This window comes from Prionailurus viverrinus, chromosome B4, assembly GCF_022837055.1.
Source record: "Prionailurus viverrinus isolate Anna chromosome B4, UM_Priviv_1.0, whole genome shotgun sequence".
NCBI classification, from domain to species: domain Eukaryota; kingdom Metazoa; phylum Chordata; class Mammalia; order Carnivora; family Felidae; genus Prionailurus; species Prionailurus viverrinus.
This window is the reverse complement of record NC_062567.1, coordinates 77,549,619-77,678,210: the sequence shown is the minus strand read 5'-3', so window position 1 is coordinate 77,678,210 and position 128,592 is coordinate 77,549,619. Positions and strand designations below refer to the sequence as shown.

The 128,592-nt window shown below is 46.6% G+C and overlaps 5 protein-coding genes across 19 annotated transcripts; 3 read left to right on the top strand and 2 right to left on the bottom strand.

The window, feature by feature from the left end:
- The first annotated feature begins 2,793 nt into the window (after window positions 1–2,793).
- On the top strand, window positions 2,794–4,845 carry GPR84 (G protein-coupled receptor 84). The gene is made up of 2 exons (XM_047867421.1): window positions 2,794–2,901; window positions 3,412–4,845. The coding sequence occupies exon 2, from the start codon at window positions 3,420–3,422 to the stop codon at window positions 4,602–4,604; it is 1,185 nt and encodes a 394-aa protein (XP_047723377.1). The 5' UTR covers window positions 2,794–2,901; window positions 3,412–3,419; the 3' UTR covers window positions 4,605–4,845.
- Window positions 4,846–14,370: 9,525 nt separating this feature from the next.
- On the bottom strand, window positions 14,371–34,653 carry COPZ1 (COPI coat complex subunit zeta 1). 2 transcript variants are annotated; one of them, XR_007153925.1, is made up of 10 exons: window positions 34,572–34,653; window positions 23,291–23,359; window positions 21,855–21,936; window positions 21,149–21,240; window positions 19,534–19,589; window positions 18,124–18,201; window positions 17,912–17,963; window positions 16,700–16,738; window positions 15,917–16,064; window positions 14,371–15,820 (listed from the first exon to the last, which is right to left on the bottom strand). XR_007153925.1 is itself a non-coding variant. In XM_047866466.1 (9 exons), the coding sequence occupies exons 1-9, from the start codon at window positions 34,587–34,589 to the stop codon at window positions 15,773–15,775; spliced, it is 534 nt and encodes a 177-aa protein (XP_047722422.1). In that variant the 5' UTR covers window positions 34,590–34,653; the 3' UTR covers window positions 14,371–15,772. The 2 variants fall into 2 exon arrangements, 1 of the variants encoding a protein (XP_047722422.1); XM_047866466.1 differs by lacking the exon at window positions 15,917–16,064.
- Window positions 34,654–55,380: 20,727 nt separating this feature from the next.
- On the top strand, window positions 55,381–62,517 carry NFE2 (nuclear factor, erythroid 2). 7 transcript variants are annotated; one of them, XM_047866463.1, is made up of 5 exons: window positions 55,381–55,617; window positions 56,787–56,897; window positions 59,543–59,654; window positions 59,878–60,046; window positions 61,233–62,517. In XM_047866463.1, exons 4-5 carry the CDS (start codon window positions 59,933–59,935, stop codon window positions 62,238–62,240), a joined length of 1,122 nt encoding a protein of 373 aa, XP_047722419.1. In that variant the 5' UTR covers window positions 55,381–55,617; window positions 56,787–56,897; window positions 59,543–59,654; window positions 59,878–59,932; the 3' UTR covers window positions 62,241–62,517. The 7 variants fall into 7 exon arrangements, with proteins under 7 accessions (XP_047722419.1, XP_047722418.1, XP_047722417.1 ...); XM_047866462.1 differs by lacking the exon at window positions 56,787–56,897; XM_047866461.1 differs by lacking the exon at window positions 56,787–56,897 and having other exon boundaries at window positions 59,396–59,654.
- Window positions 62,518–65,592: 3,075 nt separating this feature from the next.
- Window positions 65,593–72,105, bottom strand: HNRNPA1 (heterogeneous nuclear ribonucleoprotein A1). Of its 4 annotated transcripts, XR_007153728.1 has the most exons (12): window positions 71,978–72,105; window positions 71,292–71,408; window positions 70,897–71,043; window positions 70,547–70,757; window positions 70,362–70,454; window positions 70,189–70,281; window positions 69,822–69,896; window positions 69,467–69,625; window positions 68,750–68,905; window positions 68,453–68,518; window positions 65,974–66,059; window positions 65,593–65,733 (listed from the first exon to the last, which is right to left on the bottom strand). XR_007153728.1 is itself a non-coding variant. In XM_047865021.1 (11 exons), exons 1-10 carry the CDS (start codon window positions 71,990–71,992, stop codon window positions 68,463–68,465), a joined length of 1,122 nt encoding a protein of 373 aa, XP_047720977.1. In that variant the 5' UTR covers window positions 71,993–72,105; the 3' UTR covers window positions 65,593–66,059; window positions 68,453–68,462. The 4 variants fall into 4 exon arrangements, 3 of the variants coding, with proteins under 3 accessions (XP_047720977.1, XP_047720976.1, XP_047720979.1); XM_047865021.1 differs by having other exon boundaries at window positions 65,593–66,059; XM_047865020.1 differs by lacking the exons at window positions 65,593–65,733; window positions 65,974–66,059 and adding an exon at window positions 67,509–68,218.
- A 534-nt stretch (window positions 72,106–72,639) lies between these two features.
- Window positions 72,640–117,039, top strand: CBX5 (chromobox 5). Of its 5 annotated transcripts, none has more exons than XM_047865028.1 (6): window positions 72,640–72,800; window positions 84,030–84,187; window positions 98,209–98,387; window positions 103,675–103,861; window positions 106,882–106,982; window positions 108,650–117,039. In XM_047865028.1, exons 3-6 carry the CDS (start codon window positions 98,251–98,253, stop codon window positions 108,798–108,800), a joined length of 576 nt encoding a protein of 191 aa, XP_047720984.1. In that variant the 5' UTR covers window positions 72,640–72,800; window positions 84,030–84,187; window positions 98,209–98,250; the 3' UTR covers window positions 108,801–117,039. The 5 variants fall into 5 exon arrangements, with proteins under 5 accessions (XP_047720984.1, XP_047720981.1, XP_047720980.1 ...); XM_047865025.1 differs by lacking the exon at window positions 84,030–84,187 and adding an exon at window positions 97,868–97,942 and having other exon boundaries at window positions 72,641–72,800; XM_047865026.1 differs by lacking the exons at window positions 72,640–72,800; window positions 84,030–84,187 and adding exons at window positions 96,120–96,202; window positions 97,868–97,942.
- Window positions 117,040–128,592: the final 11,553 nt, after the last annotated feature.

The following is a 128,592-nucleotide window of genomic DNA, read 5'->3' as shown; positions in this document are numbered from 1 at the left end:
CTAGAACACCTTCTCCTCTGGGTCCCCTACCGGTCTGTGGGACAGAGACGTGCACTCTGTTCAGCAGCCTGGCACATGATGTGGGGGAAGATGTTCTTTATTATCTCCAGAATTCAGCTCAGTCACACTCCCAAGAACAGTTCTGACTCTGTAACCCCTTCCCTCTAGCCTTGCTGGGTGGCAAGAAAGAAAGAAAGAAAGGCCAGACCAGAGCCCAGCATCTTCCCAAGGGTCCCCCTGAATTGCATCTCCTTTGCTCACTTCCCCCCTCTACCCACTTCCAGTTTTTCAGAGGAAAGGGGGAGGGAAGGTGAAATAAAGATTGTTAAAGAGGAAGGAAAGGGAGGGGCTCCGTCAGTTAAGTGTCCCGCTTGTAGCTCAGGTCTCGATTTCTCCTTTCCTTGGAGCTGGCTTGGGATTCCCTCTCTCTCTCTCTCTGCCCTTCCCCCACACTCTCTCTCTTTCTCAAAATAAATAAATAAATAAATAGGGGCACCTGGGTGGCTCAGTCAGTTCAGCATCCAACTCTTTAAAAAAAATTTTTTTTAAGTTTATTTATTTATTTAGAGAACCAGCAGGGATAGGGTGGGGGGCGGCGGGTGCACAGGAGCCATAGCAGGCTCTGTGCTGACAGCAGAGAGCCGGATGTGGGGCTCCAACTCACAAACTGTGAGATCATGACCTGAGCCTAAGTCGACCTGAGTCGAAGTCAGATGCTTAACCTGTTGAGCCACCCAGGCACCCCAAGCACACATCTGACTCTTGATTTCGGCTCGGGTCATGATCTCAGGGTCTGTGAGATAGAGCCCTGCATTGGGCACTGTGCATGGATCCTGCTAGGGATTCTCTCCCTCTGCCCCTCCCCTGCTCATTCCCTCTCTCTTTCTCTCTCTCAAAATAAGTGGACAAACATTTTTAAAAAATAAATAAGTAAACAGACTTAAAAATATTTTAAAAAGAGAGAGAGAAGGAAAGGGAAATAGGGGCCTCCTGGATTTGTCAGCTATGAAGTTGGGGGTGGGAGTTCACTGTGGGTTTAGAAATGGAATCCAACAAGTTTAGGATGGTTAGGTGTTTGTGTTTTGTTTTTTCAGGCCATCTAGCTTAAAAAAAAAAAAAAAAAAAAGCAGAGACTGGAGATCCAGAAGTCCAAGTCCAAGAGGCAAGAGTGGTCCTCTAAGAGAGCAGGTGGAGAAAAGCAGGGGCTGGATCACACGTGGGGATAGAGATGGAGGCTAGAAGAGACTAGAATGAGGAGGGCTGAGATACATACCTCTAGCCTGGTTTGAAACTGAATTCATGGGGCGCCTGGGTGGCGCAGTCAGTTAAGCGTCCGACTTCAGCCAGGTCACGATCTCGCGGTCCAGGAGTTCGAGCCCCGCGTCAGGCTCTGGGCTGATGGCTCAGAGCCTGGAGCCTGTTTCCGATTCTGTGTCTCCTTCTCTCTCTGCCCCTCCCCCGTTCATGCTCTGTCTCTCTCTGTCCCAAAAATAAATAAACGTTGAAAAAAATAAATAAATAAAACTGAATTCATGATTCACCCCGTTCCCTAAGCCTGCTGCTCTGCCTATTTATTCCCTATCTTCCTGATGCAAAGCACCACCAGCCACTGGGAAAACTGGGAATCAGCCTAGTCTTCCCTCTTCCTAACCCTTCATCCACTAAAGCACTAAATAAATCCTCTTACCGGGTTAATTTGACCTCTTACTGACCCATGGATCCTGATCATTGTTCTGTATACCCACAGCCACTGCCCTAACCAGGACTGGCTACGTAGCTCGTGGTCCCAGTGCAAGAGGAAAAAGCAGGACTTCTTGTTCAAAATGGATCTTAAGGGGCGCCTGGGTGGCTCAGTCGGTTGGGCGTCCGACTTCGGCTCAGGTCATGATCTCTTGGTCCATGAGTTCGAGCCCCGCGTCAGGCTCTGTGCTGACAGCTCAGAGCCTGGAGCCTGTTTCAGATTCTGTGTCTCCCTCGTTCTCTGACCTTCCCCCATTCATGCTCTGTCTCTCTCTGTCTCAAAAATAAATAAACGTTTAAAAACAAAAACAAAAAAACAAAAACAAAACCGATGGCAGCCCAGATTTGGTCCATAAGCCAAAGTTTGCTGACCCCTTAGAGAATCAATGAAGCATTTATATATCTATACATCTGTGTCCCTTGCTAGACTATGTGCAAGCCCATGTGTCACAGCTTCTTGTATCCCTAGAGTCTATCTCAGAGTCTTGTGCATAGTAGGCCCTCAGCACGTGTTTGTTGAGTGAACAGATGAATGAATGAACGATTGAACGGCGGCCTGTGCTCCCGTGGGGAATGAAGCCAGAATCCCGGATACTTCTCTTCTCACCTTTTTTCACCTGGCTCCTTTTATCAGATGTGTTAGGGTATCACATGGGACCCCCTGATTTGAACCGTCTCTGAGTCCTGGAGAGAAGAAAGGCAGTGCTCCTTCCTGACAAACGCAAGGCTTCCGGGGCGTCCGGAATTGCTCCTGGAACTTGGTCTTCTCTTTGGCCCCTAGAGAAGTGGCCCAGGCCTTCTGATGGCCTGTCTCCCTGTCCAGACAATTCTTGGCCATGAACTTGTAGGTGTCCTGCTATGCAAAGAGGGGAGAGAAACACCTTCATCTTTGGCAAGGAGCGAAACAGCTTTGATGTAAATAGCAGGGGATTTTCACCAGAGAAGCCCAGATTGCACTAGCCGAAGCAAAATGAGTAGGACTGAAGAGAAGGGAGGAAGTGGCTGAGGTTGAGAAACTGGGGAGTTTCTTACCCGTTCAGTCTAGTTTATTAATAGGAGACACACGACCATGTCCTGGAGCCTGACCGCCCACCAGAAAAGACTACTCAAGTGAGTTGGACTTCTTCCACTGGAGTGAGAATTGAAGGCTGGCAGACTCAGGTGAGTACTTTTGTGGTGGGTGTACTTTTACTCTGTCTCCTCATCTCCCGGGTGATGAAAAAAAAACAAAACGAAACAACAAAAGACCTGAGACCTGCGTGTGTGTAGCAGACAAGGGCAAGAGGGGACCAGTAGCATCCTGAATAGAGGTAGGGAATTCCTGGGTGGTCTTAGGGGAAAGAGAAAAGATTAAAAAGTCAGAGGGCACTGAGGTTACTGAGAACGTCTGGATGGATATTGAAGAGGCCTGGAGTTTGGAGTGGGCGGACACCGAAAGATATTTAGAGAAGAATTTGGGGGAAATCTTTGAGAATGGGAGAGGACCGAGAGAGCCGAAGGAGGGGGGTTGGGGATCTCAGGAAAGGTTGGGGATGAAGAGGCCTGGGAATGGCTCAGGAGGCTGGCAAGCCTGTGAAAAAGCTCAGGTGTCCGGGGCCCCAGAGCCGTCCAAGAGACCTAAGTTCAAGGCGAGGTTCTGACTCCTTCTTTCCCTCGCACTCTCCTCTTCAGCCTCCATCATGTGGAACACCTCCGAAGCCAACTTCTCCTGCTACCATGAGTCCGTACTGGGCTATCGTTATGTTGCAGTTAGCTGGGGGGTGGTGGTAGCTGTCACAGGCACCGTGGGCAACGTCCTCACCCTGCTGGCCTTGGCCATCCAGCCCAAGCTCCGCACCCGCTTCAACCTGCTCATCGCCAACCTCACCGTGGCCGATCTGTTGTACTGCACCCTTCTCCAGCCCTTCTCTGTGGACACCTACCTCCACCTGCACTGGCGCACCGGCGCCACCTTCTGCAGGGTCTTTGGACTCCTCCTCTTTGCATCCAACTCCGTCTCCATCCTGACCCTCTGCCTTATTGCCCTGGCACGCTACCTCCTCATTGCCCACCCTAAGCTCTTTCCCCGAGTTTTCAGTGCCAAGGGGATGGTGCTGGCACTGGTGAGTACCTGGGTGGTAGGCGTGGCCAGCTTCGCCCCTCTCTGGCGCATCTACATCTTGGTGCCTGTAGTCTGCACCTGCAGCTTTGACCGCATCCGAGGCCGGCCCTACACCACCATCCTCATGGGCATCTACTTTGTGCTGGGGCTCAGCAGCGTCGGCATCTTCTACTGGCTCATCCACCGGCAAGTGAAGCGAGCAGCACAGGCGCTGGATCAGTATAAGCAGTCAAGTATCCACTCCAACCATGTGGCTGGGACAGATGAGGCCACACCTGGTCGTTTCCAGGAGCTGGACAGCGGGCGGGCATCAGGAAGGCCCAGCGAGGGGATTTCGTCTGAGCCGGTCAGTGCTGCCACCACCCAGACCCTGGAAGGGGACTCATCAGAGGTGGAGGACCATCCCAGCAGGGAGGTAGGTCAGCAGGCGGCAGAGAAAAGCCATCCAGAAGCACCTGCCAAGAGCAGGCCGACCAAAAGGGCCCAAAGAACTCAGGACTCTCCGTCAGAGTTTGGGAAGGTGACCCGGATGTGTTTCGCTGTGTTCCTCTGCTTCGCTCTGAGCTACATCCCCTTCTTGCTGCTCAACATCCTGGATGCCAGGGTCCGCGCTCCTCGGGTTGTCCACATGCTCGCTGCCAACCTCACCTGGCTCAACGGTTGCATCAACCCTGTGCTCTATGCAGCCATGAACCGTCAGTTCCGCCAAGCCTACGGCTCCATCCTGAGACGAGGGCCCCAGAGTTTCCGTAGGCTCCGTTAGAACTGTGTTCCCCAGTCACCAGGATCCAGCACTGTCTCCTCCAGAACAGAGCTAAAGTGGCCAGCTGGTAGGGGAGCAGACGAAAGGAAGGCCTGTGGGCATTTTCACAGACAACTTCCCCCCATCCCCAAACCAGGCTTCTCCATCCCTTGATCGATGCTTCAGCTCGAGGCTGCCCAAGATGCATTATTAATTATTAATAAATGAATTCTATCCTTCTAGGGCTCAGATGTGGTCTTTGGGGAATAATAGGCCAGGACCGGTGTGCAGCTGGAACCTAACAGTTGAGGGTTTGGGTAACCTAGGTCACGGCAAGGTTGGGAAGCAGAGGGTCTAGGACACAGCCTTCAGCTGAGGGGTTTACGGGCGTAAAACATGTGAGTTGGTTTCAGAGGATCCACCTGTCTTTTCATTTAACTTCCCAGAAATGGCTCCTGCCCCTAACTACTACTGCCAGGATCGGTGCCCCCAGTCCCCTAATCCATGCAAACAGGTTTATTTAGCTCAGAAAAGTTTTGTAATCCAGCTTTTTTTTTTAATGTTTATTTATTTTTGAGACAGAGAGAGACAGAGCATGAGTGGGGGAGGGGCGGAGAGAGAGGGAGACACAGAATCCGAAGCAGCCTCCAGGCTCTGAGCTGTCAGCACGGAGCCCGACGCGGGGCTCGAACTCACATTCCGGGAGATCATGACCTGAGCCGAGGTCGGAAGCTCAACCGACTGAGCCACCCAGGCACCCTGTAATCCAGCTTTGATAGCCATACTCCTGTGAGTCCAACGCCCTGGCCCTTGCCCTAGCCAAAGAGAATGGTCATGGGAGAGGATCCCCTGCTCCGTGGACATGAACTGAGCTTAGCTGAGGCAATGGCAGAGAGGGGTTCCGGCTGCCCTAGCAGTGACACCAGTCAGACCTAAATCAACTGAAGTCCTGGCCCCTCACTTCCCCCTGACTTGTTCTTGTCATCCTGGGTTATGAGAGCAGAACAGAGACTCTAGTTAACAGGGCTCAGGGGTCCAGCTGAGGGGAGACCATGTTCCCTTCCTCTAGCACGACCAACATCCTGTCACCCTAGTCAGCACCCGTGTGGACTTAAAGAAAGCACCTGTGGCCACCAGGTGACGCTGGTTCTCTGTGTTTCCTTGTTGAAGACCGAAGGTGTCAGAGGGACCGGGAGGCCACAGACCGCCTCCCACCCAGCCAGCAAGGGCAAAGACCCAGAGATCTGCACCCCTTCCCCCCCTCCCCCCAAAGCTTAGGCGGGAAAGTAAAGAATTAGACATTTATGATTACTTATGAGATATTTCTTGTCTATTTGGTTGGAAATGGGGGGAGCAGGTGGGCACTGTGCAAGCACTGGAATGTAAGAGTCATGTAGACAGTACCGCTGCTCTGGCTACACGCTGTCCCCTCCCTGCTCCCAAGTCCACGGTTTGGAGGGAACAAAGTGAAGTCCAGAGGGATTCAGACGAGCGCAGAAAGAACCATAGGTCAAGGTGGACAGATCAATGTCCTCACATGCAACCCACTTCCAAGTCCCAGGAATCCTGTTGTCCTAACGCAGAACACGTGCTTCTGAGAGTTCTTCTTCCAAAGAACAAAGATCACACAGCAGCCTCAAAACTGAGTCAAGTTCAGGGTGCTGAGGCAGGGGCCCAGACAGGTGGGGTGAACAGCAGGACCAATAAAGAACATCAGCTTGGGAATGTAGAGAGACAAGGGTTCTCGTCAAGGCTGTCTGATAATTAGCTCTGTGAAGGTGAGCAGGACCCTGGACCACCTGAACCACAGGCTTTATCGCGGGTGCAAAGTTGGGGGTGGGGCGCAGTCTTACCACGTGCCCGGTGCTGTCCTAAACCCTGTAAATATATTCTTTCATGTAATTCGTACAAATTTTACCATTAAGTATCTGTTACAATCTCATTCTCACAAGTGAACAAATCGGAGCACAAATAGTTCAAGCAATTTGTCCAGCTGGGAAGTAGTATGACCATGACTTGAGGGCAGAGAGTCTCGCTTCGGCCCACATGTCTAACCACTACAGGACAGCTGCCTTCCTAAAACTAGAAATCAAGTTACCAGATAATTCCTAAAAGTGCTTCCTGCTCCACCCTTCTAAGATTCTGGAAGCTGGCAATTCTCTGAAGGTCTGTAAAAGGGTTCACTTTTCATATTCCTTGAAGGCAGTTCACAAGCGTTGGCAAGTAGAAAGGAGCAGCAACAGAGACTGAAGTTAGACCTAAGGAGGGACTTCCCAATTCTCAGTCGCTGGGAAAAAATGACTCACGGGGCACAGGAGGAAACCCTGGAGTCTGAGACCAGAGACGCCAGATATTAGCAGGAACACAACCCCCTCCTCTCTCACCCTCGACGCCCTCCCCGCCCCCACCCGCCTCTAGTTTCAACAAACAACTTAGTGAGGAAAAAGAGGCGGAGGAAAAGCAAGGCGGTCTCTCAGGCTTTCTCATGCGGGTGTGCGTGGCGCGTCCGTGTCCACGCGCGAGGTCCTTCGTGGGGCGGCGCTCACGCGTGTCTCGGGGAAGTGTGTGCACTTGGGGGCCCTCATGAGTGGGAGTCAGTGTCTGTCTCTCTTGGTCTCTTTATCTCTGTCAGTCCCCCGCGCGAGCCGGATCTCTAATCGCTGACTTCCTGACGCTATCTCTCGCGGCTTCTCTTTGTCTCTCTGCATCTGTCCGTCTCTCCTGTAGGCTGTCTTCGTCTCTGGTACCTCCGTTATCGCCTTTTTTCTCCTCAACTCCTCTCTCCCTCCTCGCCCTCTCCCCGTCGCCCCTCCCCGCTCTCCCCGCGCCCCCTCCCCGGTCCCCCGCCCGGGCAGCGCTCGCTCGCTCGCACGCTCTCTCTCTTTCGCTGTCTCTCACCGGCAGATTTATGGTCAGCCCAGGGCTTCTCATTGGCCAAGCGCTGACAGGACTTGATTTAACGCCTCCTCTCATTGGCTGAGCTTGACAGGCCGATTTACGAGTCACTCCACCATTGGCCAAACAGCCTTGGCCCTGATTTATGGCTCGGTGGCTTCGGGGAAGAGGGGGGCGCAGCTGGGGAGTCAGGATGCCCCTCCCCTCGCCAAAGCTTCGGTCTCCCTCTCCTCTGCTTGCTCCCCTTGCTCTCCTCCCCTCGAGGAACCGCACTCACTGTACCTGTTTCTCGAGCCCCCCCCCCCTGCTCTTTCATCCCCCGGGGAGGAGAATTGGGGTGTGGTGATGGTGGTGGGGGGGGGATCCCCAGCAGAGGATGGGGTCTGGAGGGGTAAATATAGGCGGGGGGGGGGGGAGGGCGAATCTGAGGGGTAGGGGTGGGGTGAGCGTAGAGTAGGGAGAGAAGATTGAGAAGGGAGAGAGAATGAACTGAAGAGTGAAGCGGGAAACTGAGAGGATGAAAGGGGTGACGGGAATAAAAGGAAGGCTGGGGAGAAAGGGGAGACTGAGGGACAGAAAGAAGGGGCTCTGAGGAGAAAAAAGGAAGGGCTGAAAAGAGGGCGCATTTGAAGGGGCAACGGGGCTGAAGCGGGTGGGGGGGCGCGGGGGGGGCGGCGGAGCGGTGGGAGGGGGGGAGATCCGGGAACTGAGAGACTTATTTTCAAACCTCACTATCCAGACTGTTGCATAAGAGACTGAAATTTCCCTTCAGACAATAGCTCTGAAGAGGCAGAGGCTTAGAGGAGCAAAGGTGCGATAAGAGAGGGGAGAGAGAGGGGCAGGGAAAGAGAACTGAAAAGTAACGGGGAAGAAACGGGAGAGAAGGATGGAGAACTAATAGAGAAGACAGAGCTAAGGTTGGTTTTTATGGGGTGGGGGGTGGGGTGTAGTGAGAGAAGCCGAATCCCCAGAGGAACGACTGAGAGAAGCCTACTCCTCCTCTCCAGAAAGACCCATAGGCGCCTGCAAGGGGGCGGGGGATGGGGGGTGGAGGGCAAGTCCCACGCCTCCCCCAGGAGACGTTCCACCTCAAGGCTGCGGTGGGCTCTCCTTTCCCTACACCTCACTCCTCCCCCTTGCCCACCTCCCCAGTTAAATTTATGAGTTCAGGGCTGGCCTTCAGGAATTAGGAATATTTATGCTTCTTTGAGAGTGAGGTTTGCAAGGTGATAAATAAGGGGCCATGGGGGGGTGCAGCTGGGGGCTCCTATTTTTAGCGTGGCCACTTTCCCAAGGCCCCCACCCACCAATTCCCTCTCATCCTGAGCCAGAGAAGGGAGCGCCGAGGGAGGTGGGGAATGGGTTTCAGATATCAGGAAGGGGGTCTGGACTGCCCTGGAGAGCCCCTCAGAGGACTGCAGATCTTTGCAGCAGAAAGGATTGAAGGCAGATGGGGGAGGAACTTTCCAAGTGTCCTGGCATTCTTATAGCCCCTGGAGTGCAGTTACAGCATTTCTGCAGAAGATGGAGAGAAGTGGGGAGAAGCCAGTTTCCCCTCTGCCCCCCTAAGCTCAGTTGCTGAGAAATGGAGGAGAGGAGCCAGGAAATTCACAGGCAGGTTTCTCTGGCAATTCACGTCCCTCACAGGGAGAGGAAGATTTGAAATCCCCCCCTTTCCCCGACCCCAGACCACAGCCTGGGTCCCTGGGAAAGGAGGCTAGGAATGTGGGGCTCAGGGCATCTCCTAGGAGTTTCAGCCCCCAACCTGTCCACCCCCACTGCTGGCTGAGAATTAAAAACAGCCAGTAGTCCTTGATACTCCCTGCCCTGGGCCTCCAGGAAATGAGGGAGGGAGAGGATCTGTCCTGTGATCCACATACCTTCTCCAGCCCCTTAGCTCCAAGGACCATGTGTTTGTGACCCCCAGCCCAGTCAGAAGGCTTACTCTGGGCTTGGATAAGTAGTGAACAAAGATAGAGGTCAGTAATATGGGGGGTGGGGGAGTATCTAAAGAGAACAGAGAGAGCTGGAGAAGAGGTGCCCCCACCCACCCCACACACACACAACACTGTGCCCTGCATCCACTGTGGCTTTAGTAAGGATGGCCACCATGCGTGCACAAAAGCGCACACACTAGACTCTGCTGCGTGGAGTGGGAAAAGGGAGGGAGAGAAGGGTCTAGACTGGCCCTTTAAGAGCCACTTAGGGTCAGAAAGCCTGGGCTACAGAAAGGGGAAGGAGCTGATGTCAGAAGACGGATGGGCAGCAAGATGGGGATTGATGCTAATGGGGGAGTTAAAGCTAAGTACCCAGACACTCAGAGGGCAGAACTGCAGATCTGTCTTCCTTATGCTCACCACCCCCCCCAAACGAAGGCTGTAAATCTGCCTTCTCAATTGGGGGAAGGGGGAGTGAGGAAAAACGAGATGCTCTCTTTTCCCTTTTCCTGTTTTTTTTCCCCCTCAACCTGCACCATCCGCCATCCCCCACCCCGCTTCTTTTGTCCTCTCCCAATCCATGACCCTTTGCCACTAAAATTTCCAAATGTGTGGCTTTCCACAGGAATTGAGACAGTGATTTCAGCTTGTAGAAGGAAACTGCGAGAAGGTCTCCTTCACCAAATCCCGGGTGGGAATGGGTTGGCGGGATTGTGGTGAGAGGCCAGGAGGCTGGAAACGCCCAGTTGCCTCAGTTTCTCTTCCTCCCAGCCTCTTCTCACTTGGGGATAACTCTGGCGGCCTTCTCCCGGGACAGGAGGGTAAAGAGGCAGGAAGCAGGATATCGGGTGCCAGGAGCTGGAATGGGTGCGAGAGCTTCAGAGTTGGGTTTGTGGAGCCCTCCGACGCACTGAGGTGCTAGACGGGCTCGTGGGCCTCCAAGGGCAGCTAGGGGAGCTGCAGGAGCTGTCCACGGAAAGATACATGGGCTGGTTTCTCGGAAACTCCTGGATCATACCGTTCCCTCTCCTTGCCCACATACCCTGCCTGCTGAGTAGAGACGATTTCTGGCCAATAGTCTCTTTATTGTAAAGGCGGGGTCCAGCTGCTCCTCACAACCTCTCAGGAGGCAGTTGGGGATCTCAGGGAGGAAGGTCTGCTCAGAGGGGTTGGAGCTAATAACCCTTGGGGGGGATCCATGTCTTCCCTCGCTTTCAGGTAAGCCTGGATCTCCCATCTTCCAGGACCTGGAAGGACCTTTCTTTCTCTCTACTGGCCATCAGGGCCTGTTCTGGAGAAGTCCTTCTGTATTAGAGGCCTGCATCTCATCGGTTGCAGTTGTACACCTGAACTCCTTTCTAGTCCTGGAAACAGCTGCTGCCTGATTGCTTCTGGTTCCCGAATCTTCCTCTGTACGCATAAGAGAATGACCGTGAGATGTCAGTCTCCTCCCTTCCCTCTTCCCGGGTTTTCCCTCAGAGGCCTAAAATCACCCCGAGGCCATCCTCTCTCTGTTTCCTAACTCTTCAGGGACAAGGGAGAGAGCAAGGCTGGAGTGAGAAAAGTTGGGGGTTGTGAGCCGAAGCCATCGGAACCCAGGCTTCCAGCCTCCCAGCATCTGGCCAAGCACTCCCTCCCATCCCAGGGAGGTCAGCCACTGCCCTCAGCCCTGCGCTCTGGCTGCCTCTCTGTCCTGATGATAAATCCTGTCTTTGTCTCCCCTCCAACCCGGGGCCCCAGGCGGCTGGGGGGTCAGAGGCTGGGGGAGGGGTCGGGGTGGAGGGGGGAGAGACACAAGAGTGGGAGGAGAAGATGGACAGGAGCAGCTGGTGAGCAGGCACTGGGGGTGGGCGGCGAGGGGTTGGGGCCTCTTGATGCTACGGATCCCGACTGCACATTCCAGCAGGCCAGCATTCTGAGCAAGAAAGCCAGGATTCTTAAGATGCGGAAGGACCTTGGGAATGGCCCCCGGGATATCAGAAACACCAGGACACGGGGTTGCTGTGGGGTTCTTCAAGGAGGAGGCTGCTGAAAGAAATGGGTGAATGAGAACCTGTCCCCACCACCGATCCCTACACAAATGTGCTGTGCACTCAACACACTGAGACAGACAGACAGACACTCATGCGCGCACACACACCCAAGATTTATGACCCATCAGCATGAGGGAGCCGGAGCCCAGGAGAGCCAGCCTGCCCCTTGGCTGGCCCCTCCCCAGCTGTCTTCTCTTGCTGTGACTTTCCTATCTCCATCTCTCCATTCTGTTTCTCGGCTCCCAGGCTGGTTGTTCTTTCCTGGTTTCTCCCACTCTCCCAGTTCCTTATGCTGGCTTTCTGCTAACTCTCAGACTCTGCCTCTTTGTCAGTCATTTTTGTCTTTCGTTGTGCTTCTCGATCTTATTCCCCCCTCTCCGATTTCCTTGGACTCTCCATCCGTCCTGCCTCTGCTTCTCTTCAGCCCCACTACCTCACTGCCACCCCAGAGCCTCAGAGTAGAGGCTCTGAATGAGTGCCTGCTTTGGTGGGAGGTCTGGGACCATACTGTGTTAGGATATGGGGTGGAAGGGGGGACAGGGAAGCCAGATGACCAAGGAGACAAGCTCAACTAAGGGAGGAAAAGTAAAGATGAGAAGGAAGAGAGAAAAGCTGCAGAAGAGCAAACACTAAAGAGAGGAGGGTAAGGACTAAAGGTTCCCTGTAAGTGTATTTTGGGTCAGTGTGAATGGGAGGAGCTGAGGGGCATCTACTGAGTCATAGTGCGACACAGATCCAGCAACTAGATCTGGAGACTCAGCCAGAGAAACAAAGATGTGAGGTCCAGCAGGCAGCCACATTTCTGGGTTCTCTCACCTACCTGAGAAGGTCTCACAGACCTCTTTTCCCCTGCAGACAGTCTTGGAGTGCCGGTTCCCTCCCCACTCACCTCCTCCTCCCCTAACACCTCCCCTCCCCACCAGTGACATCAGCTGTGGCTGCCGCTGTCCTCAGCCCTGCTGATGTACTCTCCCATGGGTGAGAGAGAGGCCAGTCACCTCTGCCCCACCCATTCGTTCTCCAGTCCAGGAGCTGGGGCTTAAACATGCCAGCACCCTAGGGTGAGAGGAGGAGGAGGAGGAGGAGGAGTCTGTACCAGGAAGCCATCTGCAGGACATGGGGGATAAAAGAGGGGGGCATGGGCACCAGGGGAAGGGAGAGAAGCTGGAGGGGGGCACTTGAGGAAGAGGGACTGTAGCACTAAATCACCCTGTGGGGGGGCTCCCTCTGCCTGAGCTCAGTGGGGTGGGTAGAGGATAGACATTTGGGGAGGGGGGGAAGAAGAATGGGGAATCGCCACATCTGGCAGGCAGGTGTCTGGCACTGTTCAGGCTGCAGTCACTTTCCCAGCCAAAGGGGAGGAAGGGGGAGAGGGGAGGAGGGGCTTCCCAGGGTTCCCTGGGGAAGAAGGGAAAGCTTACAAAACAAGAGACCCAGCATCAGAGACCAATGGAGGGAAATGATCAGACCCCTGTCCCCGGTTTCTCTGCTTTAGTCAGTGCTGGAGAAGGGTTTGCTCATAGTCCTGGAAGAAAGCTGCTGGCCAAGGGACTGGGTAGGCCAGGGCAGGCCGGGGCACCAGAGTTCCATTCCTCGTGGGAAACAGAGGAGGCAGGAAAAGTTCAAACGAGGCCAGGCTGGGGAAACAAACTCAGAGCATTTCAAGTTTGAGATACAGCTCCATTCTCCACACCGTCACTGATCAGCAACCCCTCAAGGCTCGCACTGACCTGCCTTCCCCCCCACCCCCCAACCAGGGTCAATGCTGGGTGGTGGTAAGTAGAAAGGTTAGGATGTTAAGGCCGGACACTGCTTCCTCCCCGTCTCAGACAGGCAACACCAAAGATCCCTAGCCCTCATCCAGCCCCCCCTCCGCCCGCCACCCCATACCCCAACTTTCAATCCAGGACTACAGAGGTGATAACCCAAGCGTTTTCTTTTTTTTCTACCTGCTGAGGGGGGATTCTGGGCACAGGTGCCCCACAGCTGACGAGCTTAACTGCCAGGTTCTCATACAGCAGGCAAGACTGGACAACTCGGTTTCATGTCTTGATGCTGGAGAGGCTCTTCCCACTCCCATCACCTTCCTTCCCTCCTCCTTTCCCGAGGTCCTAATGTGGTCTCTCTGGCTTACTCCTGGGATTGAAGGCCCATCTTACGAGCTGTAGAGGTGACTGAGGAGACCCTTCAAAACTGCAGTGCGGAGGAGGGCTCCCCACGCTCCCCCCTCCTTAAAATCCTGCGGAGGAAGGGGGAAAGAAAACCAAAGCATTCTCCCGTCGCCGCGGCAACCATAAAACCCCCAGCTAAATCCATCTTGTGAGCTCACCGCCCCATTAAGATGCAGGGCCAGGCTCTGAGCCAGCCCAGCCACATTCATTTGTGCGAATAAAGGTGGAGGAGGGGGAGGGGAGCAGGCTCTGGAGGGACGGGGAAATGGCGAGAAGAGGTTATTTACACCACCGTCCTGACCTTCTGGAGCAGCGCTGGCTCCGATAAATAACCCGCTCAGCGCCATTTCAGAGCAGGAGTGGGAGGTGCAGGAAGGGAGCAGGGGCTGAGGAGAGCCCCCACGCAGGTGCGCGTCTCCGGGTTACTAATGGCTGAGGCGGGAGCCGGCAGCTGGCTTTGGGGGTGGGGGGGGAGCGCTCGGTTCCCCAGGACTCCCACTGAGAAAATACCACCCCCACCCCACCCCTGGCGCCAATTTCCAGGCGAGGGGACGGAGGGATGCCAAGGAGGCAAACAGCCCCGTAAATTAGGGGTGGGGGTGGGGGTGGGGGGAGGTGGAATGCTGGGGAGTCTCTGAGGTAGGAGGGAAGAAATATTATAAGATGGGGAGTGATGGGGGGGGGGGGCTAGAGGAATAGAAGCAGCTGCCAAAAAGAGAGGAAGAGGAACAGAAACATCACACAAAGGCAGTTTGGAAAAAAATCTGTTTTATTCCTCTTTGCGCACAGCAGTAGATGAGGGTGGCTATCTCCTGACTCCATACGTCTCTGACCCCCAAAACGTCCCCTCAGATATGCCCGGTTATTCATCCCACTTCAGTCTTGGAGAACTGGCAGTTAGTGGGTGGGGCAGAGTGAAGCCTCAGGAAGGTGTTTTTTGAGACATTTTTGTGGGAAGTTTTGGGTCAGGGGAAAAGATTAGACCCAAGAGGGGGTGCTCCGTCCCCCATCTTCCTGGGGGAATCCAAATCCCAAAGGTTTTCGGAAGAAAGGCACCTCTCTCAGCGACCCAGGGAGGGAGAGAGCGCAGACCTACTGCCTGGATGTAAGGCTGAGGCAGAGAGAAGAGGGGGTTAAGCAACAGAGACTGCAGACCCAGGGCAGAGGAGTGAAATGCACGTGGGGAGAGCGAAGGGGACAGAGCCCAGAGGCCCAAGTCACAAATCCCACCCCCTCCCCAGTTCTGAGCAAAACCTCTTCTTCCCAGGATGAAAATGGGAGTTTTAGTTCAGGGACCGGCTTTGCTCCAGGGCACAGCGAAGACAGGCCAGGCAAAGATCCCAGGGGTGGCGAAGGTGGACAGAGTCCAGGTAGTGGGACCAGGAGATGGACAGTCCTACAGTGAACACTCACAGACCCACAGCGGTTCTGAAGCTAGAAGCCAGGATCAGGGTTAAGAATGCAGCTGTGACTGAAATACAGACTTTTATAAGCCCTAGCCCATAACATTTAAATCCCTACTTCTTCCACTCTGTCCCCTGCCCACGAGCTGTTCCCCATCTTTTCTCCCAAGGCTGGAGGACAGGGCAGTAAGAAGGAATGGGAGGAAATGCTGAGGCCAGTGAGTGAGTGGGGCTGTGGCTGAGACTGGAATATGCCACCCCCACTCATTCTATAGAAAAAACATTCTCTCCCTCCCTCCCCTTGCTAACATATGGGCTGTTGGGATGAAGGCCTGGTAAAGGCAAAGGGAGGAAAACACTCAGCACATTCTTTCCCCTGCTTTGATCTCAAGTGTAGCTGCAGCAAAGGGCACCGAAGTTGAGAAGAAAATATGGGGGGGGGGGGTGTAGGAGAGCATGAGTACACAGTTCGGTGTAGAAAGGAAGAGGGTGCTTTCCCTACTACCCTGCGTTTGAATCTGATGGGAGCTTTACTCCCAGGCTGTTAAAAAAAAAAAAAAAAAAAAAAGTGTGAAAGAATAGGAAGCATAAGTGGGGGTTTGGGGGAGCAACCACAGAGAGGATGGAGACTTAAGGATCCCTTGTGATCCCCGAGATGACCCTGAGAGCATCAGTTGGGGGACTGGATGAGAAGTCACAGCAGATATGTGGATTTTCTGAGGGGGTGAGGAGCCAGGAACAGTGAGGTCTTCACCGAAGGAGTGACCACTTGATCTGCTCTTTGGCTGACTGCAGCACCTGCAGGGACAAGAGCGGCAGTGAGGGGCTTGCCTGGGGGAGGGGAGCGGGGGCGGGGCAAGGACAGAGATTGGGGCTCTCCTTCCCCGCACTTGCCTTCCCTGTCCTTAGAAGAATGGCAAATAGAAAATCCCCAAGGGTAGAGGGATGGGAAGAAGCTCTCTAAGGCCCTAGAGGGTTGTCAGTTTGGGAAATTCCAAAAAAATTCAAATCCACTGGGGGGATGAAGAGAGAAGAGGTATACCTGGGAGGAAAGAAAAAAACTGGGGGTTACTGGACATATGTTAGAAAGGAGGGGTTACCACATCCAGATGGGCTTCTTAGTGAGAATTCCAAGTAGGTAGAAAACAGAATCCCTCCCTTGCCTCCCGCATCAGGTAGACAGTCTATCTGCAAAGTAGCAGGATGGATCTGCAAAACCTGCTTATTCTAGAATATGCATTTCCAGCTTAGCCCTCATTTGAATAATAAGAGAAGAGAAAGAGAGAGAGAGAGAGAGAGAGAGAGAGAGTGTGTGTGTGTGTGTGTGTGTGTGTGTGTGCGCGCGCGCGCGCGCGCGTGCATATGCACGCACACAGACCATCTGCTTAAGGCAAGCCTCTGCTGGGGAATAAATCACTGAATGAGGCATCAGGCAGGGAGGGTTTGAAGGGTACAGAGCAAGGCTGACAGCCACTGCTCACAAGGAAGTGGGACAGGAGTTGGGTGGGGTAGGGAGTGTTTGGCTGTAGGAGTCCCAGTTCTCTGGAATAAGAGGGAGCCAAGAAAGATGTGTCTTCAGTCTCTAGACTCATTCCAACTTGGGCTGGGGTGGAGTGTTATTCTAGTCTCTTTAGTGACCCAGTCCATCTGGAGAGGAAGAAAAGGAGAAAGTCCTACCTGAGACACAGTCTGCTCCGTAAGCGGAACATCTTCACCCTATGGCACGGAGAAACAAGCATTTAGCATGGGAGAGAGCTGGAGTGAGACCTGACTGAAGTTTGGTAGTGGAGAAGGAAAAGGCAGATGCCCGACTTCTCAGTCCCTTCTAGGTGGTACAGCCATAATTTTACTTGGCCAGAGGGACTGTGAGCAGAAAAGGGTCATTTCATCCATCCTCTGTTTTAAGGCAGGAGGACTTCTTAAAAGATTTATTCCATTCCAAGTAATCAGCAGGTTATCTGATCCTCAACTTGGGGGTGGGGGACCTGATTCCCTAGTCAGAGAAGACCTTCCCTGAATATCAATATCGCCAGGATGAGGGGGAGCCAGGGGTAATTTAATGGATCCCGCAAGGCCTGATGGGTAACGACAGCATGTTAATTTGAAGAAATAAACTGCTGCAACAGCAGCCTGAGAAGGGGAAGGCGGGAGTGGGTGGTGGGGGGGACCCTCTCTCTTGCCACATAGAGACATATGTTAGAGGAGAAGATTAAACTATGCAAATGGAGCCCACGGCAGTTAAGGGAGAAGATTTCCCATTACCCGGCACTGTCAGCCTTCACTCTGTGGAGGTCAGAGCTGGGACATTCTATGAATGGGGAGATTTGCTTTGCTCAAACATCGAGGCACCCCACAGTTTGCTGGTGGGCTCTCTCTACACCCACCATTGTCTCCCCAGCAGACCTGGAGGCTTCTACGGTTAACCCAAAGGCCCCTTTCTGGTATCCCTAGCACCAAAGAGGACTGAGGTTCTGCAAATAAATGCTTCCTGATAGACAGGTGCTGTCCTTAGTTATGTGAAGACTTTATGACAAGAAAGACACTCCTCTGCCTCACTTGATTGGGATCCATCCCCAAAGGAAGTATAAGCCAACCTCAACTTCCTTTATAGTTTCAGAATCATTAATATTAAAGTTTCTTTTACTCATCTTTGATTCAATTAAGTATGTACTAAATGTCCCCTCTGGGCAAAGACTGTATGAGACGCTAGGTAGCAGGTTAGGGACAAAAGTAGGCCCCTTCTGCTTCCCCTCTTTGAGACAATGAGAATTTGAAAGGGGAGGAGAAGGTTGTATGTATTCTACGAGCCCTGACCTTTAGATAAATTTAGCAGGTCTGGCCCTAGAGGGTGAGTAGACGGGGGATGTAGGGGAGCACACTCTTGCTTACCCTTAGTGCTACCCGGTGTACCACTTGCTGGGGATCACTCTCTAGGATCACCCTAAGAAGACAAAGAAGAGACCATCGTTCACTCTGGCCTGAAGGACAGACTCATTGTGGGGATACTCTGGTCACTAAGGCCACTTGCCTTAGGACAGAGGCAACGATCCCACCCTCTCACCCCAGCTCCAAGGAGGTTCCAGGCAGGTCGGAAAACTCACCCTCCATCTACGATTTCATCCACAGCCAAGAAGAGACCCTCCATGTTCTCCAGCAGAGCTCGTTTTTCTACATTTTTCCTGAGTCCCCAAGAGAAGAGAAAAATCAGCCTAAGACACATAGGAACCTAGCACAGCGTCTGAGTTGGGGATCCTAAACGAGACCAACAAAACGCCTCCACCAACCGCACAGACCAAAAAGTAAGTTAAGTAAGTAAATAAGAACTTTTTGGCTAATCCACTCTAAGCTTATTCCTATTCTTAGCTGCTAAGTAAGGATCAGGAATGTCAGGAAAGAGAGTCAAAAAAATAGTCAATTTCTGACTATCCAAGAGTTGATTATCCAGAGCTACTGTTTCTTCCCTACCTACCGTGATGCTGCTCATGACATTGCTCATAAACACTACCATCAGTGGGTGGAAAAAAGCAAATAAACAGCTGAATCCAATCTGGGGGTGGCGGGAGGTGGAGAGGAGTTGAGTGCAAACTCTATTTGCACTCAAGCTCTGACAGACTTTCTGAGCCTCTCCCCATTCCCCTGCTCCCCCTGCGTCCCCCTCCCTCACCAGCTCTTCTCAGGCCTTGAAAAGAAGCCCAACCAGGGGGCTGGGAACAGTCAGGGCCCTCATCCACCAGCTCCAGATCCGGTGGTTGTACATGTGGCCAGTCACATCCGTCAGCTTGACTCTTTCACTAGATCACTGAAATGAAGTCTATTCATTCACCTGGCTAAGAAATAAATCATCCCCTTCCTGAGGAAATCTGAGCCATTCGCCCTGCTGATTTTGTGGGGCTGAGAGCGCCTGCTGTTCTGCTCCGGATGGCGGATGGCTGTCTGTACTGGGTTCACTTGGGAGCTGCCGGGGGAATGAAGTTCAGAGCCCTGGATGTTTTCAAGGAAAGTATCTTATATCTCTTCTGTTGCCCATCTACATGGGGAACAGAGGCTGGCTGCTGGGGAGGTGGAGGGGAGGCGAGGGTAAATGGCATATTCTTCCTGTCCTATAGAAACAAAAACTAAGGACTAAAGTTAAAAACTGGGAGTGTTGCCTCCATTCCCAGGGTACTGATGTTACATCTGGGACACTTCCCCACACTTGCCCTTTCCCTATCTTCTAATGAAGTCTAGAAAAGCACCTTAAAGGTACTCAGAACTCTGACAGAGCCACTGGGTAATATGAGAGTAGACAGACATTGCTCCCTCCCAATCCCCTTTCTTAGGAGAATTATCCCCCAGGTGGGACACACTTCCCATCCAGTCTTCCCCATCAGTGCAAATTACTCTGAAATAATAAGCCTAACTTCTCAAGGTAAATCAATTCCCTGGAGCCTCTGCTAATTCCCCCACAAATTCCTGGGCCTGATGAATAGTGACTTTCTCTCCCAAACAGATGTCAAGAATGGCCTGCTCACCTCAGCATCTGGCTCAATGAGTCAAAGAGGCAATTCAGAACAGCCATGAGCATCAGCTGTTGGGAGACAGGAGAAGCAGAAGGATAAGGTTCAAGGCCCTGAAAGCTGCTACCTGAAAACAAAACCTGCCAATTCATTAAGCATCAAAAGACATGGGCTTTCACAAAGGACCAAAAGCATAAGGTGGAAGTCAGAGCAAAAACAGGAAGAGGAACTGTGGTTTCTCGCAGAAATAAATTCTGCTACACGATCCCACAATTTGAGACCTCTCTCTGACCAGACTGTTCAAACTTTCCTATTGCAGTCCTCTACAGGTCTTTACCAACTGCGTATATGTTACCGGAGATCTTAGGTAAAGAAATCATTAACCAAACAGTAATAAGGTCAGAGAGTTAGTGGAAAGAGTATGGACTTTGGAGTCAGAGTTGGGCTTAAATCCCAGCTGAGCCATTTCTATATGTGTGTCCCTGGGAAAGTTATTAGGTTGAACCATATGAAACTGCCATTTCTATAGTTCAACAGTGGTCATATGCAAGCAATTTCATATTGTTCCTCATGTTTTGGTTTCCTCATCTATAAAACAAGAACACTAATACCCACAACTCACATAAGTGCTGTAAGGATTAGGTAACAATGTACCTTACAAAGCACTTAAAGCAGTAAAAGCTCAGAAAGAATTGGTTCTCTCAAACTTTTACTTTTGCTTCAAATTAGGTGGGGGCTTATTTTTACTTATCTACTCTCCTAGACGTCGCTACCTGAGGTAAGTAGCTTTTCCTGTGCATAGGAAGCAGGTTAGGACTATATTCACAGTTTTCTCAAGTGACCCATTCAGAATGCACGGCTTCAACATGACCCTGAATGTTGGCTAACTGACCCAAGCTCAGTCAGATGTGGAGCCTTCATAGTAGGAGCAAGCATCTCCTTGACCTTGACCACACCTCAGAAATCTACCTCTGAAAACATTATGCAGGGAAGACCCTTGATACCGTATATCAGGATGTATGAAAACATATCTGGTGTCTCCAACGTGAAGATAAAAGAGCAATGGTGGGGGGGGGGGTGCCTGGCTGGCTCAGTTGGAGGAGCAAGTGACTGTTGATCTTGGGGTCATGAGTTCAAGCCCCACGTTGGGTGTAGCGATTACTTAAATAAATAAAACTTAAAAAAAAAGAGCAAGTGGGGAAAAACCTGCATTCTAGGTTGATTTAAAAAAATATTTTTTTTTAATGTTTGAGAGAGAGAGAGAGAGAGAGAGAGAGAGAGACAGAGTGCGAGTAGGGGAGAGGCAGAGAGAAAGAGGGAGACACAGAATCCCAAGCAGGCTCCAGGCTCCGAGCTGTCAGCACAGAGCCCGACGTGGTGCTCGAACTCATAAACCACAGATCATGACCTGAGCCGAAGGTGAACACTCAACTGACTGAGCCACCCAGGGGCCCCTAAGTTGATTTGTTTGCTAGGCCACATTTGTGAGGGCAGCAGGACTCTGATAACTTCATTAGCCCCGTCAGAAGCCAGAGGGACGTGGCCCTCCTAGGGTCCTGAACCAGTAACTGTCCTGCCTATGGTTTAGGAAGTGGAGTCAGCAATAGCAAAGAGCGATGGGGATTCTCACCTCATTTTCATAGGAGCTGCCAATCACATAGAAATAGAGATCGATACTGCTTTTGTATACCACTGTCAGGCCTTCCAAGAGGGCGATTTCACCTGGGGGTGGGGGGAAGGTGGAAACAGTGGGTGGCCTGAGATAAGGAAGTAGGTAGAAGGAGTTCCCATGAATTCCTGGCATCCAGCTATTTGGGCTCAAGGAAGGTAGGTTGTAATAAAGTCCAAAGACCAAAGTTGACCTGCTTTCTCTTTCCAGGTGGTAAAAGGGAAGTATAAACTTGGGGAAATCGAAACGTATCTTCTCCTCTAACCATCTCCCCCGCCAACTACCCTTATTTCCCTCCTTGTATATGAGACAGGATACTAGTCGATCCTTCGGAGGTGAAAAAGCAGAGCGGTCACCTTTACAGACTTCCATTTACCTGCCCTAATGGATGCGGTACAATAAGCAGAGCTGCAGTTAAATTTGTCAAGTGAGGCTCATAAATCCAGGGACTAGACAGGTAGCTAACAGCCAACCTTCCAGCACGGTATTCCCGCGTGAGGTACACTCACCTCCCCATTACATTTCTGAAGAGTTTATTATATGAGGGGAGGAGGAAAAAAGAGAAAAGGAGGCAGTCGTTTTATCCTTTCTCTGCAGTCCTGCTGCCCCTCCCCCTGCCCCCCACGGTTCCCCCAACACCAGGAGCAGTGAAATGAAAATGACCTACTGTCAGTCCGATGGGTCTTGTTGAAAATGTTCTTCTCAAAGGCCTTTTGCTCCTTGACACTGGGGTAGGTGTCGTCATAGTACTGGTCAGAGGGAAAGGAGATGGGTTGGGTCATTAGAGCTGGGAGCCCAGAATGATTAGTGATTGTGCTTTGCCCTGGATCTTGGATTTCTTTCCTTCAAGGCATGGGGTGAGGGAAAAACACTGACATGAAGAAGGAAGAACTATGGAGGCAGGGAATGGGCAGTGAGTAATTGAATAATAAAAAAAAAATAAATAAAAATTTTAGGGACCCTGCCGTAGGCAAGCCCACCTCACACTTCTAAGACTGTAAGGGCAGAGGCCTACAAGCCCTACGATGAAGCTCTACCCCTGTCTGCACTCTAGGAGAGCAATCCCGAGACTGATCTCATGGAGTGCTTCCTAGGGGCTTCCCTACATCGGGGGAGCAGTGCTAAAGAATGCAAAAGACACTAGAAGCACAGAACACTTCTTCCAGACCCTCATGCACAGTATGAAACTGACGAATGGGGGAAAGGCTGCAAAAAACCTCCTTCCTCTAAAGAAAGGCAAAGCCTATCCAACCTCTCTCGTATCTTAGCACTCTTTTCTGAAAACTGAAAACAGGAGACCATCTAGCACGTTGCTGAGCCCACTCCCAAGCTCTCCCTGGCACGGGGGCGGAGATACTAGGCTGCTAAATCGCTCTGCTCTTTAGGGGCTAATCCGTCGCAGTCAGCTGAAGACCTATGACAGGTCTGGCATTTAGTAACTGGATAACTGTTTCAAAAGGTGTCCTGCATAGTTACATCCAATTACAGGGAGGAACAGCTGGTGAATTCTAAACTAATCTCTACCTGCTGATTGATTTATGCTGTGCTCGCCCGGAGTTAATACACCAGGGACAGAAAAAATTTCCACAAGAGGGGGGAGACTATGGAGGGAGAGGAGAGGGGTGTCCTTTCTCCTCTCTTTCAATAGATCCAAAGTTAGAAACATCACACTGGGGAAATCAAGAGGTAACAAGCTTGGTGGTGACTGCAGACCTAGGGCTGGAACCCTGGAACTGCGAGAGAATTTCCTGGGAAAACGCAGGCAGGGTGACAACGCAAAAGGAAGGGGGACAAGAGTGATGGGCATGGGCAGCCTGCTTCTCATATCCAGACACTGTACTGTTCAGAAACCAAGGTTCCCAAGGTTTTCCCTGCTCTAATGCTGACAACAAAGGAGGTCAAAATCTGTGGAAGGCAAGTGTGGAAGCAGGGCAACTAAGAGACAGAAGCAGTCTGGGTTTTCATCTGGAGTGGTCACAGGAAAATGGAAGAATTCTCAAAATTATAGTATCAAGGAATAGGCGTTAGTGGGGGCAGTCCCAGGTCCAAATCTCAGAATCAGCCTTTGTCTTGCTTCTCAGTGAATTTCAAAGGGAATCTCACCTTGGCAAAAAGTCGATCTCCATCATTGTCCAGAATCAGGATGGCTTTGACAGTATACAGGGAGGGTTCCTGAAGAGATAGGAACATACCTTCAGTCCTGAAGGCTCCTGCTACCAGTGGCAAACCAGCTACCTTCCCCTAGTCCCACTGGGGCTGCAAGAGGATACAGAGGTGCCTCTGCATGTCCCCTACCCCAGCCTGGTTAGATGTAGACAATTCCCGCCGAGAACGATCAAGTGGTGAATGAACTGAATTGAGGGAGGGGGCATTTCGACAAAGAACTCCAAAATAGCATCAGAGGAACAGTGTCTCTGAGCCGGACTCACAGAGGATTTAATCAAGGTAGGTCATGGAATGTTATTTCCACACATTATGCTACAGTTATTTTCCAAACTACCCTCCCTCCCTGCTCTCCCACGTACAGGTAGGTATGGAATGTGACCAGATTAATTAATAGGCACTGCACGAGGCTATCTGAAAATAGGATTGAATGCCCTAGTGTACTTGGAAGTTTCTGCAGTCCCAATGCAGTAGCAATGCAGAGGCATAAAGCAAGCCTTCCCTGAACCACCCACACACTGAGCAGAGGGAAACAAACACGCATGCGTGTGCACACTCGTGCACACAGACACACCAGTTCTGAACGCAGCCCAGCGAGACATCCATCTTCCAAGACTTCCCCTATGATCCCAGTTCCTCTACGATACTCCCAACACTACCGCTTAACTTGCCAAGACAAAAACCATTCTGAATTTTGGGGGAGTTACGAAGCAGTAAGTAGAGGGTCTAAGAAGCCGGGAGCCTGGAGTTAATGAGCAGGAGGGGAGTGTTCTTTCACTATCAACAATCAAATCTTGAGGATAATGGCTCTCGTAAAGGAACCACGGCCTCAGCCTTAATGGTTACATCCAACTGCAAAGCATATCACATTGCAAAAGCTCCTCTACTCCTGCAACTTCTAACGAACCAGCTAACCAGGAGAGGAAAAGGAAGGAAAGGGAGGCAGTGTTAATGTGTGTAGAAGGTGTCTGCAGGCTCATATTCCTTGAATTTCCTTTTTTTTTTTTTAATGCATTTTTTAAGTAGGCTCCACGCCCAATGTGGGGCTCGAATTCACGACCCCAAGATCAAGAGTCGTGTGCTTCACCAACTGAGCCAGCCAGGCGCACCTCACATTCCTTGAATTTTTTTTAATGTTTATTTATTTTTGAGAGAGAAGAGAGCGAGTGAGCAGGGGAGGGGCAGAGAGAGAAGGAGACCAGAGACAGAGAATCCCAAGCAGACTCCGCGTGTCAGCACAGAGCCCAGTGTAGGGCTCGAACTCATGGACCGCCAGCTCATGACCTGAGCCGAAACAAGAGTTGGACGCTTAACCGACTGAGCCACCCAGGAGTCCCACATTCCTTGAATTTCTAATCAACATTACTTACCCTTGCTCTCCCTCCCCTGTGCTGTGAGACAGGGCTGTTGCCTCCCTTTCCTGGCCTTGCTTAGGAAACCCGCGGTTCTCACAGGGGCCAAATGTAACCTCCAAGCATGTGGCATGTGTTTAATAAAGACCCAAGAGTGAGCATGAAAGAATTATTGCCAAGGATCCAGAAACTGCAACCTCCACAAAGGTAAACTGTCCCATGAGGCGCCAGGAGGTTTCTGGTTCCACGCAAACAGCCAACCCTGCCTCGGGGAATTAAGAATGAGAGTAAAGGGAACCCAGTGTTTGGACAACAGGGTGATGAAGAATGTAAGCTTTCCTCACCTGAATTCTTGACAATAGCAATTTTTGTCTTTTGTTCACTGATTTATTCCAAGTGTCCAGAACATGTCACACACTAAACTCTCAGTATTTACTGGATAATTGTGACAAGAAATGAAGTTTGAGAATAAGGCAAAAATCTCTTGAAGTAGTAAGTGTCCAGGGCAACTCTTTTTTTTTTTTTTTTTTTAACGTTTATTCATTTTTGAGAGACAGAGCATGAGCGGGGAGGGGCAGAGAGAGAGAGAGACACAGAATCCGAAGCAGGCTCCAGGCTCCGAGCTGTCAGCACAGAGCCCAACGCGGGGCTCGAACCCACGAACCATGAGATCATGACCTGAGCTGAAGTCAGGTGCTCAACTGACTGAGCCACCCAGGCACCCCTCTAGGGGAACTCCTATAATTAGACTTCCATGTATCGGTATACGTTCCGGTGTGGCCATTTGGGGTGATACTACTACCAACATATCTCTGCTCTGATCAACACTCCATAGAGATGCCCACTCTATACACATTACTCCCTGGAATAAATAGTCTGTCTCAAACTAAGGAACTCTGTGTCTAGCAGAGGCAAGTCTTCTAGAGTCTCATCTAAAAGGTCACAAATAGAGAAGCTTTCCTCACTCCTAACCCCCACAGAAAGATCTCCCCATAAAGCAGGCTTAATTCCATAGCAACTTGAGGGTCCAACCTCAAATGACCAAAAGGGAGACACCAGTGGGAATGAGTTTCCTTCACAGAGGAAAAGAAGCCCACAGGGAAGGAAATTTGGAAGAGAGCATTTTTCCTACTTTCCCCTGGAAATCTTTGGCTCTGTTCTTCTCTCCACATTCACAGAAACCTTGGAGAGCTTCCTAATGGTTTAAACTGGGCATTAGTCTGGCATAGATAACTGGTTCCTGCAGCCATAGAGTCTGGCATCCCTAGAAAGAATGGGATGGATCCCAAAGAAAAGAAAAACCCTTATAGCCACCAGCCAACTAGGAGAGAGACAATGCCCTTTGTGGCCACTGGGGTATGAGTGCCTGAAACTGCTGGCAAAGACAGAAAGAGATTCCTGGGCCTTTCTCGCTGGCTTCCTAGAAGATGTTATCAAGGAAACCCCCCAAATAGGAACTGGATGTTACTGGGAAGGATAAAAGGCAGGCAAAGGAAGGCAGGGAGAAGACCAGATCTGACTCTGAGAGAGGTAAGAAGGCACTGGAGGAAAGGCTGGTCATTTCAAACGAGGGAATAACCATACTCAATAAAGCCAAGAATTGAGGCATGAGCGGATGCTGCTTCAACTCTGCTACAGCTGGAGCCAGCAGCGTCTCCTTTACGTCTGTCTCCTGCCACCTCCTGACTACAGCCGGTGCCACTTCAGCCTGGGGCCTTTACCTCTCGGGAGGGGGAGGCCAAGAGTTCCTCTCATACCATAAAACTAGCCAGTTTAAAGGCCCCAGAAACCATGACTGGTAATGTAATTTCATTTTGAGTTTTTGCAAAGGGCAAGTTTATAAATAACTCCCAGCTATTGAGAAATGGGCCTCCTGGACAATGGACTAGGTTTGACCTTGTAACACATTAAATGCTGATTACTGAAAAAGACCCTACAAGCTTAGGCCAGGTTCAAAGGATTTAAAAGGTCTATTCTTCCCTCCCACTCCCAAATGTGTAGCTGCTAGAAAGCTTTCGAGACAAAGTTCTGTGATGCACTGACTTTCAGAGAGCCACAGCCTGAGTGTATAACAGAACTTCACCTCAAATGCTAATAGTGCCTGGAAATGACATGTAGGCAGATTGTTTGTGGGAGGTTGGGTGGCTCAGATAGATTTTCATGTACGTTTTTATTGTCAAGGAAATTAGACGGGACTCCTCAGGAGCGCTGAAACAACACCAAACAAGCAACCAGCCTGCTGCAAAGGAGTCTCCGATCTCAATCAGAGGATTTCTGTGGTCTGGTGAAAAACACCTCCCAGTACCCCGGCGACTAGCACACGGGGGACTACAGGGGAAGTCATTCCTAGTGCTGCCCCCTGTGGGCCTTCAAATGACCTGCAGCTTCCTCAGCAGTGTAATCAGCAAAAATATTAAAAAGGCAGCTCTGGATAGAAGTTCTCTGTGTGTCTTGTAAGTCAAACTAGGAGAGATAGGCTCTGAAAGAGCACTGAATTAAGTCAGTTCACAGCGTACAGAGTAAGAAGGCACTCTGGGGTAAGATCATGAAATGTCACCAGAAGAGGAAAGGGGGGGCGGTGGAGAGAGGGGAATCTTTGCAGCAGGCACACAGGATATCTGGGGGCTAAGACCAATAATTTTTATTTAATTCACAGGGACGGGGGGTGGGGGGGGGAGACGTGACCAAGAAGGCTTTGTGGAGCTAGAGGATGCTATCCACACAGCTGAAGGGGCGCAAGTAAGAACCTGGTTGAAATTCCTAGAAAGTTCTTCATTTCCCACTTAGAAAGAAATCTTTATGGCCATGCCAAAAAGTAGTACCCTGGCTTAGCAACAGGTCTTGATCAACAAGAAACAAGACGCTCTTCCCTCGACCCTTTTTTTTTTTTTTAACGTAGGCTCCATGCCCACCGTAGAGCCCAACGCAGGGCTTGAACTCAGGACCCTGAGATCAGGACCTGAGCTGAGATCAAGAGTCAGATGCTCAACCAACTGAGCCACCCTGGTGCCCCAACTCTATTTATAGAGCAAAACCAAGACGGTAAAAACTAGAAGGAAAAATCCCTAGATACCACTCCCAGCTGCTCTACATAGCTAAGCAGGTATTTTGCTCCCTGACTCTGTGCCAACTCCTTTAACATGAAAAGCTCCTCTGGGGTTGAGGGCTCCAATTTGCCAGCCACAAGCCTAGGGACTTCAAACAAAAAGAAGAATTAGCTCAAGGCTTTGACAGGGAAGCATAGTTTTCACACACTACCCAAGAGTTTGCTTAGATTCAAGCACAACTCAGGAAAGACCAGGAGCCACAGGTACCACAGAACATTACCCAGTTGCCATGAGACCAAATACTGGTTATAAAGAGGAACGTGAACACAACCCTTAGGAAGGAAGAAGTGACGTCAGGAAAAGACACCTAGAAAGAATCTTCCTGACAGAGACAGAAAATGTGAAAGCACGGTCACTAAGAACTCAACCACTATAGGAGAAAATGTCTCCGAACTCCTAAAATCCTTTATTGTAATCTGGGTCGGCCATTAACTCAAGTTCTACCTTTCTGGGGGACTCTGCTTCTTCATCAGAGAAATGAGAGGCCTGACCTAGATCAGTTAAGGTTAATACCTTAAGTTACAGCAGATCTTTTTGATAAGCTGATGAAATTTATGGACCCCGTTACCAGAAAACTACACATTCACAAATTCTTATGATTTCAAGGAGCCCAGTTAGAATTAAATATGATACTTTGTGAGGATAATAAGATGGTGTGGAGAGGGGAGGGGGAAAGGGGGAAATGAATGATACTTTTGAAAATCACCTCCTCTCCTCTGCCTCGAACCAAATAATGACTTCAATAAATATGTGTGTGGCCTTCATAAATTAATAAATATGACTGAGAAAACTAACACAGCCAGCAGGGGGAGCAAAGGTCGGCACCATACCCCTCCAGCTTTCAGTGACTGAACTTGGTGGCTGTGAGACAGGCAAGGACAAAGATAACTGAGCCTAAGCTCTTCAGAAATGCAAAATCTCAGGTCCTCTCTTAAAACTGAGAAAGCCAGGGCACCTGGCTGGCTCAGTCGGTAGAGTATGCAACCCTTGGGCTCAGGGTTGTGAGTCTGAGCCTAGAACTTATTATTATTTTTTAATTTCAGAAAACCTCATCTGGAGAAGTTTTCCCCAGAGGGTGCACAGTCCATTCTCCAACTATTATGAAAAATTACACAGGGGCGCCTGGGTGGCTCAGTCGGTTAAGCCGCCGACTTCGGCTCAGGTCATGATCTTGCGGTCGGTGAGTTCAAGCCCAGCGTCGGGCTCTGTGCTGACAGCCTGTTTCAGATTCTGTGTCTCCCTCTCTCTCACCCTCCCCCGTTCATGCTCTGTCTCTCTCTGTCTCAAAAATAAATAAACGTTAAAAAAAAAAAAATTTAAAAAAAAAGAAAAAAAAGAAAAATTACACAAACGCAGGACAAAGCAAAGCAGCACTGGAAAGAGAGACAAGTCGAACAAGCAGAAATCAGAGCACTTGGCACCTGAGGCCTGAGAGCGACATTAGAACTTCCCGTCTTCCCAGTTGGGTAATCCAAGAGCTCTCATTTAAATATCATCAGTAAAGGGAAAAATCCGATGGAACTAGATCTATTTCTGCAGAGTTCTTGTTTATAACATTTCGGGCTATCTACCCTGCCCCTAATCTGCTAGCCTAAAAGAATGGGTCGACAGCCTCTGTGTTTGTCTTTCAGTCTACCAACCCAAAATTCAAAATCATGTCCTAAGGCCTAATTGCTATCCTCTGCCCCAGTTTCAGTCTCCCTCTAAAAAGTATACAAATAATAGAAAAGGAGTTGAAGAAAATTGGTAGAGCTATCCAAACCATCTGGCTGTAGGTGGAGATACCTGCCTTGACAGTGGGAAAACTAAACGCCCAGATAAGGAGACACGCATTTCACCTGCAACATGTGACTTAGGTTACACAGCAGGAAAGTCTTCTGAAGAGATGGGTGTGGTCAAACGCCAGAAGAGGAAAGCTAGGAAATCGAAGGATAAAGAGAACTCCTCCAATAATCTGATCTGGGAGAAAACCTATTCTGCACAGCATCAGGGAAGACGGAACGTGAGAGGGCCCTTGCCAGTACAGGCATCTTATGACGCGCATGGACTCAACCCCCCAATCCATCTTCGTCAGCTGCTTGAGGGCACTCTGCCTTCCATCTTTCTAATTACTCTAGTGTAAGTGGATAGGTGGACACGGATTCAGTATTCCTGTTCGATCCTTTATTTGCTTCTTGATTTCCCCTTTCCATGACTAGTGGTCAATATCCTAACTCTAACCAAGTCGTGTCAGCGGAGTAAAGAACAGTAGCAGATATCTAGATAAAAAAAAGACCCTAAATCTGCCACTAGGCTCCCTCAAATATCTGGATAATTGCATTCATCCTCTGCTTCACAGGGAAGACCTGGCTTCTCAAAGGTCTTTCTTCACATGGAGACCCCCTCCTCCTCTTTTGACCATGTGACAGCTCCCCTAGACCTTTGATATAATTTATACCTTGCAGGGGACCAACTCTTTCCCACCACTGTGAAGGAGAGGGAAAAAATATATATAAATACGTCGGAAATCTATAACGAGGTCTTCTTGGAGGGCAAGACACGGAGAGAGTTAGAAGCAGCGTCAATTGCTCTTTGGGGGTTTTAGTTCAAGCAGAGGTCTGCTTCCAGCAATCAACCATTAAAACAAGCCGGCCAGAGTAACAGCACAGTTTATTCTGATCATTTAATTTGAAGTGTCAATAAATTAAACTTCAATCAATTAAACTAGGTGTGCAATAACCCAGATGGACACCCCGACACCAACATAATCACAATAAAAATTTTTATGGCTGCCAGGGACCTCACCGGGGGCAGTGCTGGCACAGCTCGCGCCCTAGCTGAGAAATATATCTCCACGGCGCAGGATCGAGGAGATTGCTTCTCCTAACGAAATGGAGGGGCCAGGCACCGGCAAGGACGCAGCTGGGAGAGGGGCACAAGGGACTGCCAGGAACGAGATGGGAGTGCTTTGGGGGCTTAATGTAATTGATACCTTTGCCCAGAGCAGGGGGAGGGGGCATTCAGGCCAAGTACCTCTACTGTTAGTGCCAAAGGAATTTAACAAAAGCCCCATTAAGATGATTCAGGAAGCGAAGGCCACAGAGCAGTATCAACCTTTAAGTCATTGATGTATTCTGCATAGTTTCCTCCTCCACGAAGATGCACGCTCTTGTGCACTCTGGATGCCCTGATGTTTGAAGGAGTCTTAGAACTTGGGATGTGGTCATTGTTTTAGGATAAAAAATGGTATAAAGGGAGAGAAAGAATGGAATTAAGTCTAGTCTGAAAAGCACTGGAAAAACACTCAGAAAGTGAATCCAGAGAGGTTTAGGAAAAATGAAACCTATGAGGAAAGATTTAAGGATCTAGACTGCTAGAGCAATTCAGCTTTGAGAGGAAAAAGAAAAGAAAAAAAATAAGGTAAAGGGGGAAGGGAGGAAGGGAGTAAGTCATTATCTTTAAGATTTCATAGGTTATTAATGGAGAATGGTGACCTGTAGAGATCCCTCTCCATTCACAGCTAAGAAAGGGAGCATCAGCAGAAAACAGCAGGAGAGAGGAAGTTAAGTACAAAGATGCAGGCTGGGAGCACTATTAAGCACTGGGAAGGAAGTTGATGAAAGGGTCTCTTTCCTTAGGAGACAACAACAGGACCTGAGAAAGATTAGACAAGTCTACTTGAAACCTAGAGCTAGATTACTTAATTCAAAAAAGAAATGTGACCCACTGTAAAGTACCTAAATGAAGGGAACCTACTGGTATTTAGAAGTTCCCATAATCAGATTAAGTTTCGGCAGATGTTTCTTCTTGACCCCCTCTAGATTACTGTTCCCTTCTTCTCAATACCCTATGGCTGTGTGCCTTGTGGAGGTGAGGACAGAGGAATGTACATTCATCAGTTTTCCCTAGAGGTCCAGTCAAAACAAAAATGTGAACGAAGGAAGCCTACAAGAACTTTAGAAGGTGTCTGCCTCTTTAAGGAGTGGTCTGTTAAATATTATCTGGGTACAGTAAACTCTAGTTCAGGAGACAGCTAAGGTAAGATCCAGGGATTCCTCATACTTTTCACGACGATGGTGATTTAAGTACTCAGGAGGTGCTGCTGAGTAAACAGAGGAAGGCATGAGGTTAAAAAGGACCAGTGCAGAAGGGTGATTCTGAATCCGATGGAGCTAAATTCCATGATCCAGTTTGTGAGGGTAGAGAGAAATAAACAATTAGGAAGTATCACCTGATTCTCAACTAGGGTTCCTCATCTGAAGCACTGAATACTGAAAACTATTTAAATGACTACTTTTTTTTTTAACCTCTCCCAAGGATGGTACAAACTAGTGCCATTGTGGATACAGAGAAGTTGATTCATTACATTAATGAATGCCTTAGGCTTACTTCTCTCCTAGAACTCTGGCTGAGAAAGGCTGGAATGATGAGAAAGATACATAAATTCTTAATTGGGGGCCCAAAATATAATGAAATTGTAAAGAGCTGACACAGAGGAAGGAAAATATTAGTTTAATATCATAAGAACTTTGGAGAAACGCACACGAATTGATACCTGTTAGTACTTTGTCCCCAATAAATGCTTTATATAATTGATGTTTAAAAGTACAGTTCTGCATACTGGAGAGGTATCCTCCAGTACGTGCTTCCCTGAGCAAGCCCTCTTCTCTATAATTTGGTTTTCCCTAAACCCATCACATAGATTTCTCATGACAAAGAATCGATACGGTTTTATATTTATTATTTTTTTATTTACTTTTGAGAGAGAGAGAGAGAGAGAGAGAGAGAGAGACAGCGCACGCATGAGCAGGGCAGGGGCAGAGAGAGAGGGAGACACAGAATCCGAAGCAGTCTCCAGGCTGGCTCCAAGCGGTCAGCACAGAGCCTGACGCAGGGCTCAAACTCACAAACCGTGAGATCATGACCTGAGCCAAAGTCGGACGCTTAACCAACTGCGCCACCCAGGCACCCCAGAATCAATATGGTTTTAAAAGCAAAGTTCAGGGGTACCTCACCAAGGTAGCAGGAATCTGGCATCCTGGGTACAGATCAAAATGGATACAAGGAAGAAGCAGACTGAAATAGACTTCAACAAGGAAGCAGACTGAAAACTGAGGTAAGAGAAAATGTGTGAGATTTTCACATATACCTCCCGCAACTCACCACTACACACACATCCCTTATTAAGACGGCTCCCCAAGCATCATGTCCCTCACTCCTATACCTCTAAGCAGGCTCCCTTGTAAACAGATGTAGGGAGCATTTAAAAAATTCCTAAAAATTTCCAAAGAAACCAATTCCCTGGAATTTATCCTAGTCTGTTAACTGGTTAAGAATACTGGCTAACTGCCTGGTACAGAAAATAACTTATTAAAAACTACTCAGGAGGTGTGTGGCTGGCTCAGGTAGCGGAGCCTGCGGCTCTTGATCTCCAGGTCATGAGTTAGAGCCCAACACTGGGCGCAGAGATTAATTAAAAAATAAAAAAAAAATTTTTTTAATTTTATTTATTTTCGACACAGAGACAGAGCATGAGCAGGGGAGGGGCAGAGAGAGAGGGAGACACAAAATCTGAAGCAGGCTCCAGGCTCTGAGCTGTCAGCACAGCCCGACGCGGGGCTTGAACTCACAGAGTGCCAGATCATGACCTGAGCCGAAGTCAGATGCTCAACCAACTGAGCCACCCAGGCGCCCCAAAAAATAAAAAGTTTTTAAAAACCTCAGATTTTAAGCTCGTTACCTAGACTTGATCAATTCACATGATGAGAAGGAATTATCCCTATCTTTGCCATTTTGAAAGAAACCAAACCTGTTACTGTCTTCTACCTGATGAAAATCTGGATATGTACATGTATTAGAGCAGAAAAAGATGCAAGAAAACGTCTCTGGAAAGAGCCTGGAGTTAATCAAGGAAGGAGGTTGGCCGCTGAGTTCCTATACACACATACATATTAACATCCCCAGACTGTAAAACAGAGCACTTTAGAGAGAAATCCTCCAGTCTGGTTCTAAAGAAAGGGTAACAGTATTTTGTTTTAACAGGCAAAAGGGATTATACGGGTAAAGAAGCTAAAACACTCTTTTAGCCACCAAAATTCTCATATAACCAGAGGGAGAGTTAGCATCTCAGATCTTACAATAAGAATTCCTAACGCCTTAGAAGGAGAGAAAAAAGAAGAGAATAAGGAGTCTGGAAAAAATATTCTTTAATCCATGCTAACTTATCAGGTACTCCAGAACTTTGATGGAATACATTTACCATGACAAAACTACATAACAGGGATTAACAGGAGACCTAAGTAAAAAGAAAACCGTTTTTTTAAGATATGTAACAGAACTGTCAACGGAGAGTCAAACTATGACAACCACCAGGAGGATCCTGTGATAACAAACAACTGCAGTCTAGTCCTACAATTTGGGGCCAGTTTGGAGGTCTGGAGAAAGTCAAATCAGAGTATCATCCATAATGCTCAGAATCAGGAGAAACCTAAAGGACCCCAATTCAGTATGCTGATGATCCTATGCGTTCTAAGGACTCCATGTGCTGCCTTCAACTTTCCACGGATTCTGCCCTCTCCCCGGAAGAGCTTTCTACTCTAAACCGAGGCTTTACCTCCTACAGTTCCTACACCAGGCCACACGCTTATTCCAGGGGCTGGCAGAACCTTCGGTCCCCGAGGATTACCCGGGATTCCCCCTTTCTACCCCCTCCCAGTCAGGATGAACCCCAACTCCCAGCCCCTCTGGACACCGCAGCACCTCGGCTGCCCCTCCGGCTCCTACCAAAATCAGCGCCTCCATCTTGCCCCGCAGCTGGTGCCGACGTGGAGCCGCAAAAGCAACACCGCCGCTGATTGGCCCTACATCCTCATTAGACCCCGCCCAGGATGAGGATTATTGGACTATATCGTAACAGCTATTGCTTTATTGGCCAATCAGTGTACTAGCTTGCTTAGCGGAAGCAAGGTGTCCAGCCAGAAGGCGCAGGCATTTGATTGTCAGATTAAACACTCAATACAACGCCAAAACCTCAGGGTTGAATGGGGCGGGAGGGTCAGGGGGCGGGGTTGTTTCCACGGGGAACAGAGGAAGCGATTATTAATTTTCAATTGGTGGAGAAGCGACCACGTGATATTCGTGGGCCTGATTTAGCAGCTTTAATCCGCACTCCCTTCAGGGGGCGCTGTGTCCCCTTAGCCCTTAACACTGGACAGCTCGTGACGGAATCGCACCGGAATCCCCAGTCCAAGAGCCACATATTAAGTAGGCCCTTGATATCCAAGGTTGCTTTAGCAAACACTGCTAGCTCTTCCCTCAGACTCGCTGAGTGCAGCATCCTCACCGGAAATCTGCACAACCACAGAGTAAAAGCCAAGAGATGCCCAGTGTATTAAATAAAACGAGGCCGCTGGGAGTTAACTGCTACAGTAACAATTTCCCCAAGATGGAGTCCCAGGCTTTGCTGGGCCCAAGGAAGGACAAGAAGCCAATGAGTTTCTAAAAGTAGATTTTCTTTGACCGGACGTGAAACGGGATGTTAGAGCTTTGGACCCTAGAGAGGAGAGAGTAGGAGGGACAAAGGGGTAGAGGGTCCAGGATAAGGAAGGGTGTAGGGACAGGGTCTGCGGTTTTCCAGTAGGGACAAGCTGTTGCAAAATGAGAAAAGAGAAGTTTGCTGAACGCAGGGATTTCACAATATGGAAGGGTTTTGATGAAGTCTAGCTTTCCCCTACCGCTAGGTTCCTTGGTCCTGACACCCCTTAGGTCAGGGACACCTATTGCCTTATCTCTACAGGGATTTTTTTTCCCCCATTTCTGACAATTATGTTTTCAGGACCTCTCCAAGAAGAGAACCCAAAACTATCAAGAGTTTTTCTAATAATTTGAGCGTAGAGTCAGAGGGCCTAAGAGAAATGTATAGAACGATACAAACTATAGAGCTAACATACATGCTATGAAGGAAGGTATATGATTTTCTGGTAAAATCCCAGGGGACAAGCCTCACATCTGGAGAAAGTAAGGGCTTAGGCTTTATCTGTTCCAAATGTCCAAATGGGGAGTTATTCAGATATTTAGTTAGCATTGTGCCTGGCATCACAAGGTTGTCCTTAGCTTGGCAGCTTAATGATAAAACTAGCATTTGGGGTGCCCAAGTGGCTCAGTGGGTTAAGCATCTGACTCTTGATTTTGGCTCAGGTCATGATCTCATGGTTGGTGAGTTTGAGTCCCTCGTGGGGCTCTGCAGTGTCAGTGCTTAGGATTCTCTCTCTCTCTCCTCTCTCTCTGCCCCTCCCATGTTCACACGCATACACTCTCTCTCTCTCACAATAAATTAATTTTTTAAAAAATGAACATTTAATGACCATCTACTATGTGCTAGTCACCTGCTAAATCTTTGAATACATTATTTAATATTTTTAGAAAAGCTTTATGAAGTAGATGAAATTTATTCCCATTTTATAGATGAGAAAAGTAGAGTTTGGAGCAATTCAATAATCGACTTAAGGCCATACAGTGATTAATTGACCACCATACATTCCAACATAGGAGGTCTGGTTCTAAAACCATGTACAATCCACTCTTCTGATTTGTGGTACGAGTCTCTTGTGTATTCCAGTCCTACCTGAGGTACCTTACACCAGTGCTAGATGTTCTATAAGGCCATGAGGAGGAAAAGTGGGGGAGGGGGCTCCTTTTTCTTTAACAGAGTAACTGACAAATTTTAACAGTCAGATATTGTTCCAAAAGATGGCTCATTCTTTTCTTTCCAGGCTATTACGTGACTGTGCTGTAGAGGGAAGACAACTGGCTGGATAGGAGACGTTAATTCTTGTAGTGACTTAATAAGTAGGAGATTTCTGGGGCACCTGGATGGCTCCGTCGATAGAGTGTGCGGCTCTTGGTCTCAGGGTTGTGAGTTTGAGCTCCATGTTAGGGACAGAGATTACTTAAAAATAAAATTTCTGGGAGCACCGGGTAGCTCAGTAGGTTAAGCGATCAACTCTTGATTTCAGCTCGGGTCATGATCTCATGGTTCATGAGTTCAAGCTCCACACTGGGCTCTGCACTGACAGTGTGGAGCCTACTTGGGGTTCCTGTCTCCCTCTCTCTTTGCCCCTCCGGTGCATGCACTCTCTCTCTCTCTCTCTCAAAAATAAATGAATAAAATGTTTAAAATATAAAAAATAAAATAAATAAAATAAAATCTTTGGGGCACCTGGGTGGTTCAGTTGGTTAAGCATACAATTCTTGATCTCACCTTAAGTCTTGATCTCACGGTCATGAGTTCAAACCACGTTGAGCTCTACGCTGGGCATGAAGCTTGCTTAAATAAAAAGTTTTTTTAATCTTAAAAAAAATAATTGAGAGACTTCCATGTAAGTCATTGTGCCCTCTCTGGACTATAGATGCCACTTCTGGAAAAATGGGGAGGCTCAGACCAGAGATTTTTTTTTTTTTTTTTTGAGGATGCCTGGCTAGATCAGTTGGTAGAGTGTGTGAATCTTGATCTCAGGATCATGAGTTTCAGCCCCATGTTGGGAGTCTTAAAAAAATTAATTCTTTTATTTTTATTTCTTTTTAAAGATTTTTTTTTTATTTGTAAATCATCTCTACTCCCAACATGGGGCTCAAAGTCAGGACCTCAAGATCAAGAGTTGCACACTGTACTGATTCAGCCATCCAGGTACAGCCCACCAGAGATTTCTAGGGCCCTATCTGCAGTTAAAGTTCTATGATCATTACTGGTCCTTTTGCTTCCACCTCCCCTTCACCTATAAAGCCTCTAGAATCAATCAAATAGGAAATGCAAACATCCCTCGCCGCCCCCCCCATAAATATACACACACATAATATAAAATCATGTATATACGATTATAAACAATTTATTAAAAATGTATGGGAGGGGTGACTGGCTGGCTTAGTCAGTGGAGCATGTGACTCTTGATCTCAGGGTTGGTCATGAGTTCAAGACCCACATTGGGTGTAGAGATTATTTAAAAATAAAATCTTTGGGGCGCCTGGGTGGCGCAGTCGGTTAGGCGTCCGACTTCAGCCAGGTCACGATCTCGCGGTCCGTGAGTTCGAGCCCCGCGTCAGGCTCTGGGCTGATGGCTCGGAGCCTGGAGCCTGTTTCCGATTCTGTGTCTCCCTCTCTCTCTGCCCCTCCCCCGTTCATGCTCTGTCTCTTTCTGTCCCCAAAATAAATAAAACGTTGAAAAAAAAATTTTTTTTTTAAAAAATAAAAATAAAATCTTTAAAAAAAATTTAAAAAAATAAAAATAAAAATAAAATCTTTAAAAGAAAGGGGGGGATAGAGAAAAAGACTGGAAGAAAATATATCAAAATGTAACTGGTGGTGTTTTTGAACTGCTAGGACTTTTTTCAGTGTTTCTATATTTTCCGCGTGTTCTAAAATGTGTGAGTGCTGGGGCGCCTGGGTGGCTCAGTAAGTTGAGCACCGGACTCTTGATTTCAGCTCAGATCATAATCCCAGGGTCTTGGAGCTGAGCGCTGTGCTGAGCTCTGAGCTGAGTGTGGAGCCTGCTTAAGATTCTATCTCTCCCTCTGCCCCTCTCCCCTGCTTGAATGAATTCTCTCTCTCTCTCTCTCTCTCTCCCTCTCTCTCTCTCTCTCTTTCTCTCTCTTTCTCTCTCTCCCTCCCTCCCTCCCTCCCTAGAATAGTAAATGAAGGGGCTCCTTGGTGGCTCAATTAAATGTCCAACTTCAGTTCAGTCATCATCTCATGGTTTGTGGGTTCGAGCCCCACATCTGGTTCTGTGCTACAACTGAGAGCCTGGAGCCTGCTTCAGATTCTCTGTCTCCCTCTCTCTCTGCCTCTCACCCACTTGCGCTCTGCCTTTCTCTCTCTCAAAAATAGACATTAAAATTTTTTAAATATTTTAAACGAATAAATAGATAAAATTGTAAAGTATATGAGTGCTATTTTCAAAGGAGAAAAATAAGTTATTAAAAAAAGCTTTTAATAAGCTATTTTTTAAAGGACAAAATCAGCTTCTTCCCATGAAGCCTTCTCTGAAGTCCCCAAGTGGAGTTAGATGCCTCCTCTTTGTTGACATTGTCGACTCTAGTCATAGCCATGCTATAACACATGGATCTAACCATGTTATAATACATCGATCTAACTCACTAGACTTACCATCTGTGTCCCATTCGTTTTATTTCTTTAGCACCCTAACCTTCAAATGGTAACACTCAAACAGTGTTTCCTGAATGGGATGAACATTGGTGAAAATGCAAGATACAAAGACAAATGAACAGTGTCAAAGGGAAGTTTAGGATTAAAAGACAAGGACCACAGATATTAAGAAGGGAGTGATCCCTCAGGATTGGTTGGGGAAGGTGGTCAAGGTCTGAGAGAAGAGGAGGTGTCGAGTTAGGCCCGCCATGACTGAAATGCCAGGTAGAGTTTGCTATGAATAAAGGTATAGAGGTTGGGATGTACAAGAAATGTTTTTTTTTTTTCTTTTTCTTTTCCAATTGTAAAACAAAGTAAGATGTTTTTATTTATTTGACACATAACATAAATTTTACCATTTTAATCATTTTTAGGTGCACAGTCTGTGACATTAAGTACATTCACATTGTTGTGCAACCATCACCACCATCCAGCTCCAGAACTTTTTCATCATCCGAAACTCAAACTGTACCCATTAAACAACTCCGCATTCACCCCTCCCCACCACCAGCCTTTGGTAACCACTGTTCTACTGTTCTGTCTCTATGAATTTGACTATTCCAGTACCTTCTATAAGTAGAATCATATAATATTTGTCCTTTTGTGTCTGGCCTCTTTCACTCAGCATAATGTCTTCATGGTTGTGTAAGAAATGTTTGAGGGATTGACTTGATGGCACAGGGGATTCAAATGAAGGAATACAGAAGAGGACGGAGAGAAAACTGGAAAGGTACCTTGTGGCCAGATTGTGAAATGCCTTGAATGCAAACCTAGGTAGCTGCTATAGTGCGACCAGATGATTGTGGGAGTTGGAACCGTGACACTCTCTTGGAAACTATGATGGTGATATTCTGTAAAGTAAACACAAGTACATCCTCACCTAGAGAAATAAAAACATACCCCAATATGCAGTGATACATATACAAGAATGCTGATTGCATCATTGTTTACAATGGCGAGAAATAATATTATTGTGTATAAATAAGGGAATAGTTGAATAAGTTATTGTACATCCAGACTGTGGAATAATATGCAACTAATAAAAAAGTATGTTCTAGCTGTATGCGTTAACCTGGAGAAGTAGTAGTGACATGCTGAATGAAAAATGTAAGTTGCAGAGGGATTTATGAGGTATGATTGCATTTTTTAATTAAAGAAAATAAGACTCTAATCATGAATAACTATGTTTGTAAATGATTCTATCCTATCCTATCCTATCCTTTCCTATCCTATTCTATTCTATTCATTCAACAAATATTTATTGAATGCCAGCTGAGGGCCAGCCACTCACTCTAGGCACTGGGGATATAGCAGTGAACAAAACAAGTATCCCTACCCTCATGGAACTTGCATTCTAGTTGGGGAACAGGAGCAGACAACCACCAAAGAAACAAGAAAACTGTCTAGGAGTTTAGGTGGTGATAGGTGTTAGGGAGAAGTTGAAACTAAAGAGGAGGCTAGGGGGCCATTCTGCTCTGTGGCACAATTTGGAGCCCTACCGTTCACAATGGGGAGAAATGAGGACAGGAAGTTCAATCAAGGAAGACCTCACTAAGAAGATATTTGATAAAAGATCTGAAAGGAGTAAGGGAATGAATGATGTTCATATCTGGGGGAAGAGCACTCTAATCAGAGAGAACATAGAGGTGGGGAAGCCTTGGCTGGCTCAGTTGGTGGAGTATACAACTCTTAATCTTTGGGGTTGTGAGTTCAAGCCCCACGTTGGGCGTAGAGATTACGCAAAAATAAAATCTTAAAAAAAAAGAGGAGAGAGCATAACATAGGGGGAAATGTGGAAGAAAAGCATTAACATAGGTCACCCTAGGGGCACCTGGCTGGCTAAGTCGGTAAAGTATGTAACTCTTGATCTCAGGGTTCATGAGTTCCAACCCCAACTCAGGTACAGAGATTACATAGATACATACATACGTACATAAATAGCACATATTTTTTAAAAAGAAAAGAAAACTAAATCTAAATCTATATATATTACCCTAGAGGGTGAGATGGAAAGTGTGGATTATTAAATAGTTTTTCTTCGTATATGTTGGTATTTGACTTTGTTACAACAAGCGTGTGTTTATAATTAAAAACGAATGAAGAAAAAAAAAACGAATGAAGAAAAAAGTGTATATCAAAGTGGGGATAAAGTTGGAAGGATTAAATGAGATAATATGTGTAAAAAATATATGTAAACTGTTACATGCTCTGCCATTGTTATTTATTATCTTAAAAATAGTTAAAACCCACTGAACACTTCTGAGCAGAGGCATGAGATTACAGAAGCAATTTTTTAAATTGAAGCAAAATCATAAACACAACATTAACCACTTTAAAGTGTACAATTCAGTGGTATTAGGTACATTCACAATGTGCAACCACCACCTCTATCTAGGTCCAAAACATTTTCATTGCCCCCCCAAAAATACCTGGTACCCATAAAGAAGGCACTCCCAATTTTCCCTTCCCTCCAGACCCTGGCAACCACCAATTTGCTTTCTATCTGTAGATACTTCAGACAAATGGAATCATACCGTATTTTACCTTTTGTATTTGGCTTCTTTCACTTAGCATAACATTTCCAAGATGCCTACATTTCTTAGCAAGTATCAGTATTCCATTTCTTGTCAGGGCCTTGTAATGTTCCATTGTTCAACATACACTGTTCTGTTTATCAACTGATGGACATTTGGGTTCTTTCCACCTTCTGCCTATTATAGATGGAATAGTAGTGCTATGGACATTCATGTAACAAACATTCCAGTACCTATTTTCAGTTCTTTTGCTTAAATGCCTCAGAATGGAGTTGCTAGATCATATATTAATTCTCTGCGTGACTTTTCAAAATTAAAAAAAAAAAAATTTTTTTTTCAACATTTATTTATTTTTTTGGGGACAGAGAGAGACAGAGCATGAACGGGGGAGGGGCAGAGAGAGAGGGAGACACAGAATCGGAAACAGGCTCCAGGCTCTGAGCCATCAGCCCAGAGCCTGATGCGGGGCTCGAACCCACGTACCGCGAGATCGTGACCTGGCTGAAGTCGGACGCTTAACCGACTGCGCCACCCAGGCGCCCCTCAAAATTTTTTTTGATGTTTATTTCTTTTTGAGAGAGAGAGAGCAAGTAGGGGAGGCACGGAGAGAGAGGGAGACACAGAATCCGAAGCAGGCTCCAGGCTCTGAGCTGTCAGCACAGAGCCCGACGCGGGGCTCAAACCCACAAACCGTGAGATCATGACCTGAGCTGAAGTCGATGCCTAACCGACTGAGCCACTGGGGCACCCCCCTGTGTGACTTTTTGAGGACCCACCGAGCAATTTTCCACAGCAGCTGTACCATCTACCTTTCCAAGGTATAATGTCTCCACATTATAACTAACGTTTGCCATTTTCCATTTTTGTTGTTGTTTTTAATGACCATCCTAGTTGCTATGGAGTGGTATTTCATTGTGGTTTTGATTTCCTTAAAGACAAATGATCTGAGCATCTTTTCATGTACTCGCTGGCCATTTGTAAATCTTTTTTGGAGAAATGTTTATTCAAATAATTTACCCATTTATTTATTTACTTTTTTAATGTTTATTTTTTGAGAGAGAGAGACAGAGTGGGAGCAGGGGAGGGGCAGAGAGAGAGGGAGACACAGAATCTGAAGCAAGCTGTCAGCACAGAGCCGGTCGCAGGGCTCGAACTCACGGACTGAGAGATCTTGACTTGAGCTGAAGTCAGAAGCCCAACTGACTGAGCCACCCAGGCGCCCCTTTTTACCATTTTTTAAATTGAGCTGTTTGTCTTTCTGTTCTTGAGCTCTAAGAGTTCTTTATATACTCTGGATACTAGGCCATTATCAGACATATGAATTGCAAGTATTTTTTCCTATTTTGTAGGCTGCATGGAAGAAATTTTTTTTTTTAACGTTTATTTTTGAGACAGAGAGAGACTGAGCATGAACAGGGGAGGGTCAGAAAGAGGGAGACACAGAATCTGAAACAGGCTCCAGGCTCTGAACTGTCAGCACAGTGCCCGACGCGGGGCTCGAACTCACGGACCGCAAGATCGTGACCTGAGCCAAAGTCGGCCGCTTAACCGACTGAGCCACCCAGGCGCCCCGGAAATTTTAAGGTATTTAATTTGATGGGCACCTGGGCGGCTCAGTCTGTTAAGTGTCTGACTCTTGATTTCAGCTCAGGCGGTGATGTCACAGCTCTCAAGACTTGAGTGGGGCTCTGTGCTTGCACCAAGGGGCCTGCTTGGGATTCTCTCTGTCCCCCACTCTCTGCCCCTCCCCCACTCGTGCTCACGCGTGAGCACGCTCTCTCTCTCCCTCCCTTTCTCTCTCTGTCTCTCAAAATAAATAAACATTAAAAACAAAGATAATTAGGTGCCTGGGTGGCTCAGTCGGTTGAGCGTCCGACTTCCGCTCAGGTCATGATCTCGCGGTTTGTGAGTTCGAGCCCCGCGGCGGACTCTGTGCTGACAGCTGGGAGCCTGGAGCCTGGAGCCTGCTTCGGATTCTGTGTCTCTTTCTCTCTCTGCCCATCCCCGCTTGTGCTGTCTCTCAAAAATAAATAAATACATAAATACATAAATGTAAAAAAAAAATTAAAGAAAAAAACAGAAACAAAGATAATTCATTTGACAACTGCATGTGCAGGAAGGGGTCGAGGAGAGATGAAGGGCCAAAAGAGCTAGGAAACCACTGTAGTTCTTCAGTTTGCAGTGAGCACAGAACAGTAACAGTGGGAAAATACCCCCTAAAGACTGTGTACCACAAGTGAAATTAGGAAAAGCCAAAGTGTAATGGATGAGATCAGCCATATGTAGAAGTAGCAAATGAACTGGTGTCGTTTTCAGGAAAGCATAATTCTATCAATATATCTAAAGCTCTACAGCCTAATCACTTAAAGTAGAATGGCTGGAGCCCTAACACAATCAAACCCTAACCTAATCAATTATAATAAAATGGCTGAAGTGAACATAAACAGAATCAATTATATTAGCTTGGCTGGAGCTAAAACCCAATCAATTGAATTGTACCTTGTCTTCACAAAAGGGGGAGATAATCCTCATAGGATTCCCCCTCCCCAACCAAAAAAAAAAAAAAAAAGTCAATATTTCTCCAGTAACAGGGAAGAAGATTTCCTGTTCTGCCTCAAGGAGATGGATGTAGTTGTATTAGCCATTAAAATTATCCAAAAATTCACCTGTTCACTAAGAAGCCGTCTAGTTATAATGTTTGATTTCCAAACTTGTCTAGTATTTTGATTGGTCAAGAGGATTGTCTAGGCCACCGTAAGTCATATGTGGGACATTAAATCAACCATATGGCTTATACTTCATGCTCTTTTAAGTTTGGTCAGCATAAATGAGTTCTAAGATGAATTGATGGGCCAAAATCAACTTCTGGGCATTCAAGCTGAGGCCCAGATCCTCTTAAAGAAGAAAAATCAACAATGTTTCTATCTCTTGTCACTCTAACATCAACCCAAGTGTGGAAGGAGCCTTACTTTGTGTACTTGGAGAGGTAGTGAGAGGAGTTTCTCTTGTTTGGTTTTTCCATTTTAGAGTGGAACAGAGATTTGGAAAACACTTCGGGTCGCCTTGGGCCGCACAGAGTTCACCCAGACTAGGTGCTAAACACTTCATCCAACTCCCAGCCCAGGGCTTGCTCTGCCTCTTGCTAAAGCAATCACCGATTGTTTCTACAGAATGGAAAACAGCACAAACACTGGTAATCACAGACAGAAGAGTGTCAGCAGCCATTGCTGGTGACTTGCAGGTGTGAGCACATTCCCTCCACAAGATGACTAGTGAAGACACATCAAGCCTTGGGTGCTCAGTGGAGGCACCTCCTGACAGTGAAGCAGGTCTTGGGGAGACAAGAGAAGGCAGTAGTCTCTTTCTGACCTAACAGCAGTCTGGCTTTTTCTCTGAAGTGTGGGAGGTGTCTTACCAACACACAACTATGATGAAACTTAAGACCACAAAGAGGAAGCTTCCCGGGGTGATATAGCTGCTGTTTTCTTCCAAGAGAAAGGGTTGGGAATTCTACCTGGATGAATTCTTTTTTTTTTTTTTTTAAGCTTTATTGTTTTTTTTAATGTTTTTTTAATGTTTATTTTTGAGAGAGAGAGACAGAGTGCGAGCAGGGGAGAGGCAGAGAGAGGGAGTCACAGAATCTGAAGCAGATTCCAGGCTCCCAGCCGTCAGCACAGAGCCCAAAGCAGGGCTCGAACTCACGAACGCCGAGATCATGACCTAAGCTGAAGTCAGACGCTTAACCAACTGAGCCACCCAGGTTCCCCTAAAGTTTTATTATTTATTTATTTTGAAAGAGTGCAAGCAGGGGAGGGGCAGAGAGAGAGAATCCCAAGCAGGCTCCACACCAGCAGCGGGGCTCGAACCCATGAACTGTGAGATTGTGCCCTGAACCAAAACCAAGAGTCAGACGCTTAACCGACAGAGTCACCCAGGCACCCGCCCCTACCTGGATGAACTCTTAGGACTGCCGCCTTGCAATTCAGCGCCCCCACCCCCCGAATTATTGTATGCCTCTTCCTCCGGACTGAAACCACATAGTCAGCTGTACAGAGAGCAACCTTGCTGTGTATGGTGCAGAATTTAATGTTAGCTATACATCAGAGGAATCGAATTTTCTCATCTTTTCACAGAGCTGAGAGGAGGTGGCTTTAGTTGGGAACAGGGATACTTCTTTCATCTTAATAAGGTAGAAGCCTCTCAGCATGTGGGAACGCGTGCAAGTAAGCTGGTGGATTTGGTATTAGAAAAATCAGACAATCCATCTAACTGCGTCTATTTTATCAGTGAAATACGAGGCCAGGTCATCTGCTAAGAGGGAAGTGGAGGGGGTGTTGGAGATTTTAGAAGACAGAAGGTGTGAAATAGTTATTGAGCAGAGTAGAAATGAGAATTTACCAAGGAAATGTAGTATTGGGCAATGTTGAGTTTTGGGTGCATAAATTGAAAGTGATACAAGTCAGGGGTGCCTGGGTGACTCAGGCAGTTAAGCATCGGATTTGGGCTCAGGTCATGATCTCGCCGTCCGTGGTTTCCAGCCCTGCATCGGCTCTGTGCTGACAGCTCAGCGCCTAGAGCCTGCTTCGGATTTTGTGTCTCCCTCTCTCACTGCCCTCTCCCTGCTTGTGCTCTGTCTCTCTCATTCTTTTTTTTTTTTTCTTTTTTAATGTTTATTTATTTTTGAGACAGAGAGAGACAGAGCATGAACAGGGGAGGGTCAGAGAGAGAGGGAGACACAGAATCGGAAACAGGCTCCAGGCTCTGAGTGGTCAGCACAGAGCCGGACATGGGGCTCGAACTCAGGACTGCGAGATCATGACCTGAGCCGAAGTCGGAAGCTTAACTGACTGAGCCACCCAGGCGCCCCTGTCTCTCTCATTCTAAAAAATAAACATAAAAAAAATTTTTTTTTAATACAAAGAAAAATAAAGTGATACAATTCAGCAAGAATCTGAGATTTTCTCTATCAATATTTAGCTGCCTAGGTATAGATGTGGAGAGGCTAAATTGTTGGATTTAACCAGAATTAATTTTTTTATTTCTTTTTTTTTAATTTTTTTTAACATTTATTTTATTATTTTTTTTTAATTTTTTTTTCAACGTTTATTTATTTTTGGGACAGAGAGAGACAGAGCACGAACGGGGGAGGGGCAGAGAGAGAGGGAGACACAGAATCGGAAACAGGCTCCAGGCTCTGAGCCATCAGCCCAGAGCCTGACGCGGGGCTCGAACTCCCGGACCGCGAGATTATGACCTGGCTGAAGTCGGACGCTTAACCGACTGCGCCACCCAGGCGCCCCAACATTTATTTATTTTTGAGAGAGACAAAGACAGAATGAGAGCGGGTTAGGGGCAGAGAGAGAGAGAGGAAGAGACAGAATTCGAAGCAGCACAGAATCTGTGCTGACAGCTCAGAGCCCGATGCGTGACTCGAACCTACTAGCTGTGAGATCATGACCTGAGCTGAAGTCAGACACTCAACCGACTGAGCCATCCAGGCGCCCCAATTTTTTTTATTTCTTAAGTAATCTCTACACCCAGTAGGGGACCCAAACTAACAACTCTGAGATCAAGAGTAGTATGCTCTACTGACTGAGCCAGTCAGCCTCCCCAGAATGGATTTTTTTTCTTTCCCAGGAAAGTTGAATGGAGGGGGAAAAGGGCAAAGAAGTTAACAGTGTCTGCAAGTTTATAGTTCTGGATATGAAGGGCAGTTGATGGATTACTTAAAGAATAAAATAAAGACATAGTACCAATGGTTTAGAGGTCCTTGAGGAAAAAGGGGTAATTGGGTGGGAGAAGTGGTGTTAGGGTATGAAAAGAAAAAGCAGAAAATGGTGCACAGAAGGTAAGTTACTTGGACATTTCAGATTTTATCTGAATTAAATTGTTCCAGCTTTCTTTTCTTCTCCAACCCTTGGTCTTTCCTTATTTCTTCTTTCCACGTCTCCTCCCACCAGAGAGTAAGAAACAATTAAGTCTGCTTTTCATTTCTTGTCCGGGTAACTGAGCTTCTGGCTCTCCACCAATCCTCAGTCTGGATCTCTGTCTCTTTTCTTCTGTCCCTTCATTTGGGAAAAGGAAAGCTGATAGTTTGGGGAAGACAAGGCCAGGAGCCCTCCACCTTCCTCCTTGTGGGTCATTCTCTGGCAAGTGATCTCTTTGGGGAAAATATGACCAGGATATACAGGTTATGAGCATGGTTTCAGCTGCAAACAGGGAGAACACACTTAAGAATTGCCAACAGGGAAAATGTGAGTCCCTAGTGTGAAGAACGGCTTTTTGGAAGAAGCTTTAAATACAAGAAAATTTTGGAAGGGGCCCAGAGGCACGGGGCAAACTAGGCAACTTTCACCCAGTGTCTCCCTGTGCTACATAAAGGTGAGCCCAGGCTCACCAAGGTGAAGAGAACCCCAGAATGTCCCCTCCTTGTCAGTTTTGGCCAAGATGGTCACTCCTAGAGACTGGAAGAACCTCAGTGAAGCCCTCTAAGTTTTCCCAGGGTAGGTCAACCCAAATTGGCCCAGGGTACTTGGAGGGAGGGGGCTATCTGAGAACTTTGATAGGCAACTAGCCTCCAGGCAGGGTGTGGGCCCTGAATCTCTTCACTAAGATCCATTCGGCTGTCCCAGAAAACGTCAGGAAAACTTCCTCTCCACCCAAACCTCTTTTTACAACATTGGGGTTTCCATACAATGTAACTGGTCAAATCTAACAGGCTTTTCCCCCACAACTGTGCATTTGCATATATTGTTTCTTCTGCCCAGTATGTTGTCACTCATTTTTCTCCCTAGGAAATTCAGATTTTTCCATCTTTCAAGACTAGTTGAAAGGTTACCTCCTCTCCAAGGCCTTCCCTAAAATAGTTGCCCCTTTTCCTTCATTCCCCCCAAAATTAACTTACCTATCCTCACAGCACTGGCCATATCCACTAATCTGTTTATACAGGTGTCTGCACCATTAGACTGTGAGTGCCCAAAGGCAAAAATCACAACTTAGTTTTCTTGGTATCCTCCAAATTTAGCAACTTGGTAAGTACTCTAGAAATATTTGTTGATTGAGTGAGAGTATTTATGCTCAGAATTAGACACCTTGTATATATAAAAAAGACAAAACATGAAATGCAATCCTTCTCAATAAGATGTTTATCTACTAGTTAACAACAATTTAATGTAATAATTTAATTATTTAATAATAATATCAGATGTGCCACATACATATGTACCATTTAATAGTGTTCACTATATCCCAGGCACTGAATCACTGAATTAAACATATATACCTGGTTTTTAACTAATTTATTTTTCACAATAACATATAAGTATTGTTATTATCCCCCAAATTACTAGGTGGGTAAAATCAGGCTCAGAGAGATTAAATAATTTGCTTAAGATCTCAAAGTGATTGTCAGAGTGCAGGCGCTTCCAATTTCAAAATTCATGCTCTTAAAAAAAAGGGGGGTGGCGGGGGGCACTGGGGTGGCTCAGTCAGTTAAGTGTCTGACTTCAGCTCAGGTCACCATCTCACAGTTCATGAGTTTGAGCGCAGAGCTGGCTTCAGATCCTCTGTCCCCCTCTCTCTCTGCCCCTCCCCCACTTGCCCGCATGTGTGCACGCGCGCTTTCTCTCTCTCTCTCTCTGTCTGAGAAATAAATAAACATTAAAAAAAATTTTTTTATGTTTATTTATTTCTCAGACAGAGAGAGACAGAGCATGAGTGGGGGAGGGGCAGAGAGAGAGGGAGACAGAATCAGAAGCAGGCTCCAGGCTCTGAGCTGTCAGCACAGAGCCCGACGCGGGGTCGAACTCACAAACCGTGAGATCATGACCTGAGCGAGAAAGTCAGTTGCTCAACCGACTGAGGCACCCCTTATAAGTAAACATTTTTTAAAAATTTGGAGGGGGGGTGCGGCGCCTGGATGACTCGGTTGGTTAAGCGTCCAACTGTTGATTTTGGCTCAGGTCGTGATCTCACGATTCCTGAGATCAATCCCAGAATCAGGCTCTGCGCTGACAGTAAAGGAGGGACTTGCTTGGGATTCTCTCTCTCCCTCTCCCTCCGCCCCTCCCCTGTTCACACACTGTCTCTCTCAAAATAAATAAATAAACTTTTAAGAAAAAATTGGAGGGTGCCTGGTTGGCTTGGTCAGAAGAGCATATGACTCTTGATCTTGGGGTTGTGAGTTTGGGCCCCACACTGGGTATAGAGATTACTTAAACAAATAAAAACTTTAGAAAACAAAATTTTAAAGGTTTTTAAAAAGTTTTTATTTGTTTAAGTAATCTCTACACCCAATATGGGGCTCAAATTCACGACCTCAAGTTCAAAAGTTGCATGCTTTTCCGCCTAAGCCAGCCAGGCTGGTGCCCCTTAAGATTTTAATTTAAGTAATCTCTACACCTAATGTGGGGATCAAACCCACAATCCCAAGATCAAGAGTCATGTGCTTCACTGACTGAGCCAGCCAGGTGCCCCTAAAATTCATGTTCTTAGTCTTAATGCTATAGTGCCTGAGTCAAGTTTTGTACAATACAGTTTATACCATCTCGATTACAGGGGAATATAATAAAGCACAAACTCATATACACAATAAAATATTAGAAAATAAAATATTTAGGGGCACCTGGGTGGCTCAGTCAATTGGGCATCTGACTCTTGGTTTTGGCTCAGGTCATGATCTCACGGTTTGTGAGTTGGAGCCCCGACTCTGGCTCCGTGTGGACCCTGCTTGGGATTCTCTTCCTCTCCCTCTCTCTCTGCTCCTCTCCCACTCACACACACACACACACACACACACACACACTCTCTCTCTCTCTCTCTCTCTCTCTCTCTCTCTCAAAATAAATAAATAAACTTCAAAAATAAAATAAAATATTTAGGGGCACATGGATACCTCAGTGGGTTAAACATCTCAGTTGGTTAAACATTCCAGGTCAGGTCATGATTTCAGGGTCATGCGATCAAGCCCCAAATCAGGCTCTGGGCTGGGCATGGGGCCTGATTCAGATTCTCTCTCTCCCCTCCCTTCCATCCCCCAGTTCATGCACTCTCAAAAGAAAGAAAGGAAAGGAAGGAAGGAAGGAAGGAAGGAAGGAAGGAAGAAGAAAGAAAGAAAGGAAGGAAGGAAGAGGAAGGGAAGGAAAGAAAAGAAAAGAAAAGATTTAGGGGCACCTGGGTGGCTCAGTCAGTTAAGCGTCTGACTTTGGCTCAGGTCATGATCTCGCAGTTTGTGGGTTAGAGCCCCGCTTAGGGCTCTGTGCTGTCAGTTCAGAGCCTGGAGCCTGCTTCGGATTCTGTGTCTCCCTCTCTCTCTCTCTGCCCCTCCCCTACTCACGCTCTGTCTCTCTCCCTCTCAAAAATAAACATTAAAAAAAAAAAATAGGCATCAAGTCTTTCATCCTGTAAGGAGCAGAGGGTGGCACTTCCTAGGCAGCCCCGCCCCTGCAGAGGATTGCGACAGGGTGAGGTGGGGGTAGGGGTTTTGGGTTCCTGGAAGGTGGCTGAAGCCCATAAGGCTGGCCCTGTGCCCATCGTGTGGCTAAAACTGTCCCCGCCCAATAGTGCCGGTGGGAGAGCCATGGCCTGAGGGCTAGTTCCTGGAAGTCTAGCCACCACTCTCCCCAACCAACTGCTGCATCCTAGGCCTAGATGTCTCCCAGAGTCAGGCTGCCCACTGGCTGCCATTCTGTTCCAAGCGTCTCTCCACAGGAGTGTGGCCTCCAGATGGGTCGGTCTTATCCCTCAAGCCCCTGAGGCCCTGTGGCCTCAGGCTTTGAAGCTTCCCTTTCCCGACCATAACAGACTCCAATTTCCTATTGATTCCTTTTCATCTTCCCAACAACACCACCAAATAGGTATTATCATCATTATCTCCATTTTTCAGGTGGGGAGACCAAGCTCGGAAAGGGTGGGCTGCCCCAAGGCACATCGCCTGGAAATGCTGACTTAAGCCCAGGCCTCAGGATTCAGGATCTGGTCCTCCTGCATTCCGCTAAGTGTCATGCTCACATCTCTTTGGAGGTTTAGAAGTGAGCCCTGGGGGTTATTCCTTCAGGGCTACTCTGGACTTATCTATTAGCCTTCATCCATTTGGGGTTCACGGCTAGGTTCTGCTATCAGGGCACAGCTCTTAGATGCCGGAGTCTGGGAACCTCAGTCTTACCCAACACCTTGGACCCATAAGCTCCAAGGTTTCTTGGTCTGAGAGTGGGACTCAGTCTCCCCTCAACTCCTGCCTGAGTCAATCCTCTAAGAATTCTTAACCACTGCAAAGCAACCTCCTCAAAGACAGTTTTATATGATCCTCACCCAAACTAGAACACAAGGAAGAAACCAATGGATGGTTTAGGAGATCTGGTTCTACTACCTGGGCCTCAGTTTACTTTAGTAAGAGGGGCCTCAACTATTCTGGGGTCCCAGACCCCCCATCCCTACCTCCCCCAGCCATCCGGGGTAACCGCCAGGCTCTGGTGCCTAGGATAACGCCCAGCCCTCCCCTCGCCTCCTGTGGCTGCCTCCCCTTTCCGTCTGTTGAGAGAGGAAGCCGGGGGGTGGCGGGTGCAGCCCTGCAGGGCACTGATAAAGGTCCAGGCCTGCCCCCGCCCCCTGGGGCCACTGCGGTCAGACCAGCAGGCAAGCAGGCAAGGCAGCCATCTCCCTCTGGGACCCATGGCCCTCCCCTGGTTCCACCTCTACTTACCCCGCCCTACTCGGGAAGCTGGTTGCATAACCCAGTGGGGTGTTTGGCAACATTGCTTGTGGCTTGACCTGATGCTGGTGGTGGTGTGCACATGCGTTGGAGTGAGGGTGGGGGGTGGATTCATCAGGGGTGACAAGTCAGCCTTCTGGGGATAGGTGAGCAGCATGGATGGAGAATGGTATAACAGTAAAGATCTGTTGCTATGTTTTTCTCCATGTTCTGTCTGCTACCTTTGCTGAAGGGGGAGAATCTTGAGATAGGAAACTCTCAGGTGTCTTGCCTTGCCAAGCCACAGGCACGATCCAACCCATTCAGGCTCCTAATTCCCTGTTAATCGTAAATTAAGGCAAAGACTTAAGATAGAAGGTTGTTGACTTTGGGGACGCCCAGGCGGCTCAGTTGGTTAAGCGTCCGACTCTTGATTTCAGCTCAGGTCATGATCTCACGGTTTGTGAGTTCAAGCTCGGCGTCAGGCTCTGTGCTGACGGTGTGGAGCCTGCTTGGGATTCTCTCTCTCTCCCCCTCTCTCTCTGCCTCTCTCCGGCTCCCTGCTCGTGGTCTCTGTCTCTCAAAATAAATAAATAAACATTAAAAGAAGAAGGCTGTTGACTCTGGACATCAGGAATCTGAGAGGCGGAAGCTGAAGGAATCATTCCCACCCCTGAGGGCTGTAAAGGATGCTCTGGAGGCAGGACACAGCCTGGGAACAGCTGTAATGGCCTCTTCCTACAGGAGGAGAGTGGGGGAGAGGTGGGAGAGACACTTCTGTCTGGCCAGTCGCCTCAGTGAAGACTATCTGTTCACTCGGTTTGCTGTACATGATCGTGTCTGTTCCCCTGAAATAAGTAGGAAACTGCTTCCCTAGCTTGACTTTCAAGACTTTACAATCTAGCTCCGAACTTCCCAGGCTTCTCTTCCACTGCTCCTACCCCACACCCCACCCTAGTAGACCCAAAGTACTATTTCACATTTTATGCCTCTGTTCCTTCATACCTTTGCTTGGAACACCCTTCTCCCCCTCTCTGTCTGGTGAACCCCTAGTCATTCTCCACAGCCCAGCTCAATCGTCACCTCCTCTGTGAAGCCTTTCCTGAATTTCACAAAGCAGAAATTCGACTCCACGGCACTTTATTTTTTTTTTCATTTTTTTTTAACGTTTATTCATTTTTGAGAGACAGAGACAGAGTGTGAGCAGGGGAGAAAGCTGAGAGAGAGAGGGAGACACAGAATCCGAAGCGGACTCCAGGCTCCAAGCTGTCAGGACAGAGCCTGACTCAGGGCTCGAACTCACAAATGGCGAGATCATGACCTGAGGCAAAGTTGGATGCTTAACCAACTGAGCCACCTAGGTGCCCCCAAAGCACTTTATATAGACCTTTATTAGTGTCATTCCCCAACTAGACTGTGAGTGAGGACATAGACTATGTCTTATTCATCTTCGTGTTCCTGGAGTATAAAACATAGCAGACACTCAGTAAATATTTGTTGAATGAATTAACGAGCGATGAGGCTTGTGTTATCCACAGTTGTATCTGCAATGCCACAACCGTGGCCTGAACCGGTAGTTTTCATTCAATAACTGTCTGTTGACTAGCTGTAACCTGATATCATTATTTAATCAGCCACCAGTGTGACTATCGCCACCCTTCATCCCCTCTGAGGGGCCAGAATAAGTATGCCACTGAGAGAGCTGTGTCTGAATGCCCAGATTCCAGGTATGTGACCCAGATTCACGGCCAGGTCATCAAGAGATTCCGGACCCACATGTGCCGTGCAATGAAGCCGTGGGTCCCCTCCTGTCCTACATAGATCACGCATGTAGAATCATCATCTCCTGGGCTAGTGATGGAATCCAAAGCATGTAACCATGGGTTTGGGGTGGGTGTTGATCAGTCCCACACACACAGGCTGCAAGAAGGATGCAAAGAAGCCGTATCAAACTGCCGCTTGAATTGCTTGCTTGTGCTGCTGGCTGTGGAAGGTCCCTAAGGGAGAAGTGGGGTTGATGTAGAGCTGTAGGGGTGGGGAACACTTGGAGGAGGACTCCCAGCAGCTATGCGTTACCAAAGGAAACAGAACATTCCCATTATTTTAACAGTGAACAGGAGCCTATCAGAGGATGTTGGCTGGGTGCCAGCTCTGCCTTGGGGTAACACCTGTCTGCCTCCCACTCTTTGTTTCCAGTATAACTCGAACATTATAAGAAGAAAAAAACAGAGAAAAAGCCTCAGCTGCAGCTGTAAGGATTGAAGCTAGACATAGGAGGGACTTTCCTGACAGCTAAGAGTCAGTAAAAGTAAGCTAGGAGGAAGGAAGCCTCTTCTAGTCTCCAGAGAGAGATCTGTCTGGCCTGGGTCTTGGGGTTGTGTGTTGGAGGCCAAGGGATGATGGAGTGACTTCTGGGAGTACTTACTGGCCTCAGAAAGAGCTGCTGTGGGTGCTGGGGCTGAACCTGATACCCTATACAGGTGTCCTGGCCTGTCCAGAGTATGCAGCTGCCATGTGTTCGGGTGCCCGGCCTGGCACCCAGGGCCCCCTTTAAGAGAGGTGAATAGTGTCCCTTCTGGGCGCCCCCACACACATCCAACTCCCCTCACACACTGACAACAAACCTGGCCAAGAAAGAGGCCTTTGTCCTAGGACATCTGAGGCTGCTGGGGGAGGGGAGAGGGCTACAGGTGAAAGGACACATCAAAGCAGCAACTGCCCCTCCTCCCCAAAAGAGCTCCCCTGCCTCTTTCCCAGAACCCAGGCTTTCCTTAAATAAAAGCAGCGCCCTCCATGCCCACCTGCCTAAGCAGCTGGGACACTAGACATTAGGTCCTTATCTTTCGCTGCCATCCACCTCGCTGTGACTCAGTTTCCCTGTCTCAGAGAGAGTCAAGAGGGCAGAAGGAAGGAGGTTGCGACCTGTATAAAGTTTAGAGGTCACTTTGGAGCGGGCTACCGGGTTGGAATTCATCCTGTGCATAGGAGAAACGCAGGCCTGGCGGGACTCCTGGGCTCAAAAGGAGGGCTGGGAGCCGCTGGGAACCGTGTGTGCCCCCGCTGGCCGGGGAACAAGGTGGGGGCGGGGTGTGGGCAGAAACCACACCGGGCTCAAGTTTCCTCTCTTGGCCAGAAGGGGCAGGAGGAGAGGAGGGCCACGGGGAAAGGGGAGGGTTGGAGGAAGGACGGAGAACTCAGGCCGAGGGCTTCACAGTGGAGGCTGGTGCGCCGCCCGGCGCTCTCCCTCCATACTCAGTGCTCAGTAATGGCCCGGGGGCGGGGCGCAGCCCTCCCCCGTTTTCAGAGGTAGCAGAGATCCTCACCCAGGAGGTGTCAGCCCAGGCCCAGCCTCCCCAGAGACAGCACCCCGGAGCCACATCTCTCTCCTCACTCTGCTTGGACCCTGCACAGGTGCCTGACGGGCAGGGTGGGAGGGGGATTTCAGTGGGTTCCCCCGAGAGGCGAGCTGGGGAGGTGGAGGTGGCAGAGGGAGAAAAGAACCAACTTTCCTCACGTCCCTGGGAGATCTCAGGGCTTCCTAGGCTGCCCTGGGTTTAGGAATTTGACATCTTTGGGAATTCATCTGGGAGAAGACCTTGATGGCTTCTGGAGCACTCTGAGAGGCTTGGGGTGAGAGGCTGTAGATGGGGACCAGGCAGGGGTCCTCCCAGGCACCTCTGAGGGGCTGAGGCAGAACCCTTTGGCAGGGGGCTGCCCCTGGAGAGCCGATAGACTCTCAGGTATATGGCACCGTCCTTCCCTACTCCCGTCCATCACTGCCCTGTCTGGCCAGCTGGGAAGATTTGGGGGAAGGTGAGGAATCGGAGACACCGGATGCCTGGATCGCTGCCAACCACGGCAGCAGGATGGAGTGGTGGGCGCAGGGCTGTTGAGGTCTTGCCTCCTTTGCCCCCCTCACTTCTCCCAGGCCCCCGGGGCAGTTAGAGATCAGCTGGAACCAGCAGGGAGAGGAAGGCATCTGGCCCCCAGTGCGGTTCCTTCAGACTGGAAATCTTAGCAGCTTGGGAAGTAGGAGGCAGGGTAGCCGTGGAACAGAAGAGGGGAGGTATCAGATCTGCTGGGGCTGGGATTCTCTCTAGTCATTGGCCCCCAAATGACCGGGGTTTGGTTTCTAGGGACTGAGTGAGGATAACAGAGACATGTGCCTTTCTCCCCTGTTCCCATACACCTGTTTGAGTCATGTATGCCCTCAGGAGACTAATCCTCACTCTGAGCAAATCTCTCTCCCCTTTTCTTCCGTTCTGTTTCTCTGTTTTACCTCTATGTGCTTCTCCCTCTTTTGGGATTCTTCTTAACCTCTCTAAATAGCTTGCTCGCTTGCCTCTCCAACACCCCAGGTGTCGCTGATCCATGCCCATTCTTTCACTGCTTCTGTTGACACCTGGAGAGGCGGGGTGGTCTAACAAGCCTCAGAACAGAATCCCAGAAGCAAGCACCCTCTCTATCTCTGTCTCCCCGTCAAGGCATCCCTTCCCAAATGGTCCTCATCTCGAATCCTTAAGCAGAAAGCTCCATATCATTCTGTGATCACTTTCCTGTGATAAGATCTTTCTGGGTAGGACCATCAGGATCACAGGAAGGAGGATGGATTAGAGTCCCTGAAGATGGCTTCAGTCCTACCTGATACATGTTGGTGGGGAGGAAGATGGCTGTGTGACCTCAAAGTGCAGGTGAAACTGGAAACTGGGAACTGTTTACTATAAAGCAAAAGGGACACGGGGAGGCTCACTCTCCTTTCCCAGGATCTGTCCAGCTTCTGCGTCCTCTGTGATGTTCTGTTTGATCCAATTCTGACTACACCCTCCTCCCTGATCTGTATCACTAGCTGCCAGCCCGTCTTCCAGTCCCATCCTTAGAAAGGTAGGCTCCTAAGACCCAGAGGGGACTATGCCTGGTGTATAGACCAGTATACACCAGTATATAGAGTAGTATGTTTTCCCCTAAATACTCAGGGATTGGTAGTATAGACCACTACCAATCCCTGAGTATTTAGGGGAAAACATACTACTCCCCTTTGGCCTGGTACAAACTTGACGTGGCACCAGGGAGATGGTTGGAGCTGGTCCAGAGATTCTCATCAACTCCCTCTTCCCTGACCTCTTGCCTCCCCGAGGGACCCTTCTGGATTCTCATTTCCTTGTCTCAAAGGTGCAAGGCAGATAGGTCTCCTGGTCTTCATGAGAAGGGACTGATATCTAGTCTCAGAGACCAGGCCAGCCTAGAATCCAGCCTTGCCTGGGTCATGGGTTTGAAGCTAAGAGAAGTCTGGAGATCATTTGCCAGGTTCTTTTCTGGCTTTGTGTTCTTTCCTGTAAATACATATGGCTGGACTAGTTGAGCGTTTCTCAAGGTGGGGTGGGCTTCTGGCATCAGAAACACTAGGGCACTTGTTAAAATGCTGATTGCTGGGTACCTGCACCTATGAATTCAATTCAGTAGGTCTGGGATGGCTTGCAGGAAGGAGCCTGTGTTTTCACAAGTATGATGCATGAATGCAGTGCATCGTCCAGTTTGTGACTGCCTGAACTAGATGCCAGATACTGCCTCTCATAGCAAAGAGCTTCTAGGGTCCTGTTTCCATTTAATGGAAGAAACTGAATGGGGAAGTGATTTGGCCAAAGTCACATATTTGGAAGGCCATAGAACCTGGTCTCCTGCCTCCTAGGGTAGGATCTTTGAACTGCACCTAAGAGTCAGATCCAGGAAGATACAAGGAGGGAGAAGGTGGGGCGGGGGGGCAGAGGGGGACGTGAAGGACTATGAGGCAAGAAGCATTGTCCCTGCCCCCTAAACCCCTAAACCCCTTCTCCATTCACTTTGCCTTTGGGCAATTTCCTCCAGAACCTGGGTGGGGGAGGGTGGGGTTCCGGTGTTGAAATGGCATCCTGGACAGACATAAACACCCCACCCACTTTGCCCACTGGCCAAGGGCCTGTGCCTACACCAGCTCCCAGCTCTGGGGATAGCACTGTAACAAAGAGGTGGGGGCAAGGGCTAGGGTAGATCCAGCTTTAAAAGGATAATTTGTAATTCTTGCTAATTTGGGGTAAGTCAAAGAGTGAATTCCATATTAGATAGCTGTGATAGGCCATCTTTGTGATGATCTAAGGTCATGTAATTTGAAGTCATCCAGTCTTATCCTCTGTCCTTTTAGAAGTTTCTCCCACCCCCTAGCCTGCCTGCCTTTACTTATATGGCAGGGGTAGGGTGCTGGGTCTGGCTCTAAGACATTGGGAGGCCCCTGCAAAATCTACTTGGAATCTCTTGCCAAAGGCAGAGAGAACAGATGCAGGGAGATGGGTGTTGGGAATAGGGAGGTAGGATGAGGAGAGGGGCAGATAAAGAGGAAGATGAAGGTAGGGGTGAGGGTTTGTTGAGAATGTTAAGCTGCCCACGCAGAAAGGGACCTCTGAGTTCAATTTATCCAACTCCCTGGTTTTATAAATGAGGAAACAGAAGCTCAGAGAAGTGCGATGGCCTTGCCCAACCTCACACTGCTGCTTTGTGGCTGACCAGCAGCTAGAGCCCACATCAAAGAAAGCGGGGGGTGGGGGTGTGTGTGAAGGGGAGTGTGTATGTAAGGCTTTAAAGGATATTCCCCAGAAGAGGAGAAAAGAGATTCCACAGAACTGACTGGCCAATATAGGATGTAGACCACCAATAGAGGACCGGAGTATGGACACACGAGTGGGATGGGAAGGGGTCTGAGAGGCCAGTACAGGCTAGCAGAGTTAGCTAGTATGTTCCAGACCTGAGCCTGTTATTTCCCAGGTTGGGTGTCACTCTCTGAATGGACATTATAGGATCTTGGTGAAAATCAATCTCATAAACTAGTAACAATGGTGAAAACATCAGCACAGTTCTTAATAGGTCTCTGCTATGATTGTCCCTTTAGGAACCCTGGGAGCCTGGCTGTGTGGGTTGGGGTATGGCTGAGATGACCCTGCAGGGACATAGGACAGAGAGGTCCAGTGTCCCCAGAGACCATTCCTCCTCTGCTGCCTCCAGCTGATAAACCTCTTATCTGGCACGAGCAGGGGAGCCCAGAGCCAGGATAGGAGGAGAAGGCAGGGCTGCTATCAGCCACCAGGCCTGGGCCATATCTCGGAGAAGGGGAGGGGCTGTCTGCTTGGCTCTTCCCACAACACACTCCTTGGGGATCCCCAAGCACTTACTCTCATCTTGAGAACATGAGACAGAGGAGGAAAACTGAGGACAGAGGAGGAAAGCCAGAGTGATCCCTGATGTTGCCCCAGAACAAGGGAAAAAAACCAAACCAAAACAAACCAGAAGATGTGACTTCTGCCCTGCCCAGCGATACGGTTTTGGGGGAGTAAGAAGTAGGAGGAAGAGAAGGAGGCGTCTTGTCTGAAAAAGAAGGTGAAGCCCTACTGTGCTCCCAAAGGAACCGACTACAGCCACAGCAGGTGAGGCAGAGATCACACCGCAGACAAGCCTTTGCTTAAGGAGTTGGTTGACGAGGACAACATAATGGGGGGGGGGGGGATGAGGCCTGTTCTTCTCTCAGGCGAGGCTGCAGGGAATTCTCCATGGAGGCAGGACAAAATTGCTGGGCACTCGAGGGGCCTTTTCTTTTCTTTTTTTAAATTTTTTTTTATTTTTTCAAAGCCTGTTTCTCCTTTGCCACAGGTTGCAGGGGCCTTTTGGGCTTTGGGGACCCTGGACCAGGCCCTGGCCCAGTAGGATGCCCCCGTGTCCTCCCCAGCAGAGCAGGAACAGGGTGACACAGTTGCCCACTCTGGAGCTGGGCGAGATGGAACTGACCTGGCAAGAGATCATGTCCATCACTGAGCTGCAGGTGAGCGGGGCTGGGGGAACCTGGGGGAGGGAAGAGCAGAGAAGCAGGGAGGCTGGCTGGGACGAAGGCAGGGGACTGGAGCAAACAGGGAAGCTTCCAGGGACTGGAAAAGGAAGGGTCGGAGTAGGAGGGGGATACGGATGAAAGACCAGAACATTAAGGGGAAAGGGGTGTAGAGGAGCAGGGGATAGGAGTGGCGGAGGAATCTGATTGGGGGGTGTAAGCGGTCCCAGCAGCCACTCTGCTCACATCATTCTACCCCACCTCCTGCCCCGCCTACCCTTTCTCACCTTCTTCCCTTCTGAACCCCCTCTCCTCCAATCCTGCCCATCTTCTTCCTTCATTTCCTCCCCTTGCCCTCAGATGCCGGGGCCCCTTTCCCTCAGGTAGTAGAGCAATAGTTCAGGGGCCTCGGGAAGGGGGGTGGTCAGACTATGACGGGGTCCTCGCCTCCTGCTAGTTGGACAAAGGGGTGTCTGTTGGCCTCACAATGATGCCTTTGTCCCCAGCTGGGCTGGAGCACGGTGGCTCCTCCATGTGGGTTGGGGGCTCTGTTTCCAGCATGTTCTCTCCTCCTCTCTGCACCTGGGCAGGGACAGAGGGACTGAAGAGGAGAGGGTAGAGCTAGCGCCAGCTCCCCAAGGTGCCTCTTGGTCCCCAGACCTGGCTCTGCCTGCCCCCCCCCCCCCTTCTCTCCCCTGCCACTGTGCCTGGGTCCTCAGGATCTGCCCTAAGCCCTCCTCCCATGCAGCAGCTCCCTCTGCTGGGCACCCAGGGCACGACCAGGGTCTGAACTTGACCCTTTGACCCCAGATAACCATAGCAGGAAAGGCGTCTGAGGGGGTCATTATAGATAACCACTTCTTGTGTTCCTGAAGGAAATAAAGGAAGAGCAGCCATTTCAACCCAGTCAGAACTTCTGAAGAGGAGATTCCATGTTGTTGCAACATTAGATAGTCTTTTCTGAAGTCGGACTTCAGTGACTTTCATTCAAGTTTAAGCTGCTTTCTGCTTAAAATAGCTGCGCTGCAACCTTACAAGAAGCTTTGGGTGATTTTTTAGCACCTTTCTGTTCCCTTGTTATTATCTCACTGTGTCTTTCAGAAGGACCCAGCTTGATCCTGAGAGAGAGCTGGTTTCTCTTCCTCAGCCTGTCTCCAAAACTTCTTTATGGCTTTTCTTGCAGGGACTAAATGCTCCAAGTGAGACGTCGTTTGAGCCCCCTGCCCAGGCCCCATACCCTGGACCCCCACCGCCTCCAACTTACTGCCCCTGCTCAATCCACCCAGATGCTGGCTTCTCCCTTCCTCCACCACCCTATGAGCTCCCAGCACCCACATCTCATGTCCCAGACCCCTCATACTCCTATGGCAACATGGCCATACCAGTCTCCAAGCCACTGACTCTCTCCGGTCTGCTCAGTGAGCCCCTCTCAGATCCTTTGGCTCTCCTGGACATTGGGCTGCCAGGGGGGCCCCCCAAGCCTCAAGAAGACCCAGAATCTGACTCAGGATTATCACTCAACTATAGCGATGCTGAATCTCTTGAGCTGGAGGGGACAGAGGCTGGCCGACGGCGCGGCGAGTATGTAGAGATGTACCCGGTGGAGTACCCCTACTCACTTATGCCCAATTCCTTAGCCCACCCCAACTATGCCTTGCCACCTGCAGAGACCCCCTTAGCCTTAGAACCCTCCTCAGGCCCTGTGCGGGCCAAGTCCACTGCACGGGGGGAGGCGGGGAGTCGGGATGAGCGACGGGCCCTGGCCATGAAGATTCCCTTCCCGACGGACAAGATTGTCAACTTGCCGGTAGATGACTTTAATGAGCTGTTGGCGAGGTACCCACTGACGGAGAGCCAGCTGGCATTGGTCCGGGACATCCGACGGCGGGGTAAGAACAAGGTGGCCGCCCAGAACTGTCGCAAGAGAAAGTTGGAGACCATCGTGCAGTTGGAGCGGGAACTGGAGAGGCTGGGCAGCGAGCGGGAGCGGCTCCTCCGGGCCAGAGGGGAGGCCGACCGGACCCTGGAGGTCATGCGCCAACAGCTGACAGAGCTGTACTGTGACATTTTCCAACACCTGCGGGATGAAGCCGGCAACAGCTACTCCCCTGAAGAGTATGCTTTGCAACAGGCCGCTGATGGGGCCATCTTCCTGGTGCCCCGGGGGACCAAGATGGAGGCCACAGACTGAGCTGGCCGAAGGGGTGGGACTGTGATGGAGATTTCCTTTAGTCCCTTCCGATCAAGGTACTCCCCAACCCTGAGGCCCAGAAGGAACTGGGTTCTCTAGACCAGAAGGGGACAGTGGGAAACCTGGTGTTTGGAGGGTCCACAGCGTGTTCAGGAAGGCTTGCCTTGAGACAAGCACGTGAGGGGAGGGTTGGAAACTCTTTGCCGTGATTCAGCTTCCCGGGGCTCCAACCTCCTCCTCTTGTTTGAGCTTTGATATATAAAGCGCTCTACACTAATAGCCTTCCACTGTGTCTTCCTTCTCGAGAGAGGGTGACGAGCTGAGCACTTCAAGTTCACCGCTTGGTGGTGATGGGGAGGGAACCCTGCCAGGCTCGTTTCTTTCCCCTACAGCTCTGTATGAGAGAGGTACGCAAGAAATTTGGGCTTGAGCAGTGTGGAGATCTACCTGCTTAATCTCCTTTTGCAGAGCCAGGCGCCATGGATGATCTGAGGAAGCCCACCCTCCCTGGTGGCCCAGGATTCAGAGAGCTGAGATTGCGGCCCAAACTGACTGCACCCTCGGTGCAAGGTCTCTGAAGTTTAGGCCTCTCCTTTCCCAATCTTTGGAGCAACAGAAAAGCCTAGAATGCCCACAGGCCTTTTTCTTGTTCTCTCCCTGTGTCTACTTCCGCAGGACTTCCTCATCATGATTGTGCCAGAGCTCTGTTCAGAAGACTGAGATGGTCTTGATTGGAATGAGATAGTTTGATTGGCCATCAGAGTTTCAAGGGATTTCATACCCAAATCTGGGCAAAACCTGCTCCAGCATGGGGCAGGATATGAATTTTGGTAACATTTTCTATCTCCTTGGTTATGTTAGACACACTACCCTGCTCTTGTTTGGGGCCCTCCCTTTTCTAGATCCTTGAAGATCTAGGGCCCCTTATTTTTCTCTTGAAGCAGAACATGATTGAATGTCAGAATCTGGGGTACCTGGGTGGCTCAGTTGGTTAAGCATCTGACTCTGGATTTGGGCTCAGGTCATGGTCTCCCAGTTTGTGAGTTCGAGTCCCGCCTTAGGCTCTGCGCAGAGCCTACTTGGGATTCTCTGGTCTCCCTCTCTCTCTGGCCCTCAGTCTCTCAAAATGAAACATAGAAACAAGTTTCAGAATCCATCACATCAAAATCCAAACTTCTGACATGACACCTTCATCTCCCAAGTTAGAGTCAGGTGGTTCCCCATCTTTCTAGTCATTGAATTACACCAATTACCTCTTTAGGGTATTTTACTTCTATTTACCTTTCTATTCAATTTGACTAGCTCCATTCCAACAAGGAAAACTTACTTTCAAGTTCTCACAGACAGTTGTGAGACATAAAAGGCAGTGATCAAAAGAGGTGTGGAATCCTTATGCCTATAGATTCTCAGGAACATGGTCTCTAGCCTAGGTTTAGGGAATGAAAGCAACTTAAAGCGGATTCCTAGTTGATCTTTTAAAAACAGTTCAGACAACTTGTCGACTGTTTTCTAAAAAAAAAAAAAATTGAAAATGTGGGATCTAGTTGTGAAGGGCAGAGCCTGGGATTAGCTGTTCAGAAACTGGACTAGTTTGGGGCACGTGGGTGGCTCAGTCCGTTAAGCGTCTGACTTCAGCCCAGGTCATGATCCCACACTTCGTGGGTTCGAGCCTCGTATCAGGCTCTGCTGACATCTCGGAGACTGGAGCCTGCTTCAGATTCTGTGTCTCCCTCTCTCTCTGCCCCTCCCTGCTTGCACTCTGTCTCCCAAAAATAAATAAATATTAAAAAAACAAAAACAAAAACTGGATTAGTTCACCTGAGGGAACATTGGGCAGTGACCTTTTTTTTTTTACTTCTAACCAAATTCACAAAAGTGGTTAACCTGGAGGCAAAATCAGACCTTCATTTATTCAACACTTACTGAGCACCTAAGTTCTAGAGATACACCGGGGATGCAAACAGCTAACAGGAGAAATGCCAAGCCCTCAAGATATACCGTAGTGCGGAAGAACACCACGTATGCACACAACTTGGTACGTGGCTACCCAAAGCAACGGGTGGAACACCGGTGGACTGTGACCTGGGTTATGTTTCAGAGATTGTAGAACTTCAACAAGGTAATTTTCCTCATCTAAAGAGTATGGGATTTTTTAACAATCTTGTATTTGTAAAACACGTAGCAAAATACACAGAACGGAAAAGGTATTAACCTCACTTTCAATAGGAACGCTTTTTGCAGTCTGGTGGCCTGAGTTGCTAGTAACTTCATGTCACAAATTAGATTTTTTAAAGAGCCTGAAATGGGGAGAGGGGCAAGAGGGAGAAATCTTAAGCAGGCTCCAATGCTCAGACTGACATTGACACAGGGCTTGATGCCACCATCCTCAAAGCAGGACCTGAACAAAAATGGGGATGTTTGACTGAGCCACCCAGGCCCCCTCAAAATTCGATTGTTAAAACTGTGGTAAGTGAAGGCTGCCTATACATTCACAGCTCAATACCCCTCTTTTGCTAGGTTTAAAATCGAGGCTGGATAACCTTTTCTTTAACATAGGAGACATTTGTTAAGCATTTGCTAGGGGATATTATTGTGCCCAAGCTTTTGATTACCTTGGAAACACAGAGACTTCCTTCCCTTCCATACTCACCTAATCCTGGTTCCAGGTATTTTAGGAGCCAGAGATAGCTGGCAATAAATACTTGCGGAGGCCACTGTAAACACCCTACTTCTAACTAGGCTAAGATTTACTCCTGAGCTCAGAGCCAGTTTTTGCTTTCACTAAACCAGGATCCTGATGGTGTAAAACTTCTATAGTAACACCTGGTATGCCTAGGTGGCTCAGCTGGTTAAGCATCCAACTTTGGCTCAGGTCACGATCTTGCGGCTCAAGCCCCGTCTGCTCTGGACTGCCCTCAGAGCCAGGAGCCTGCTTCAGATTCTGTCTCCCTCTCTCTCAAACCAATTGTTCCTCCCTAATCTCAACTCAACCTGTGGTTTTGTTTTGAAGTGTTTATGTTGTTCTACCTTTCTTTACCCACCTACATTAGGTCTTGCTTGTTCATTTTTTTAGTTTATTTTTCAGAGAGAGACAGAGCATAAGCAAGGGAGGGGCAGACAGGGAGACACAGAATCTGAAGCAGGCTCCAAGGCTGTCAGTACAGAGCCCAGCTCGAACTCACAAACTGTGAGATCATGACCTGAGCTGAAGTCAATACCCAGGCATCCCATTACTTTAAATTTAGAAGGATCCAAGTAAGAATTAGCAAGGAACAAAGGGGAAAGACTTCAACTCTGCTAAAAATTCTGATTTACCGTATCATGAAAGTGAACGAAACAAGACAGAACCAAGTCGAAATCAAAAGAAATTTTATTTAAAAAGTCCATTCATAAAACTGAATGATTAATTCAAGCTGCAGAACAGCTAACAACTACATGGTAGTGAAAAAGAAGTGCAGTGGCTCAGATAAAGGTTGTCCTCATAAGGATGTTCCTGCCAAAAAAAAAAAAAAAAAAAAAAAAAGTTATGAGGCATTTGCAGAAGCACTTGGAAGATTCTACAATTATACTGTTCTGTTGACTGGGAACCCAGCTGCTTTAAATCACTTTTTGCTGGCTATGGCCTTTTACTAGACCAGACTATGAAAGTTTTTGTTCTCAGGTACAGCTCATCACGGTCTACTCTGGCAATACCAAGCACTCTTGGCGCCTGTTAAGTTTGTAAACAGCTTACCTTTTAGCCATAAATTTGGACAGATGAGTTTGTTTTGTTTTATATTTTTAAAGAGAGTTGATTAGCCTGGAGTAGCAGACTCCTCCCTAGAAAAGTAAACAACCTTTAGAACTAGCTTTTTGGGAGACCAAGTCCCAGCTCAGGGTAAACCCCCCACCTCCCCCTCCCCCAAAGGGTCCACCCTCCCTCCCCCCCAGACTTTTGGGAAGATTCTAACACATTACTTTGAGCCATCGTTTTAAGGAAATGGGTCAAAGGAAGGTAGGAAATAAAATTAAAGGGCAAAAATATGTTGTCACAGAATTAAAGTGTTTACTTCCTTCATTTGGGAGCCACCAAATCTAGGGTGTCAATTTAAGAAAATTCATCTCCAGAAAAACCAAGTTCAGCTTAACTGGACTAGTTTTGGCTCAATATATGAAGGATTAATGTTAACAGAAAACTGGATTTTAGAGAACACTATATGGATGGAAGTAAAATCTGTTCTTACCTACCAGCATAGCAATAAAACCTTTTCTCCTGGTTCTGACTGCTAGTCCTAAGAGTCAGGTGTGCCTTACTCTTGTCTGCCTCCTTTCTTGCGATGGTCACTGAAACTTCACTCCCTCCTAGCTTTCATGGAGCGTGCCGTGGCCTGCCCCTGGCTTATCTGTACTCCACATACCACAAGTGTCTACTCTCAGCTGTAGAGTGTCTGAGCTCGGAGCCATTCGCGCTATGCTTGCTAGCAGTTCCTAGTAGCTGAACATCTCTCCTGGATCTTTAAAGGCATTGTCACGAATCCTGAGGTATCTGCAAACTCCCTCAATAGTTAAGGTTCCACCTGCCATTGCAAACTCAGCCAATATCAAACTCACGGAACTATCACCCATGCTTTCCCGCCCACCTCCCACCCGCTCCCCCCTCCACCCTCCTCCCCAAACTTCCAAGTAACACACCCACGAAATTGGGAGGGAATACACAGTCCTAGTGATAAACAATTCTCTATGCTACCAGGTACAATGGCACTGAAATTGAGGGTACCAAAGGGAGGGCTCAAAAGAACCTATGTAACAAATAACAATGATTGGATATTAAGTGACTGTAAAAAGGCTTCAGAAATCATTTTCTATACAATTAACATTTTAGGATGGTTGTGTGATGTACCATATTTAAAGGAAAACTGCAGTTAGCGTGAATATAGTAAGTTGCCTCCCCATCTCCGCAATTTTAATGTCCAAATCGGTAATTAGTACAGTTAATCTATAGACCTCTATTAAGGACCCACCCAACCACAAAACTGCTGTTTTCCTTTAATGTAAGCCTGTTTTTGTATTAAAAAGAAGATATTCTTACTGGTGCTGGTCAGTTTAAAAAGGTCTCCCAAACACTTCTAATCTGTGGACTTATGGGGCGGCATTAGCCAGCAGCTGGTTTCTATTCTCTGGCAGAGTTTTGAACTTGAATTGTGATAGAAGCATTCAACATTATGAGGGGTAGTGGGTAGGGAAAGTCCAAAGCTCTGCCAGTCCCAAATCCATACAGTTGTCATTCCATTCAAGAGAATATTAAATCGTTTATTGATTACACATGATAATGGACGATACACAAGCTTTAATCCCATCTATAATTTTATCTGATACCATAATTCAATTTAGATATATTGCATAGGATGTGCCAACAATCATATTAATAACCAAATAAACTCCAGGACTTTGCTTGGGTGACCCTTTTAACGGTGAACTCCAGGTCACAACACATTAACTGTCAGTTCAACCACACCAATGTTTGTGGAGACAACGGCTTCTGTGCCCAAGCAGGTTGCAAATAAATTTCAAATGGAACCTGGCATCACCCTGATGGAATTCTAACTTCACACTGTTGGGGTAGTTTACCAAGATGGCTTCAGAGTAGACTAACTTTACACAGCACATTTAAAAAAAGACACATTTATTCAGCGTCATGATCAGACTATTACATTTAGCAATCAACAGCATGGGTGCAAAAAAAAAAATCTACATTAAAACCCTTTGTTGGAATGCTTTACACTTTCCACAGAACAGAAACTAAAATAACCTGTTATACAATTAGTCACAAATACAGTCCTCGAGTTTTTTGCCCATACACATGAGTATTGTCTAAAACATGTCTTCTTTGTAGCAGCTAGGCCCTGCCACCACTGTGCTTGGCTGAGTTCACAAATCTGTTGTAACCTGTAGCTTCCCTGTCACTTCTCTGGCTCTCCTCTCCTGCTAAGCTTTGTTTCCTGTTGAACAATATGGAATAAAGTTGTTAATCTAAACATATTAAGACTCAAGGCTACAATCCAATAGCAAGTTTTGTTTCCCACAAATTTTGCTGATCTGAATATTAACTTAATATCCACAATTTTACTGCAATTATAATGTTAACTATGTTGCACTGCTCAGCTATATTAGGGTTACTGGATTCATCATCATTTATAAAAGTTAACTTCAAACATAAAAAGATGTTTACTTACCTGGCAGTAATTAAAACCTTCTGCCACTGCCATAGCTACTGCTGCTGCTGGAACCGCCATAGCCACCTAAGAATAGAATTTGTCCCTTTAAGCTTTGGAAGCATAAATAGAAACACTTTTTGTATCAGGGGCAATAAAGCCTCAGATCTGAGTTCGGGCGCACATGATTTTCCCAATCTGATTAAGTTCTTGAAAAGCTTTTAGATTGTAGCTTTTCACGGTCTACACACACCTCACCCCAAAATTACTGGACCTGGTTATGGGTACCTCACCCTCTAATAAACATATATACAATACCTTGGTTTCGTGGTTTGGCAAAGTATTGGCCTCCACCACCATAGGGGCCAGAGCTTCTGCCTCCAAAATTTCCTCCTTTCATGGGTCCAAAATTTGAAGATTGATTGTTGTAATTGCCAAAATCATTATAGCTTCCACCACCTCCAAAGTTGCTTCCTAGAAATGGAAAGAGGACCTTTATTTGTTATTTGGAGAAGATGGTTAAGTTCTGAATTCTATTTAGTGCTCAGAGCAAAAAATGTTGCATGATCTGCTTGCCTTCCTCCCAAACTCTGGTGGCTCCAATCATCCTTTTCTGGGCAAGGCACTCAGTTGAATAACTCAATACTTTTAATAAAATTTACCCAACTTACCATGGCATAATAGCAATATATTCTCTAGGCTTGAAGGTCTGTGCCCACCCGGGGCACTGCAAACACATGCTGGATGTATCAACTAAGTGCCTAGGATCCCAAGGGAGTTAAGACAACTAAATCCTGCTGGAAGCTAATCTAATTCTGATTAAAGACAGGACTATCCACTTATCCATCTATCTTATTTGGGAGTGAGGCGGCCCCAGCTTAAAACTAGGAGGTAGCATTAGCAAGCCCGTTAAAAAAGAACACCATGCATTGCACCACATAATGCTTTTTAAGAGCATCAAATCCCCTTATGACCATAAACTCTAAAGAGCTAATCTAACTATTGCACCAAGTACTTGGATCACTGGATACCTACCACTACCACCGCCAAAGCCGCCTCCGCCTCCTCCGTTGTTATAGCTGTCATAGCTGCCACTCCCGCCATAGCCACTGCCCTGGTTTCCATAACCCTGTCCACCACTTCCATAGCCTCTGCTTCCTCCAGAGTAACCAGGGCCGCCTCCTCCATAACCACCTACAAGAATACAATTCTTCTCAATAAGACAAAAGTATTCAACAATCAAAACCTGTGCAAGTGTAACACCTAAAAGCCTGCTCACAGCATGCGGTTACGGTCAGAGCTGAGCTGGTCATGCACTACTTTAGCTCTACTACCCTACTCTAGAGATTCCAAAACAAACTTTTCACCTACGTACCCAAGATAAACTTACCATCGTTACCAAATCCGTTATAGCCATCCCCACTGCCACCATATCCACCACCACCTCGACTGCCGCCAAAGCCACCTGGAAAAAAGTAGAGTTTTAACCACTTTCTGAGGTGTATTGGCTGCATACAAATTATACCGTTCCTAAATTCAAGTTTTCTGAAACCCCCCCCCCCGGGTCACAAAAATGATTTCTATACTGAAGACTTAACCCTCCAGTAAGAAGCCACAACACCTGGATAAAAATTAACTTTGGAAAAGCTGACCCATAGGTACATCCACCATAGGTTGCAAGTGGACAAGTTATCTGGGGATTGTCAAATGACAAGCTTACTATTAATTTTCAGCAAACTATATATAACCACACGTACCTCGCCCACTGAAGTTTCCTCCACGGCCGAAATTGTCATTCCCACCAAAACCACCTCCACGACCACCACCGAAGTTCCCAGAACCACTTCGACCTTGAAAGAGAAGTTTGAAGTGTTAAACCTACAGATTCGAATGACTTCGTTGCCTGTAAGATCTAATTAAACAAACTCACCTCTTTGGCTGGAAGAAGCACTAGCCATCTCTTGCTTAGATAAAGCTTTCCTTACTTCACAGTTGTGGCCGTTCACAGTATGGTATTTTTGAACTAAAAAAAATTTCAAAGAGAACACAATCTCAAAGACTAGAAGACAGCACGGGTTTCAGAAACTTAGCGAGTTGCATGCCCCGGAGACTTACTGACAATCTTGTCTACAGAGTCATGGTCATCAAAGGTCACAAAAGCAAAGCCTCTCTTTTTGCCACTGCCTCGGTCAGTCATGATTTCAATCACTTCAATTTTCCCATACTGTTCAAAATAATCTCTTAGATGATGTTCTTCAGTGTCTTCTTTAATGCCACCGACAAAAATCTTTTTCACAGTTAAGTGGGCACCAGGTCTTTGAGAATCCTAATGAGAAAGCCCAATTAATTTACTTCCCAATAAAACTATCCTTAATCAAGATCATTAAGAAGTTTAACATCCCCAAACGCAAAGTCCGCTTAGTAGCACACTTTTAAATTACCGAGAAAAGAACTAGATCACTCACTTCTCTCGAGACAGCCCTCTTTGGTTCCACAACTCTTCCATCCACCTTGTGTGGCCTTGCATTCATGGCTGCATCCACCTCTTCCACAGTGGCATAAGTGACAAACCCAAAGCCTCTGGAGCGCTTGGTGTTTGGATCTCTCATTACCTGAAACGTTAATAAAATTTACTACACAATAAAACCCCAGAGACTACTGTCATTTCTACCATGAGTAAATACAAGGCCCTTCAGTTTCCCACTAAATTAACAAGGGAGCCTCTAATCAGCTAAAGCCACACCTTCCCTTGCCAGGTTATTTTCAACTATAATCCCGTTAACAATCTTCACAAGTAATCACAAGATAATCCAAAGAAATAAACTAGTCCTACTGGCCTTTTGTCTCTTCTAAGTCTTACCACACAGTCCGTAAGCGTTCCCCATTGCTCAAAATGGCTCCTCAGACTCTCATCGGTTGTTTCAAAGCTCAAACCTCCAATGAAAAGCTTCCGCAGCTGTTCAGGCTCTTTGGGAGACTAGGAGTCGGGGGAAAAAATCATTACGTGGGGGGGATTACAACACAAAAAAGCTTCCAGTTAGGAGAAGCAAAGCTACACGACAATGATACATAGCACTTATTGTTCCTTTGGGTCGCTGCAAGCCACGTGCTTCTCCCCATTAGGGGAGACGATATGTTGGGGGCTGGGAAGCCCCGAGCGCATGCGTCCCAACTCTCCCTCCGACGCACGCGCAACAAAAGGACGGAGCTGGAAGAATACAGAGCCAATAAGGAACTACATCTGCTCCTTAAGAAAATCGTCCCCTGATACAAGGTGAAAAAATAAAACGAAACAAAACAATCGAATATGCATAAGGGTTTGCCAGGAGGAACAAGCCCGGAGTGAAAACCAAGTGTTGCAAGACGGCGGCCTCATGGCGACGACGAGGACAAAATGGCGACCCGAACTTTGGGAGGGGTAGGCCCTTGGCAGCAACGGAAGAAATGCCGAGCCAGAGCTGGCGCAAGCAGCCAAACCAAACCACATCCTACCGAATTCAGTAACGGCGAGAAAGAAAATTAGGCCGAAGAGAGCGTGTTACTCACCTCTGACTTAGACATGACGGCGGTGGGAGGGGAGACTTTCACGATGCTTACTCGACGGCGTCCACGGGCAGAAAGGAGTAATCTAACGAACGTATCTGCCAGCCTACCTTCGGCCTCGCTTTTTTATCCCGCCTCCTCGCTTTAGGCATTGGTAGACTCCGCCCCTGAGTGTCTCTGATTGGATATTTGCAGTAGCTGCCCCCCTGCTATTGGTCTGTAGTGCCGCATTGCTGTGTAACGTCATCCGTTTGGGCGTTCTACGCAGTCTCCACCCCTTAGTGTTCATTGGTTCCTGAACAATATTACTCTTAGCCAGTGTGATTGGCTCGCCAACCAATCATTCATATTTGAATGTATCTAAGGTATTTAAATAATTTTTCAGTCCTTCGCGCCCCGAAATTACGCTCAATTCACTTGGCAAAACATGATTAATACTATGTATTAGGAAAGAAGTTATGAGGTGACTGTTTTCTTTCTTTTTTTGCAACGACCTCCCACTAAGCGCATGTGTAGTAAAATGGCGAGTTTACGCAAGCGCATTAAGAAGTTCCGCTGGGCGCTTGGAACACGTGAAATGGCGGGCGGGAGACGGCGGCGAATCTACAGCGCTTGCGTAGTGGCGGGAGTTGTGCCTCGTTTTGCGCAGGCGTAATGGGCGGAGAAAGGGTACGGTCCCAGGATTGGTCGCGCAGGCGCAGGGAAGGATCCGTTTTGGCGGGCGGTTGGCGTTGCGCAGAAGGCGGCGGCGGCACTGTCTTGTGGTCCTGCCTCACCACAGAGGAACAGGGAAGACGTTTGCGTGAGTGATCGGTGTCGATTCCGGGTAAGTGACGGATAGTCTTGCCTACCCATACGTGGTCTGGAACTGACTCCAATTGGGCCCGTTATTGTGTGAAATGAATGGACCGCGGGGTGGGGGCTCGTGAAGGGGGAGCGGTGGGTCCGGCCAACCAATGGAAGAACAGGGGCGGGATGTTTTATTCCTGTAAGTTCTGTGGCGCTGTGCAGCCGGAGGGCTTGACTGGCTTGTGTTTAGGCCAATTGGGTCCGCCCTTAGCTGCCGACTGATCGGTCCTTGGGCCATCGGAATGTGGGAGGCGGGTTTCCCGCTCCTGAGCAGCGGCTCCCTGAGCCAATGAGCACGGAGCGCGCGGTAGGTTGGGCTCATCCAAGAGGCAGCGGATTGACTCCAATGGGGAATGCGGGAGTCGGGCGGTTAAATGGATGGACCAAATTTGGAGCCAGTAGACGGATAGCCTACGGGAAGCGCTCGGGCAGGTCGTCCAATCAGCGGTCCAGAAGAGGGAGGTCTTAACGTTAGAGGTTGTGAAGAAGGGGATTCAATGCCTGTGATGGCGCGGCAGCGCATATTTTATCCACTGTGACTTCTCTAACGAATCCTTTAGGCCTCCGTCCCATACACCTTTCTTGTAGGGAAACTATAAGTTCTGTCCCAACACTTTTGGTTTTGAGGGGAGCAAGGTAGGTCTTTGGGACCTCGCTTCTTTAGGAAGACTGACTTGAAATGTTAGAACCAGTAGGATAAATCTATACTGTCGTGGAAAGGCACCCGAGAAAAATCTGCATCGTGAAGCACCTTTCCACGGACGAATGGGTATTTGTAAATCCATAGAAAAAGTTTTGGGAGGCTACATACCGAAGTGTGTTACCTCTATAGACAGAGTGGGATCTAGGCAGGTTGGTGTCTGCTGTTTAAGCCTTTTCAGGGATCGTAATTTGTGATTAAATAAAGATTAGATTAAAAAGTCAACTTTTGTGTTTCCAGTCATAATCACGGGCTTCTCACAGCCTCTTTTATCCTTACACCTCGATAGAGTTGTTTTTCCCCTAAGAACTAAGGTGATCCTCAGTATAAAAATACAAATATTAAAAAAGTAACTTTTATTTGACTACTTAGTACCTACTAGAGAGGCTAAACTAAGCGCCTTACAAGCATTATTCATGTCTCAGTGCCTTTATCTTTGTCTCTGACGCCTTCCCCCCCATGTAGATCTTTCTTTACACCACTAAAGAGTTTCTAAGCTCTCTTTCTTCTTTTCCTTTGAGGATGTCTGGATTTTGATAAGGAAGTTGCTTAACAAGGGGGATATTTAGGGTGTTAGAGACAGGACTCATCCATCACCTGGATTATTCCATTGCCTTTTGATTATATTTCCTTCAAAATACTTATTTTACAGGAGCTGTAATCACCTGTTGGTAATGCCCAGTCAGCTGATTTGAAGATGTTTCAGTAAAATAGTGACATTTTCATTACATAATGGCCATATAAGAATCTAAATTGCTCTGTTGTTGTTCACTGATGTATTTAAGGTTAATAGAAGAACTGTTAATAAGTTCAACTACATATGAAGTATGCTTCTGATTAGAGACCTTTGTGACATTGTACAAAAGAAAGTTTAGCTGCCCAGAGGAGAGAATCTCTGACACTTGGCAAGAAGACAAATTTATTTCATATTTGGTTGTAAACTATAGGTATGCTAATTATGCACTTTTTTCTGCTTAGTTTATAAAGAAAGATACAGATTAAGGTTATCTATCTCTATTTAGGTTTAAAAGGAATACCATCTTGATCTATTACAGGGTTTCTTGACCTCAGCATGTTGACGTTTTGAGCCAACAAATGCATCTCACCTCATCCGTCACCTCCATTTGTGACTATCAAAATGTCTCTACACATTGCCAGATGTCCTGGGGTTGTTGGTGGTGGTGATGCAAAATCTTCCTCAGTTGAAAACCTTTGATTTAGGGGTGCCTGGCTGATTTGGTTGGAGGAGCATATGCTCCTGATCTTAGGGTCGTGACTTTGAGCCCCAAATTGGGTGTAGAGATTACTAAAAAATAAAGAAACTTAAAAGAAAAAAAAAACCCACGTTGATTTAAAATGATATGCTGGGAGCTGGGACTGGCTCAGTGGAGGAACATGTGACTATTGATCTCAGGATCATAGGTTCCAGCCCCAACTTGGGTGTAGAGATTACTTTAACAAATAAAAATAAATAAAATGATAGATGCTGAAATTTTTGTCAAATCTTTCATTTTAATAATTGGAAATTAGACGAAGAAGACCGGTAAAGTGTTTAGAAAGTAGTCTTTGGTGAATGGATCACTAAATCCTAATGGATATCTCTTCATATGTAGAGTGATCTTTGTTCCATTGGATAAAAGGACAATTTCATTAAATTTTTACCATTTCTTGAAGTTTAAACACGATTGCATCCAGTGTTTGTTTGGCTTCCTAAAATATTAGCAAATATTTTTTGTAAGAAGGTGGACCTTGCGTTAGATGCTTCTTAGATTTTTTGCCTGCTTTAAACCTCTTTCCTTTACTGAATTCTTTTGGATCAGAGAGTTTTACCCTGACCCTGTACACATATTGAAATAGGCTTTACTATATAAATACACGTGCAAAGCACTTTGGTATTTTCTCATCTGCAGTACACGATTTCATTTTCTTAGAAATACAGGTCAGTTTCTGCTGATTTCATGGCCCTAAACTCACAGTTTGGGGGAAAAAAGCTGATCTGAAGAAAGAGAACCAAATCATGCTTCTTACATTACTCTGAATGGATTCCTTCTATCTCCAGCCTGAGCTGCTTGGATTTATAAACAAATTAACCTGTGGTCCATTATTTGACGATTTTAGTGATATATTTTAATTTGAAAGATTTCAGGATTTGAATACAGGCTTCTTGGTTTACTGTGGTATGCAAGTACAAATTGCTTTTTTGTGAATTCTCTTACAATGTCAGTTAATAGGTCTGATGAACATTTCTCTCTCTGGTGGGTAATTTTTCATTGAAATTCGGAGACTATCAGATTGAAAATCTTAAATTTTGGCTTATTTCTTGCCATCAGAGAACCTGGTCTGGTTGTTCATTTGTACCGGTGTGTTAATAAAACAAGATGTTTAGCTTATGTTACAAAAATTAAGTTTCAAGTGGTTATGCTTAGAACTTAGGGGTATACTATTGCCACCAAACCTGAAAGGGAAAATAACACATCTTCACTGGTCTGTCTGAAAACCAATACAAAGAAAGCGATCTGGATAGTAGGTGAGCGGGGTGATGGTTGGGGCAAAAAAGAAAGGAAGAACATGCCTCTGCAGTGACTGGATTTTAATATGTCTAGGAAAGTTTTGGTGGTTTTCAGACCCCTTGATAGTGGCTCTGGAAAAGAGAAAAGGCATATAGGATACAAAGATTTCTGAGGAAGATTAGATTAGCATTTTTTATTTAAGTTATATAATTTAACCACAAAGCACGATTTATATATCTTACTGGAATAGCCCATTTAATAATTCTCGGTAAAGCATCTCTTTCCTTTCCTTGTTCTTTTGCTCAGTCTATTTTTATTTCCATTTACCTTACATGAAATTGGGCTTAAAGCTGTGTGCTGTGGATATTGATTTTAAGAGTAGTGAATTACAATGTGAGCTATCACTTGTAACTGACTTAGTATGGCTGCTATTTACACATTGTTATTCATGAACTTGGACTCTGGGCAATTATCTTTTTTCCCTGACATAACTTTGATTTTCCTTTCCTCCTTATAAAGGATGCCTTTAACTGATCATTGTACTAATGGGAAAGAGTCCAGGTCATCCTGAGAAGAGTTGGCTTGTGCAGAGTCCAAGATACAGCTTTGTTGGATTTCTGTAAGCTACTCGAAGCCACATATTCATTTCTGATGACAACTTTACACTTGTGTTGGCAGAACACCCACAGTGACAACTGGTGCCTATGTTTAGTCTGTCCAGGAGCTCTACCAGCTAACATGTTTGGGGAAAAACCTACACTGTTCTTGTTAGCAGCTATGTAAATACTAGACCTCGCTGAGTTTGTCTTCCTGGATCTGCCAGTATTTTGGGAGGAAAATTACATTCCCTGATTGCTTCAATTTACCCTTTGAAATAAGGGATTAAAGGTTTTAGGCATTCTTTGGGTTACTTGGAGCACAATTCTTTTTGGATCAGGAATTGGTTTTATATATATCCAGTTTATGATTTTTAAAAATTTTATTTCCCCTGTGTATTAGTTTCCTGTGGCTCCTGGAACAAATTACCACAAACTTAGTGGTTTTCAAACAATAGGAATTTATTCTTACAACTCTGTAGGCCAAAAGTCTGCAGTCAAGGTGTTGAGCCCCCTCTGGAGGCCCGAGGGTGGAGTCCCTTCCTTGCCTCTTCCAGCTTCTGGTGGTTGTCAGTCTCATCTTGTGGCCTCAGCTCTTCCTGCTCTGTCTTCACATGGTCTTCTCTGTCTCAGAACTCCTGCCTCTCATCAGGATAAATGTGATTGCATTTAAGACCCAATCAGATATTCCAGGATAAATTTCTCCTTTCACATCTTTTTTTTTTTTTTTTTTAAATTTTTTTTAACGTTTTATTTATTTTTGAGACCGAGAGAGACAGAGCATGAACGGGGGAGGGGCAGAGAGAGAGGGAGACACAGAATCGGAAAGAGGCTCCAGGCTCTGAGCCATTAGCCCAGAGCCCGACGCGGGGCTTGAACTCACGGACCGCGAGATCGTGACCTGAGCTGAAGTCGGATGCTCAACTGACTGAGCCACCCAGGCGCCCCTCACATCTTTTAGTCACACCTTTGCCCTATGAAATAATATTCATGGGTTCAAGGGATTAGGACTTGGGTATCTTGGGGGGCCATCACTCAGACCACTACACCTTAGTTCTCTAACCCCTATCCAAATAAATTTTGCATAATTCAGAAAAGAAAACTTTTTTTTTTTGTTTTTACTTTAGAGAAAGAGGGGCAGAGAGAGAGAAAATTTTTTTTTTTTTTTTTTTTTTTTTGAGAGAGAGACAGAATGAGAATGAGACTCTAAGTAAGCTCCATGCTAATTGTGGAGCCCGACCTGGGGCTTGATCCCCTGACTCAGATCATGACTTGAGGCTGAAATTAGGATGCTCATCCGATTGAGCCACCCAGGCACCCTAAGAAAAAGTTATTTTAAAATGAGAGGCAAATGGGGACAAAAAAAGGCTCAGGAAACTTAGATTCTATTCCCATATCTGTCATTAAGTAGTGATAGAACCTTGGGTGAGCCATTTGCTCTCTTTGGTTCTTAGTTTCTCCATCTTACATGAAAAGAATTGGATAGGTGATTGCTGATAGCCTTCTAGACCAAAGTCTTTCATTAAATGACTCCTGAATTGTCTTGGAGTTTGTTTTTGAAGCACTAGTTTTAAATGTACATGAAGAACTCTTTCTAATATTTTGGGCCAATGTAGTCCATTGGTGGTCTTGCCTAGGACTTGAAGGATAGAAGGCTAAGTTGTTGGCTGGTTGTCTGGTTGTCGTATCCTTGGGGTATTGACACAGGATAACACATTTGTTAATTGTGTGTGATTTTCTAAAAAGGGCATAATGGACTACTTGGGCCATTTTTCACTCTCATCCTAATGAGGCTATGGACTGTGTAGTCTGCATTTCCTTTCTGGTAAGTGTAGTTTGTCAAAATTAAACAGTGACAGATTTTTTTTACCTGCAAGTAGGTCGTGGGGCTATAGTTTCAAAATTCTTCACATGCAGTCTTATTCTTCAGACTTAACTGAGTGCCTGTTCCATCATGCTTCATTGCTAGAAAGGACACTAGAAAGTATGAGCTTGAGATGGTGTTGTTGAAAGGACTATTCAAAGATCAAGCTTTATAATACACTCTCATTTCTTACATGGAGAAGAGGAGAAGGAACCAAATTGAATTCAAGTATTCTTCTGATTGTAATCTCCATTTCTTAGAATAAAGCAAGTTCATATCTGAGTCAGCAGGCGTAATTATGTCGGAATAAAATGCCCTGTTAAAGAAGTCAACAACAGGCTGGGATATCTATCTTAAGTTTGGTTTCTGAGGCAGATCCTCCATGTGCCTTCTTTCTTATCCCTAAATCAGTAAGACTTACCTCACAGGGAGTTGTGGAGGGTAATAATACTGCTAATTTGTTCTGTATTTCCCAACAATAAATTATATCTAAGGATCTGATAAAACATAGGCAAACCTCATTTATATGAGTAGTTGGAGACAGGCATAGATATAACTTACAGATAGTTCAGAAAATTCATTAAAGTTATTTTAACTTCCTCTGTCATCAGACATCTTACCTTCTGTTTGCTGTATACTTTCCAAACTGTTCTTTTGTTCCTTTTCCATCACAGACATGAGGTAGGTAGGGCAAATAGCTAACACCAGATTAGATGATAAAGGGATCAATTCATCAAGAGGACACAACAACCCTGAGTTTTACACAACTAATAATAAAGCCTCAAAGTACCTGAAAGAAAAAACAATGGAACTGAAATATATACATCTGTATTAATACACTTCTAAGCAACCCATGGATCAAAGAATATTAGAGAATATCTTGAACTGAATAAAAATGATAACATGACCTTAAAATTTGTGGGATGTAACTAAGATAGTTCGCTTAGAGAGAAATTTATAGTATTAAATGCTTCGGTTAAGAAAGCAGAAAGGTCTAGAGTCAGTGACCTACATTTCTGTCTTAAGAACCTAGGAAAAGAAGAGCAAATTAAACCCAAAGTAGGCAGAAAAAAGGAAATAGTAAAGATAAAAGCATGAAGTATAAAATAAAAATAGTAGAGAAAATCAATGAAGGTGAAAGTTGATATTTTGAGAAGATCAGTAAAATTAATAAACCAAGCAGGTCTGATCCGGGAAACAAACAAATGACTAAGAGAAGGGATGTCACTGCTGATTGTAGAGACACTTTAAAAACAATAAGGGAATATTATGAACTATGTCCATACATTCAGTGTCTTAGATGAATTGAATCACCTCCTTGAAAGACAAACTACCAAAGTTCACTTCAGAAGAAATACAGAACCTCACTAGCCCTGTAGTTAAAGAAATGAAATTTGGGGGGTGCCTGGGGGCTCAATCTTCTGACTCTTGATTTTGGCTCAGGTCATGATCTCACAGTTTGTGGGTTTAAGCCCCAAGTTGGGCTCTGCACTGATAGTGCAGAGCTTGCTTGGGATTCTCTCTCTGCCCCTTCCCCATTCACCCTTTTCATCTCTCTCTCTCTCTCTCTCTCTCTCTCTCTCTCTCTCTCTCTCAAAGTAAACATTAAAAGGAAAAAAAAAAAGAAATGAAATTTGTAGTTGAAAACCTTCCCCCAGTGAAAACTCCAGGGCCAGATGGCCTCACTGGTAAGTTTTACCAAACCTTTAAGGAAGAGATAATACTAATTCTACACCAATACTTTCAGAAAATAAGAGAGGAGGGAGCACTTACCTAGCATTCATTATTTTTAATTTCATTTATCAGGCACTTCTATTTCATGTATATAATGTTTATTTTTGAGCGAGAGAGAGAGTGAGCGTAGCCAGTGCACAAGCAGGATGGGGCAGAGAGAGGGGGACAGAGGATCCAGGGCAGGCTGTGAGAGGACAGCAGCAAGCCTGATGTGGGGCTCAAACTCTGGAACTGCAGGATTATGACCTGAACCTATGTCAGACACTCAACTGACTGAGCCACCCAGGTGCCCCATATTTCCTTTATATTTTTAAAAGTGTTTTCTAGCTCATTTGTCTTACCTTCACAGCAGATCTGTGAGATAAGTATGGCAAATAACTTAACACCCTAAGGTTAACTGAACTGTCTAGCTTGATCTTTCAATGATCTGACTGGAAGAGGACCACATCTTCTAATTCCTAATCCTGATTTTGCCACTGTTAACAAGTTGCCCTTTTAGTAGCTTTTTTGTTAACAGCCTTTGGGGACAGGACTAACCAGTGCTGACTTAATCAAGGAGAAACTGTTAAAATCCTTAGCTCTTAAATTGAAGACTGGGTTAGAGACAGTGCCCATGCGATGCTTGACACTTACTAGGCCCTCAATAAATATCCCAGAGCAAGGATCAGAATTGCCATATTAATCATCCCTTTGGCATAGGATTTAAATTAGGGTTGTAGTTGGAAACTGGACAAAAAGAGAGTCAGAAACATCTTACTTGGTTTAAGTAACACATCAGAGCATTCAGTGGAAGAGCTGGGTAGTCTGAGATTGGCTATCCCTTTTAGCCGTTAATCTGGTGGTGGCCTTTCTTTGCATTTAACTATCAATATATCTGAAGTGTAGAGCACACTTTTATGATATTGTGGCATAGTAACTCACACTTAAATGTCAATAGAGACACTTGCAAAGACCTACAAGGTTCAATAATTTCTGGTGTGGGTTTGTTTCTCCTGTCATCACCCATTATGTATTTTTTTACAGCTTTTAAATTGCCACAGAGAGAAATTGGTCAGGAACATAATGGATGGCCAAGGAGCTGCCAAGGATACTGTTGTATGGGATGGGAAAAAGTTCAATACTGCCTTGATTTTATTTATCTAAATTGTAGGCTATGACTTCAATATAATTCATGTTGCTAATACACCAAGGTAATAGTAAAGTACAAAATTATGCCATAAGTTGAAGGAGTGCTCTCTTTTACTCCATGAAGTTTAACAGTCTAACTCCAATTCTATAAAACTCTTTTTTTGTCAGCATTGTATTAATCAAATTTTAGCGTATTGACTTAAATTATAATAGCATTTCAATAGTTAAATTAGAGATTTTAGTTTATGGTTATGCAAATTAATTTTTATGTCACTTGAATGTCTTCTCTAAACTAAGGCTGTGAGATAGTGTAAATTGGCATAGAAGGGGCTTTTCCTTAAAATAGAGGATTTGTGGGAGAAACCGGAAGGGGTCTTTGTAGACCCTTAAGCTGCTAATATCTAAAATCTGTACAAGCTGGGGGCACCTGGGTGGCTCAGTTGGTTAAGCATTTGGACTCTTGATTTCGGCTCAGGTCATGATCTCACGTTTCGTGGGATCTAGCCCCACATTGGGCTCTGTGCTGACAATGTGGAGCCTGCTTGGGATTCTCTCTCTCCCTCTCTCCTCCTCCCCCCACTCTTTCTCTCTCAAAATAAAGAAATAAACTTAAGAAAAAAATAAAATCTGTACAAGCTGGACGATGTCGGATTAGCACTGCATCTTGATTTTATGGCTATTTGAAAAATATGACCTCAATTTTACTTGCTGGTAGATCTTTTAGTTCTGTTTTAACCCTTTCATGTTTTGTGAATATGCTCTGCCAAAGTGGTATGTAAAAATCTAAGATTCATAGTATCTACTCAAACATTGCTGGAATCCATTTTTCTTAAGATTTACTTATGATGAAATTGCCAGGTTCTTCATGAAAGGTGACTGAATCTACTAGTTCATGCTTCATCACATTTAATTAAGGGAGAAGTGGGTGTGAGATTAACTGTGGGACCCAAGAAATTTAACAAAAATCCCCTACCCCTGGACAAGCAGAGCAAGACTAACTCCATCTTGTGCTACACCCACTATCTCATGTATAACCCCCACATGACCTACTTACTGCTTAAGACACTCCCCCACCCTAGTCAAGCCGCTGAGTACACCCTTACTGGAAACCGGCTCACTTAGGAATGCGGAACCCCTAACCGCCAGAGAATGTAAACCCCACCTTCTTTCTGCTCGCCAAACTTGCACACCAATTCTGACCAGAGTGATAGGCTAGTTCAGACAGTTACTATAGGGTAAATCGTAATTCAGTTGGCCACCTGCGTGTGGACTGACATGAATGTGCAACTTTCTGTGTGTGTTACAATCTCATTGGCCACTGGCCCCCTTAAAACTGCTACGCCTCTTAACCTAGGGGTCCAAGTCCCTGCTCTGCTGTGTCGGGTATACTTGGGCCCAAGCTCGAGCTTGCAAATAAACCCTCGTGCATTTGCAGCGGTATCGGCTCCTAGGTGGTCTCTCGGATTCGAAATCGGGGGCATTACATTTGGGGGCTCGTCCGGGATTCGAGAGACCCCCAGGACCCCACCCGGAGGGTCCCACGTCTGGTGAGTGCACTCAACTTCTACCTTTCGCGCACATATTTTCTGAGAGCTCTATACTGTATCTCTACCTGTAGGAATTCCAAACTGTCTTTGGGTCGGCATTGGCTTAAGCGGACGCGCTGTCGAGCCGTCGACCGGGGGTCTTGGGAGACGTCCCTTGCCCCCGCCAGGAGGACAAAGTCCTCATCTGTGAGGAGGGCCGGCTGCCATTACGGACAGCCAGCCCTTCGTTTTACTTTCTGTTTTGTCTCCGCGGCCGCACTGGAACGTTTGTCTGTGTTATTGTGTCCTTGTTAATCGTCATAACTGTTTGTGTCTTGGTGTGGATTGAAATGGGGCGGACCCAAACCACCCCGTCTCTTATGCTCTTCCACTTCTCGGACGTTAAGGAAAGGGCTCATAATTTGAGCACAGACATAAGAAAAGGGAAATTTCAGACTTACTGCATGTCAGAATGGCCAACCTTTGACGTGGGATGGCCCCAAGAAGGAACTTTCCACCTACCTATTATTTTGCAGGTCAAGGCTGTAATCTTCGAGGACAAACCAGATGGCCACCCTGACCAGGTGCTCTACATCCTGGTCTGGCAGGACATGATTGAAAACCCCCCTTCTTGGCTAAAACCATTCTTACCCCCCAAAGCAGGACCTACCAAGATTCTAGCCCTGCGGAAAGCCGAGAAGGAGACTGACACAAAGGCCAAAACGCCCCTTTATCTGGTCTTGCAGGATTCCTCTCCGGAGGACCTGATTCATCCACTGCCCTACCAGGCTCTCCCTCTCCCTTCTGCCCCTCCATTGGAAGCACCAGGGGCTGCAGGAGGGGCACCACCCCTCCCTGACGAAGGAATTCCTGTGCGTGGGCCAGCAGCAGGGACACATGGATGGACCCACCGGGGGGCCCCACCCTCAAATATGGGGCCGGCCGACTCCACCGCCCTTCCCCTCCGCGCCATGGGGCCTCCTGACGAGTCTGGAAAACAACCAATGTTATATTGGCCGTTCTCCACCAGTGATTTATATAATTGGAGAACTCAAAATGCAAAGTTCTCCGATAACCCTAAAGATTTAATTGGGCTTTTAGATACTGTTCTCTTTACCCACCAGCCTACTTGGGATGACTGTCAGCAGCTCTTGCAGGTTCTCTTCACCACCGAAGACAGAACGAATACAGGTGGAAGCTCGGAAGTCTGTCCTGGGAGAGGACAAACAGCCGACTCAAAACCCAGACCTCATAAACGCTGCCTTCCCCTTATCCCGCCCTACCTGGGACTACAATTCGGCTGAAGGTAAGGAGAGACTCCGGGTCTACCGCCAGACTCTAATGGCAGATCTCAAGGCTGCCGCGCGCAAGCCTACTAATCTGACTAAGGTATATGATGTAAGACAAGGTAAGGATGAGAGTCCAGCAGCCTTCTTAGAAAGAATCACAGAGGCTTTTAGGCAGTACACCCCTATGAACCCAGAAGCCCCAGAAACAAAAGCCGCAATTATCATGGCTTTTGTTAATCAGGCCACTCGAGACATCAAAAGAAAATTACAAAGAGTGGAGAGGCTAGGAGAAAAGAGCCTGCAGAACTTAATAATAGTAGCAGAGAGAGTTTACAATAATAGAGAAAGCCTGGAGGAGCAACAGACTAAACTATGCGACTGGCAGACCCGAAATCTGGCTAAGATTCTGCTGGCTACAACCATGGATGACCCACAGGAAAAACGGAGGCACCTCAAGAAGCTGACTTCAGGGACAGGTAAGGAAGATGGCCCTGGTCCCTGACGGGAGCACCCTAAACTAAACAAAAAACCAATGTGCTTATTGCATGGAAGAGGGCCACTGGGTGAAAGACTGCCCTAACAAAAGATCTAAGTCCCCTGCCAAGATATTAGAGATGGAGGACCTGGACGACTAGGGGAGTCGGGGTTCGGTACCCCTCCCCAAGCCCAGGGTAACTCTCAGAGTGGAGGGGCAACCAGTTGAATTTCCAGCGGACACTGGGGCATAACATTCGGTCTTATTACAACCCCAGGGAAAATTGGCGAGCAAGACCTCATGGGTGCAAGGGGCCACGGGGACCAAACAGTACTCATGGACTACCTGAAGAACTGTGGACCTCAGCATGGGTCAGGTATCCCACTCCTTCATGGTCATCCCTGAATGTCCCTACCCATTATTAGGTTGGGACTTGCTCACCAAGATGGGGGCACAAATTTGCTTCCACCCCAAAGGGGCAAAAATCCTAGACAAAGAAGGGAAACCGATTCAGGTGCTTGTCCTGAGTTTGGAAGATGAATATCGTCTCCACCAGACCCCCCCCAGCCCCAATGACTGACATTGACCGTTGGCTACAGGAATTTACTCAGGCATGGGCAGAAACAGGTAATCGGGCTGGCCCGACACCGACCGGCTATATAGATAGAACTAAAACCGGGGGCAGACCCTGTCAGGGTCCGCCAATACCCCATGCCTCTCGCAGTGCGAACAGGAATCACGCCCCACATACGGCGACTACTAGACTCAGGCATATTAAGGCTCTGCCAATCGGCATGGAACACTCCCTTGCTGCCGGTGCGAAAACCACACTCTAACGATTACAGGCCACCCAGGACTTGAGGGAAGTCAACCGGCGAGTAATGGATGTGCACCCCACGGTCCCAAACCCATACACCCTCCTCTCCACCTTGCCTCCAGACAAAAATTGGTATACAGTATTAGATTTAAAAGATGCCTTTTTCAGCCTGCCTTTAGCACCCAAGAGCCAAGACCTTTTTGCCTTTGAATGGACGGACCCCGAGAAAGGCATCAATGGCCAACTCACCTGGACTTGCCTACCACAAGGATTCAAAAACTCACCAACCATCTTCGATGAGGCCTTACACGAAGACTTGGGTGAGTTCCGTTCTGAGCACCCTCATTTGACCTTATTGCAATACGTACATGATATCCTGCTGTCAGCGGAGGACCAGGACACTTGCCTGCGAGGCACCAAGGACTTACTCCAGACTGTAGCGGCTCTAGGATACCGGGCCTCAGCCAAAAAGACCCAAATCTGCAAAGCAGAGGTGAGCTACCTCGGGTACAAATTAAAGGATGGACAAAGATGGTTGACGGATGCGCGGAAGGAAACCATCCTGAGGATCCCACAGCCGCAGACCGTCCGTCAGGTACGAATTCCTGGGGTCGGCAGGGTTCTGTCGATTATGGATTCCGGGTTTTGTCGAGATGGCCATACCCCTCTATGAGGCCACCAGGCACCAACAAAATTTTGAATGGATAGAGGCCATGAACAAGGCCTTTAATGACCTTAAACAGGCCTTGCTGTCTGCCTCGGCTCTCGGGTTGCCTGACCTAACCAAGCCCTTCTACCTGTATGTAGACGAGAAAGACGGGGTGGCAAAAGGGGTCCTTGTCCAGTACATAGGTCCCTGGAAAAGACCCATAGCTTATCTCTCTAAAAAGCTGGACACGGTGGCCGCTGGATGGCCCCCATGCTTAAAAATTATTGCCACGGTGGCCACTATGGTCAAGGACGCAGACAGGCTAGCCATGGGGCAAGAGCTATATGTTACCACCCCACATGCTATTGAAGGGGTACTCAAACAGCCCCAGACCGCTGGATCAGCAATGCTCGTCTGACCCTACTGCTGAACCTATCAGAGCCTACTGCTGAACCCCACCAGAATTTTATTCAAGCCACCTACAACCCTGAATCCAGCAGCGCTACTCCCCAACCCAGACTGGGACACCCCTCTGCATAATTGTCAAGAGATTTTGGCACAGGCGCACGGAATCAGGGCTGATCTCTGGGACCAGCCACTGCCGAATGCAGACGCCACCTGGTATATGGACAGCAGCAATTTTGTCCGAGAAGGAATCAGATACGCGGGGGCAGCTGTAACCACAGAAACGGAGATCATCTGGGCAGAGCCATTGGCAGCCGGAACATCGGCTCAACGGGCAGAACTGATCGCCCTGACCAAGGCACTAACCATGAGAGAAGGTAAACGAATAAACATTTACACCGATAGCAGGTATGCCTTTGCCACTGCTCATATCCACGGAGCCCTTTCCAGAGAGAGAGGGCTTCTGACAGCAGAGGGAAAGACTATTAAGAACAAAACAGAGATTCTTGAACTCCTAAGGGCCCTCTGGCTGCCCAAGGCACTAGCTATCATCTATTGTCCAGGACACCAAAAAGCAGACACACCAGTAGCCAGGGGAAACCAGCTAGCCGACTCAAAAGCAAAGGAGGCGGCCCTTTCGGTGACCCAGGTTGTAACCATGCTACCCGATCTGGGAGCATCAACCCTGCTGGACACCCCCAACTATACTGGCACTGACTTACAATGGATTAAACACTTGCCTATGACCCAATGCTTGCGTGGCTGGTGGAGGGCCGCAGACTCCAGCATCATCCTGCCAGAGGAACTAGGACAACGAGTCCTATCCAAAATGCATCGGAGTACTCATATGGGAACAAGAAAGATGGAAGACCTCATACGACATGCTAAGATCATTATTAAGGACTCTCGAGCAAAGATCGAGCAGATTGTGGCAAGCTGTCATGCATGCCAGCTAACCAACGCCACCACCCATGGGTCTAATGCTGGAACCCGACTCAGGGAAGACCGCCCAGGAGCATACTGGGAAATAGATTTCACCGAGGTAAGGCCTGGAAAATATGGGTACAAGTACTTGCTAGTTTTCATAGATACTACGAAGATGTAGATACTACGTGGACAGAGGCATTCCCCACTAAGCACGAAACAGTGCAAATCGTGACCAAAAAGCTGCTGGAGGACATCCTGCCAAGGTATGGATTTCCTGCCAGGATCGGATCCGACAATGGACCGGGGTTTATTTCTAAGGTAACACAGGGAGTAGCACAAATACTGGGGGCAGATTGGAAATTACATTGTGCTTACAGACCCCAGAGCTCAGGTCAGGTAGAGAGAATGAATAGGACATTAAAAGAGACCCTAACTAAATTAGCCGTGGAGACTGGCGGGGACTGGGTCACTCTCCTCTCCTTTGCCCTATATAGGATGAGAAACCATATAAGATGGGACTAACTCCCTGCGAAATCATGTTTGGTACATCCCCACCTGTCATTCCTGCCTTGAAACCCGAAGTGCTTGCTGAGTTCAATGACCAACAGCTTCTTTTCTCCCTCCAAATGTTACAAAGAGCCCATGAGCAGGTATGGCCTAAGCTGAAGGCCCTCTACGAGACCGGATCGCCTCCTGACCCCCATTGGTATCGACCAGGCGATTGGGTGTACGTGCAGAGGCACCAACAGCAGGCACTCCAACCTCGCTGGAAAGGACCCTACGTTGTGATCATGACCACACCCACTGCTCTCAAGGTCCACGGAATAACTCCCTGGGTCCACTACATCCATGTCAGGCCAGCTGATCCACACGCCGTCCTCAAAGACTTTGTTCCGGAATGGGAGAGTCAGCCTGACAAGGACAATCCCTTAAAGCTAAGGCTGCGTCCCTCCCACTTGCCTCGCTAATATTACTTGTGCTGTATCCCCTCACGGCTGAATCCAACCCCCACCAACCACTTAATCTAACCTGGCACATCATCACCCCAAGCTCTAATCAAGTAGTAACCCAGCTGTCAGAACTACACCCCAGGGGAACCTGGTGGCCTAATCTGACAATCGACCTATATGACCTGTTTGGGAAAAACCCCAACTTCCATAACGGATGACTAGGGATACCAGGGTGTGGCACCAAAGTAGGCAAAACAGCCCTCCAAAATACCTGTTTTTACGTATGTCCAGCCCCCTCCCAATCCAGTAATAGTATCTCATGAGGTGGCTGGGCGGACTACTTCTGCCAGGCATGGGGTTGCGAACACACTGGGACATGCAATTGGCTATCACAAAACCCGTCCGGCCTCATAAAAGTCCCAACTGAATACTACGCACCCCTCATGCTCAGAACGCCCCTACTGTAATCCAGTCACCATTTCCTTCATGGAGACCGGGAAACAAGCAACAAATTGGGGAGCAGGACTTCTGTGGGGACTCCGGCTTTACCAAAGCGGGTATGATAACGGAGTCCTATTCATGATCAGATAACTAGAGAACCCAAAAGGTCAAACCCTTGGAATAGGTCCCAACACTGTGCTAGCGCCGCCCGTGCTAACATCTCCTCAACCTCAGAGGCTTGCACACAACACTTCCGATGGGGGCACCCCAGTCCCAACTCTCCTCTCCCCTCCTCCCCCTCGACCCTTCTCAACACCTTCTTTGGGCCCTGATGTCCAAAGCTTACAAATTCCTTAACACAACTAAGCCCAATCTTACCTGATCCTGCTGGCTGTGCTATGATATCCGCCCCCCCTTCTATGAGGGTATCGCAATAATGGGGCAATATAACACGACCACGGACCCTAATGCTTGCAGGTGGCACTGAGAGCCTGGTAGTGAAGGCCTCACCTTGCAGTCCGTGTCAGGCCAAGGACTCTGTATAGGCACTCCTCCACGCACCCACCAGGCTCTGTGCAACGCCTATAAATAATACAGGGTATTATCTACCACCCCAAGACAGTTGGTGGGCTTGTTCCGAGGGTCTAACTCCCTGCGCTCCTGGTCAAGTTATAAACAGAACTGAGGGCTTCTGTGTGCTGGTTCAACTACTCCCTAGAATCATCTACCATTCAGATGAACAGGTGCTTCAATGGAAAGATGCAGATACCCACCAACAAAGTAAACGGGAACCCATCTCAGCCATCACCATTGCCTCCCTATTAGGAATTGGATTGGCAGGCGCAGGAACAGGAATTGCCTCACACTAGCCACCCAGGCCTCCCATTACAGTAGCCTCAGGGCTGCCATTGATATAGACCTAGAGCGCTTAGAGACCTCCATTTCTCACCTCCAAGAGTCCCTAACATCCTTGTCTGAAGTGGTTCTCCAAAACAGAAGGGGATTAGACCTAGTCTTTCTACAACAAGGGGGAGTCTGCGCTGCCCTGAACGAAGAGTGCTGTTTCTACACTGACTACTCAGGGATAGTACGAGAATCAATGGCTAAGGTAAGGGAAGGATTAGCCAAGCAAAAAAGAGAACGAGAGCAGCAACAGGGATGGTTTGAATCACGGTTCAATCATTCTCCCTGGCTGACTACCTTATTGTCCTCCCTAGCCGGCCCCCTAATCATCCTTCTCCTTCTGACCTTCGGGCCCTGCCTCATCAATAGACTAGTGGCTTTTGTCAGGGACTGAGTCAACACAGTTCAACTCACGGTACTCAGGCAACAATACCAACCACTGACTCTCTCGACAGAAACCCAGAACCCCAGAACCCATGATTGGGTCCTGCATAGGATCCTCTGGAAAAGGGGGGAATGTGGGACCCAAGGAATTTAACAAAAATCCCCTACCCCTGGACAAGCAGAGCAAGACTAACTCCATCTTGTGCTACGCCCACTATCTCATGTATAACCCCCACATGACCTACTTACTGCTTAAGACACTCCCCCACCCTAGTCAAGCCACTGAGTACACTCTTACTGGAAACTGGCTCACTTAGGAATGCGGAACCCCTAACCGCCAGAGAATGTAAACCCCACCTTTTGCTCGCCAAACTTGCGTGCCAATTCTGACCAGAGTGATAGGCTAGTTCAAACAGTTACCATAGGGTAAATTGTAAATTCAGTTGGCCACCTGCATGTGGACTGACATAAATGTGCAACTTTCTGTGTGTGTTACAATCTCATTGGCCACTGGTCCCCATAAAACTGCTACGCCTCTTAACCTAGGGGTCCAAGTCCCTGCTCTGCTGTGCCGGGTATACTTGGGCCCAAGCTCGAGCTTGCAAATAAACCCTCATGCGTTTGCATTGGTATCGGCTCTTTGGTGGTCTCTCGAATTCAAAATCGGGGGCATTACATTAACACCCACCTGAGACTGTGGTCCCTTAAGAGGAGTTCAGTACATTGCAAGGACAGAATTGTTGGAAAGCGTTATCTGGAAGACATTTGCCCATAGCGGTGCCAAATTCTACTTTCTCATAAATCTTGGAACAATTGGATGTCTAACCTCTTGCCCAGTGATGGGTTTGGGTGTAGCCTAACTAAATTTAAAGAGGACTGACACTTGAGAGAAGAAATTCAGTAGATTAAAATTTTTTTAAAGTGTTTGTTTATTTTTGAGAGAGAGAGTGTGTGTGTGTGTGTGTGTGTGTGTGTGTGTGTGTGTGTGTGTGTGTGAGAGCAGGGGAGGGTCAGAGAGAGAGGGAGACACAGAATCCGAAGCAGGTGCCAGGCCCTGAACTGTCAGCACAGAGCCTGACGTGGGGCTCAAACTCACAAACCGTGAGATCATGACCTGAGCCGAAGTCGGACGCTTAACCGACTGAGCCACCCAGTCACCCCAGAAACTCAGTAGATTTTAATAAAGGAAATAAAATCCCATATAAAATTATTTTGTGAGATTGTGATCTCGTAATGAGATCTCAAGAATTTGTGTGTTACTGCTAAACATGTCAGTGAACCAGACTGATTAACTTCAAGCGGTTCTGAGAATCACTATGGTACACATTCATTTATATTTTTTAATGGTGTGGTTCATTGCTTGGAGGAGAGTACAGCCAAATAAAATTTATAAGGCACCCTTTATCTATTTATAATGTATATGTTTTAATCTAAAAGTACAAAAGGCCCTTTACTCCCTTGCTCACTGGAGCAAGAGTCTTGGATAATCAACAAACAGGATACTTTGCCCCAGAATAATTCTGTGACTGGTTGAGGCAGTGCCTAGGCCTGATTTTTAAAGGATCACAAACTGGAGCTGCACTAGCCAAAGGGAGAGCATTTTCTCCCTCCGCGCTCCTCTCTATTAATAAAGTTTGTGTTGTCTATATGTGGCTTGTTAATGATAGGGGTGTTAACGACCACAGTTAATCTTCCTCCTCAACTCTTTCCTAATCCAGTCTCTTAAATAGACATTTAAAAAGCTTTTAACTCCTCTTGAATTGGGTGCTCATGGGCTTTTGGTGGAGGTGGAGTGATAGTTATCAGCCCATTTAACAAAACCTGAGACAGCCAGGACAGCTGTAATGTGCATCTCTATGCCGTGTTTTTGTTCAAATGCCACATGGCTAATACTTTGGAAATCATAAATCTAGTAGAAGAAAACATCTTTATAGAGGGTATTTTAGTTTTATGCTGTATGTGTTACAAACTCAAAATCATTGGTACTTCTAGATACATAAAGAACAAAGAACATAGTAGACCAGATTAAAACGGTTCTGTAAATTTGGTTTCTTTTCATCTGTTTTATTTATCACAATAAGGCGATACAGATGACTCCTGGAAGACAGTGCTGTAGCTGGCAATTTAATCTTCACCTAAGCTACTAACTTTCCCCAGGTACTTTTGGGGGAGAAATGGGAATTTCTCAAGCCTGGGCTAACTGAATTCACCCATTGGCAGCATATTTAATTAATACATGTGATAGGGAGCTTTGCATATGCCCTCACCCTTTTCTCCTCTTTATGTAAGCTTTCTTTCTGGAGGATTTTTGCCTTGCTAGTGGGCTTATAGATTTTATTTTGAAACTCTAAAATGGAGGTGCCTGGCTGGCTCACTTGGTAAAGCATGCAACTCTTGATCTCCGGGTTGTAAGTTCAAGCCCCATGTTTGGTATAGAGATCATTTAAATATAAAATCTTTAAAAAAAAAAAAAAAAAAAGAAGAAGAAGAAAGAAAAAGAAACTCTAAAATGAAGAGAGAGCTCACCGATTATGTGTTTTGACATTTGGTCTGACTACCGCCTCCAAATAGTTCAGTGGGTGGTTCAGTGAGGCACTTTACCAGTTGGTTTTCGTTACTTTAAAAAAAATACAAAGCAAGCTCAGAGAAAGATTTAGAATTATGTTGTATATATACTTTCGCTCGTAAGTAGTGATGAAAATAAAATGTGCTACACCAAGATCTAAGAAAAGCCACCAAGACAGCTGGCATTGCAAAGTAGTGACTGGAGGGACTGGAGCAGAGCCTGAACTGGACAAACAGATCCCAGAGACCCTATGTGGGTGATTCTGTGGTTCTAGGATTGACAAATGCAAATAGCTGACCATTACCTCTGTTGTTCTGGACTGTCCCAGTTTTCTGTAATGGTCTCTCTGTACCTTCTGCAGACTAGCAGTTCTTAATACATTTTTTTAACCCTTGTAATGATATAATGAGTGGGATTTTTTTGTCCCTCTTCTCTTTCTGTTTTACGTCTTCACTCCCCCCCCCCCCCCCGAAGATTTATCTATTAAAGAAGTCTCCTGTCATCGACTTGGAATGTGGGTTCTGACTGTGCCTGGCCACAAAGCTCTTTGATGTTTTTCCAAGGCTGATTTCTTACCAGATCCCTGGTTTAGGTATTTTTTTTTGCCTAGCGCTCAGGCCTGTAAGGTGAATTTGCCTTGTGTTGTTGATATGAAGGGTTGGTGGAGCCTACTCTTTTCTCACATCCTGATGGGCAGTTAAATTGCTGGAATCTATCTGTAGCTGTTGATGCCTTTAGCAGAGTTACTGTGTGTAAGAAAGGGCCGAGAGCTGTTACGCTTGAAAGACTCTAGAAACTTGAGAAGCTGCTCACCCCTTCCTATGGAGATTTCTATAAGGATAAGGTTGCGCTCAGGCTCATCCTCTCTTCCTTCGTCATGGTATCGGGATTCTACCTTAATCACTCCATCATCCTGCCAGCCATGTCTCATTTCTCATACTTGAACGCTCCCTCCTCTCAAGCTCAGCGTGAACCACCAGTCTTGATGCTTTATCTGGTCCGGGCTCTAGCCCTTAAATTGTCCGTCTGGCTTTGTGTTTCATTTGACCCTAATATACTGGGTCGTACTGTCTAAAGGAGAATTATGTTCCCTCCAACGTCTGAGTGCATTTCTCATTTCTTACTGCTGCTCCTGAGCAGATCTGTAACTTCAAGGTTAAGATAAGACACATTCCATCAGAACTATGTCGTCATCCTTGCCAGCTTCTGATCTGTGACTGTCCAGGAGATTTACAAGACACTTGCATGCCATTCTTTACAGAATATTATGGTTGGACTCTGACTCCTGGCATCACGCCCAATTTGATTTGTCAGCTGTTACAAAACCCATTTCCCAAAGAGAAAAGGACCTTAGCCATGTGCCCTTTAGGCAGTTCTTAAAGAGGGGGAAGGAGGAAATTGATCTGACATTATTTCCGGGTGTTTCAGGGAGGGGATACACACCAGGATATTTTTGTCCTTTTCCTTGTTGATTTCACTTTTTTTCCTAAAAGATTTCACTAAAATATTAATGTTGCTGTCATTCTTTCCTGTTGTTTATCTCTTCACAGAATTACTGTTAGTCTTTTCATACTACCACTCCAATGCTTTTCTGAGCTTTAAGAAGTAAAAATAAGTATTTTACCCTTAAGAGAGAATGTACCTGGGGCGCCTGGGTGGCTCAGTGGTTAAGCGACCCTTGATTTGGCTCAGGTCATGCATGATCTCACAGTTCACGGGTTTGAGCCCAGAGTTGGGCACTGCACTGACAGCTGCGGAAACTGCTTGGGATTCTGTCTCCCTCTCTCTACACCTCCCTTGCTCACTGTCTCTCTTTCTCTCTCTTTCTCTCTCTCTCTCTCTCTCTCTCAGAATAAACATAAAAAAAAATGTACCTGTGTATTCTCTGAAGCTTTATTAGTTTACTGGTGCCTAGTTAACAAAGACACTCTTCTTGATGTCTACTAACATGTTGAGTTATCATACTACGTGTGATAGGGTTTAACAGTTTAGGAATTTGGAAGGTCACATATTTCCTGCTGCTGTTGTATTTGGCCCTATATTTTTACAAAAGCTTCTCTTTGGGGGACTTACCATCTCTTTGGTTTCTATATAAACTCACTGTTTCCCTAGGAGGTAGGCAGTGGGGATTTATTTGGCCCATTTTAGTGACTGGGGTTAGATCTCAGTTATTTACTCTGTATCACACATGGCAAGTTAATCACAGAGTCAGAACCCTGATCTAATTCCTTTGGCATTGTTTTCATATCCCTTAACTACAAAAAGTTTTAAAAAGTTAGGAAGAGTCCAAAAAGGCAGTTTTTACTCAGATTTCCTGACGGGTCCATTCAAAGTTGAGGAAATCTGTAGTTAAAAACTGCCTACTTTACTCTCATACCCTGTAATCTCTTCTGTTTGATAACCAAAATAATCACAATTCTCTGCTTTTTCCTCACTTGGGTTCTTTGCTTTGGACTGTCCCTTTTTCTTACTCTCCTATGGCAGCAATCTCTGGCTCTAAAGACCTATATTGTAAAAAGCAGAGCAGGGCTTTGGAGCTCTCCTAAGTGTTCTTTAGGGCCAGGAGAAAGGACACTTTATGGGACTGCAAGTCACCAAGTATTTCTTTTCTTTATCTCAGCCTTCCTTTTCTCAAGTGTTAGGTATTGTTGGTATATAGGGTTTTAAATTATTATATATTAATGCTTTGGGTGGGTCGTGATTATTCAAAAATTTGTTTCATAACGTTATAAGAACAACTAATGAAAATGGTTTTAACGATGGTGAGGATGGACTTTTAAACTACTCCCTTTTTAAAAACTACTGAAGGATTAAATCTTTTTCTACCTATAATGTCAGTTGATAGGTTCTTTGGTAATGCTTCAAGTGTCTGGATTCTGTTTCTGTATCTAGTATTCTCTCAAAGAAGTAAAGTTGTATAGTGTCTTGAAATACTTCCTTTCTCCCCCTTTCCTGCTATCTGCCCCCCCCCCGCCCTGCATCCCCCAAGCAATTTTAATTAACTGTTCAGTGACAGATGGTAGAAAAGGCCTTGTTTAAAGTGCTTCTGGGCTGGGTTGGGGTGGGTGGTTTGAACTGATTCCAGTTGTACGAGGACCTAGCCTTTCCCCTCCCCCTTCCATTTGAGGTATAATCCTGTTAGATGATCTTAAAATGCTATTGATTAATTCCCAGTGCTCTTTGAGGAATAAGTACAAGTTTTGGGTTTAAAACCCAAGAACCGATTCCCTTGAGCTCTGAATGCCTTAGCTTTGAGGCCAAGGGAGTACCTTCCAACTTCTCCACCCAGTCTTCACAGAAAAGGAAAGTTAAGCCTTTTAACTTTTCCGTTTGCTCCCCCCCCCCCTTAGTCTAGTACTGCTGCCAGTTGCCATGGCAACGGGCTGGGACAGCTGCGCAGTGGCTCCCAGGCAGCTGGGTGGGGGCGGGGGAGCTGCCAGCCCGCCAAGCCCCAGACCTGGGAGGGGAGGCCCCTCCTGTTAGCCCAGAGGGAAAGAAAGAACTGGGGCGATCCGGTAGGTAAAGGAGGGAACCCCCATTCATCTTCTACCTTTGGGGCTCCTCTTCTGCATGAAGGTATAAAGGGAGATTTTCCTCTTTCCTCCCTCAAACTGAAGAACACATATGTAAATCCTTGTTTTTCCTCGTGAGGCATGGGAGGCCATAGCCACAATGCTTAACTGCATGCATCTAACCCGGGGCTGGTTTTAACCCCAGCGCTCTGACCTAAACTGCTCAGCTCCCGGAAATTCCAAGGTGAGTGGGGGTGGGGGTGGGGTACTCTCCCTGGAATATGACATTTCCTGTCTCTGGTGAGGTCGGAGGCTGTTTTTATTTTAAATAAGATTTTTTTTTTTTCTTAAAGCTTAGGACTCTCTTCTAAATTCATGGAAAAATTATTTTGAAACTCCTGTCTACATTTCTCCCCCTGCCACCCCCTCTTCCAAATAAAAGACTTTAATAAAAACTTAGTTTTATTACAGGGCAGTAATGGGTACAATTTTTTGGGTGGGCAGCCCTATTGCTAATAGGTTCTGGAGACATGGTTTCCAATTAGATGTTCTTGGAATAATTCCTTAAATGTTGCTAACTTGAGGCAAATTGATAAATGCAACTTTTTATGCTACTTGACTTGAACAAAATTCTGGGATTAGTAGTGGCCTTCCTTGTTCCTGGGAGTCCTCTTCTAGTCAGGATGGAAATATTTTTAGAAAGTGGTGAAGAAAAATCTTTTAAGATTGCAGGAAAAGAAAAATGGAGTTCAGCTAAGAAAACAATTCCTGCTACTCTATAATCCAGGCTGTAGGCATCATTTAACATGGTTAAAGAAGAATTCTTAAAAATGATTATGGAAACAACAACATGGGAACTTAAAAAACTAGATTCTGTGTTGAGTACCCCCTAGTTGTGCATTTTTCTGAGCTTAACTCAATTTCCATTTGTGTTGCCTTGCTTCAGCTTTCCTTGGGCCTATGAATGGTTCCTCTGTGTTTTGAGGCTTCGTGTTGATGTGAGTCTGGGGCCAGAGTTCTTTTTCCTCCTCTTCTTCCTTTGGCCCATGGTCAACTCCAGTTAAGAGAGGTACCTCCTTAACTATTTGGATTAGTTGAGCCTTGAGAATTACTGAACAATCCAGTAACTAATTTCTATTTTATGGAATAAAATTTTCTTTTTCTCCCTACCTTTCTCCCATCCCCAAATGAAGAAGGAGGCTTGCTGTGTCTGAGATGCCAGCCTTGCTTTTGTAAGCTGATGGATAGTATGTAGGGACAAGCTCAATTTGTTTAAGGGAGAGATGTACCAGGTCACCGAAGACAGTGGTGAAAGATGCCTGACCAAGCCTTTTTTGTGTGCTGCTAAGAGGCTAGTCAGGATCCTTAGAGCAGAGGAAGGCTTACAATTTGTGGCTTTTCTTTTTTCATTTTTATAAAGAAACTTACTCACCTTGTAGGGAAAGGTTTTAATTCTATCCCTCTTTTAAGCTGATGGTTTTCCGCATTTCTTTGAGATCCTGGGTTGTAAACAGTTATAGGAGTAACATACCATACCACTTGTCTTTTGGAATCTGAAAATAGAGGAGTTAGACAGTTGTGTCTAATAATGATTTTGGTCTTGTAAGCTGAAGAGAAAGTTGTGGTTGGGAAAGTGGGGATTCACCCAGTTTTTACTTATATTCTTAGGAATCATCTGTAGAATGCTTCAAGACCCAAGAGAGGGGTACAGTACTCCCTGCATTCCATCAAGAAGAGACAAAGGTTTTTTTTGTTTTTGTTTTTTTAAATTTTTTAGTGTATTTATTTATTTAGAGAGAAAGTGAGTGAGCGGGGGAGGGGCAGAGAGAGGGAGAGGGAGACAGAAACCCAAACTGATGTGGGGCTCAGTTTCCCAAACTGTGAGATTATGACCTGAGCCAAATCAAGAGTCGGATGCTTAACTGACTGAGCCACCTAGGTGCCCCAAGCAGTGATAGAGTTATAACTCCTTGTATGGATTCTGACCATTTTGTCCTTCCTATTTGCAGGAACCCGGTGGCCTTAGTCCTTCAGGTGGAACAGCTTGCGACATGGGCAAGAAAACCAAGCGGACAGCTGACAGTTCTTCTTCAGAGGATGAGGAGGAGTATGTCGTGGAGAAGGTGCTAGACAGGCGTGTAGTTAAGGGGCAAGTGGAATATCTACTGAAGTGGAAAGGCTTTTCTGAGTAAGTGCCTTCTTTTAGGCCTTTGGACTCTATCGGGTGGATACCTTTGGTTTCTTTCCCCATGAGCCACCACCATCTTTGTCTTTTCCTCTCTCCACCCGCACTCCTAAGAGTCAGAAGACACAGCAATAAACGAAACAGAAGTCTCTCCCTTGGAGCTGGGGTTCTAGTGATAATGCTTTTGAGAGACAGTATGGTGAATAGGTGCGTAGATGTGGAGCTAGATCGCCTGGGTCCAGATTCTTGCTCCCCAACTTAGGAGCTGGGTGACCTTGGTTTTAGTTCCTTATTCTTTTTCCTCTTCAATAGAATAGGAAATAGTATTTGTCATAGAGATGTTGGGTAGATGTAGAGCCTGACAGGTAAGTTCAGTGTAACTATAAACTGTTACTGGGGTGCCAGGCTGGATCAGTTGGTACAGCACGTGACTCTTGATCTGAGGATTGTGAATTTGAACCTCATGTTGGGTGTAGAGATTATTTAAAAATAAAATCTTTCTTTATTTTTTCTTTTTAAAGTATAAAGTGGGGTGCCTTGGTGGCTCAAGTCAGTTAAGCATCCAACTGTTGATTTTGGCTCAGGTCATGATCTCACAGTTTGTGGGTTCAAGCCTGGAGTTGGACTCTGCACTGATAGTGTGGGGCCTGCTTGGGACACACTCACACTCACTTTCTCCCCCCTGCCCCCCCCCCCACTCATGTCCTCTTTCAAAAATAAACATTAAAAAATAAATAACTAAAAATTGTTACTGTTACTATTCTTTTGAATATAACTAATCTAAAATATATATGTTTAAGCAGAAGTTGTCCACCCCATAGCCTAGTTTTTCAAAATGATCCTTGAATCTCAGAAGTGACCTAGGATGAAGGATTTATTTTAATGGGAAACTTAAGTCTGAGGCCACATTTCCCCCCACGTGGGCCAATATTTATTTTTGTTTTAATTTCATTTTTAAAAAAAAAATTTTTTTAATGTTTATTTATTTTTGACAGAGAGAGACAGAGCATGAGAGGGGGAGGGGCAGAGAAGAGGGAGGCACAGAATCTGAAGCAGGCTCCAGGTTCTGAGCTGTCAGCACAGAGCCCGATGTAGTGCTCAAACTCACAGACCACGAAATCGTGACCTGAGCCGAAGTCGGACGCTCAACCAACTGAGCCATTCGGGCGCCCTTTTTTGTTTTAATTTAAAATGTACAGCTGAAGCAAAAGAAATGGAGTGAACACTCAGATACACATTGCCCTAGTTTCTGCAATTAATAATATACTTTATCAGTCTTGGTTTTTGGGGGTTGTTTTGTTTTGTGTTTTTTTTGTTTTGTTTTTTTTTTTAAGACCTGAACCTATCACCCCCCATCCCCGCCCCTTTTTTTTTCTTTTTTTAATGTTTATTTATTTTTGAGAGAGACAAAGACAGAATGCGAGTGGGTTAGGGGCAGAGAGAGGGAGACACAGAATCCGAAGCAGGCTCCAGGCTCTGAGCTGTCAGCACAGAGCCCGACGCGGGGCTGGAACTCACGAGCTGTGAGATCATGACCTGAGCCCATGACCTCAGCTGAAAGTCAGATGCTCAACCGACTGAGCCACCCAGGCTCCCCTTTAATCCATGAGCTTTAAGAATGATACCGAAGTGGGGCACCTGGGTGGCTCAGTTAAGCATCTGACTCTTGATTTTGGCTCAGGTCATGATCTCATGGTCATGAGATTGAGCTCTGTGTCAGGCTTCACTCTGAGTGTGGAGCCTGCTTGGAATTTTCCCTCTCCCTCTCTCTCTGCCCTTCCCCTGCTCACACTTTCTCTCTCTCTCTCTCTCTCTCTCTCTCTCTCTCTCTCTCTCTCAAAATAAATAAACATTACAAACAAAACAAGTGATACTGAAGTATTGATTGGAATGTCTGTTAGGAAGTATCTGGCTTTATGCTGAAGTGCTAAAGGAGATTATTCTTCTTTGCAAGAAATAGAACTAGACATATATTGAAGCACAGAAGAGGTAGCTTGAAAGGTGAAGTATGTGAGGCTGTGTAATCGTTAGACATTTTGCCTCAATTTCTGATTAATTCCCTTCCCAGGATGCCTGATAACAAAGAATGGATTTCTCAGAACCCCAGTGAACTGATAGAAAGTGATGTAGGCTTCTTGGAGTGGCTGTCCAATAGAAGTCTAATGCAAGCCACATGTGTAATTTTAAATTTTTTGGTGGCCACATTAAAGAAGAGTGAAATTCACTAAATTCTACTCCTAAAACCAATACTATATTACATGTTAACTAACTTGAATTTAAATGAAATCTTGGAAGAAAGAAAAAGTGAAATTAATTTTAATAATTTATCTAACACAGTGTATCAAAATGCTATTTCAACATTAATCAGTCTAAAGATTAAGATATCATACATTGTTTTTTATGCTAAGTCTTAAAAACCTGATGTATATTTTATAGCACATCTCAGTTCAGACTAGTCACATTTCAAGCGTTCAGAAGCCGCTTGTGGCTAATTGTTATACCAAACATCTTAACATTAAAGTGTAGGGCTTCAAGATACTAAAAAGGTTGAAGTTTTGACAGTGTCTTTGGACAAAGGTCTGAATCAGGAGCCTATAGAACATACTTAAGGTTATTTCGTACGTAAGTCAACATTTCTCATTTGGCGCACTTTTGGCATTTTAGGTGGGACAGCTCGTGCACTACAGGATGCTTAGCATCTCTAGCACACAGCACCACAGGTAGCACAGCAATCAGAATATGCCCTTCATATTTCTGAAGAGGAATGGTGTCACAGCATCCTTTAGAGATGAGAAATACAAGTTGGACAGACCAAGGAATAGGAATTAAAATAATACGGAGGGGTGCCTGGCTGGCTCATTTAGTGGAGTGTGCGACTCTTATTCTTGGGGTCCTGAGTTTGAGCCACACATTGGGTATAGAGATTACTTAAATAAGTGAATAAACTTTAAAGAAAATAACACTGAAAGATTTTAAGGGTGTTTATTGGGCCCAGTGAATCACCATTGGAAACTCTTGGTCGTTTTAAAGGTACTTGAAACTATATGTGTATTTGAGCTACTGGTAGCTTACATAGATTAAAGGGGGGGGAAGACAGTTTGAGGTAGATGGATTAAAGCAATTGTCCTTACTTTCTCAGAAATGCCCAGGATTTCATTAAAGATGAACAAATTTTGCCCACTTCAGCATTGTCTATAATTGAGTACCTACTGCTTGTTAGGCAGTGGTCAGATTTTACTTCATGTGTTCTCTTTAATTCTCATAACAGCCTTTGGAAGTATTTTCAGTTTACAGATGAGGAAGTTAGCGAAGTTATTTGCCGAAGATAGTGTAAGCATCTGGCACTGGTTAAGTGCTGGCACAAGGATCCAGTATCCGATTTCTTGGCCCTGATGGCCCAGGCTCTTTTTAAATTATATCATGCTGTCTTGTGGGGGAAAATTGGTTGATGTAGAAGCAGCAATACTAATATGGTAGGAGAAGAGATAAACCTATTATAGCATTATAGGACCGGCTTGCCTTGCTGTCAGTAGAGACTCTGTCCTATCCCCCCATGTCTGCCTGCTTGTGTCACAGTGTTGGCATGCCTTTGCTTTTGGTGTCTTAATTTCTTCTGGGATAGTAAGCTATATGGTTTGTGGATTTGGGGGAAAGTTACTGTATGAGGTGGTTTTTTGTTTTTTGCTGAAAGAAGAGCTATGAAGGAGAGTCTTTTCTAGTTTTAGCTCAGATGATTTTGAAATACATTTTGTCTTATTCTCAAGCTCTTTTTGCAGAAGGTTATTTAAATCTAGAGTAAATACCAGATTTTTCCATTATTCTGCTTATTTAAGTCAAGTTATTCTGGCATGTGTTCAAACCATGCCCATCTAAAGACACCTTATTTAAAAAACAATATTTAAAATGATAGTGCATACATTAAATAATTTTTTCCCAAGTCAGTGAAAGGATTGTAGAAATCATTTTCTACATTTTAAATCATTTTCATTCACATATAATCATTAATCATCCTACAACTAAAATACATTTTTAGGTGTACTTTAATATAAACTAGTAATACTCTGTTAACCAAAAGAACTTCTGCCACTGGCTAGGAGTGAAAAGGATGCCTGGTCTGGTTTTTCCCATGTAGGTACATTTCATGCTTTGATTCCATAAGCTTCTGATGCAGTTGGTAGTTTGGTTTTCCAAAACCCATGCCAGGAATACATAGAACAACTCTGTGAATAATAACTGTTTGTTTTTCTCTTAATGGGACTCCCATGATCCAAGTTTAATTAAACTCATTTATTCAGTTTGGGTTTTTTTATTAATATAAAAATGTATATTGACTAGTAACAGTAGTCTTGAATCCATAGCATTGAATGATACATTCCAAATCCCACTTCTGAGTTGTCTTCCTACCATTTGCCTATATTCTAATGATTGAAGCCGTCACTACCTTTTTTCTTAATAATTATTTTCAGTCCTTCAATAATTGTTGATATTTCTTCAAAATAAGTAAAGTTAGTGTTAGTAAAGTTAGATAGTGTAAACTGGGGGTGCAGGTCTTACTATGTTATTCCTTAGGATTCTCATAGATATGAAATCACATTTTGCCACTTAAAAGCAGAATTCATGTTTGAGTTTTTAAAAGCTTTATTGAGGTATAATTTACATACCATAAAATTCATTCATTGAAAATGTACAATTCAACAAATTTTAGTAAATTCATAGAGTTGTGTAGCCACTATTAATTACCACACTCAACTTTTAGAATTTCTATAATCTCCCCAGATGCCCTTGAACTCATTTGTAGTTAATCCCAAACCTCAGCCCCGAGGAACTACTGGTCTGCTTTTTGTCTCTAAATGTGTCTTTAGTAGACATTTCATATAAATGGAATCCAATAATATATAGCCTTTTGCATCTGGTTTCTTTCAGCTTATTATTTTTGAGGTTCTTTCATATTGTGGCATGTATTAATTAGTATTGCGTTTCTTTTGTTGCTGAATAGTATTATTATGTGTAGATATACCGCATTTATTCATCCATTCACAAGTTGATGGACATTTGAATTGTTTTCTGTCTTTGGCTATTAAAATGCTGCTATAAGTAATTGTGTGCAAGTTTCTTTGTGGATATATTTTTTCATTTCTCTTGGATAGATCCTGGGATCAAATTTATTAATCTCTTTTAAGTATAGGTTTTTTTTTCGTTTTGCCTACTTGTCTTTAAGAAAGCATTCGATTTTTTTCCCCCTCATTCTTTCCTTTTTTTTTTTCTTTTTCTTTCCATTCTTTGTGCCCAGGGAGCACAATACTTGGGAACCTGAGAAAAATTTGGATTGCCCTGAGCTAATTTCTGAGTTTATGAAAAAGTATAAGAAGATGAAGGAGGGTGAAAATAACAAACCCAGGGAGAAGTCAGAAAGTAACAAGAGGAAATCCAATTTCTCGAACAATGCTGATGATATCAAATCCAAAAAAAAGAGAGAGGTAAGCTTCCTTTTCCCTTTTCCCCACAAACAATTGTTTTGCCACTCGCCCACCCTCCCCCTGCCGCCCCCCCCCCCCCCCCCCAGGCTTATTATGGTTGTTTCTTTTCTAAGGATGGTCTGCAAGGTAATTTGTTGAACAAAAGAACTTCCAGGGAGATATGTTTATTGACTACAGCGCCCCCTCCTGGCTGAGTGAGAAATGTAATACTGTATGCGTTTCACTGAATTGTATTAAGGTGGCAAAATTAAATCCCTCTAAAACAGGCAGCCACTCCCTGTCTTTTCCATGAGTAGGGCAGCTAGGTTATCTTAGATGGGGAGGGACTTGACATTTTTAAGTCTACAAAAAGGGCTTTAAAATGTTTACTACTTTACTTTTTTCCTTTTGTTCCAAAGGTAGCACTTATTTTCAAACTTTTATATTCTCTTGCTTTTTAAAATTGAGGTGTAATTCGCATAACATACAGTTAACTATTTTAAAGTGTACAGTTCAGTGGCATGGGTATTTTCTCCTTTGATCTTATTCTACATATTCCAAATAAATTAATTTTCATCTCTTGAATCTTTTTATTGTTCAGTTTGGAAAGTGTGTTTATGAAATATTGGTTGATTCAGTTGCTTTAATCCTTCTGATCTTCAGCTTTCAAATAACTAGCATAAGCACTGTTCTTACCTCTCTTTTTTCATCTGTGTACACACACATACATACACACACACCCCACCAGCTTCCACTCGTTTATTTCAAGGTTATGAAGCCTTTTGTGGTGAAGGATGTATCACACCCTTAACGTTTAATAAAATAAAAGCATAAGTCCACTTCTGAATCTTCAGCATCACTGCCATAAGCGTCTCTATTTATCTTCATTCTACTTGGTACCCATTTTTCTAGAACATTAGTTCTCAGCCCTGGCTGCATATTAGAATCACCAGGGGTGGGGGTGGGGGCTTAAAAAAAGAAAAGATCCAGTACCCAAGATGCACCCCAGACCAATTACATTTAGATTTCTGTGGGTCAGACCCTAGGCATCAAGGACCTATATATAAGTGATAGAGAAAATGGGAGATCAGCATTCCAAAAGAATTGAAAATAAGAGTAAAAGATTGGAAGCTACAAGTGAAAGTGGACTCTGGGTTTGTGTTTGTCTCCTTATTTGTTTCCCTGATTAATTTTATTTTTTACAACCTTATTTTTTAAAACTATTCTGGTGAGGGGTGTATATCATTATGGTATAGTGTACTGATGAGGATTTGAGAATGCCTTCCCTTCTCTAAGGAGCTAAGACTTGGTTCTTTTTTTTTTTTTTTTTTTTTCCTTTTTTATTAGTCCTTTGTATTCTGTTTTTTTTGTCATTTGATTCATTTTCTAGGTAAGTAAAGAGACCAAATGGCACAGTGTAAGACTTGTGACTAGCCATTTGTGCCATATAGTTTGTTTTTCCTCAACATAAGGTTTCTGTCCTTTTGAAAAGGAACAATCTGGCTTAGACCTACTGGCCAGCATAGAGAGTTGTCTTCCGAGGCCAGGTTCTGATGCCACTGACCTTGAAAACAACCCCCACACGTCCCTTACATTGTAATGTTCATCTGGGGCCCCTGACAGCATTCTCAGCAGTGCTCCCGGCTGTCAGGTAGGCAGCCAGAAAGATAGGTGATTGTATGTTTTAAAGATACAGGAGGGGATTACGTTTCTTTCTTTAGACCACTGCAGAAGAAATTTGTTAGTCGGCATTATGCCTGATTTAAGATTACTGCCTGTGTGATGATTTTAGCATTTTCCTCGCCTCGGCTCTTTTTCAGCAGCTTGAACATTTTTCTTCCCTTCCCTCCCTATGTGGCAAACTGTTTTCAGCCGCCAGCTATGATTTACGACTCAGTTCGTGCGCCAGCATTCCAGCTGTGAGCAGCTGTGTGCACATCTGGGAACCTCCTCCCCTTAAGCGCCCCCAAAAGAGGCTGTGTTTTTGAGTCAGTATCTCCCCTGATCCGTGCATGGAATTTCCTTCCCAGTGTGGGTTCTGGTATCTTTGGGGACCACCTGGATCCTGAATACTTTGTATCTCAGAAAAAAGCAGGGTGAATGTCAGATCAAAGAGATTTTATTATGAAAATCAGACATCAGAGATTTAGTTCATTTGGGCAGTCTTTCTAAATCTTTTTTATGTTGCCACTAGATAAGCTTGCATTATTTTCTATAATAAGGTTTTTAAAATTACCTGGTTTGTCTAAAATTTCACCATTTTGCTCGCAACCAGTGCCATCACCCTTGAGTCGGGTGTACTCTTGTCTTGATTGCATGATTACATTTTGGCCAAGTTTGAGTAATCTAGAAAATGATCAGTTTGTTTTAAATCACTGTCCAGTTCTGTTCTCTAATGAACAGTTCTGTTCTCTCCTTCAGGAGGGGATGGGCATAGACCAGGCCCTCTTCTCCAAGCATGTGGGTATTGCAGTATGTGAGCTCTGAAGGAAATTTGCTGTTTTATGGTACTGTCTTGAATCATTCTTACCGCTGTTCTTTCATACATATAGAGGACTATGTTAAAGAAAAAAAAGTATTAGAAATATCGGTGACTGTTAAACTAAATGTCTAAAAAATTAAGAGGTAGTATATTTGAAGTTTATAAAGCGAAAAAGGGTTTAGTTCAGGTAAGCATGGACTTGTTTATCATCTTGGAAGCAGCATTGTAGGGGTAGTCAATTCATAATATCAAGGAGGTTTGATTACAGGGTTAGATGAGTTCCTAGATGATGATTTCAGGATGTCTTACGGGATATGAAAGAGTTTTGGGGGCCATTTCCTAATCCTGTGAAGGAGTATTAGAAAGACAACTGCATCTTCTTACAAAAATACCTCTTAGCATCACTGTCACTGGCTGGCCCACTATTGTATTTCTTAAGTTCTAAGAATTCTTTGAATTGGTGACAAAATGAACTTAGGTTGTGCTTTGTTGAGCTGAGAAACAGGGTTTTTTTTTACTCTTCTCCAAGCTGTAAACTTTCTTTATCTTCTATTTATAGCAGAGCAATGATATCGCTCGGGGCTTTGAGAGAGGACTGGAACCAGAAAAGATCATTGGGGCGACAGATTCCTGTGGCGATTTAATGTTCCTAATGAAATGGTGAGAGAGATTGGGCCTCAGTGTACAATTGTGTTTCTTTGCCAGTGACTTGAGTTTGTATGGAAGATAGGGAAGACCGAGTATTTCCCAACGAAGAATTTTGATTGTCAAAGATCTTTGGCTCATATCACCTATTAGTATTAACGGGAATTATGATCGAGAATGAATTTAAGATATTCCCAAGCTTTGGTATTAAGCCAAATTACATTAGCCCCAATACCTAAGGTAGCTTTAGGTAGGAACCCTATAGACATGACCTAACCATTTATTTACACAGTTCTGAATCATTTACCATCAGACCATGAGCCTGTGGCCATGAGATGGGAGTTGAGTGAGGCTTTCTGCCATCACTGAGGATCAAAACAACTGAATGATGTCTAAAAGAGAAAAATAATCTCAACAAAAAGCTTTAAGACTAATACTAGCCAAAGCATAAGTTATTTCATCCGGTGGAGGGAATGTCTCTTAGAGGAAAGTGTAGTTACTTCCCCTCAATTTGGTTTCTTAAAGACAGGGTGATTTATGGTGTGGCCCTCACCACCTCTCTGTTTCCAAGTATTCTGGGCTTGTGATTTAAGCTTGGTCTCTAAATAGAGGCTTCATGCCGCATTGCTGCTGAGGAAGCTAATTTACCTTAAAAGTTGTAGAATCAAAAGGTTTAATATTTTATCTGATCGAAATTTTGCTGGTAAATTACCCAGAAGCCTAGATTTGAAGAATCATTATACTCTGTCAGAAGTAAGGAGCTGTATTGACTGCTTTTCCCACTCAGCCATATGCGTTACACGATTTACATTCACATATTAACTCGCTTTTTTTCCCCACCGCAGTCCAAATTTGAGTATCTGCTCTGAGCTGTGTGTTTTTCCCTCCTCTTTTCATCTGTAATACTTACCTCTATGAATTAAATATCTCCATTTTCTAGAAAAGGAGGTAGTTGTCTTTGCTCAAGTGTCGGTGGAATTTTAACTTAAAATATTTTTTTTCTCGATTTGGAATCCTGGTTAAGACTTGCTGTGTTTTTCTGTCCTACATGGTAGTAGAGCCTTTGTAAACTTGGATAATTGAAATTTGCGGTTAATTCCTACATTTCATTTTAGTGACTAAATTTTACATTCTCCTTTATTCTCCCTTGTATAAGTACTGTTGCTGACTTAAATTTCTGTTTTCTTATTATTCCAATCCATAGTTCTCTCCAAAAGGACAATGAGTGTTTAAAAGGCCACAAGATGAGGAAGGTTAAGACCTTTTCACTCAGATGATCCAGAAACTGGGTTGATCAATCTGTGCATAATCAATAGGACTGAATGTAGGTTTGATCGTGTGTTCACTCACATGCTCATACACACAAATCAGAATTACAGGAGCGAAATTTATATAATTTCATTTTCAGCCTTTTGATTAAGCCTTCTGTTTTTCATCTAAGTTCTAGCTGAAGACTTCTGTTTCTGTCTGATGTGGTAGTTAAATGATACTCCCTGGTAATTTTTATTTACTTGAATTTCTCCTTGAAAATATTGAGCTGTTAGGGTCCTTCTCACCTTGAAATCAAGATGGAGAGGAAATCAAGTCCGTTAAATCCATATAACAACATAAACCTTGGTTTAGATAGATTATCTCTCATTCTTACTTCCTCTCCTTCTAAGTCTCGTATTCTCTCTCTCCAGGAAAGACACAGATGAAGCAGACCTGGTTCTTGCAAAAGAAGCTAATGTAAAATGTCCACAGATTGTGATAGCATTTTATGAAGAGAGACTGACGTGGCATGCCTATCCTGAGGACGCGGAAAACAAAGAGAAAGAAACAGCAAAGAGCTAAAGGAGGGGGTGGTCTCTGTCATTTCTCTTTGTATATAATACATTCACCTCCCTGCCTCCTCTCCCTTCTGCCCACCCTGTTCTATCCTAAACACATCCATAAAAAATGTGCTTATCACTGTGCTCCACAGGAGAAATGTTGGTATTGGTTCTCTTGTAACATAACTGATGGTCTGATTCATGATAAGTGTCTCTCTGTGAAGACCAGGCATTTACATACTGTGTGTAATTCCCACAATTTTTTCCTTTGCCCTGATCTCTTCCTTCTGCTCCCCTGTGACCTCAAGATGAGTTTTAACTTTTTAAACATCTTAGAGTCTTGATCTTTTCAGGGTTAGTTGCTTTTTAGATTGGGGGATTTTGTTATAATGATGATGAATTTTGGTTTCTTGCTTTGGTTCTTAGAACATGTTGATGACCAGCTAGCTTTTGTTTTGAGATGTTGGGATGGAAAAGATGTTCCCATCTTTTTAAAAAGCCAATAGCAACTGCCTACCTGTTGGGGCTTTCCCAACCTCATTCAGCTCTACCCAGTAGAATACAGGGTTCCTGGTGTGGTCTTCTGGGCCACCCTCTGTTGTTCATCCCCACTCATCCTCCCAGAATAGCTCCATCCTTTGGAGGACTTGAAATTTTACACTCAAATTTGTCAAGGCACTCTTAGCTCCAGGACTTTAGGCCTTGTTTCTTATCAATCCTTGATTCTACTTCTGCAAGGTGGTGTAGTCGGTCATACAATGACAAGAATATTAACTGTGGAGATTTTTAGCTATTAGTACATGAGGATGATGGGGTAGGATATAATTGTCTTTATTATCACATATGGTATATATGTATTATTTCCTTCCATCCCTCACATTTGGACTATATATTTATGTAGGTGTGAGTGACTGCCTGGTGCTTGCTTGTGCCAAGGTGCTAGGCACCCTCCAGCCCTGCCAACTTTTGTGGCCTCCCAAAGCATTCCTGTTACCAAAGAGGCTTCAGACCTGACTCTCACTTCTCCGTGGACCCAAGTGTCCCCTCCATGCCATTATTTTCAGTGGGGAATTCTTGGAGGGGAGCCATCGGCCACAACATCAAATTTTAAATATTCATAGTGTTTATAGTCCTAAATTTCCTGCTTTGTTGACTCCTGGATTTGCCACCAAGAGTCCCCAAAGTATTATAATACTCTTCCCTTTTTCCACCCTCAAACTCTTTGTTGTATCTTATTTTTAAAAATGCATTTCTGTGGAAGACTATCACCTTAGAGTGACAGGCCCTGGCATTAGCATGCTGGCACAACCTTCTGTCCCTACTCAGCAAAAGATTTCACTTTTGGCTTCCTCCTGCTTTGCCATTATATTGAGAGATTATTACCATATCCTTCTGCCTTTGTGCCCCAAGAAATGCCCTAATTCTCTTTAACCATTTTCTTTCAGTTGGGGGGGGGGGGAGGGTGGCTAGAGAAACAAGACTAAAAGTAAGGAAATAGCAGGGTTATGAGCATCTGTGTCCCAGTCCAAAGCTGAGGAATTAAGAATAAATGCTTGAAATAGCCTTAACTCTAGAGTTCACCAGCCATTGAGGTTGTTTTTGTTGTTGCTTTTGATTTTTAAAACATGTAGCTGTCTGGCCAGGAGCATTCAGCCATTTCTAGATGATTCAGAGTAATCGGGGGAATGGATAGATTGCTCCAGTCCACAGATGAGCTGAATAATATGCAAATCATATACCCATTCATAGCATTTGTTACCATTGCTTTCCTGCTCAGCTGCTGATTGAATTCTGTGTGCTTGTATAAATTATGTCAAAAATTATACTGCACAGTTGAGAAGACAGCTGTTGCTGCAGTGACATGACAGACTGGAACAATGAAGCTTTTGGTTTAAGTCATCCAGGAAAATCCTTCTGAATGGTAATGTGATTGGGTGAGAACTCCTAACCCATAGCTCAAGTGGGTAGGAGTTTTTATCTCCATCTTTCTTTACTCTGAAAGAATTCAAGGTCTAGATCAAGTGCTAGATAATTGCTTAGTACTTAATCTGATGGGCATCTAAAAGAAAGAAAGGATGGTCAGGAAACAAATTTGTCCTACAAAGAGCCAAGAATATCAATTAGGGTAGACAAGAATAAGACAAAAGTAGGCCAGAGCCCCTCAGGAGGTGATCTGGGTCTGTTGATTTGCAGGTGGAGAAAATCACCCCTTATCCATGTAGCCAGTGTGCCTCCCAGGAGCAGTGGGCCTGTAAACTACAGTGACGGTATTTTTAAGACCAAGACCTAGCATTGGACAAAGAACACCATGGAATTATTTTGTGCTGAGATTGGGCCTGAGAAACCTGGGGCATGTGGTTGCCGTGGTTATAGGTAATATTTAAGATACTCATCAAAACCTGATTTTCTTTTAACAAAGGAAGTATCATCTACAACTCATCAGCCCTTTAAAACCTTACTCTTCACTCCATGTTTTCTGTTCACAGTTTATTGAATCATGGTCTTGTACTGAGTGCTGCCAGCACGATTTTTGTTGTTTTCCCTGACTACCCACAGCTGCTTCGGTAGGAATGTAGGGAGCCAGGGGCCAGTATTGATTTCAGCCCTCAACAGAAAGGAAACCAGATGCCCGCCTGTGCCCCCGGCATTTGTTAGTGCTGAGTAGCTGTGCTGGCCCTTGCAGAATTACAGTCTCAAAGGGAAACCTGTTTTCATGGGGCTTTCTCCTCAGAAGAGTTAGTAGCCATGGGCTAAGCACTCCTAAACATCTAGGTCTCAGGTACTCGAAATATGTTTTTCCTGTGTTTAGTCTTCTTTCAAAACCTCTTTCTGATGCTGAATTTCTTCTTGTAATCAACATTCAAGGACCTTCCTTTCCACAGAAAGTAGCAGAGTCTTGCCCAGCAGAGTTTACCAAGGTCAGGGTAGCTGCTTTTCTGAGCCCTGAGCTCTGGGCCAATGCCCTCATGTTAGGATTAGCTGTTAGGAACATCGGTCCTGATGGAAGCACCCATTTTTAACCTGGAGAGGGCCGTATCATTTTCCCTCTGCAGCCCAGTTTTCATCTGCTCAAGGGAGCATTTGAGCCGGTGGTGTTCCTTGATGCTCACAAGTCTAGGTGGTCCTTGGCTGTCTTACAGCCATATCTGAACTGCTTTTGATTGGTGATGAAAGATTAGTCCTGTTTCCATAGCTTGGGCAGTTAGGTTATTCTTAACTCTGTTCATTTCTGTTCTGTAGCTGGCCTCCTGGAGGCCATTTTCCATCTGTTCAGGTCAGATCCTAGGGCTTTTGGGAAGGTGCTTGGGATTTTCATCTTGTGATTCTGTTGGGTTGGCATTTAGTCCAGCTCCCTAAACGGTCAGGTCAGAGGGATCTATCTTGTGTCTGGGCTGGGGAGCAGTTTTTGCCCTTAGGGTTTGAATTTGAGGGCCTAAAATACTACTTCGCAATGCCATGAGAACCCCAGGAAGAGTTATGTCATCAGATTTGAAATGTGGAAGTTGTTTCTCACAAATGAGGTCAAAGGAAAAGCTCATTTTGCACCATGATTCCATCCTTTTGGTTTAGATTCTTAGAGTAAAAATCACACTGTTGCGATCTGTACCTTTGTAATCGAACCGCCAGGTAAGCATACCTGTGGCAGGGTGGAGAGAGGAATGGTCTGGATCCAGTGTATTCGAGTTTGATGCTGGCTTTACCGCTAATCGTAACAGTTACGTTTTCAAAAACAGAGAGATTACCAGCGTTGCATCCAGGAGTATATGCTCAGAAATCAGTGTCCCCACCCAATTAATAATAGTGGATTTGTATTGAATTGTCCATATTCCAGCCACCTGAGTGTACGTCAACATTCTTTTTATTCAACAAGCATTTTTTTGGCCTTGGGGGTACAAAGTTCAAGAAGATGCAGTCTCTGGCCTTAACCTTGATGCTGATGTGGGATGAACTGATTGTGAATAGTTCAGTGTAATAAATACCATAAATGGGGACACATTTCTGACTTGGGGGCAGTAGGAGGGTGACAGTTGATTCATATGTGGAAAAGACCTGTGACCTTGGACGAACTGAGCTAAGAGGCCATAGATGGACTACAACAAGGACTTGCTTTATTCCAGAAGATAAGGATAACTGAAGGTTGGTTAGAAATGCTGTCGCTGAGAGAGAAAACAGGTGAGTGGGGATTGAGAACCCCTCATTTTGATCCCTGTTTTAGGCTCTTTGCCGAAGTATTTCTTAAGATCTAGTGAATCCTTGTTTGTGGAAAGCGTATTATCTGTGTTGCATATCCAGTTCAGTGTTGGTGACATTATTGTGGGTTCTGTAACACTTATTGCCATCAGAGTTGCTGACACCTTTTTCATTTTCTCATCCCTTTTGGAAGAATTAACGTGAGGTTGGCTTTAACTCTGAAACAAGGACATATTTTTCAGTGACGAGATTAGCCACAGAGAAGGCTTGGGGCACATCTAACATGTGAGCCATGTATTCTGTGCAGTGTAGTTTTATTTAACACTACAGGGTGGTGATTTCTGTCCTGGAAATGCACATACCCTGAAGTTTCGGATATAATTAATCTAGGGAAGTCGAGGGTGAGGCCTAGCCCTGTTAAGAACCAGTTTAACCATAAAAAAATTCTCCGTTCTGAACCGTATAACCACAAGAAAAAGATACTTTTCGCTGCCTGGGTAACTGAGAATTGACTAACTTTGGTACAATTCCCAGGAATGAAGAGTAACTGTTCTGGAAAATTACAATGTGCAGGTTCTTTGGATAGCTTCATAAAGACAATTCTAATTTCTTTGTGCTTGTGCTGGATTTCTTGAATTGTAAACTACCTCATCTTGTCTTTTTAGAGTGACTTCAACTTGTCATTGCCACTCTATAACATCATGCTTGACTTTGGTGGTTTTCTAACATGGAGTTTTTTCTATGCCTTGACAGCACATTCTCTTGCCTTTTCATCCAGATCCTCATTTCGTCATCTCGTATTGTTCTTCTGTCAGAGAAATGTTTTAAAATAGCTTAAAATCTTGGTTTATGGGAAGTGATCCTCCACTGCTATTTGTCTCTGGGATCAGTAAGAAAGAGTTAAAACACGGCGGTGGGGGGAGGGGATAGAACCTGCACTGGAGGCAGCTGAGGAGGGAAGAGCCATTAATTAAGACAATTTCAAAGTCAACTGATTGTGATCATTAATGTCACAATAGATCAAAACCTAATTATCACAGCCTAGGTAAGAGCCATCAGTATTAATCGGAAAATCTAATAGGAAACTATTATCAAGAAATTAGGCTAAATTGAATGCAATGAACTTTTTATCTTGCCAGTCTGTTTGTGTGTGAGTGAGAGAGAGCGAGCGTGCGCGCACGCTAGAGCTGTCTGTCCCCTGGCATTGACAAGTATGACCTCACAGTTTATCTAGGCGCCAGAGGCCAGTTCATCACACTTTTTGAGGAATTGCAAACAGACTGAACCTGAACTGTCATTGTCATTTTAATCAGTCTTGAATATTACCATCACCTGGGCTTGTCCAGTGTTGGTCAGGAGTAAAAAAAGGTGTATATTTAGATCTTGGGATGGTCAGTCCTTCCTGGCATTAGAGTAACCCTGGTGGACATTATACCATGTGTGTTGGCAAATCATTCTTTGAGCTTCTGAGGTATGTTAAGAGTCCAGCTACTCTGGCTACTGTGAGTGGGGGCACAGAGGAAAAGAGGGGCTTCCTGCCTGGAGATTCTTTAAGGAGACCCGAGAAGATAGAGTGTCATTGTGTCACAGCACTTTTAAGGCTCAAGTCCGTGTTTTGCAGTTTCCAGTAGCTTTAGGATTTGATTCAAAGCTAGGACTGACTGTGTATTTAGTTTTTTTCCCCCTAGTTTTAGGACAAGGGTCATAATCATTACTACCAGAGTCCAGCCGTAGTCCAAAGGAGGGGGGAAAGTGCTTTTCCTTTTAGCTTTCTTTTGTCAAAAAGTTAGGCCCCTGTCAGGATTTTAAAGAATATTATGAGAGTCTTACAAGTAGTTCTAGAGAACACTTCATCCCTTCTCCCTGAATGGAAAACTAGGGTCACCATTCATATCCTTAATTTTGAGAGCCATTCATGAAGATACTGCAACTCCGGAGGTTGGGCTGGGACAGAAAGTTGGAAAGATGCCTTGTGGCCATTGAGGGGAAGGACAGTGGCAGCAGAAGGATCCCTGCCTCCTGCCTCGTCCCATAGGGACTGCTGCTGCCACCGGCACTGTTGTTGCTAATCTTGCCCCCCACCCCCTCCCCTCCCAACCTTGCAATTCCACGCACGATCAAGATCACCGCTGGGGACAAGGTTCTTGTTTTAATGAGGTTTTGTTCTTGAATTTCAGGATTTAGGAGTAGGGGTTCTCAGAACTCTGGGAAATCAGCGTGACTTAGTCCTTCACCTCTTAACGATAAAGTGAATATTTCTTTATGAAAGAATTCATGCCCTTAATGCTTGAAATGGAATTTTATTTGCAGAATATCCATTAACACGTGACTTTCAGAAGCAGTTTGTGTCTCCAAGCTTCCTTGTGTTATGCCAGATAAAGAATAGGCCCTCTGTTAATACTTGTGGGTTGATGGAGATCATCTAGTTTGCAGTGTAAGGTGTACCTGCTGACTTCCTTTGCTTGCAAGTGCGCCCTAAGAAGTAAAATGCCCTGGGGAGTGGAACAAGAATTGAGTGGATGCTGACTACGTGTGCCAACCTCCTCAACTGATTCATAATGGCTGACCTTGGGCAAGTCACTCCTTCCAATGCCTCAGTTCCCCATCTGTCAAATGGGGTTAATGATACTGACCTACCTCACAGGGGTGTTGTGAGGCATTGTAAATCAAAGTTGGTAGAGTACCGTAGGGTCCTCGCTGGAGGATGCCTTGAGCCGAAGTCTAAAGTCTAGGCCTGACACGGGCTTTAGTTCTCACTGAGCTGTCCCAAGGTTGGAACTGCCAGTGACCTCGGCAAGTTCTCTGCCCCCCACCCCCACCCCTCATCAAAGCTGCTAGTTCAGATGTTGACAGTGTTTTTGTGAATGTTGGAGTCTTAATAGTCCAGACTTAGGATGTCATGGGGGAAGGCACTTAGTATTTTCTATGTCTTGCATCCACGAAGAGAGGCTGTTCCAGACCCAAGAGTATTGGATTAGGGAACCATGAGGCAGGGACGCTATTGCTTGTTTCTGCAGGTTGGGTGTTAAGGTCCTGTTCCCCATGGGATTGGAGCAGACTCCAGCTGTCTCAGGAGCAAAATGAACACAGTGGGCTGAATTTATAGCGTTGATTTTATTGCCCCCTGAATGGAATCACTGCACCCTCGCCTCTCCATAGGAACCAGCTGGTTCAATAAACATAACCACTTTGTCCATCCCCTACCAAAAGAGCCACTGTGGGAAAGTTTTTGTCTAGAGATACATTTAACACTCAGAATGAGGCAGTGATACTCCTTAAAGCTTCATCCAACTTACTGTACTCATTTGTCCTCTTTTTCTCAGTGTCCACAGTCTGAATCTGACCTTGACCTCTTTTTCCTCCGGTTTGGGAAAACTTTGGACACTTTCTACTTGCCCAGATGTGGGCTCAGCCAGCTCTTCCCCACAGGGCTCTTTCTCCTTTCCCCTCTCCTTGGCCCTAGATGTGTAACCCATGGAAAAGCACAAGGTCCTGGCCCCTTGCTGCAGTCACATTCCGGTTCTCCGCGCTCCGTGGACTTTGTTCACTCAGCGCTGGCGGCACCAGGTGGTTCTGTGGAGTTCTGGAGGGTGGAGAGCGCACAGTCTGACCTCCTGCCTCCTGCCAAGTAGCCAGGAGTTGACTCACCCGTGGCCCGGCGGCCCTTGCCCTTTCTCACAGGATGGGATCCGAGAGACTCAAGAGGCTGGGCTTCTTTCCGCACTCTGTCCCATCCTGAGTCACAAAACACATCACACTTGGTAGCCAGATTTCTAAGTGGAAAAATGGGAAGTTGAAGTCTCTATGGATCTTTTTGGTTTGTGGGGGAGTTTTGGTTGTGTTTCTTGGTTTTAGTTCAGCCAAACATGTCTGCTTTTCATTTTTTTTATTTTTTTAGGATAAGTGATATATATATATGTTCGCCTTTTAAATGTAAATGTTTAAAAGTAGGCAATTTATGTGTTTCCACAACTGACATTGATGCAGACCTCATTCTCTCCCCCTCTTCCACCCTCTTTTCCCTCTTTTCATACTCTTGTATTGGTTCTAATAAATGGTTGCTTTTCAAATATGGATCCTGAGTGGTGGTTTTGAAGATGCGGGTCTGACACCCTTCCTTAACTTGGGCCCTGGAATGTCAACTAGTTGTCACAAATGTCTTTCCGAAAGAGCTGCGAGACTTCCAGAACAAGGGCTTTTTTCCTGAGGATTGTTGGTCTCTGACTTTCTGCAAATCGCCACAGGGTGGCGCAAGCCTGAGGGAATAAGAGACCATGTATCCTGTTCCCTATTCTATTCCCTAATAACCTGTTGAGACTGCCTTCCTGGTCTCTGGATGCACTCAGTGCTATGCTAGTGGCCCAGAGAGTAAATATTAGCCTTCAGCCTCCCAGGGACCCCCAGAAGAGTCCGCTCCTGGTTATGAAAATTTGTGGAAAACCATACTGACCATCTAAATCAGGCTTGAAAATCCCAATGTGCGTGAGCTTGTAAATATAGCTATTTTATTATCTTTTCTGATATGCTTCACAAGTGCCAAAGAAACTGTTTCTCTGAGGACCTGATTGTGGGTCAGGAACGTGGTGGGGTGGGGGTAGGTAGCAACTGGAAGTTGGATTAGGAGGAAAGTATGTTAAATAATAGTTTATAATTATTAATTAGTAAAAGCCTGATGTGCTTTTCAATCTAATGGAGACAGGCAGAAACTCTCGCCGAAGTAAGGTGAGGAAGCCAGAAGGGTTCCAGAAGCCAGACCTCCTCCCACTGAACTGCAACCGCCCTCCCGCCCCCCGCCCCCCGAAGGCTGAGGCCTCGTTTCCACATCTCTTATCTGCAATTCTTCCCTCTCGTTTTCCCTTCTTGCTGCTGAGTTATAGGGTCTCCCCAGCCTAATCTCGTAAAGTCTTATGAAGACATCTGTAGGTTGGCTGGTTTAATGGTCCATGACCCCATAAACATGGGACAGGAGAGCCATTTGGTCCACTTCAGAGCCAGCCCCTTCTGGACATTATTTATTTCCCACCTCCGAAGCCTGGGACTGCTTGCCCCCTTCCTTCCCTTTCCTAGCAGCTCCCGCACCCTCGCGCCACTTTGTCTCTGCCCAGGGCCCGCAGAAGGCGCGGCTCCAGGGTTTGGACGCCCGCGCCCCCGCTCCTAAACAACTGCGTCTTGCTTTTTGTTTCCCTCCAGTGTGTCAGGGGGTACGCCCGCATGGCCCTCATTCAGATGAGCTCATCATTGCTCATAACTCTTCTCCCAGGAATGTTGCCTCTCCGTGTGCTGGGCAAGCCCGGAGCCGGGCTGTTTTGCCTCCCCCTTTGTCTCCCCTAAAGAGCTGCGGAGCTAGTGAGATCGATGCGGCACTGACAGCCGGGGGAACGTGGAGGACCGAGTGTGGGGGTCTGTGCTTAGGTGGGTTGCTGAGTGCACGTGGTCTGCTAGAGGAAGTGGGGCCCCCTGGCAGCCTCTACCTTTGGAGGGGAGCGGGAGCCCCGGTTGTCGAGGGCTGCTGCACGTGAGCATGTGCAAGAGGGGAACCCATTACATCCTGAGGACATGCCAAGCTGCTACCCAAGTGACCCGTGGAGGAGGGTGGGGGCACAAGGCAAAAGCTGGGGCCAGCTGGTGTGGTGAGCGTGCCATACAGGCACTGGGGATCCTTACTCTGGCAGAGATGGGGGGCAGGTAAAGACCAAGTGAGAAACCTCTTGAACCCTCCTGCTTACAGCTGGGGACGGGCTGAAGGCGTGGGAGGGGAAAGGTCTGGTCCTGGCTCCTCGGCCTTTGTTTCCTCTTTCCCTGCCTCTGCTCTCCTACTTCCCCCACCCCCTCTGCAGCTGTAACATCTTGCTTTCCAGGTGCCGGCTCCCTCCTCTCTCAGCTTCTGTCTTTATTTGTGTGTCTGTGTTTTTTATGGTTTCTCCCCTTTGTCTACTGTATCGTGTGTGTTTTTCTCTTTCTTTGTCTTTTTCCTTCTCATTTCTGGTCCCCCCACCCCATGTTCTCCCCACCCCGTTTAAATTTCATAAGCAGCCTCAATTTGGACATTTAATTTCAACCCCATCAAATTATTATCTTTCTTGCAACAATCTGGGACTCTTTATGAGCTCTTTCTACCCCATGCCACCTCTGGAAACAGGTGCATCTCTTTCTGTGTATAATGTGATGCTCCCTCCCAGATGGGGAGAGGCGATACCTCATGCCTTTTCTCAGAAAAGCCTTGCGTGATCATTTGGTTATGAGCCAGGGAGAGAGGAAGAGAGGCTGAGAATTGGGCTGGCTTATGAATTTGGGGGCTGCTGAGATGCAAAGGTTTGGGATTATCACTGCACTCCTTCCTTTCTTCCCCCTTCCTGCTGCTGCTGTTTTCTGGGGAAGGAAGCCGGGCGGCCGTTAGCTGCTGGCTACAGCGAGAAAATTCAGCTTCTAGGTCTGCAGCGAGGGTGGGGGCGGGGGCGGGGGCGGGGGGCAGGTGAGATCTGCAGCTCTGGAGAGGAGGACAGATGAACTGAAGCCCTTGCCTATGCTGTGTGCGCCCAGGATGGACCGTTCCTTCCTTCTGTTTCCAACAACCATGCAGCACCTCTCTGCCGCCTATTCCCCCTGATCCCTCTGCCCAACATTGGAACCTTCTGCTGCCTTACGTTTCAACTTCCAGAGACCTGGGCCTGACAGCGTCTTTGTCCTCTGTCATGTGCCCCCCTTCCCCTAGTTCCCTTCTCACCTTTCTGGTCTTATCTGCACAGGGACCTGGGAGGTAGAGGGGACAGAGCTGCCACGATGCTCCCAGGAGAGAGCAAGTCTGGCCTACTTGCTTCTCAAAGGTGCTGTGGAGGGTGGGAAAAACCTCTCCTGCTTTGAGACCAGGATACAGAGGATGCCCCTTCTTTCCATCTTTTCTCTGCCCTTCTTCCTTCTTCCTTCTTCTCCCGCTCATTGTCCTTTCTCAGTTACTGTTTTTCCCTTTTCTCCTCTCCCCATTTTTATTTCCCTGTCTCTAGGAATACACAGCTAATAAGAAAGCTCACAGGAAGAAATTGAGAGAGAAAGTAAAATACAGATTTTTTTCCCCCTCTTCCACTTTGCAGGTGGGGGGAAGGGGAGTCCTTCTCTTCTTGGGGACTGAAGCATCTCTCCATCCTCAACCCTCCTGATTTCTCTCAGCAATGATGTCTAAAACAGGGACTCTTAACCTTGAAAAGCAGTTCCTATTTTTAATTGGGTTGTTCATGATTTTGTATGTGAGAGAGACCCTTGTCATCCCCACAAAAACGGAGTCTGTTCTCTGTGTGGTAATTTTCTGTTAAAAATGTTAAGATAATCACTTGGTAATTTCATAACCCTCCTCGAGGTGATTGGAGACCGGGTTGCAGTCCGGCTAAACCAACTGGATCCTTCCTTGTTTCTGTCTGAATTTTTCCTGCCTTTCAACATAGGAATAAAAACTTCCTTCCATTGTTGCCCCCCTCATCAACCTAAGGGATCATGGGGGCAGGTAGAAACCATTTCCCTGATTCTCTCCACCACCCCTAAAAGGCAGGCCCAGCCTGCTGATAGAGGGAAGTGAGGGAGAGTGAGTGATCGAGTGTATTCACACCCACCTTGCTTTTTTCACTCAAGGCAGAGAAGAGGCTTTCCAGTTTGGATTAAGGAGCTGGGTCAGGTGTGGCTAGGGACAACATTGCTCGGTTAGAGGACACGGAAGAGGGAGAGAAGGAGGTACAAGGTTGTCCCCGTGAGAAACTGGGAGAGTGGAATGAAATGAGGAAGGGTGGGGGATGAGGGGCTTGGAGGAACAGACGCTGGGGTGGGGGGGGGGGGCGCGGGGGGCGTGTGTGTGCCAGAACCCAGATGCGAGGGGTGTGCAAGCTTACCGAGGGGCCTGCAAGGCCGCGTTCTCTGCTCCAGGCAAAATGTCTTCTTCACCCAGACACAGACGGCTGGCACTTCACTTCTGAAGAGCTCTGGGCAATGAATCAACTTAGCATTTACCCTCATGTGTTCTGAGTTAGAATAGTCTTTGCTCTGAACTGGACGAGTGCCCTGAAAACCTAAAATATATTTTGATCACTTCAGGAGGCCCTTTGGCAGCAATGCTGAAGGGCTTTCATTTCTACCGTGCTGTGGGGGGTGGAGGGCCTGGAATCTTGATATTTCCTTCCCTCAATCCCCAATCCCGCTTCAAGTGGTCTCAGGAAGTGTATGAGGGGGACCGTGTGTGGGGGAGGGGAGACTGGGGGTTGGCAGTACAGGTGTCTCATGGGCCGCAGAGGGGGGAACCCTAATGTGCCTTAGAAACTCCTCAGAACTGAGTAGCTATTGCTGTCTCCGAAGAGGAGCTGGGGCACACAGCTCCCCCTTCCTCCCAAAGAAATGGTAGGTCTGTGTGTCTATGAGAATTCAAAAAATACACTGTGCTCATGTGAATCTATGAAACCCCACTGGGTCCAAGTTGCATCTAATGGAGGGGAAGCAAAGGCCTAGGTAATTCAAGGTAGCAGATAATCCTCAACTTGGTTGATGAATATGATGGAAAGGTGCTTTGGATTGCACACCCGGGACAGGCCTTGGAAGGTGCTGTGCGGGCTTCTCTGGGCCAGGAGGAAGAAATCCTCTAGTGGAGGAGGCAAACGAAAGCTGCTCTTAGCTCTGCACCAGGACAGCCATACAGATCAGAAGCAGAAAATTGCAGGCACTGTGTCCATTCAGGTGGAAAGGCAGGGAGGCAGAGAGGGCCTCAGGGAGAGTGTGCTATTGGAAGGCCAAACACACGAAGAGTGGCCGGCTAAAGTGTGCGCTGAGAGAGGTCAGGAAGCAATAGAAGCTCACAACTGACCTCATTCCAGAATTAGCCGAAGCACCAGCCCAGAACAGCCCCACTACGAGGTGGGGGGGGGATCATTAAGTGAAAGTTCAAGTCAGGCTTCGTCATTCATAGGCTGTGTGATATTGGGCAAATTAATTTCCCCTTCTGGGTATCAGTTTCCTGGCATGGGGGGGGGGTGGGTACTCGCCTCAAATGTTGAATAATGATTTCATTTTTCACAAAATATTTTGTCTTTTATTATAATAAAAGATTGATATCAGGAAACATTGGGAAAAGTGTAATTCTGTCATGTTAATATAATGAATACATGTTGATGTTTGTGTATGTGCTCAACCAGATTTTGTCCTTATGAGACAAATTCTCTCTTTTCTAAAAAACGTATTTATTGGGGGGCGGGGCACATATGCATGAGCTGGGGAGGGGCAGAGAGAGGGAGAGAATCCCCCGCAGGCTCGGTGCTCCAACTCAGAGCCCTACACGGGGTCCTATCTCCCAACCACGAGATCATGACCTGAGCTGAAATCAAGAGTCAGACACTTACCGACTAAGCCACCCAGGTGCCCCTATATGAGACAAATTCTTGTTTTTATGTAGTGTGTGGACCATTCTGTTTTTTGTTTTTTTCACTTAACATCATAAAATAGTTCCAGAGCACTATGTATTGGTAACAATTACTGTTTAAAATGATCGTGAAGGTACTAGGTATGGATTCTAGCAGGATCCAGGGTCTGCAAGGCCCCCCTCCTACCCCTCTGGCCGTTTTAGCTCAGCCTCGTACCTCTGAAATAGTGGTGGTTCCAAGGGTTCCCCTCTTAGCTCTTGTTCTCATCGCACTCTTTCCTCCTCCTGAGATAGTTCATCCATTCTCACCATTTCAGCCACTGCTTATGATAAGCACGACGGCTCATGACCCCCAGATCTATATCTCTGCACCTCAGTTATTTCTGTCTCCCCTGTACCCACATGCCCTCTGTTGCCTCCTCCTGAGCATCCTGGAGAGCTCTCAAAGCCAAGAGTTTTATCGATGGGAGTTCCGTGTCATCCCTGCCTTCTGGAGCTCACGGTCTAAGACATAGTTGGTGCTTGGGGAGTAGTCATTACAGACTTTCTGAAGGATGAACAGTGAATAAGGATGTGAACATAATTTAAAGAATGACATGATGTGACATCAAGAGAGATTGGATTTGTCTTCGTCATCACCAACAGGGGTGAAACTCACCGAGAATACCCAACACTGTTTGGCAAGACCTTCACTGCCCAGACTGTCCAGCTCTGGCCCCAGCTCCACAGTCCTACTTCCTGCTCTCAATACCCTTATCACCGAGGCTGTCCCCGCGGTGGAGTTTGTGCATTATGTTCCTTGAAGCATCAGAAGGCGGTTTCTGAGTTTGGGATCTCCAAAAAATGGCTCATAAATCATTAGGGCCCGGGTGGGGAAGCACAGAGGACAGGGCCAGGGAATTGGAGGAAGATGATGAAGAGCTCCCTGAGGGGAACAGGTGAAAGCATTTGAGATGGAGAAAGGATAGGATTTCTGGAGGGTGAGAAGGATGGGAAGAGACCAACCTCGGAAGGAAGAGGAGAGAGGAAATGGGAGGAGAAAGAGTGGGTGCATAAAGGGAGAGGGAAAGAAAAGAGGAAACAGAAAAGTAAGAAAGGTGAGGTATGTAGGGAGAGGGGGAAAAGGCACTGCATGAGGGAGGGGCACCTGGGTGGTGTCCAGGCACCTCCTGGGCACCACGACAACCAAAGGAAGGTGATGAGAGTCTTAGCAGGGTCAATTTCAGCAAGTCCTCCTGTCTGGGGGAGTGGGAGGAGAGGGCAGGGCATTCCAGTGATGCCCAGGCTCATGGATGTCACAATCCTTGACACACATGCGGGCACACATACAGCCTCCTGTAAGGTAACAGAGTTGCTGGTTGTCTCGCCCAGAAAATGCCTGTTTGGGGTTCTGTGGGTGGGAGTGGGTTGGAGCCCTATGTGAATTCCCTCCATGTTGGGCACACCCCTCTCTGGTGTGAAGCTGAATCCAGGCTGCATCTCCTGATGGGATAGGACCTGGTGTCTGTATCCAATGGAAAGTCAGTGTTAAGAATGAAGGGTCTTGGGGCTCCTGGGCGGCTCAGTCCGTTGAGCGTCTGACTCTTGATTTCTGCTCAGGTCCTGATTGCAAGGTCATGGGATCGAGCCCCATGCCGGAGCACGGAGCCTGCTTAAGATTCTCTCTCCCTCTGCCTCTCTCCTCCGCTTGCACACACGTTTTCTCTCTCTCTAAAATAAAATAGATAATAAAATAAATAAAAAATGTTAAGAAGAACAACAAAGAAGGGTCTCATCATCAAGAAAGTTGAGACCGGATGGGAAATAGGGCTGGTATGAGGGAGGCTCTGGCCTGAGGTAGGGTGAACCCTGGGCAGAGTCAGAGGGACCAACATTTAATAAGACAAGCATCCAGCAGAAAGAGCTTTCCATGCACTGAATGCATTTACACTTCACAACTCAGAGTTACACCCTTTGCGATCTGTCCCAGGCGTCAGTCGATTAGTGGTAAGAGCCGGGTCCGGAACCCAACTCTGCCTTCCCCAGAATTCCCCATTGTGTTCTGTTCCCAGAAGTTTTTTGCCTGTGTCCTTCCCAACGCTGGGATGCCTACTGAAAGCAAGATTGTTCAAAATCAAGGGCAGGATGGGCAATTGGGTGTGGTGGAGCCTGCTATAGATGGGCCAAGGGAGAGGCAAAGCCACAGGAAAAAACAGGAGGCACGGGCGGGGTGGGGGGGGGGGGGGGAGGATCGGGTGAGGGGAGGGGAAGCACACCAAGACAAGCCAGGGAAGGGACGGTAACAACAGCAGAGGGGGCTGGGGACGCTGATTCAGGCAGTTTTCAGAAGATGGCCCAGAAGGGTCTCCTGCCTCTCTAAGGTGTCAGGCAGTCTGAGGTGATTTGGGGTTTTTTGCTGCCCCCTGGTAGCCATCGAGGGAACAGCAGTGAGGGCCATCAAGCCCATAAGTAGGTAGGCCTTCCACCCTTCAGGGTAAATGTCTTGCTGTCCCACAGGTTCTGGCAGAATGCTTACTGGTGAAATCCGAGGCCCTGGAAACCTCGGTCCTTTACACTTTTTTAAGTGGGATCATTACTGGAGGTGCTCTCCTCCCCAAGGGAAGGGGCAAGATGGATCCTCGTATCATCTGCCCGCAATGACACGTAGTGAGCATTTCCTGAAACATTGCCTTCAATCATTATGAAGTCCCTATTAAGTGGTCAATATTATTTTCACGATTCCCAGTTGAGGAGATAGCTTCAGAGGAAGGAAGTTGCTTTTCCAAGGTCAAGCAGCAATAGAGCTTGACCCTAAATCTCTGGACTCTGAGTCCAGTGCTCTCTCACTGCACCAACTCTCCACTCATCCTCCTGGATTCTCACCTCTCACAATCTTAGGGGTGTTTGGACCAAAGAGGAACTGGAGAGGGAGGAGGGACTCTCCTGTGGGCTCATAGATATCATGTAAGGGATGGCACTCAGCAGAGTCCTGAGTGTCTATGTGTGTCATATTCCACATATACAGAGTGCTTGGGAGAATCACAAGCTTCCTTCCTTCCTTCCTTCCTTCCTTCCTTCCTTCCTTCCTTCCTCATTCAGTATTTCTGAGCATCTCCTGGGTGTCAGGTTGTGTGCTTCGGACCTGGGACACAGCAATGAACAGACATGGTTTCTGTCTTTACTGAGAGGACCCCGCAATCTGGTGGGTGCAGCTACACAAACGTGTATGTGGGAGATATCATTAAAAGTTTCCAGAGATGAGAGAACTTAAGGAGCTCTCCCCAGAGGAGGGAACGCTTTAGCACCCATTTAAGCGTGTTTGTCAAACAAACAACAGGGAGGGGCAGTCCAGGTGGAAACAAGGCACTGGGAAAGGCCAGGCTGAGGGAGCGCTCATGAGTTTAATGGATCCCCTGCAGTTTTGTGTGCCTGGGTTTGGCTACAATGCAGGTGATGAGGCCAAGCTAAAAAGAGACGCTGGCAGAATGTGAGGGGCTTTCCCTTGGCACGAATGAAAAATATAAGCTCTACTCTGCTAGCCTCGGGAGTCCACGGAGTTTTAAGCTCTCGACCGCGATCAGACCTGTTTTTCAGCAAGGGACCCCCGGAGGCAGGACTACCACCTAGGAGACGACACACTGGCGCCGGCGGGAAAATCTGGCCAGAAGCCCCTGGTCCAAAGGCCGCAGAGACAGGTGAATACATTCAGGACACAAGGAGCCGATCGAGTCCCAGAGAGACGAAGGAACCGGGAACAGGGGTTTCAGGCTTGGCCTGCGGCAGTGCGACGCAGACAGAAGCCCAGGAGGTGGCGCGAGCGGGGGTGGGGGAAGGCGGGAAGGGCAGGGCTGCGCCGGCCGCAGCGCCGGGAGCCGTGAGAACCCGCCGGCACTCGGGGCGTCCGACAGGGGCGGCGGACGGGTGTGGAGAGAGCGCCCGCCCCGCATGGGGCCCGCTTGCCCGGAGCCGCCCGCCACGAATTTATGGCCCAAAGCCGGATGCAGCTGTGCGCAACTGGGTATGCAAATATATGCAAATGCACACTGCCCGAGCCCGGTTGCTGGCGGCTTCAAAGGCTGGGGGAAGGGGCGCGGCGTCGTTAGGGCTCTTCCGCTCCCCAAAGGAGTTCAGACATGGGGTGGGAGGCATCTTCCCTGCCCAGACGGTCCCGTCTCCGGACCCTGACAGTCTCTTGTAACGAACGTGGGGTCCCCTCCCTGTGCCCATGGTGACCTTGTGCAACCACCCACCCCCCAGCCTCAGGTGTGGTTAGAGGGACGGCCCCAGGCAGCGCCGGCACTACCTGAGCCCGCCTGCTGGCGAGAGCTTCCTTCCCAGTCTGTGAACCGGAAGGAGCCGCTGGGCAGGGGATGATAATCCCACACCCTCCCCAGCCTCAGAGAGGTCTCTCTCAGGGAAGGGGAGGGTCCGAAAGCCTGTCTTCTTTCATTCCTTCTTTGCGATCTGCCCTTCTGCTTCCCATCCACTTCTAGAGAACTCCTTCCGGAAGTCTAACCACAGTCACACTTGCTACGGTTTCTGTTATTTCTCATGATTTGGCGAGAAGACTCTATTCCGTAAATCCCACTTGTTGGGCTTTGAGGGTGTGGGAATGGGGTGAAGGATTACTAGGCACAGCTAGCCACCAAGCCCCCCCCCCCCCCGGGGGAACAAGTCTTTACCCCAGGCTAGACCTAGAAGGGACTCTGGGTTGGGGACTGCCATCTCCGCTCTGGCCCCCTTTCCCTGCTGGCTCTTCCCACAGCAGCCACAAGGGGTCTTCCTTGCGCTAAGAATGGGAATCCTGTGCCTGGGTCGAGCGCTGGCGGGGGCTCCCCGGTGCAGTGTCCTCTAGACTGCGATCCCCGGGCATCAGACCCGCAGGCTTCCGACCACCCCCGCCCTACCCCGGTGGCTTCACCCAGTCGCGGACGACCTTCAGCTCTCTTACCCCGCGCTCCGGACTGGAGACCTGCACTCCTGGATCTCCTGCTTCTTCCTTTAAGCCCAGGGAGCAGCCAGAGGGCTGGGAGTCGAGGCGAGGAACTCGGGTTGGACACATAGTAGGCGCTCAATAAATGGTTTTGAGATGAATGAATGTGGTGGCGGTGTCCTGTTCAGTAGCTGGGGGAGGACGAGATGACCTAGATGCGGTTGAGCAGGACTCTCACAAAACGGGAGGGCTCCACAGAGGCGGGGCCATTCCCTCCCCGGAGAAACTGAGGCCATCTATGGGCCCTGGCGCGTGGGACTTGCATATTCGTACCGTTGGGGAGGTACTGTACTGAGATGGAGAAATTGGAAGGGAGGGGACAGCCAATCAGAAAACAGCCTTGGATTACCTTGACAATGAAAGGCAGGAGAAAAAAAAAAATCGGCCCCTAAAGAAGGCCTTGTCAGGAAGGGGAAATGGGATGTCAGCGTGGTTGAGGGCTGGAGGTTTGCATTAATCAGCCAAGAGGAAGAAAGTTAAAGCACTCACTTTCTTCCGTGGGGACAGAATTTGTCAGGTTGAGCTACAGCTGCAGCAGGAGGAATGGTGGTCAGACACTAAGCAGGACTTCCCCCGTTGGAATCAGACAGGGAGTGGTGGTCGTGTGAGGGAAGGACGACGTCGTTCTCGGGGCTGGAGGCGAGTTACCTGAAACCCCCGACAGCGGTGGTGGGGCAGGTGGGGACAGGAGAGAGAATATAGAAAGTTAAAGGTTAGACGCAGGCAGAAGAAACCTAGATGGAGGCGGCTGCCCTTCCCCCCACGGAAGAGGCTGCGGGGCTCGAGTGGTAGGCGGTGTCCCACCAGGTGCTCTCACTCTGACCGCCCACCAGGACAGACGCCCGGGTGGCCCAGAGACCAGCCCCCCCTACCTCGCTCCTTGCCTGAGGCTTGCCTGGGGCCCAACCTCAACCGGATGGGACAAGCAGCGTCTGGATGAGCCGGAGTCTCCGACCGCCCGCCGGTGGCTCAGACCTCCTCAGAGGTATTGGCACGTGGGCTCCGGTGGCACCTCACCCGCCCTCCCACCACTTTGACACGCGCACGGCACTGCCTGAAATGTCCACTCTGGACCCCTAGGGAAAGGGTCTTTCAGGAAGCTCGCCCTACTCGTGCCAGGCAGACCAGGAGTCCTCTAACTCCTCCAGTTTGTTTCCCTGCGTGACCCTTCATCTGTGAACTGGGGCCACACCTCAATCAGCACACAGTAGGGACACAAATATAGCCGGGGGGGGGGGGGGGAAGGCCTGGTTTTAAGTCTTG

Coding starts and splice junctions, on each gene's coding strand:
- COPZ1 (XM_047866466.1), bottom strand. Junction 21,241..21,854: donor CAAGACCCATCGGACTGACA/GTAGGTCATTTT, acceptor CCCCACCCCCAG/GTGAAATCGCCCTCTTGGAA. Junction 18,202..19,533: donor TCATTGAGCCAGATGCTGAG/GTGAGCAGGCCA, acceptor TTGGGGACTCAG/GAAAAATGTAGAAAAACGAG.
- CBX5 (XM_047865028.1), top strand. CDS start 98,251: ATGGGCAAGAAAACCAAGCGGACAGCTGACAGTTCTTCTTCAGAGGAT. Junction 98,388..103,674: donor AAGTGGAAAGGCTTTTCTGA/GTAAGTGCCTTC, acceptor CTTTGTGCCCAG/GGAGCACAATACTTGGGAAC. Junction 103,862..106,881: donor AATCCAAAAAAAAGAGAGAG/GTAAGCTTCCTT, acceptor TTCTATTTATAG/CAGAGCAATGATATCGCTCG.
- HNRNPA1 (XM_047865021.1), bottom strand. Junction 70,455..70,546: donor CTCTGTAGACAAGATTGTCA/GTAAGTCTCCGG, acceptor AATTTTTTTTAG/TTCAAAAATACCATACTGTG. Junction 69,897..70,188: donor AGGAAACTTCAGTGGGCGAG/GTACGTGTGGTT, acceptor ACTTTTTTCCAG/GTGGCTTTGGCGGCAGTCGA.
- GPR84 (XM_047867421.1), top strand. CDS start 3,420: ATGTGGAACACCTCCGAAGCCAACTTCTCCTGCTACCATGAGTCCGTA.
- NFE2 (XM_047866464.1), top strand. CDS start 59,933: ATGCCCCCGTGTCCTCCCCAGCAGAGCAGGAACAGGGTGACACAGTTG. Junction 60,047..61,232: donor TGTCCATCACTGAGCTGCAG/GTGAGCGGGGCT, acceptor CTTTTCTTGCAG/GGACTAAATGCTCCAAGTGA.